The sequence below is a fragment of the Arachis ipaensis genome, chromosome B7 (assembly GCF_059453495.1).
Source record: "Arachis ipaensis isolate K30076 ecotype BB chromosome B7, ASM5945349v1, whole genome shotgun sequence".
Classification (NCBI taxonomy): domain Eukaryota; kingdom Viridiplantae; phylum Streptophyta; class Magnoliopsida; order Fabales; family Fabaceae; genus Arachis; species Arachis ipaensis.
In genome coordinates, this window is record NC_142442.1 from 133,203,392 (window position 1) to 133,330,978 (window position 127,587).

Sequence of the window (127,587 nt, forward strand, 5' to 3'; positions counted from 1 at the left end):
TTGTTATGATTTTTTTATATATATATGATTATTTTTTATTCTACAATCAAGTAATAATCTTTTATTTTTTTTTTATATCCATTCATATTCTCCAATCCCTTTTTATATGCGTAATTAACAATTTTTTTTAAATGGTAATATTTTAAATTTTTTTCACATATTTTTATATATTAGCAAGAAAGTACTATTTTTTCCTTTTTCACGCCTTAATCTTAATTAATCAATCTTGTGTCCACACAATATAATTAAACTTTTAATCATTCTAATCTATTGATAAATTATATTTCTCTTAATAATTGCATTACTAATCTAAAATACAAAAAAAAGGTGATTCATATATCTAAAAAAGAAAACAAACTTAAAAATATAAATAAATAAAAAATTTCATATTAAAAAGTTTAAAAATAACATATCCAAAAAGAATAGTCATAATATATAAATTGAGACAACAATTTAAATTTCTCTAAAACTAATTCAATCAAATAATACCAATATTAGAACTAAATTATTTAAATAATATTTAATCTATTCTAATCCTTAGATACGTATAGATTAGAGTCAATTTCATAACACCCAACCGAAATAACATCATAAGATCGAACATTTAGAATTCGTACAAATTTAGACTATCTTCTTGTTAAAATTGTCAAACTAAATTGACTTTTATTCTCCTCAATGGTATTGCATTAATGCACCAGAAGGCCGATAGTTTCTGAAAAAAATCACAATATGTTATAAAATTATTTTTAATACAAAAAGTTTAAGAGAAAAAAATTTAAATATAGTACCAATCTTTGAATTACATCTTTAAGGTTGACACGAATTTTTCAAAACTGAACCTAAATTGAGAAAATTCAATCTCATTATATGCTCCACTTCGAATATTTTCGGACAAACGTAGAAAACATGGAGGGGGGTGATTTGAACTTGACCTACAAAGCTCCTTAGAAACAATTGCCCAATCAAAGAAGAATAACAATTAGAAAAAAAAAAAAGAATGCTTTGATTCTTAGATTTAGACTCACTAATCAAAAAGAAACACTATATATAGCCTTTAGTAGTACAAAAATAATTATAGAAATTAATTATTGCAATATCAATTTAACGTTAGTATCATATTTATGGAAATTAGAATTATAAATTTATGTTTAATTTTTTATATAATCATAATTAAGATATTTTTTTAAACTAGTATAATTATGCATTATTCATTAAATGCTAATTGTAATATAATTCTAATAAAGATATTTTTTATTATATACAGTAATTACACATCATGTATTAATTTTGTTTAAATTATATAATTTTATCATATCATGATTAGAATCATTATCTTCTATCATAGTAAGAGAAATTCCGGATAATAAATAAAAATATTATACCTGATATACACAGATTAAAATAGAAATATATGTCTTAAAATTTAAAAATATAAAATCTATTATATCTTCCTAAACAAATCTAAACAACTCTACACTAATAGCCCGTGCCATGTCGTGTTTTTCAAGACTTCTATTTTAAAACATATAGAATTTTAATAATAATACACGGGTAATTGAAATAATTTATATACGGGTTTTTTAAATTATTATTATTGTTGTTGTTGCTGTTGTTGTTGTTGGATAATTAATAAGAATTAAAATTAAATATTTTTAAAATTAATATAATTAAAATAACTAAAAATATTTAAAATTGATGTGCGTTATTGATATCATAAAATTTGATCATTTTAAGATTAGATTCAAATATTCTTATCATGATTATCATAACCGGTGCAATTATTATTATTATTATTATTATTATTATTATTATTATTATTATTATTATTATTATTATTATTATTAAAAATATTTTCAATTGATAATTGATAAGTAGTTTAATAATGCATTAAATATTGATTTGATATAATTATAATGAAGATATGTTCTTAAATTAGTATAATTATGTATTGTTTATTAAATATTAATTATAATATAATTATAATAAAGATATTTTTTATAAAATAATTTATAATAGAGAATAGAAAAGTTTATTTTGAAGAAAAAACAGAGTCATGAGAGATTGATACCTTATTTTCATTAGTTAAAAAAAAATCCAATTTTAATATATTAAGTAGACAGATAATAATAATAATAATGATGTATTTATCAAATTTCGTTATTATCACGATTATGTATATAGTGAAAAAAAGTAGTTAAAGTCTAGCATAAAAAACAACCCGAAAATTGTTGTGATGGAACCTAAAATCTTGACAATTGACAAATCATTTCAATTACGATTTAAGGATAACTGCTGTGCATAGTTATAAGTATGAACTCGTTTGCAAATAGGCATTGTTGACAACAGGGACGGAGCTTAGTTAAGATAAGGGGCCATGGTCCCTCAAATTTTTGGTAAAAAAATTAGTAATATTTTTTTAAAAAATAAAAAATTAGTTCAATTGTTTCAAATACTTTGCTATGACTTAAAATACTAAAGTTTAATATTCATCTTTTGTTTTTATTGCACAATAATTTTTAGTTTTAAATATTCAAAACATGTTAGATTTGGACTTAACTAAGTGTATTCGTATTTCGCAGCTCTTTTCTATTCAATAAGCAACACTTTCTCTACCTTTGAGTTTAAATATAAAAAATTAGGTATTTTTTATTTATGTAATTTAGTATTATTTTACATTTTACATTTTACTGTTTATCTAATTTAATTTTTTATATCATAAAAAATATTAGAATATTCAATAAGTATTAATATTAGTGTATTTGTATAGATTGATAAAAAAATTCAATAAATATTATAAATTTTAATATTTGTCATTCTAACTTCTTTTTTACATATTTTACAGGATATATATTCAAATTTTTATATAAAATAATCATAAAAAATCAAAGAATTGATACATTTTTTAAGAGGAAGGCTAATATTTAAGAAGGAGAATATATAACTTTTACAATATCAACACCTGTAGATAGTTTTTCTACTTTAATGAGTCACAAAAAAATGAGATACAACCTCCAAAAGTTCAAAGAGTTGCATCTGATGAATTTGACCTTAATTCTTTGGGACAAGACCTTGGAAAACGGCTTTAAATTTGGCAATATCACCTAAATCAGAGAGATGAGGTTAGGCGAGCTTATCTTAAAGGGAGTCCATATCAAAAGCATTTTGACAATTATCTTCTATCTGACCCCCCAAAATTTTGTTTCAAGCTCCGCCACTGGTTGACAAATGAAAAAAATTTATGGAGTATTGTTTTGGTTTTCTTTTACTATATCTATAGGTGAAAGTTAGGTTGGAGTTTGGATTGATGTAAGACCCAGTTAATTAACGGCTAATTATCCCATAAAATGAGAATTTATTCTAGAAAGCCAAAAATGTTATTTTTATGGCTAAATGTGATAGAGGAGATTGAGACAAGAATTTCGGTACTAATTTTATAGAAAACGGACCAAGATTGGACCGAACAGGCCAAACCGGTCCAACCGGACCCAAAGTGGGCCCTTGGCCCAACTAAACTAAACCAAAACCCTAGTTTTCAGCACTCTCTCTCCTCACAATACACTCAAACACGCTGAAATGGTGGAGAGGAAGGGAAGAACACTCTCTCAACTTCTTTCTCTCACTTGATCTTCAAACCACCATAACTTTTGATCTAGAGCTCCGATTGCCGCACCGTTTGTGGCCACGCGTTCACCGCAGAGAGCTCTACAAAACCCATACAATCAATCTTGAAGTAAGCCACGTTTTGCTCTTCGAATTTCCAGCCTTGATTTCGAGTTTTATGAGCAAAAATGTTGAGATTTTGGGCTCTTTGATGTTATAGGACCCAACTCTCTTGAAGGAAAAGATTAATCTTGTCTCTTTAGACCTTGAGTAAGGTAAGATATCTCAAACCCTAGTGAGAATGTTGAACTTGTGGTTGTGGGTGTTGAGCTCTTGTGTTTTGGTATGATGATTGTGGCTTAGGTTGTGTATATGTGAATATTGGAGCTTGATTGGTGATATTGGAAAGCTTGGGAGAGGGTTTTGTGTGACAAAATCTGTTCTTGGAGGTGTTGAGACCTTGAGAGCTTGAGGAAAAGTGGTTTGGAAGTGCTCCGGTTGAGCTTGGGAAATCGGCTAAGGTATGGTTTCGGTTTTCCGTATCTAATATGTAATGTGGTAGGAAATACTTAGGCTAGAGGCCCTAAGATAAGCATTGAATTAATGATGTTGTTGAATGGTTGAGATATATGATGTGATCATATATGTGATTATGAATATTGATGCCTTAATTATGTGATATATAAGAAAATGCATGTTGTGATATATGCTTGATGAATGAATGAGGTTGAATTGATGGGTGGTACCATGTTAATGGTGAGTATGATGATGATTATGTATAATGATAGTTGATTGGGAATGAAATTATTAGAAATTGGGATGAGGAAGGATGTATGACATGATATTATGTTTGTCCTTTAGCCATTTGATTGAGAAGTGTTAAAATGGTTGGATGTGGTTTTGGGAACCTTGGTAAAGTGTCAATGTGTGAGTTGAGGATGACTTGGTATTGATTTTGGTACATTTTGATTGATTTCAAAGGAAAGGGATGAAATTGGCATGTTTTGATTGATTTTGAAAAGAGTTGAAAGTGGCTTGTTTTTGAAAATGGCACTTTATGGTTTTGTATGAAAACATGGTTTTTGGGCATAGTTTGATGGGACATAACTTGGACTACGAACCTCTGATTTGTGCCAAATCTGTTTAGAAATGAAATTGGATCCGGGATGTCCATGCCGTTTGAAGAACGGGTGAAAAACGATTTAAAATGAGAAAGTTATGTCCGTCGGAAGATTAGGGGTTGAATCTGCGAATTCTGCAGCTTTTAACTTAGAAAAATTTTAGTAGAATGACCCTCCGCGCGTAGGCGCACTTGGCGCGTACGCGTCGTTCTTCGAAAAAGCACCATCCACGCGTGCGCGAGGTGTGTGCGAGCGCGCCGATGCGCTGCACCAAATGCCCAGCCATTTTCCAGAGAGTTGTGCCAGAATTGTGCTAGCTTTGTGCCTGGGTGCAAGAGCACCCACGCGTACGCGTGGCTGACGCTTGCGCGTCGATTGGCTATTTTTCAACCCGCGCGTCCGCCCGTATGACGCTTGCGCGCCGATGAGTTTTATGGCCATCCACGCGTGCACGTACGCGTGGCCCTGTTTTCATCCCAAAGTTGATTTTTGAGTTTTAAAAGCCAAATTTCATACTTCTAAGCCTCCGATCTCACCATTTATGTCTTAAATCATTATGATATGCCTAGCATGAGAAGAGGAGCTAGCAAATATGGTAACTTGCGAGTGAAGCAAGGGAAAAATGAATGATCAATGAGGATCAAAAATGATTATGTGAGATGCGGAGGATGGCGGTGGAAGTGCTTGTTGTGCCATGGGCTGAAAGGCCGTAATTGTTAATGAATTGGCTGGTTATGGATTTAACCGTGAGCCGGATGGCTAGATTATTGCCGTGTTACGGCGGAGCCATGATTATGGCCAAGTATAAATGCATATATGCTGTTGAATGAATTGTGAATGTTTGCACTTCCACTATCGGAGATGAGAGTTTCCCTGGGAGAAAGCAGTGGCTAGCCACCACGTGCTCCAGGTTGAGACTCGAAACTCTTTTGACCCTATGTCGTCAGGGTGGCCGGGCACTGTGAAAGCCCCGGATGAGCTCACCCCCATAAATATTCACCAGTGAGGGTGATGGATGTGGATCATGATTTTGATCAATTTATATTGAGTATAACTCGAGTTGGGGAGACACGACAGATGGACAGTCCACGGTTAGCTGCCAGGACTTGTCGGGTTGGCTCTATAACCGACAGATGATATCATCAGCCACTAGGGATAGGCATTCATCATATGCATACTATGTGAATTGTTTGAGATTGCCTATTTGACTGCATATTACTTGCTATTTGTCTAAATGCCTTAATTGTTCTTATTTGTATATCTCTTATCTGATATAACTGTGTTTGCTATATTATACTCCTGCTGGTGGTTGGGAGGTCTGAAGGAATTGGAAAGGGAAGTATTAGTTAGACTGAAGAATCTTTAGTCAGTTGCCACTTACGGTTTAGCTTGTTTATAAGCTTTGATAATATCTGGAGGAAGTTCTAGGATTGCCTTCGGCTTTCCTCTATTATTATGTATTATATATGTGGAAGCTGTTACCATGCTGGGGACCTCTGGTTCTCACCCATGCGGATTTTGTGGTTTTTCAGATGCAGGACGCGAGGCTTCTCGTTGAGGCATGCTGGAGACTCCTGGATTAGCGAAGATCCTTTGTTCTCGGGACTCTGTTTTGGTTTATACATCTTGTTTAGATACTTTTATCTCCATTAAATAATACAAACTCTGATGACTCCTCTTATAGGAGATTTTTGGAGAATAGGTTTCTGTATTTGTGTCCCTTTAGGTTTCCTTTGGGGTTTCCTTATTTTATTATATGTATATATTGCTATGCTCGGACCGGTTATCTTCGCATCCGGATTTGAGTTTTGATATTCCTATTTTTGACACTCCTTTGTATATATATAATCTCGCGTTGTTTTATTCTTGTTCGTTACGTTATCGATCGGAGTGTTGCGTTTTCGAGTTACGTTTTTTGTTTACCCCTTTTTCCACAAAGGCTCCTAGTTATAATCCTTATTCATACTACTATACGTACTAAATTTTTGTTTTAGAGGTCGTAATACCTTGCCATCTCTGAATTATGACTTAAGCATAAGACTCTGTATGGTAGGGTATTACATTATGGTATCAGAGCAGTTCGTTCCTGTAGAACCTAAGGAATGGACTGACTATGCTTCTGTGCATTCTCTGTGTGTGTGTTATGTGCTATTAGTATATCTGCTTGATATAATTGGCATAAACATTCATGAGCATGCATTTGGGACTTTGAAGCACTAGACTTCCGATATTAAGACTGATCAACTTAATATCGATTGTTTGGTGTGTATAGGGACCAGATGACGTCTCGTGTACGCGGTAGAGGCCGTGAGAGAGGTCGTACTAATACTCGTGCGCCGGAGACTAACACTAATGACCCGGTGAACTTTATGACTGCATTGGAGAACATAGCTGCTGCTATGCAAGCCACTGCTGAGGCTCTTGGTCAACAGATGAACAACCATGGTAATGACGGAGGTGGAGTTCAGGGCCCGATGACACTGGCAAACTTCTTGAAGGTTAATCCACCAAAGTTCAAGGGAACTACTAGCCCGACTGAAGCTGATACATGGTTTCAGGCTATGGAGCGAGCACTACAAGCGCAGGTGGTGCCTGAAGGACAGCGTGTTGAGTTTGCTACCTATTTGCTCACTGGTGAAGCGTCGCATTGGTGGCAAGGTATCCGACGCCTCCTGCAGCAGGGTGATGACTATATCACCTGGGATGTCTTCTGAGAGGAGTTCTATAAGAAGTACTTTCCGACTTCTGCTAGGACGGCCAAGGAGCTTGAATTGTTGCAGCTGAAGCAGGCTACTATGTCTGTATCTGAGTATACTGACAAGTTCGAGGAGCTGTTCAGATTTTCTCGTATGTGTCAAGGGACTCCGGTAGAATATGAGGAATGGAGGTGTGTTAAGTATGAAGGAGGACTCCGGAGCGATATTTTTGGTTCGGTGGGGCCAATGGAGATTAGGACTTTCTCCGAGTTGGTGAACAAGTGTAGGGTTGCTGAAGAGTGTGTGAGGAGGGCAGCCGCTGAGAAAGGAAGTCACAAAGGATCATTCCCACAGAACCGAGGGAAGAGCTTTGCACCTAGAGGTTCGTCTTTCAAGAGGGGAGGTTCTTTTAGGAGGCCTAACAACCACAACTCCCAAGGGAAAAGGTTTGGGAAACAGCCTTAGAATGATCAAGCTTGTACTAGGTGTGGAAGTCACCATCCGGGAGCACCATGCAAGGCCGGATGGGGTTTGTGCTATGGTGGACGAAATTGTGATCACATTAATGTAGTACTCTTTGTTATTGTATGGAATCATTATTATGGCTCTTTACTATGTGTGGACACAACTCCGTTCAACTAACCAGCAAGTGTACTGGGTCGTCCAAGTAATAAACCTTACGTGAGTAAGGGTCGATCCCACAGAGATTGTTGGTATGAAGCAAGCTATGGTCACCTTGCAAATCTCAGTCAGGCGGATTTAAACATGATATTTTATTAGATTAAAATAAACAATAAAAGGGATAGAGATACTTATGTAGATTTATTGGCAGGAATTTCAAATAAGCGAATGGAGATGCTTTTCGTTCCTCTGAACCTCTGCTTTCCTGCTATCTTCATCCAATCAGTCTTACTCCTTTCTATGGCTGGTTTTATGTGATACATCACCACTGTCAATGGCTACTTTCGGTCATCTCTCGGGAAAATGATCTAATGCCCTGTCACGGCACGGCTAATCGTCTGGAGGCATCACCTTTGTCAATGGCTTCATCTTATCCTCTCAGTGAATAATCTGCTCACGCACCCTGTCACGGCACGGCTATTCATCTGTCGGTTCTCGATCATGCTGGAATAGGATTTATTATCCTTTTGCGTCTGTCTCTAACGCCCTGCAATCGCGAGTTCGGAGCTCGTCACAGTCATTCAATCATTGAATCCTACTCGGAATACCACAGACAAGGTTTAGACCTTCCGGATTCTCTTGAATGCCGCCATCATTCTAGCTTACGCCACGAAGATTCTGGTTAGGAGATCTAAGAGATACTCATTCTAGCTTAATTCATGTAGAACAGAAGTGTTTGTCACGCACGCGTTCATAAGGGAGAAGGATGATGAGCGTCACACATAATCATCACCTTCATCACGTTCTTGGGTGCGAATGGATATCTTAGAAGAGAAATAAGAAGAATTGAATAGAAAATAGTAGTACTTTGCATTAATCTTTGAGGAACAGCAGAGCTCCACACCTTAATCTATGGAGTGTAGAAACTCTACCGTATGAAAATACATAAGTGAAGGTCCAGGCATGGCCGAGATGGCCAGCCCCCTAAAACGTGATCAATAGTCTCCTAAGATGAACAATGGAATAAAACTGAGACCAAAGATGTCAAATACAATAGTAAGAGGTCCTATTTATAATAAACTAGTCACTAGGGTTTACATGAGTAAGTAATTGATGTATAAATCCACTTCCGGGGCCCACTTGGTGTGTGTTTGGGCTGAGCCTGAGTGTTGCACGTGCAGAGGCCATTTGTGGAGTTGAACGCCAGTTTCTGTGCCAGTTTGGGCGTTCAACTCTGGTTTTGGATCCTTTTCTGGCGCTGGACGCTAGATTTGGGCAGAAGGCTGGCGTTGAACGCCAGTTTACGTCGTCAATTCTTGGCCAAAGTATGGACTATTATACATTTCTGGAAAGCCCTGGATGTCTACTTTCCAACGCAATTGGAAGCGCGCCATTTCGAGTTCTGTAGCTCCAGAAAATCCACTTTGAGTGCAGGGAGGTCAGAATCCAACAGCATCAGCAGTCCTTTTTCAACCTCTGAATCTGATTTTTGCTCAAGTCCCTCAATTTCAGCCAGAAATTACCTGAAATTACAGAAAAACACACAAACTCATAGTAAAGTCCAGAAATGTGAATTTAACACAAAATCTATTAAAAACATCCCTAAAAGTAACTAGATCCTACTAAAAACATACTAAAAACAATGTCAAAAAGCGTATAAATTATCCGCTCATCATGCTACAATTGTGGAAAGGCGGGGCATAAAGCCGCAAATTGTCCGGAGAAACAGAAACAAGGTGCTGGAAAAGCACAACAGACTGGTCGGGTGTTCACCACCTCAGCTGTGGGTGCAGAGGGATCCGAGACACTCATTCGAGGTAACTGTGAAATGGTTGGTCAAACTTTAAATGCTTTATTTGATTCGGGAGCATCGCATTCATTCATTGCATTTGAGAAAGCCCATGAGTTAGGATTGAAGATCGTAACCTTAGGTTATGACTTAAAAGTGTATACTACTACCCATGAAGCCATGGTAACTAGGCTAGGATGCCCGAAAGTTTCGTTTAGGTTCAAGCAGCGTGATTTTGTCCATAATTTAATCTGCTTACCGATGATCGGTCTTGACCTTATCTTGGGATTGGACTGGTTATCTGAGAACCATGTCCTGCTTGATTGCTCTACAAAGTCGGTGTACTTTATGCCGGAAGATACAGAAGGGCCGGTCGTGGTGAATAATTATTACTTGAATTCGATGATGGTGAACTGTTCTGGAATCGAATGTCAGGGTATCCTGTTGTTAACCGCTGGTGTTTCGGGTGATGATCAAAGGTTGGATCAGATTCCGGTAGTGTGTGAGTTTCCGGAAGTGTTTCCCGATGATATTGAGGAATTTCCACCTAACCGAGAGGTCGAGTTTGCTATTGAGTTGGTGCCTGGGGCGGGACCAATCTCAAGTGCTCCTTATAGAATGTCACCATTAGAGATGGCCGAGCTAAAGTCTCAGTTAGAGGAATTGTTGGGTAAGAACTTTATCCGACCGAGTGTTTTCCCGTGGGGTGCTCCAGTGTTACTGGTAAAGAAGAAATATGGAAGTATGCGGCTCTGTGTGGATTACAGGCAGCTGAACAAGGTCGCCATAAAGAATAAGTACCCATTGCCGAGGATTGATGATCTCATGGATCAGTTACAAGGAGCTGGGGTTTTCTCTAAGATCGATTTGCGATCCGGTTATCACCAGATAAGGGTGAGGGGTGAGGATATCCCTAAGACCGCTTTCAGGACTCGTTATGGTCATTACGAGTATACTGTAATGTCTTTTGGGTTGACAAACGCTCCTGCAGTGTTTATGGATTACATGAATAGAGTGTTCCGTCCGTTTCTGGATAAATTCATTGTTGTCTTCATTGACGACATACTGATTTACTCCAAGACTGAAGAAGAGCATGCAGAACACTTGCGGACCGTGTTGCAGATTCTAAAGGAGAAGAAACTCTATGCGAAATTGTCTAAGTGTGAGTTTTGGAAGGATGAGGTGAAGTTTTTGGGTCACGTGGTGAGTAAGAAGGGAATAGCCGTAGATCCAACTAAGGTAGAAGCTGTGATGGATTGGAAGCAACCAACCACAGTAACTGAGATAAGAAGTTTTCTGGGTTTAGCTGGCTATTATCAAAGGTTCATCAAGGGCTTTTCGCAATTAGCCTTGTCGTTGACAAAGTTAACTCGCAAGGACACTCCGTTTGTTTGGACTCCTGAGTGCGAGGAGAGCTTTCAGGCATTGAAGAAAAAGTTGACCACTGCACCTGTGTTAGTGTTACCTGAGCCGAACGAGCCTTTTGAGGTGTACTGTGATGCCTCATTAAAGGGTCTAGGATGCGTGCTGATGCAGCATCATAATGTGGTGGCGTATGCCTCACGACAGTTGAGACCTCATGAAGTTAGTTACCCTACGCATGATTTGGAACTCGCTGCGGTCGTGTTTGCCTTGAAGGTGTGAAGGCATTATCTCTATGGGGTTAAGTTCCAAGTCTTCTCTGATCACAAGAGCTTGAAATATCTCTTCGATCAGAAAGAGCTTAATATGAGGCAAAGGAGGTGGATGGAATTATTGAAGGACTACGACTTTGAGTTGAATTACCATCCGGGAAAGGCGAATATAGTGGCGGATGCGTTAAGTCGGAAGTCGTTATATGCGTCTTGGATGATGCTTCAAGAGGAGAAGTTGCTCAAAGGATTCGAGAGTCTAAAAATTGGTGTTCGAGAAGTATCTGGAACCTTGTGTTTGAGCCGATTAGAAATCTCGAGTGACTTTAAGTCCGAACTCCTAAAGGCTCATGAAAATGATGAAGCGTTATGGAAGGTGTTACCGGCTATCGAGCAAGGAAAACAGTGGAGAGTGTCGGAAGAAAAAGATGGGTTATGGAGATTCAAGGGTAGGATCATTGTGCCAGATGTTGGTACTTTGAGGCAAGATATCTTAAAGGAGGCACACAAAAGCAGATTCTCCATTCACCCGGGGAGTACTAAGATGTACCATGATTTAAAGGCGATGTTTTGGTGGCCGGGTATGAAGAATGATGTGGCGGAATATGTTTCAAAGTGCTTAACTTGTCAAAAGGTAAAGATTGAACATCAAAGACCTTCCGGGATGTTGTAACCTTTAGAAGTTTCGCAATGGAAGTGGGAAAGTATTGCTATGGACTTTGTGTCGGGATTGCCAAGGACTAGGACTGGTTTTGATGCTATCTGGGTGATTGTGGACCGACTGACTAAGTCAGCTCACTTTTTGCCCATTCGGATGGCTTACACCCTTGAGGAGCTAGCACGGTTGTACATAAAGGAGATTGTGAGACTTCATGGTGTACCTGCTACTATAATCTCTGATAGAGATCCTCGTTTCACTTCGAGATTCTGGGGTGCATTTCAGAAAGCTTTTGGAACCCGATTAAGCTTGAGTACAGCTTACCATCCTCAAACAGATGGTCAATCCGAGAGGACGATCCAAACACTAGAGGATATGTTGAGAGCTTGTGTTTTGGACCAACCGGCGAGTTGGGATCGGTATATGCCGTTAGTGGAGTTTGCATACAATAATAGTTACCATGCGAGCATCGAAATGGCTCCGTATGAGACATTGTATGGGAGGAAATGTCAATCCCCGCTATGTTGGTATGAAGCTGGAGAGAAAGGCTTGTTGGGACCGGAGATGATAGCTGAGACTACTAAACAAGTTAAGAAAATCCGAGATAGGATGCTTACGGCACAGAGTCGCCAGAAGAGTTACGCCGATCAGAGGCGGAAGCCCTTGGAATTTTAAGATGGAGATCATGTTTTCCTGAAGGTTACTCCAACCACAGGAGTAGGTAGGGCAATTAAAGCGAAGGAGTTGAATCCTCGATACATTGGTCCATTTCAGATCCTGGAGAGGATTGGACCAGTGGAGTATCGGATGGCTCTACCACCTCATCTTTCGAACCTGCACGATGTGTTTCACGTGTCACAGCTTCGGAAGTATACTCCTGATGCTAGCCATGTGTTAGAACCTGAATCGGTTCAGTTAAGGGAAGATTTGACGCTTCCAGTGGCTCCAGTCAGAATTGATGACACTAGTATCAAACGGTTGCGTGGAAAAGAGGTTTCATTAGTCAAGGTGGCTTGGAGTCGAGGCGGTGTTGAGGAACACACTTGGGAACTTGAGTCGGAGATGCGAACGGATTATCCGCACTTATTCTCACGTAATTGAATTTGAATTTTGTGGGCAAAATTCCCAATTAGGTGGGTAGAATGTAAGACCCAGTTAATTAACGGCTAATTAACCCATAAAATGAGAATTTATTCTAGAAAGCCAAAAATGTTATTTTTTTATGGCTAAATGTGATAGAGGAGATTGAGACGAGAATTTCAGTACCAATTTTATAGAAAACGGACCAAGATTGGACCGAACGGGCCAAACCGGTCCAACCGGACCCAAAGTGGGCCCTTGGCCCAACTAAACTAAACCAAAACCCTAGTTTTCAGCACTCTCTCTCCTCACAACACACTCAAACACGCTGAAATGGTGGAGAGGAAGGGAAGAACACTCTCTCAACTTCTTTCTCTCACTTGATCTTCAAACCACCATAACTTTTGATCTAGAGCTCCGATTGCCGCACCGTTTGTGGCCACGCGTTCACCGTGGAGAGCTCTACAAAACCCATACAATCAATCTTGAAGTAAGCCACGTTTTGCTCTTCAAATTTCCAACCTTGATTTCGAGTTTCATGAGCAAAAATGTTGAGATTTTGGGCTCTTTGATGTTATAGGACCCAACTCTCTTGAAAGAAAAGATTAATCTTGTCTCTTTGGATCTTGAGTAAGGTAAGATATCTCAAACCCTAGTGAGAATGTTGAACTTGTGGTTGTGGGTGTTGAGCTCTTGTGTTTTGGTATGATGATTGTGGCTTAGGTTGTGTATATGTGAATATTGGAGCTTGATTGGTGATTTTGGAAAGCTTGGGAGAGGGTTTTGTGTGACAAAATCTGTTCTTGGAGGTGTTGAGACCTTGAGAGCTTGAGGAAAAGTGGTTTGGAAGTGCTCCGGTTGAGCTTGGAAAATTGGCTAAGGTATGGTTTCGGTTTCCCGTATCTAATATGTAATGTGGTAGGAAATACTTAGGCTAGAGGCCCTAAGATAGGCATTGAATTGATGATGTTGTTGAATGGTTGAGATATATGATGTGATCATATATGTGATTATGAATATTGATGCCTTGATTATGTGATATATAAGAAAATGCATGTTGTGATATATGCTTGATGAATGAATGAGGTTGAATTGATGGGTGGTACTATGTTGATGGTGAGTATGATGATGATTATGTATAATGATGGTTGATTGGGAATGGAATTATTAGAAATTGGGATGAGGAAGGATGTATGATATGATATTATGTTTGTCCTTTAGCCATTTGATTGAGAAGTGTTAAAATGGTTGGATGTGGTTTTGGGAACCTTGTAAAGTGTCAATGTGTGAGTTGAGGATGACTTGGTATTGATTTTGGTACATTTTGATTGATTTCAAAGGAAAGGGATGAAATTGGCATGTTTTGATTGATTTTGAAAAGAGTTGAAAGTGGCTTGTTTTTGAAAATGGCATTTTATGGTTTTGTATGAAAACATGGTTTTTGGGCATAGTTTGACGGGACATAACTTGGACTACGGACCTCTGATTTGTGCCAAATCTGTTTAGAAATGAAATTGGATCCGGGATGTCCATGCCGTTTGAAGAACGGGTGAAAAACGATTTAAAATGAGAAAGTTATGTCCGTCGGAAGATTGGGGGTTGAATCTGCGAATTCTGCAGCTTTTAACTTAGAAAAATTTTAGTAGAATGACCCTCCGCGCGTAGGCGCACTTGGCGCGTACGCGTCGTTCTTCGAAAAAGCACCATCCACGCGTGCGCGTGGTGTGCGCGAGCGCGCCGATGCGCTGCACCAAATGCCCAGCCATTTTCCAGAGAGTTGTGCCAGAATTGTGCTAGCTTTGTGCCTGGGCGCAAGAACACCCACGCGTACGCGTGGCTGACGCTTGCGCGTCGATTGGCTATTTTTCAACCCGCGCGTCCGCGCGTATGACGCTTGCGTGCCGATGAGTTTTATGGCCATCCACGCGTGCGCGTACGCATGGCCCTGTTTTCATCCCAAAGTTGATTTTTGTGTTTTAAAAGCCAAATTTCATACTTCTAAGCCTCCGATCTCACCATTTATGTCTTAAATCATTATGATATGCCTAGCATGAGAAGAGGAGCTAGCGAATATGGTAACTTGCGAGTGAAGCAAGGGAAAAATGAAAGATCAATGAGGATCAAAATGATTATGTGAGATGCGGAGGATGGCGGTGGAAGTGCTTGTTGTGCCATGGGCTGAAGGGCCGTAATTGTTAATGAATTGGCTGGTTATGGATTTAACCGTGAGCCGGATGGCTAGATTATTGCCGTGTTACGGCGGAGCCATGATTATGGCCAACTATAAATACATATATGCTGTTGAATGAATTGTGAATGTTTGCACTTCCACTATCGGAGATGAGAGTTTCCCTGGGAGAAAGCAGTGGCTAGCCACCACGTGCTCCAGGTTGAGACTCGAAGCTCTTTTGACCCTATGTCGTCAGGGTGGCCGGGCACTGTGAAAGCCCCGGATGAGCTCACCTCCATAAATATTCACCAGTGAGGGTGATGGATGTGGATCATGATTTTGATCAATTTATATTGAGTATAACTCGAGTTGGGGAGATACGACAGAGGGACAGTCCACGGTTAGCTACCAGGACTTGTCGGGTTGGCTCTATAACCGACAGATGATATCATCAGCCACTAGGGATAGGCATTCATCATATGCATACTATGTGAATTGTTTGAGATTGCCTATTTGACTGCATATTACTTGCTATTTGTCTAAATGCCTTAATTGTTCTTATTTGTATATCTCTTATCTGATATAACTGTGTTTGCTATATTATACTCCTGCTGGTGGTTGGGAGGTCTGAAGGAATTGGAAAGGGAAGTATTAGTTAGACTGAAGAATCTTTAGTCAGTTGCCACTTACGGTTTAGCTTGTTTATAAGCTTTGATAATATCTGGAGGAAGTTCTAGGATTGCCTTCGGCTTTCCTCTATTATTATGTATTATATATGTGGAAGCTGTTACCATGCTGGGGACCTCTGGTTCTCACCCATGTGGATTTTGTGGTTTTTCAGATGCAGGACGCGAGGCTTCTCGTTGAGGCATGCTGGAGACTCCTGGATTAGCGAAGATCCTTTGTTCTCGAGACTCTGTTTTGGTTTATATATCTTGTTTAGATACTTTTATCTCCATTAAATAATACAAACTGTGATGACTCCTCTTATAGGAGATTTTTGGAGAATAGGTTTCTGTATTTGTGTCCCTTTGGGTTTCCTTTGGGGTTTCCTTATTTTATTATATGTATATATTGCTATGCTCGGACCGGTTATCTTCGCATCCGGATTTGAGTTTTGATATTCCTGTTTTTGACACTCCTTTGTATATATATAATCTCGTGTTGTTTTATTCTTGTTCGTTACGTTATCGATCGGAGTGTTGCGTTTTCGAGTTACGTTTTTTGTTTACCCCTTTTTCCACAAAGGCTCCTAGTTATAATCCTTATTCATACTACTATACGTACTAAATTTTTGTTTTAGAGGTCGTAATACCTTGCCATCTCTGAATTATGACTTAAGCATAAGACTCTGTATGGTAGGGTGTTACAATTGAGGTTAGGGGATAAGGGTAAAATGGGCAAAAAATAATTTGGCTCATAACTTATAGTTAAAAAATTAACGGCAAGAATAAAATTGATTTTTTTTGTTAATATTAGTGATAAAATTGAATCAAATTAAATAATAGCAATAGTTTTAAAAAAGAGTAAAGTATTGTTTTTGTTCTAACGTTTAAAGTAAATCTTAAACTTGTCTGTAACGTTTAAATAGTCCTATTTAAGTTCCTAACGTTTTAAAATTGACTCAATGTTGTCCTGTAGTTAGAAATCTGTTAACAGAATTGACAACAGGACAAAATTGAGACGATTTTAAAACGTTAGGGACTTAAATAGGACGAATACATTCAGGACAAAAATAATACATATAAATAAATTTTAATTTTATCCTTCAATAATATCAATTTTTTTACGGTACATAGTTATTCAATTATTTTTTAATCACATCTAAGTAAATTACACTTAATCACATCTAAGTAATATGATTAAAAAATAATTAAATAATTATGTACCATAAAAAATTGATATTATTGAAGGATAAAATTAAAATTTAATTCTAGGTATCGTTTTTGTCCCCAATATTTTCGTCCTATTTGCGTTTTAAAATTGTCTCAATTTTGTCCCGCCGTCAATTCTGTTAACAGATCTCTAGCGACAAACGACATTAAATCAATTTTAAAACGTTAGGGACAACTTTAAGACTTATCCCAGACGTTGAAACAAAAACAATACTTTACTCTTTTAAAAAATTTTAAAAGTGGCCTAAAATAGACTAGCCTCCTTCAATAATGAACTCAATGAGACATGTCTAGTTTAAAGAAAATTAGTAAAAAAGTTAAGTGGATTAATCTACTAAACTCATTCTGAGTATGGATATCAGAACTCGTGTTAGTATTAAAATTCTTTGCAATTACCTCTAATAGTCGTCTCAGAGTTGACATGAAGACATATCACGCACCCTCACTTCCATCTTCAATCTTTTTCACAAAACCCAATAATTTTCAACTCGTTCCAAGTACGTCTCGAAATATTGACGTCGTTGCCGAAAACCTAGAACTCAACCTTTTATAATGGCGAACGATTAGTCGCAAGGCCAACGGATCGCGTCCGATTTTTTATTAAAAAGTGAAAACCACTACAACGACGATCGAGTTGATTCGAGTAAGGTCAAGCTCAAGTTAAATAATTTAATACTGGTCATTTTAACCGTTTAAAATAGTAATTTTAAGCATTGTTCTAAATCAATTTTAGCACATTTAAATAAAAAAAAATATTTACAAACATGAAACATGTGCGAAGGATGGACCCTAGAATTAAGATATAGGTACTGAACGGTGTAAATCACACGAGTAGAACTCTTGGTTTTAATGGTCAGTTTATTCAATTTGCAAAGAGTGAGAAAAAGGGAACAAGTACAAAGAGGAAGTGACCAACTGTGAATGATGAATGAAACTACGATAGTGATGTTGATGTGATTCACAAGTTCTTGCTTCTATCTCAATACAAGTTCATTTGTCTATTGTGATAATGATGAAATGCTTAACCAAGTGACCAACATTTGGAACATACACCCCCTTTCGCCATCAGAATAATTTGGAAAGATTCCCAACCTTAATCTCTTACTAGAGGCATGAATTCACACGAAAGCTTATAGGTGTCCAAATTTAATTTTGTGTTATATGCTAAAGTTTTTTGCAATAGGCATATGGCTTATGCAAATTAAATGAAAGTTCAATACTTGGGTAAGGTAAGGCCCGAGTAGACTAGAATATGCGGAAAGCACTTTGTTTTGGCAAAAGGGTAGTGACTAGTGAGCCTCCATTTGAATATTAATTGAAGTTATGGTATGCAATAATAATGCATAAAAATGTATGTATGTGTCACAATAATGAAGCGTGTAGTCTTTGCACTTTCGGTGGGGACATGAAAAAGCAACAAAAAGACATCGAAGATGCTATGATGATTGAGAATTTGAGATGAAGGTTGGCAATCTTTGAAGTTGTTCATTGCCCGAAAAAGATGCTTAATCCTAAATTAGCCTCTTCTTGACGTGTGGCCTTAAAAATTTTGGTGGTGGCTTAAAGGGTCCTTGGCTAAACTTTTAGAACTATTGGTGTTGCCTTGATAGCACGATGACTAGTAATTTGGAACTACGCACATGTCTCACAATTTTGAATTGGTTATAGAGTTAAAGATATTGTATCATCTTTTTTTTTATTGTTCACATTTTGAGGTTTTTTTAAACCTCGTTCTGGTCTTAGTTAAAATTTGAACTTGGTGTAATTTGTTTAAAAAACAAATTACACCAAAAAACAAAAATTTCACTAACTGGTATTTAAAATTTTGAATGAACGATATGATCACTGGATTAACTTTAAAAAACAAAAAATCATTAGTCAACCATAAAGATGGCACACTCTAAAAAATTTGATTGTGAAATAGATGTTATTTTCAGCATATCTTCTATATATATACCACTTTAGATGCGTTGATGTATTGAAGTTACCTTTAAAGATAGAAGACTATAGATATGACAAAATGATCAAAATAAAATTTCATTAGATTGATATGGTCTAGATCAGAGATGAAATAATATTGTTAAGAGTATTTTTATCTTTGCGTTATTGATAATAGATGATGAGAACTTGTCAACTCGTTAAATTGTAAGATTATATCAAAAAAGATATTTATAAACATACTCTATTGTTTAAATTAAATTTATATATCATGATTATGCTATAGGTAATGTTATAAAATAAATATAATTTATTATTTTTTTAGTAATTAATTATTAATATTTAAAAATATTAACTAAAAATACAGTGTTAAATTGCTGGTCAAAATTAAAGAAATCATTATAAATTTTAAGTAGCTCATATATTAGGCCAAACACAAATATGTATTTATATATCTCCTCCAATAGTTATTGTCTGATGCCAATTAACTGTTTGTTATACAATATCAAACATTTTAGAAAGGTGAATATCAACGCTCTAAAAAGGTCAGTATGACCTCAAGAAGATACAACTTGTGTACTTTGTGAGTCAGTAAAAAAACGGTAAATCATATTTTCTTGCATTATTTCCTTTTTAGTGAATTAGAGTGGATGGCCTTAAACGGAGGATGTGTACAATGGATGGAGCCAATAATATTAAAATGAGGAATGCTAGAAGTCAGCAATTTTAGTGTTTTATAATTATTAATTGGTCATCAATAATATTTTTAATGGTATAAGATTACATTTAATAGTGAGAGATCACTCACTTTTATTTTGATGGTTAAGTACTGAACAAAAAACATAAAAATTGCTGGCCCTAGACTTTTTCTATTAAAATTTGGTTTGAGAATTAGATGCAACAAGATGTTAAGGGGTTATATAAAAATAAGTGACATAAATTATTCTTTACTATTATTTGAATTATCTGGCACAGTAGAATGAAAATAAAGTGTCTGATATCAATAACAGTTGGCAGCATGTTAATGCACTTGTAAATCAATGGAGTGTAATAAAAAAGAAAAAATATAATGAATTCAGGTTAGCAAATATGGAGGAAATTAATGGGGTATGGTTTTGGTGGGTATGTAAATATATATTCTTACCCTTAATAATTTTGTTGTTGGTTACCTTAAGGATTTTGATGGTATGATAAAGTATTTTATGGGAGAGAATGTTATTGAAAAATCTAATGGTGAAGCTATTATTATAAGTATAGAATTAGTGTTTTAATTTTTATAGGAATTACATGTCAAAAAGGAGGACATTGTGATATTTACTGACAAAAGAGTATAATAAAATAGCTAAATAGAGAGGAAAGTAATCTTAGAAGGAATAGAACTTAAGAAATAAAACTCATGAAATAAAGTATTTGGTACAAAATATTAGGATAAAGTATAAGAATACTAAAAATTTTAAGGCAAAAAAATATATGAAAAAGTGTAACTGTAATAAACAATTATTAGGTGAAAGGGATTATATAAATATAAGTGCACGACAATAAATGTGAGATGAATGAAGTGAATTAGAATGATACGAGTAGTTAGTATGGTAAAATTATTTTTAAAAATATTAAAACAAAAAAAATATAATATTTATAGTGCTTAACAACGGATATAAAAAATTTATTCGAATTTTATCATATAATATTATTCATTATTTATTTATTTAAAGATCTGTTATATGTTGATTGTTAATTTTTAAACGTTTTTTAGTTTGATCTTATATTAATCCATCCAGAACAAATACATACATATGTCATTAACGTATAGAGTATCTTATATTTTAATTAGTCCAAATATATTTATATATATTAATTGATATTCCTTGAGGCTTTTGTTCGTCAAAATAATAGCCTCACTCAATACAGAGATATGCTACAAATTACTATATTCAAACTAATGTTAAGAAAAATCGGCCATTAAGAGTTATCAATTAGTCTATTAGGATGATAAGCGTATATTAAAATCAATTATTAATATAAAATATATACTAAAATTTTAAAATTAAGTCAAATTTTAGGGACAATTTTAAAATTAAGTTAAATTTTAAGGACTATTTTGTATGAAAAAAATATTGAAGACAAAAAAAATTTCGACCTATACATTAAAGACCAAAATCATATTTAACTCTAATTTAAAATAATAACAAATAATTTAAAATTTATTCTTTTGAATTTTATATTTTCAAAAATTAAATAATTTTTTTATTGTCATTACAATCAAATATCTTTTTTTCATATATGTTACTAAATATTCATTTAAAAATTTATCTCTCATATAATTATAAAGTCAACTTTTTATGATGTTTATAGTAGAGATAGTTCAACTGATGCACTTATTACGAACAAAACTAAAATTAACTTAAAAAAAAACTAATAAATAAATAATATTTTTTTGAGTCTCAACTAATTTTTGAAAAATAAACACTAATTTTTTTTTTAAATTTAAAAATTGATAATCAAAATGCACATTTAATATGAAGTTCTCAAGTTGACTATTAAGTATCAAAAGTTAAATAAAAAAAAATTTAATGGATAAGATAGAACATCAGTTAAAAGTTAGGGACTTAAAGAGTTGGGATAATTAGAATAAATGAATAATTGTAAAGCTATCATTTATTTTTATTTCTAATTTTTTATATTTTTATTAATTTTCTTTTTAAAATTTAATATTAAAATAAGTTTAATAAGATAACTTTTTTTAATTTGGGATTAATTAACACAATAAATTTATATATTAGTAGAATTAAATTTAATAAAATAATTTTTATAATAATTTAATATAATAGAGTCAATATTAATAATATAGTGGGAGAAAAAAAACTTTTTTACTAAGAATTATTTTAAAAAATTTAAAATTTTATTGGGGACATTTGCCCCCACTCCCTTGTGAATAAATCCTTCCCTTGGATTGATTAACTAAAAAGGAGTACTGTTGTTAATCCGGCTGAATTTTAAAAAAATACTAATAAAAAGAAAATTTTAGAAAGCAAAGAACTAAAAATATATAAATTTGCTGGTTGAAATTGGAGATTAAAAGCATAAAAACAAATTCAAAATTCTAATCTAATTGATTAAAAATAGTGATTAAATTTGAGAGAAATTATAATTTTAAAATTGGAGAAGAAGAGGTATATTTAGTGGAGATAATAAAAATGACACTGTTATCAAGTTTCAAGAGAAATATAGTGTCAATTGAAAAGAAAAAATAAGATAACGTCGATCTTGAAGTTCTGATAGAAAAATACTTTATTAATAATCACTGTATATTTACAGAAGTAATTTACTCTTTATTTTCGAAAAGATAGAGTAGAATTCACCAAATAAATAATTACAATTTTGTGTCGATTTAGTTGTGATATCCTATTATTATATGTGTTCTTTATTTTTTTTTAGTTTCTTACGGTATTCTTCAATCTAATAGGTTAAAAATTAATCCATTGCAGCACTAAGTTTTATTTAAGAATTTGTTATTGATCAATGAATTACTGCATACAAAATTTAAAATCTCCACGTTAATAAACTAACTACTAGACTAACCCAATAATTTTTATATGTTCTTTATTGATACTGCTTTTCTTAAGAAATCCAATGCACCAAGTAACTTTTAAATGGAAGTTACGCTAAACTTTATAAATGTAATCCTTCATGTTGGTAAAAGTTCAACACGCTATCCTAATATTGCTTTAATTCAATATTAATGACCGAATCTTCAATGATAAAATTGATCATTATCTATTGTCATTATTCTTTCACTAACATTATTGTTATTATTATTATTGATTAAATCTAGCAACTAGTTTAATTTGTACAACTCTCATGCCAGAGCATCCAAGCACCACTCTTACGCGTCATCCTATGAATTGATTCACTTTATTTCAATTTCATATTCAAAATTTCCATATTGTAATGTAAACAATACTAAAAACATCACTTTTTCATTTTATTAAAAAACATTAAATCAGTCAAATATTTTAAAATTATTTTATTTATTTTAAATTATAAATTTTTTATCTTAAATTGTAAATTTAAATTAAAAAAAAGAAGAGGTTAGAATTTATAAATGAGATATCGAATTGGTCTATAATTTAGGTCATTAAAGACAATATTTCTATATATATTAAAGAAAAAATATAGATAACTAACTAAAGATATAGTTAATTTGAGCCAACTTTTTAAATTTAAAAAAAAAAAGCACTCTCCCAATATTTGTATGTACACGTTTTCACACGTCTTTTGCCTCTTCTTCATCATCATCTTCTTCTTCCTCCTCTTTCTCTTGGTCAAATTTGCACTGTAGCGCCGTGCCGCCCCATCACCGTCCGTCGCGTGCCAGGTCGCCTATCCCCCGTGAATCACTCTGTCGCGCGTCGTGCCCACCACAGCTTCACGCACCAGTCGCGATACCTTCTTCTTTTTCTTCAATTTTGGATGATTATTTTGACTAATTTTGGATATTTATTTCTCTTAGGTTTTTTATGATTTTTATATGTTTTAAACGTTTCTTTTTCTTATATTTGGATGATTATTCTTTTTAGATTTTAGATGATTTTTTAAATAGTTTTAGATGTTTTTTTTTTAGTTTTTGGATGTTCTTTTTTTAGTATTGTTGGATGTGTTATTTTGTTAGGTTTTTATTTTTTTTAAATGATCTTGCGTATCTCTTTTTTGTTAAGTTTTTTTATTTTTTGTTATGCTTTTTTTTATTAGGTTTTGAATATTCGTTTTACAATAATTGTAGACGTCTATTTTCATGTAATATCAGATGTTTTTTTTTTTATTTTAGATATTTTTTTTAGTTAATTTTAAATTTTTCTGATGATAATTTAAATTCACATCCGTCTAAAAAAAAGCTATTTTTTAATGGATTCTTTTAACTAATTAGATGCATCCCTAATTAATTACCTAATAAAGTTGATTGTTAAATTATAATATAACTACTTTCATCGTATATGTCGTATTACATCAGCGGCATATATATGTATGTGACCAAAATTAGGAGATGATAGCCCATAAAGACAGAATTGCACTTAAGAGCCACAATTAGGGAAGACCCTCTTATCAAGTAGGGAAGAATATTATTTAGAGGAATACTAGGGACCAGCAATTTTTGTGATTTGTAGCTATCAAATAGTCATCAATGATGATTTTAATGGTGTGAGATTAGTGTGAAATTTCATCTAATAGTTCATTTTTTTTTTGCTGATTACATACTGGCCAGAATTTAACAAAGTTGCTGACCCCTAGACTTTTTCTTTTATTATATTTTTGATATTACCCTCCAATTCCATGGTTCAATAATTAAGTTAGGTTTTTCCATTTGAACAAAGGCCCCATGCATGATAAAGAAGGCTATTTTGTTTTATTTTTTATCTAATTATGATACTCATTGCACATGAGACGATCATGATAAACTTTGTTTTCCGATGCATCAAAACCCTCCTACTACTAAACAACTTAATGATTTACTTGAACCCAAGTTGAAAAGTGTTCTTCTAAGTTAAATCTTATAAATTTATAAATTTAACACCGCAGCATAATATAAAATTTTAATTGGACTCATTTTGATTAATTAATTTTATATTGGTATATAAATTAAATAGTAAAATAAGTCTAATAAATTAATTAAAAATATTTATTTAATTATATTAAAGTCTTAATTATATTGTTATTGTTAAAAATATTATATTGATATTGTAATTAATAACTCTATGTCAATACTCTGTCAACGGTAATTGAATTAAATACGAATGAAGACTCACAATTTATAAATTTAAGAACAATTGATTTTTTTTCTTTTTTTAATATTGGGTCACTAATTTGTGGAGGTTCCAACTCTCGCAATTTTTTAAAAAATTTTAGCTTGTCAAATTACAAAGGTTTTAAATTGCCACAAGTTGAAAAACTGCCGTTAATTGCAAAAGTAATAAACTAAGCAATATATTCTAGATAACGGCGGTTTTTAAAAAATCATTGCAATTAAATAACAAGACACTTAATCGCGTCATTTTTTTTAAACTGATATAACATTATTTGTGGGGTCCAAAACCGCCGCAAATTTCAAAAAAAAAAAAAAACATTGTAATTTAGTGCCTCTTTTGTAGTGGTAATAATGTAAGAAGCTGTTTTAAAAAATACAGTATTAAAAAATGTAGAAGAGACATTTCCACATCAAGCAGTATAATGCAAATAAATGCATGCGCCTTCCTAATAAAAAAAGGTACTTAATATGGCCCCAGATAAGATATGATTTATTATGATGTTACATGCAATTTTATGAATGAATCTATCTGGATAATATTAGAAGTATCTGGGTTTTCCAGCTAGTTAAAGTATGACTTATACTCGAATATCTTTCACAAAAGATCAAATTCATGTGTGCAACTGTCAATTCAATTGCTGGTACTCACTGTTGAAATAATTACGTGCGTGAATTGAATAATTCTTTTTTTAAAATTAAATATGTTAGAAAAATATCATAGAATCTAGGGATGTGCATGATTCGGTCCGGGCTGAAAATTTGATCCAACTCCGAATATTTTAGAAGCTAATTTGATGTGATTTTACTGGATTTAGAATTGGGTAAAGGTCTCAAAAATAAATTTGATAATTATTTCGGGTCGAATCCGAGCCATAGTCCGGGCCACCCGAACTCGGCCCAGTGGCCAGGTTATCATACACAATTAATATTTTGTGTTATTAGTGATAGGTGATGGCTATTCTTATGTGGAATTTAAGTATTGTAAACCTTAATATTTTGTGTTATTAGTCATTATAAGACTATAAGTTAATATTTTATGTTTAAAATGCATAAGATTTAGTCACAAAAAAAAAATGCATAAGATTTTAGACTAATGCATAATATTGTGCTTTTTGTATTGATTTAAATATTTGGTGTTATTAGACAATATTAGTATTGATTGTGATTATGCTTTATTTTAAAAAATAGTTAGTTCTTGTTATATTTTTCTAAGTGAATTTTATCATGTCAAATAATAATTGGAATCTTAAAAATTTGAATATTTTTACATGCTAACTTACAAGAAGATATCAAAATAATATAATGTTAACGGCTCAGTTTTTATCCAATTTTTACTCGATATAATCGTGATCCGAAAGTACTTAGATTTCATTGAATCTAGGACCAAATTCGAATCTAACAAATAGACCCGGTCTATATTTCGGACCAAATCTAAATCATATCAGACCTGATTTCACTCGTCTCATCAACACTCTTAATAGAATCTTTGTTCCATATTCAATTTTGGTGAATAACGTGATTAGTTACATAATACATGTATAGTATATATATACGGATACATTATAATAAAGGTAGATTGTATATTATTGGTCCAATTGAAGGAAAGTCAGAAGCAACATAATGAAGTGTTGCATCATAAATGGAAATAGAGCTGTTATAGCAGGTCAGAAAGCACTACATCTCTGCCATGGTGAAAACTTTTTACTCGTTACCAGAGGAAATTAAAATAAATGAGATTAATTAATGCAAATCATCCTAATATCGATTGCATTAACCATTTAATTTGTATGAGTATTACTGGGAAATAAAAATCAATAATTGATTATAAAAATACTTAGTAAAATATAATAAGCTCACTTAGAAAGGTATACGTTATGAAATAATGCCATTTTATTATTACTTCCTATTAGTTTAAAAATTAATGAAAACTGAAATTAATATTTTAAGAATCGATAAATAGTATCAAATCATTTAATGATTCTCAAATATTAACTTCACAAAAAGATAATTGTATATAAATCTTCCCCTTAAAAATTACACTACCTCATTTTTTATTGTTACTAGGGAAATTAAAGGATGTGCTTATTGGTGTATCCTACTCTTTCATTATTTAACATTTATTGATGAATTATATATTAAATAAAATTAATTATAATATAAATCTTGAATTTAATTTCTATGCATGAAACATAAATAAAACAATTGTTTATAACGTTTTTTTTTTTTTATCTAATTTGGTACTTACATTTTTATTAACTGACACCCTAAATTCATTTATATGTTGTTAATGTATAGAGAAAAAAGAACCACTAAAAAAATTAGATATGTATTCAGAGTTAAAAGTAACTATTTTTAATTAAATACTTAATAATAATTATTTTGAATATATAATATGTTAAATATTAAATAAATTAATATTAAAGAGAGCAATTACTATCTTAATGTTAATATAGGATTCTAACTTCTATCTTAAATATTTTATACGTGAAATTCACTATTACCTAATTATTTTCTTAATCATATTCTCTATCTAATAGTTATTGGTTTTTAACATTTTATATTAAGGTAAAAATTAAGAAAATGATTCGGGATATGGTAGTAGATTTATATTAAACAAGACAATAGTTTTTGTTAAGGGAAATATTAAGGATCAGTACTTTCAATAAAAAAATCAAAATTATTAATTAGTATTAAATCATCAATAAGACAAATATTAAATATTTAACATTCATATTTCGGTCAAAAGTAAAATTTTAATATTAATACATTTTACGAAATACGGATACTTTTTTATTTGATATTTGTTATTGAATACGTTTTGGATATAATATTTATCGACATTCGTTCGATATACATATTTTCTGTGTTCTCACTGTGTATTAATAAAAATAATTTTTTTAAAATAATATTTAGACACACTTAAATATCATCACATACTAACGTGTTAAACCTTATTATTAATATATATTCTTAAAATAATTTTAAAAATAAAATATATTATTAATTATAAAAAATTATTTTAAATACTTTTTATAACTAAAAAATACATTACAAATAATAAAATTAAAAAAGGAGTGAGTCTCTAAAATCTGAATAGCCTCAGAAATGTGTAATTGGATATTTAACTAGGAGGAAACATTTTTATATTAATAAAATAATTTTATACAAATATCTAATTACATAATGTCATATTAATAAAAATAATTATTTTTATTATTAACTACATAAATAATTCTTAAAACTATAAATATAATTAAATAATTATATAAAATATTTTATATTTTATATTATTAATATATTAAAATTATAATTATAAAATAAATCAAAATAATTATGTTTTAGTTTATAATTTAATCTAGATTATTACCAACGGAATATAGTTCAAATAACATAATCTCTTTTTTCTTAAATAGAAATTTTGAGATAGAATCTCACCCCTAATTTTAATTAAAAAAAATAATCTAGACTAGATTATAAATTGGAACAATGTGATATGTGAGAATGTCCGGATTTATCCACCAAAGGTCGTGAAAATCTATAGACAATGCATTGGGGACAACAAGCCACAACTAGGCACATACTAGCTTACTTCTTGTTGTTGAGTTTAATTTGGTTATTGGACCCCATAACATAAAACATGATATAAAGCAAGTTACAAAGTAGTGAAAGTACAACAGTTCATTCATTATATTCATCATTATAAACTGACCTAATAATTAATAAGAACGGATATATATCTATCTCACCTCCTTTAATTTGATTGACTTGCTGCATGTGGTGTCTGCTTTATAAATATATCAACAAACAAACGACACATGCCCAGCTTGATGCTGAAATCTTCTGATAATTGTATATTCTTCCATCAACACACAAATTTAAGAACGCCTTTTTAGGTACATTTGGAAACCTGCACAACTTGCCAGCAAATTAATTTTATTATGGAAACAACGTTAGTGTAAGACGCGCGGATATGGAGAGGAGGGGAGTTTTATCGGGCTGTGGTGTCAGAGAGACACAGTAATCGAACTCTACGAGTTGCTGATGGAACTTGGACCCTCCGATTTTCTGTAAATTAAAAAAAATTTTCTCATAAGCACAAATCGGACCCAAAGACTAGTATAACAAAATAAAAAAAAAAAACAACAAAGAAAACGGATCATCTGTTTTGGTGAGGACATGTCACACGGTCCGATTTGTTCTAGATGAATTTCGTATACTACACGCAAAATTGACCCTCCAATTTGCTTACAAAATTTTCAAAACAAAGAACTCGAAGGATCCGATTTCTTCCTACCAAAACTGAGCCAAAAACTGTCCCATATTTCGGTGTAACACCCCCTCATTCCATAATCCGGCACAACACCTATCCCTCCTCCATAACCAAAAAAATTAGCCACAACTTGCTGTATAAATTTTTTTTTTCTTTTTTCTTTTTTCATTGATCTCTTTCTTTACATTTCAATTTTATTTGCACGTTATGATTTCTGCAAATTATTTTTTATATTGAAATGAAAATTATATTTTTGATAATCATAAATTGTAATAATGTTAATTTCAAATATGATACTATTTGATTTAAAGCATAAAAATCGAACCCTTCAAATTTTTGAAAGTAAAAATAAAAAAATCACAAGAAGCAAAACAAATCATCCGATTTCAAATTAAAAATGTTTTAAAAATTTTTTTACAAAACAATCGGACCTACCAATTATGTATTTTCATACAGAAAAAAAATACACACAAAGTCAATAGTGTTAGATTGTACGTCCGTAATTAAAAAATTTTAGTCTTACGACTTTTTTTAATATAAACTATTTTTAATTATACTAATATCTAGTTAGACATATATTAGTAGGTAAATGTTAGTCCCTAATTTTTCTTTAAAAGAATAGTTTAAATAATTTTTTTATTTCAATAAAAGATTCATTTTGGGGTTTGATTTTTATAAAATTTTGTTTTGTAAACTTTAAAAGATTTTTATTTTAATTTCTTAGTTATTATAGTTGACATTATAAATTAAATACTAACATAGTAAGATGCGTTACATCAATATTTAATTTACAATGCTAGTATTAGCAGAACAAACTAACAAAGATTAAAATAGAAATATTTTAAATTTTATTAAATCAAAATAAAAAATTGAACATTTGATAGAAATCAAGATTTAATTAGGCCAAAAAAAAAAAGAAGAGACACAAATTTTCAACAAGATAAGAACACCTACATATTTAATTAGTAAAGTATCGTTTTTGTTTCCAATATTTGGGGTAAGTTCTATTTGTGTCCCTAACGTTTAAATCGTCCTATTTGTATCTTTAACGTTTATAAAAGTGATTCAATGCTATCCTACTATCAATTATACTAACAAATCATATTATATTTTTTAATTATTCTCACTTGGATGTATTCATTCTCAATTAGGTCTCACTTGGATGTGTTCGATTTTAATATTATACCCACTATTTGTGTTTAGATTTAATTATGTCCCTAGAAAAGTGAATTATGTAAATGTTGTAGGAATTAGTTTCAACATTTGATGAGCTATTTTTCGGAGTAGATCATCGATTCTATGTATTCTAACTTCAAGAAGAGATTTTTAAAACTTAAACTAAAACCCTCATGATGTGTAATTAACAAGAATAACATTGAATCACTTTTACAAACGTTAAGAATACAAATAAGATGATTTAAATGTTAGGGATACAAATAGAATTTACTCCAACGTTGGGACAAACAATACTTTACTCTTTCATATTTCATGTATTAAACTAAACAGTAAACACCATTAAAGAAATACCTTCCTTTTTTACAGCAAAAGTATGGCATAAAAATCATAACCTAAATTTTTATTTATTTTTTTATTTTCTCTCTTAAATATAGTGGCAGAAGGTATAGTCCCGTGAGCCATGAATATGACATATCCTAGCATGGGCATCTGAATTTCTGAACCTCTCATTTTGGCGCATCTCTCAAACAAACAAACTATATACATACGCATATACGTACCTCATACATGTTCCTCAAAATGGGGCTCACAAGTCACAAGTCACACCCTTAACCCATCAAATACCGTATTTACTAATTGCTACTACTGTCACTAATTTACTAGGAAATACGAATATTTGTTGTTGTGTCTGTATATCAGATACATTTTAAACATGATATTTATTAATAATTATTATCTGTTGTGTTTAATCATATCTAAATATAAAAATAAATTTTTTTAAACACACTTTGACACTCTTAAATATCAGCACGTATCAGCGTATTCAATATTATTCCTAACATATATTTTTAAAATAAGTTTAAAAATAATATATATTATCATTTATTAAAATAAAAAATATTTTAAATACATTATATAATTAAAAATTATTTTATATTTTATATATATGTCGTATTTTTGTATCTTATAAAATTTTAAAATTTGTGTATCTACATGTTTGGTATCGTGTCTGATATCCATGTTTGTATCATCCGTGCATAATAGCTCATTTAATTAATTAATTAATTAATTACCTTACCATGACACCAAAAAAGAAATTAATTATCTTACCTTCTTTTAATTCTTTCTATATAAATAAACCACACTCTCTATCTTCAAATCTTCACTCTTTTCTCCCTATCAAACTAGTATCACATCTTGATTGATTAGCCTGTTTCCATTTCTCAAGAAACTGAATCCATTCATTCTCTGAGCTACCTTACATACATTGCTTCAACAAAGAAACGAAAAAAGATTCAAAGAAAAATGGAGATTGCACATTTCTTGTTTGGCATATTTGGTGGGTTATACTTTTGTTTTTTGTTTTCCATATTGTTTAGTTTCTTCCTCTGTTTTTCTCATTCTGCTTCTTCTTTTGGTGCCAGGGAATGCTTCTGCTTTGTTCCTCTTCTTGTCTCCAGTGTATGGATCATCACATTCTTCTTTTCTCCTTTTTTTTTGTCAGTGATTAATAGTAATAAATCTGGATTTGTTTTTGTAGGATCACATTCAAGAGGATTATTTGCAACAAATCCACTGAAAAATTCTCGGGCGTTCCTTACGTTATGACACTCCTCAATTGTCTTCTTTCTGCTTGGTCACCTTTCTTTCTTTTCTTTTCTTTCTTAGTTTCTTTTGTTTTCTTTCTTTCTTAGATGTGTAGTTTAATTTAATGATTAAGCATAGACTATACAAAAGCATGTCTTTCTTACTATTTATATTTTTGTCAAAATTATACCTTATCATATTGAAGATAAACTATACACTTGTTTTTTCTTGATTTTATTTTTATTTTTTTTTTAAGATGAAAGTAAGTACAAAAGTGTTAACTTTTTTTTCTTTCTGATTTTATTTTTTTAATAAAAAAACAAACAGGTATGGGTTGCCATTTGTGTCACCCAACAATATATTGGTATCAACTGTGAATGGTGCAGGAGCAGTGATTGAAATCATTTACGTCTTGATCTTCATCATTTTGGCACCGAAGAAGGAAAAGGCCAAGATTATTGGTCTCTCCGCCTTTGTTCTTACTGTGTTCGCAGCTGTAGTTTTTATTTCCCTTTTTGCCCTTCATGGCAATTCCAGGAAACTCTTCTGTGGCTTAGCTGCCTCCATATTTTCCATAATCATGTACGGTTCACCACTCTCAATTATGGTAAGCTTACCTTGTTTCCATTTTATTTCATATTTTTATTCAATTAATTAATCTTGCCCTATGATTTATAGAATTCATCAAAATTAAACAAACCATGCTATATTAAAATATTAAAAATACACATTAAAATACAAAATATATATTAAGAATTAGTTTAACTTTTAGTGATTTATTTTTTGTGCGTACATAATATTTTTGTATATTTATTGATTATGGATTTATGTGCAGAGGCTAGTGATCAAAACAAAGAGTACAGAGTTCATGCCCTTCTTCCTCTCACTGTTTGTGTTTCTATGTGGCACTTCATGGTTTATCTTTGGTCTTCTAGGCCGTGACCCTTTTGTTGCTGTAAGCACTTTTCTAAATTATATGCAATTTTAATTCCAAAAATATTAGTAAAAAATAATAAATTTTGCTGACTCTTGAACATTTCTCGTTTGCTATTTAGGAAGAGAATTTCAATTATTAAACCATTGAGGGACTATTTTGTCAACAAACTGATTGATCGTCTTTGAGAATTAAAATAGTAATTTTTTATTTTCAGGTACCAAATGGTGTTGGTTCTGCATTGGGGGCAATGCAACTAATATTATACTTCATATACCATGACAAGAAAGGTGCTACAAAGAACCAAACTCAAACAGAGGAAGAATCCATGGAGATGGGACAACAACAAGGGAAGCAATCCAACAACACAAATGGAACTACACAAGGATAATGATGAATCATGATGACACATGTTTTGGGTCTCAAAAACATTTGTCCAACAACATCAAACTGCTACCAACTTTGTCATTTGTAGTAGCTGCACCATGTTGTATGCAACTCATACTATAGCCAAATGCTCTTCTTTTCTACACTCCCCCCATTAATGCTTGTAATTTGCTTCTTCTTACTTGTGACATTGGCTGTTTGAGCCAATGGTACTGCATGGAAAAACAATATCAATGGATCTTAGTAGCTTCTTCCTCACTCAGGAAGAATTTTCTATTATAATGACTTTTCTTGAGCACTGATATAAAAGAAAGAGTATGAAAATTTGTCATTAGTTGGTTTAAGTAATTTTATATTTATATTTAACTCCAAGGAATGTGATACCAAAATAATACATGTGATGTATGGGGGATTTAATGGGGTTTTGGAAAAAAGCTAGGAAGATTTGTTTTTCATTTTTATTTTTTATCTTTTACTTAAAGATAAGAAATATTATAAATAATATTTAAATACATTGAAGAATAAGCATTTTACTATTACTCTACTAGAATAGAAATCACACTAAAACTTATAATGATAAAATAAAGACTCAATTATAATTTTTTCAAATTTTTAATTAGATCTTTATAGTTTAAAGTTTAGAATCGAGTCTCTGTATTAGATAAATATTTTAATTAGATCATTTCTAATTATTTTCTGTTAAAAATACAAACTCTTTAAATTTTTGTTTTTATTTGTTATGTACAATGAAATATAGAATATTCTAAAAACAAATATTCTAAAATTATTGTATTTTTCTGAAAAATAGTAAATAATAAAAAATCTAATTATAAATTTTTATAAGAAATTTTTAAACAGACAAAAATTAATTAAACCTAAAATAAATAGGTGTTCTACTAACATGGGATGGGCCTGAATACCCAGATGTTAAAAGTCTAAACCTATATTCTGAAAGGCCTATACTATTTTGCAAAACATTCCATATCACACATATGACCAAAAAAAGCCCAGAGTAAAGGATTAGGAATGTTGTATACTTATATTCACTTTTACACTTTTTATTTTTTATTAAAAATAATTAATAAAAAATTAGAGAAACTATTTTTTTTTATACCATAAAAATAAAAACATACACAAAAAATGGCAAACATTACTTCTCTTTAAAATAAATGTTTCATTTTCCAAGCTCTAGACTCTCAAAATGTCTGTGTTTCACTAAGGCTGTACATTAAAAAATCAAAATATAGTTAACCGATTAAAAAACTATAATCATATTTTAGTTAACTAATTTAAGAAAATAATTTTAAAATTTGTGTTCATATATTTTAAAATTGGTTAACCAAAATTAAATTAAAAAAAATTAATTTTTAACTGATTAACCGAAACTAAACCAAAATTAATTTTTAACAAATTTTAATTTTAATTTTTTAGATTAAAAATTTAATTTTTTAAAAAATGGTTTTTTTAAAAAACCAGTTTTTTTTCTAAAAACCGATTTTTTATCCAAAAACTGGTTTTATTTTTTCAAAAAACAACTTTTTTTTTAACAAAAGCTAGTTATTTTTTTTAAATTGATTTTTATTTTTATAATCGATTAAAAATTAATTTTTAAATTTTATAACCGATTAATAACTAATTTTATAATATAAACCAATTTAGTTAATTAATTATAATTAAATTTTTGATTAACTAAAATACAAGTTTAATTTTTGGATCCTATATTTCACTACAAAAGAACTTACATTGATGTGTTCTTCGTATTGTTGTTCTTTTTTGGTGATTCCTTTTCCTTTGTATCCTCATGCGCCACCTCTCTATCCACCTTCACATCGTCATCACCATGCTCTTTTTTTATGACCCTTTCCATTTTAATACCCATCACCTCCTGATGAACCTTTGCCTGTAGAATCAAACAACATAAAACAAAAAGGATAAAATAAAAAATATAATTTAAAATTTATCAAATCACCTACTGGATATTTGTCCTCCTCGGGATTTTGCTTGTCAGTGTAAATACCAGCAGCAGCAGCCTACAGATTATAATATCAACAATGTAAGACAAGAGAAAAGACAAGAATAAATTAATTAAATAAAAAATGTTAAAAGTAAAAGAAATGAAATATATGGTATCAAAATTGCATTATCTCATCAATATTCACACACCCTCACCCTGAGTGACTCTAACTGTTCTTCACTAATTGTTTTGTGTTGCATGGAATCTGGTCTTCTTGTAAATCTTGCTGGTCGCCTGCTTAGAGCCATTGAATTATTTCAAAAATATTATGAAGCCTAGTATTTTGAGTGAAAAGCTTCTTCTCAACAATGGTGCTATATATACATACAAGCTAGGATGGAAAATAAAAGCCATGCATATATTGTGCTAGCTTTTTGGTGCAAAGGAGTATACCCATTTTTAAATGAGGTAGAACTTTTAAAAGAGACTTTCTTTAAGTAGTGTATTAATTAGGAATATGTTTTAATTAAAAATTAATTAAATAATATTAAAGACTGATCAAAAGCTGAATTTTATTGTACAAGTAGCATTTTTTATTAACTAATAAGACGAAAATTTTATCAGCAATTCAATTCACAGCACACAAGCTAAATTCTAATATCATATTAAAAATTTAGAATTGAATGATTAGATGATCGAATTCAATTCCAAAAAATAATTAATTTAAAATTAAAAATTTTTTATGCAATTAAATCACTCCATAAAAAGAAGTGAAATTTCTATATGCAAAGCACACACCATGCACATGAGTACACGAGTTAAAGGTGCCATGGTAATGTTTTACTTGCAACACCTTGTAAAGTGTAATAAATAAATACCGTGCTTGTTTGGACGCTATTTTAAAAAAAATATTTTTTTAATAATTTTTTAAAAGATTTTTTATAAAAAAAATAAAAGTAATATCAATTATATTTGAATAAAATAAGATAAAAATATATTTTTGTTTATTTATTACGTAAAAGGTATTTTTTTTAAAAAAATAATCTTTTAAAAAAATATAAATTGTAGCTTTTTAAAAAAAATATTTTTTTATTTTCTAATACTTTTATTTTTATTATTAGAAATTTGCCAAACACACTAGAAAATAAAAAAAAAGATCTTTTTATTGAAATTTTTTTTATCAATTTAATGATGTCCAAACAAATACAATATCTATATAAAATAAGACAACCTCCTATTTATTAATAACTTATACAACAAATATTCTTTTTCAATTTTTTTAATCATTTTTAATTCAATGTTAAAAGCATATTCTTTTATTTAAGAGATAAAAATAAAAAAATTTAAAAACTCTGCATATGTATATTATATTATGTTATATTATATTATATATAAATAAAATTTTTATAGAAAAAATGAGGTAAATATATTTTATTGACCAACATAAAGTATTTTTTCATAATATTTTATAATTTTTTTTTCTGGCACAAGTATTTTTTTTTCTAAAAAATATAGATAAAAAAATCTTTAATCACCCATAAATATGATAAATAAGAGTTATTTTTAGTTTTAAGATACTTATACAAATACATACAAAAAAAATTGAAGTCATCACAGTTGTTAACGTACATACAAAGTAATTAAATAACATACATACAAATTTGTTAACGGCTGTATAATTAACGTGCTGCTGGATAATGCACACAACATAAAGAAAAACGTACATACGAAGTAACTCTCCCTTGATTTATCTTGCTTTGCTTTATAATTGTATGAGCTTGTTTGAGCATTACAGCAGTCACCAGTGGGCAATGTTTCTCACCTTCTACATGCATGTTTATTTTGTACTCTTGTAAGTCCACCATTTGTCTATGTATATTTATTCCCTATTTTCTGCATAGAATTGAGAAAACAATTATTACATATATCTATTGATGTACAATAAGACATATATATTTTAATGAATCTTTTAAGTATGTATGCATATTCTGTTTTATTCTAATTCTTAGTTACAGTTTTTTTTTTCTAATGATAATTTGTGTGATTTAATAGTATTTTTATAAGACATTTATTTCAAACAGCTAAACCTTATTTCACATGTATTTTTGTATATATTTATTGTTTGTTTGACTTTTAAAAAATTAGTAACAAATTAATCCTAATTTTCAATTGAAAAAATTGAGTACCAAAAAATGTCTCCTTTTTTTTTGTGCGTAAAAATGAAAATATTTGATTGGAAATGATTTTGGGAACCAAAATAAAATTAACAATAGCTTATAATGTTCACAAACATTGGCATTGTCAATTATATATTAAATTTTATGGTATCCTTTTTTTTAGAATGTGGAAAAACAACCTTTTATATATATATAACTGATATAAGATAAGTAACAAATAACAACCGTCAATAAATTATAATTCAAATAACATAGTCTTTTTATACAGTCATATATCCTTTTTATGTTTATATCTATATCTATGTCATACAAAGAATATATATTTATATTGGATTATTAAATTCAAAATTGCTTTAATTAATGAAGTTTTTCACCCCTTGGAAATGATAATAGTTTTGCTTATGAATTAAATGTAAATTCTACAAAGCAAATTGGTTACTCCATCCATCATTTATGTACCTGTCATCAATAGACACTTTAATACTGGTTGAAGAAAACTTTAAAATATTTTATTCCATTGATTTGAATGAGAATAAGCTCATCTAAGTACAGATACTAGTACAAAGTAAGATAGATTATGGTAATATAAAAAGTTTAATTATGCCAACTAATGCAATAAAACAACATCAACATCATATCATATTCTTGTAATAATTCTTTATTGCAATCTAAGACTTTGTTATTCTTCATCATCTAAGTCAGATCCAATATTATCTTCAGTTGCATCCTTTGCAATTTCAACTGGCTGCAGACCCTAATGACGATGAAAAAAAAAAGTTAAGAAATTTTATAATAAATTTGCTCATTTGCACATATAAATCCAACATTCATTCATTATTTAAAGATCATAATGTTAGAAAGAAGAAAAAATAATCAATTTAACCGTATAAATTTAACTTATTTAATATTTATTTATTGTAGAAGATATTAAATAAGATCAAAAGTAATAAAATTAGACTTTTTTTAATATTTTTTTATCAAGTATTTTTAATTTAGGAATATAAAAATAACATGCAATAGATTTTTTTTAAATTTCTAAAATAAAAATCAGCACATGATTAAAGGTGAGAAATTTGATAATACTTTCTAGAGCTTTTGAATTTAAAAGAATAAATTATTTTTATATGTGCCAGATAATTTACAAAAAAATTAAAACAGAAGAGAAATAAATACTCATATATGTTATTTTTTTACAGCCAAAAATATTTTCAGAGCTTGTTCTCTTGGATGACTGTTGAGGACTTCAATTGCTGCCTCCTGCACAAAGATTTTAAAAATAATAATAATAACAAATTATAAAAAAATAAAAGAGAAAAACATTTGTAAACATATATCTATAAATTACTATAGAATAGAACATGAGAAAAAGAAAAGAATATAAACACTATATAATAGAATGATAAGGAAGTGAGAACGAGACCCTTGCTATATTGAGTTCTCCATGAAAGAGGGTTTTTGGTTCAGATTCAATGGAAGACATTCTTTGAAGCTGTAGTGGAGGTGGTGGTGTAACCAGAGATATTGGCGGTGCACCTACATTTGATGATTGATCATCTAATACGCCATCATTATTGGCGTTTTGTTTATTCATTTTTTTTTTCTTTCACTCCTTGCACACTTCTCTTCTACTTGACTCTATGAGCACCAACACTTTCAACTGTCTTAAATAGAACAGCAAGAGTAGTAGCATAGTGCCCCTGTTTTAGTTTCTATTGTTAACTTTAATTATTTAATACAATTAAGCAATAATAATAAAAGTTTTCCAAACGTACTCAGGTGTGTGGTGATACTCTGGTCAATCAACGACTGAACTAATGTTTTGACATTGAGTACTTTTAAAAATATTTCAGACAAAATTAAAACCTGATGTTTGAGATAAAAAGAGCATTTACTCGAATAACTTATTTCACAAAAGTAGAGGGAAAAAATGAAGCATCTTTGACTACTGTAATAATAATAATGAGAATAGAAAGAGGGATGAGACAGGTGGTATGAAGATAGCAATGAACGTGGCATCCATGGCAAAGAAGATCACAGCAATGCAAATACAAATGGCACCGTGACAGATATACAAGACTTATTACTTATGAGAGATGAATTCATAAAAGGAAGAACTTATAATGCATGGAACGTACCAACAGCAGCAACCACCACGCATCCCAAGTACATGACAAAAGACCTTTGCCTTCATCTATCTGGTGGAAGTTGGACTTTATTACTACCATATTTAATTGAATTTGTATACATCTTCTTTATTCACATATGGAAATATCTGCAACAACGTGATTTATAAGTAAGGTTGAATTAGGGTTTGTTTAGGTGAATTTTTAAGAAAAAAAAAATTTTAAGTATTTTTTTTAAAAGATTTTGTAAAGAAGTAAAAGTAATTTTATGTTTGAATAATTTATGTAAAAATATTTTTTTATTTACCAATTATGTTTGGGTATAATTATATAAAAGTATTTTTTTATTTATTTATTACGTAAAAAATAATTTTTTTTTAAAAAAAATCTTTTAAAACAATGTAAATTGAAGCTTCTTAAAAAAGATATTTTTTATTTTTTTAGTACTTTTATTTTTACTATTAAAAATTGGGTTAAGTATGGTTTTGGTCCTAAAAGTATTGCGCCAGAATCGAAACCGTTTCTCTTCTAATTTTCAATTTAGAATCGTCCTTAACTTTTTTTTTCGTATTAAAATTGTCCTTTTAATTTTTTTTGGACAAAAATACCCTCACCACTACCAACACAATTACCTCCTCCTCCACCACCACCACCACCAACACCAACACCATCGCCACAACCAGCACCACCACCACCATCACCACCACCAACACCAACACCAACACCAAGACAACCACCACCACCACCAACACAAACACCACCACTAACACCAACCAACACCAACACTAAAAACACCAAACAACAGCAACTTCTTCCATTAACAGCAATTCAGAAATCAATCAACAGCAATTCAGAAATCAAAACTAGAACAAAACCAACAATGATTCAACAAATCAAATCAGATTCAACAAATCAAGAAGCAGAAGAAGCAAAAGACGAAGCAGAAACAGAGATCGAAGCAAGAAGTAGAGGCGGCGAGGAGTAGCGGCGAGGAGTAGCGGAGCGGAAGCCGACGATGAGGAGGAGGTCACGGTGGCGATGACGAGGGTGAGGAAGAGGAGCGGAAACGGCTCGACGAGGAGGGCGAGGCGCGAGGGCACGACAGCGGCGGCGAGGACCCCTTCTCTCCCCCTCCTCCCTGTTTCTCCCTCCCTTTCTTTCTCTCCCCACCCCCCGCTTCTCTGTATCCCTTTCTCTCCTTTCTTTCGGCAATGGCGACGGTAGCTCCAAGCTTCGCCGGCGCCGTCCCCCTCCCCTCCCCTCCCCCTTCGTATACCCTTTTCTTTCCCCCCCAACACACGTTTTTTTTTATAACTTATTATTAAAATAGGAATAGGGTAGTTTAGGAATTAAATTAAAAATTTTAATAAAAAGGACGATTTTAATACGAAAAAAAACGTTAACGACGATTCTAAATCGAAAATTAGAAGAGGGACGGTTTCGATTCTAGCGCAAAACTTTTGAGACCAAAACCATACTTAACACTTAAAAATTTATCAAACATGTTAAAAAAATTTCTTTTTTTCATTAAAAAATATCTTTTTTTTTATCAATTTAAGGGTTTGATTGGGTGCCATTTTAAAAAAAAAATCTTTTTTTAAATGATATTTTTTAAAAGATATTTTACAAAAGTAAAAGTAATTTTATGTTTGGATATCTCATGTAAAAATATTTTTTATCTATCAATTCTATTTGGATAAAATAAGATAAAAGTATATTTTTGTTCATTTATTATGTGAAAATTTTTTTTAAGGAAAAAATATCTTTTAAAAAAAGATATAAATTGTAGCTTTTCAAAAAAGATATATTTTTTTAATTTTTCTAGTGTTTTTACTTTTACTATTAAAAATTTGTCAAACACACTAAAAAATAAAAAAATATCTTTTTCATTAAAAAAATATTTTTTATTAATTTAATAGTACCTAAACAAATATTAATAGTATCCAAACAAACACTTAATAATTAAATTGATAGAGCTAAAAATTTAAAGATTTAATCAGAATTTAACAGAATATAATAATATAATAAGTATAAAACATAAATATTTGACTAGATAATTATACTAAGAAAATGAAAATTAGGAATTAATTTAAGAAATGACTGCAAAAATTGAAGAGAATAAAACTTAAATATGTTCAAACTCAAACAATTAGTATAAAAGATTAACTATTATTCCAAAACATCTAGTAATTAAATACTATATAGACAAAAGCAATGGGCTATACTTTTATACTTATTATCAACACAATAATTACTTTTATTGCCGTTCATGAACACTTATGATGGATTTTGTAACACCCTAATTATCCTAAGCCTTATTTTATATCGTAAAACAAAGGTTAATTAAAGGTTACGATAATTCTAAGGTTTATATATATTATGTAAAAAGAAATAATATATTATAAAAGTCCGATAAAAAATTAAGCTCAAAAACAGAGTTTAAAAAACACAAAACATTCACACGAAACTACACTAAATAAAGCACAAGGTATACCTACAGTACCGAGACATATGAATAGATATATAAAAAGATAATAATCATAGGGATCTAGCTGCAGCTCGCGGAGTTTATGTAACACCCTCACTACCAGAATGTCACGCTTCCGACTGCGCCACTCTGATAGCAAGAACTATTAAGACTACTTTATATACTTAATATTAAAATAGGAGCCTTTGACTCGACACCGTATCGCTGATTTCTTTGAAAACCGGAAATAAATACTTTATCTTAAAAAAAAGGCATAGATTCGTATACAAGACTTCTTACGTAATAGCTTATAATGTAATATACAAATAAAACATACAACTCCTATCCCTCTTACAAAATTGTAATAACAAAGACGAGGGAAGAAAAATTATCTATTTAGTGCAATATCATATAAACCAAAACGCAGTATAACTCTTCATAATGCTCCTTTATCCAATTCCTAAAAAGGTAAAGTTGTAGGGGTGAGAACTTAACCACACGGTCTTACCACGGAGTTTCAGAATTGTCATAAGAAGATATTTAATAAGAAAATTATTTTCAAACTCAGTGATTATCATTGCCTTATGAATCTTTTAAAAACTAATAGCTAATCATTCAAAACCTTTTCAAAGAAACAATATTTAATCTTTCAGAAATCCAAAACCTTTCTTTTCTTATAAGAAAATCTTAATCAGAAACCAACCACGCAATTAATCAACACAATCATCAATTCAGCACCAAGGCTCATTCTCAAAAGTAGCACACCAGGACAAACGCAGGCAAAATAGACAAGAAAAGCACATGTTTAGGTAGCAGTTATAGCAAATAGTTCAGATAGCAATTAAGAACAGTTTAACAATTAGGCAAACCAAAACAAATTCAAACCCAAGCAAAGCATACAAATGCATATGATGCATGCCTGTCCTATGGCTAATGAGCTCATCTGTCGGTTATACAGCCAACCCGACAAGTCCGGTTTGCTAAACTATTGGACTGTCTCCCGACGCACATCCCCATGAGTCTATGCATAGCTTTTTCTCATATATATATATATATATATATATATATATATATATATATATATATATATATATATATATATATATATATATATATATATATATCAAATCGCTCAATGGGGGTACCATTCCCGGAAATTTATAAATGTCCGGTCACCCTTACATCGTAGGGTCAACAGAGTATCGAGTCTCAACCTGGAGTAAGTGGTGGCAAGCCACTGCGTCTACCCAGAGAAACTCGTGTCTCAGATAATTCAAATTCATAAGCCATATGAATAATTCATTCAACTTTCATCAATATCTAAGTCATTCTCAATATCATCATCATTCGTCAATCCATATCTCATTTCCAAATTCATTCAAAAATCACATTTCAAACACAATTCTCATCATCCTTCTTTCCATTCCATTCATCAACAATCCCAATTCAAAATATAATTCTTTCTTTTCTAAATAAATCAATCTTAAAACATATAATGCTTAAAACCAAATCTTTCCAAATAATTACTTCAAACGAAACTTTCAATTTTATAAAATTTCAGCAGCATCTCCTCTAAAATTCAGACTCTGCCTTCCTTTTCGGGTCCCATCCAAACCTTCCTCAAACTCCTTTCAACCATTTCCAAATCTCAATCATTTTCCAAAACTCAACCAGTTCTAACATCAAGTTATTTTCAAATCCAACTATTTTCAATAATAAATCTTTTTCAAAATTAAACCAACTCAAATATTAAATCATTTATAAAATCAACCTAATTCAAAATTAAACCGCTTTCAAAATTAAATCATTTTCATATCTCAAATCATTTCCAAAGTCGATTCATTTATATTATCAAAAATAACTTCAAAACCAAGAAAATCCACTTTTCATAATAATCAACTAAATAACTTTTAAAACTAATTTTTTAACACCCTAGGTAAAATCCTACCCTTGAAGGCCTTTCAATAGGGTGTCACACTTGATAGAAAACCAATGAACTCAATCGTTATGTAAGGAAGAAGGAAAATACGCGTGAAGTTCTGGGTAGAAATCGAATAGGATTGAAATGACGGAGTCAAATACACTCAAAGAGGTTCGAGCAAATAGAATAACAACAAAATTCCCATGAGTACGGTTCTAAAAGAAGAAAGTGCTTTAAAGGTAATTATGATGAAAGAAAAAAGAAACCAATACATCCTAACTAATTTCATCGAAGAAACTCCCATCCTTGTGTCATGTCCTATCCTTGGTCAGGACTCTTCAGTTTTTCACGAATCGAGGTACTAGAATTCTTCCTCCAATACTTTTTTGCGCAGTGAAGATAACATTCCGTTGTGTAGGGTGAACTAAGATCCAACGAGGTTCCGGAGTGGGGGAATAGGGCACGTACTCCACCTTTGCACTCCCGCAAGAGGTCAACTCCTCCTCTGGATTCTCCTCCATTGTGTCCTCCTCTTGGCTAGGGCTGTCAGGTTCCTCTTCATCTGTCTCGAAATCTGATTCGAGATATACCACCTCGGGTGACTGTTTCTTGAGTGCTGAAGTGTTCGTATCTAGAAAGGTTACGACGGGCAGCTGGGGGTTTCTTTCTACGAAATCTTGACCTAAGTAGATAGTTTGGCGCACGGTAATAGTGGTCATAACTACCCACGCGTGCTTCGAGGGGTCATATTCGGAAGTTACCCTCGGGGGTGCTGCGTCGTCTCTATCCGCTGTACCATATTCTTCTGGAGACAGTATGGGAAAAAAGAAGGGATGAGAACTTAAAGTCTCGGTAGGAGTGCTATGTAACACCTCCATATCTATCCCCAGCTCACGTGCGGGATTTTAAAAAAGTCATACGACATGGCATGTAATATGAACCTTTTTTGTAAAACGTAAAACATAATAGGCAAAAAGGAAAGCACATAGGCAAGTCAAATAGAAAGGATAATAACACATGAAACATCACATAAATAAATATTAAAAATATAATTATAATCAAACTTTCCTTCATACTTCCTCCTTTCTTAACTTGTAGCTTTTTTGGAAGGTATTGAGCTCAAACCGGTATAAAATGGGAGTCCCCTTTTCTTACCGAAGGTTCTTATCCCAAACATTTTGGCGATCACCTTCCCTTACCGAAGGATCATCTCGATCGATCACCCTCCCTTACCGAGGGATCATCTCGATATCTTGTCTTTGGGGGTCACCTTCCCTTACCGAAGGATCATTCCCTCGGTTTAATTTACAATTAGGGTTGTTTAGGCATACACAAGAAGAAAATCATACAAGAAGAAATCATGCAAGAAGGTGGACAAATATGATGATAAAAGGGACATGTGAAATAATGAGACCCTAGTTATAAGACACCGTATATGCCTAAACTCTCTAATTAAAAAGATCTCAGTAACATAATGGCATACATTGAAAGATCATATTAAAGTACAGAAAATAGGACATATTAAATAATTGGTACATTTTTTGAACCTAGAAGAATATTAATAATATAATGGCATTAAAGATCATATAAATGCACACAATAAAATAGGGCATAATTGAATAAGATATTATAAGAAGGTATTTACTCCCGACCCTAAAGGAATATTAATAATATAATGGTATAAAAGATCATATAAATGCACATAATAAAAATAGGGTATATTAAATAATTGAATAAAACATTATAAGAAGGTATGTACTCTCGACCCTAAAGAAATATTAATAATATAATGGTATAAAAGATCATATATATGCACATAATAAAATAGGATATATTAAATAATTAAATAAAACATTATAAGAAGGTATGTACTCTGGACTCAGGAGAACATGAATGACATAATGGACAAACATGATCAATGTGGATAAAGGATGAGTAAAAGATAATTAATTCCATAAGACACGGAAACATGATAACATGCATAGATGGAAGAAAATAAAAATAGATCATACTACATGCCAAACATAAAAGTAAAGAAAAACATAATTCCCTACTCTTTCTAACGCCTATTTATTGCCTATGAGCCTGCCTCTTGTGTTTGCACACGAAATATTTTCGTAGAGGGAAGAGGGGAGGATTAGTGTTTGAGAGGGGTGATCTTCTATCTATTGGCATACCCCTATTTATATACTTTCAGTGGTATGGTGGTTTGGATAATTTTAAATTTAAAAGAATGGCGGTTATTAGATTCCTATCCATAATTCAAAATTCTAAACTCATTTCCTAACTGATTTTCAAAATTCGAATTTAATTTTGTTTCTAGAAGGGGTGAAGGGAGGTTGTTACAATTTTTTTTTCAACAATCACACACCACTCAAGCAATCAAGCAATCTGTCATTCAGTCCAGCAAACAACCACATTTATAAGACAACCATAATTACAGGCATATGTTTCTCATATTAATATCTATTTATAACAACTCTATAAGATAAAATAAATTTTAAGAAAATCCCTACTTCAATTATTTGCAATCCGCATAATTAAACGCGTTGAATCCCTTTTTTCCTCAGCTCATCACAGCGGTAGCCACAACCGCAGTTCCAAACCACTTTTGCAACAACCATAGTTACTCTAATTGCAACAAGAAATAACCGAAACTCAATCAAATAGCAAATAGCATCGCAAAACCTCATCCACATAACAAAATAGTGACTAAAAGTGTTTCGAAGCAAGAACGACTTACTGTACCAGCAAGGAACTAAAGTACAGCACAGCCACAGCTCCAGAGGTTAACTCCGGCAAGCTCCAACAGCAGCGGCTTCAGCCTGCAGCGGAAAAACTCACTACAACAACAGCTCAAAGCAAAGGCGGCAGAGAAACTTGCGGAGACCGTATAACCTGGTACAGACAACCTCAGCGACAACTCTCACGGTAAAGGTAAACTTAACGGATAAAGAAGCTGAAGCAGGGTTAGGGCTTACCAACAGACACAGCTTCAAGGGCGGTTTTCGGCGCCAGCGGCGGCGGCAAGGAGCTCCAGCAACGCAGCAGCCGCGCGGGCAAAACGATGGCGAGCCCAGCAATGCGGCGGCGACGGCAGCTCCGCGACGGTTTCCCTCACGCGCGTTCTCTGTTTGCGACTCCAACGGCGGCGGCGGCAGCGGAGAGGACGAACGGTGGCGGCGCTAGCAGCAGGATGCGGTGGCGATGGCGCAGCTACAGCAACGGTCTCCCTCCTCCTTCCTCTGTGGATCGCAGCTCCCTCTCTTCTCCCCTTCCACTGCTTCCGTCTCCCGTCTACTCTCCCCGTTCTCTCTTCTCCCTTTCTTTCTTTCTCTTTTTCTTTTTTTTTTTTTTTCTGGTTTGAGCCCTCAGATCTCATATAGTTAGCTAGAAATCAACTAAAGCTTATGCCACTAGCTTTATTCACAGACTTCTTGCACCATCTAGAAGAAATAAAATAAATAAATAAATAATTATGAAAGATCGCAGTTCACAGAGTTATCGAGTGAGAGAGAGAGATTAGTACAACTCCAGCTATGAACAAAACCTATTATCTGTGGGTGTTGGTTTGTTTTTGGAGAAAGGGGTATGGCGGCTAGGGTTAGGAAAATTAGGGTTAGGGTTGTGTTTCGGGGATTAGAGTTAATCTGAAATCTAATTAAATCTCTAAAATTACTTTAAAATATTATTTAGTGTATCAAAATACTATTTGATTTGAAATCAAATACTCTAATTGAAATTATAAGGTAATATAATTAATTTTCTTTATTTATAAAAATATTAGTATTAAATTCCGAAATCTCAATTACCTAAACCAAGCAATATAAAATTCTTATTATTTTATATTTGCTAAACTTTATTATTTAAATATAGAAAATAATTCGATAATTATAAAATCAGATAAAATCTTAAATTACTTTAAACTCAATTAATCAAAATTTGCTTTAGTTTATCTTTACTAAAATAATTTCTGAGGTTAAAGTACTTAATGAATAAATAAATCAAAATTAGCTCTTAATAAGATTTTTTGAAATTTCTGGGTCTTACATCCTACCCACTTTATAAAAATTTTCGTCCTCGGAAATTAATTTGGTACAAAGAATTACTAAAATAGTTTCGAATACTTTACTTTTGCATATTTTAGAAAAGTAGGGGTCTTGGCAGATATATGTATATAATTTTTCAAATACCAAAAATCCCGTAAAACTTGGATGTAAGAAAAAAGTGTGGTCTAGAGCAAAAATTACAAGATGATCCAAAATATAGAGATCACATGGGGATACTGTTTTATCAAAACTTTAAGTGCAAGAAGGTGCAAGTGTTCTAGTTGGGTGTTCGCAAAAACAAAGCGGTATTTAGATGGCAAAAGTTTGAAAATAGGTTGACGTAAACAAACAGGATAACGTCTGCGCATAGACCTCGTACCAACTTCAGAACTGCAACTGCCCAACTCCATCAGTCACTTCACAACCCTATAACCAGTCACAACCTAACATCCACAAACTTTTACGAGGAACAACTACCACACTCCTCATAATGTTGTACACTTACCAATCCACCTTTCACATTTACGAACAATATTTTTAAAGTTTTGTTTACTACCCCTAAAAGTCATACGTGATTCTAAGGCAATCCTCGAGTTTATTCAAAAGAATACAAGACCTTGGAAAAAGACAAGTGACAAAATCCACCAGGGCTTGAAAGGTTGTTGAAATAAGAAGTAATCAGGAATGCATAAGGAACGAAGAGTGTCACACAGAAAATTAGTTTGACAATCTCAATAATGATTCCCGAATCAGCAAAACCCGATAGGAATAACAAAAGAAAAAGTAGTGCAGTAGTTTGAAACAAAATTAAGTCGAGTCAAGGAATATGAGGTTTACAGAAAAAGAATGCCTAAGACCAAAGACAAAGCTCATAAGTCTCGAGTAGAATTAAGAATACTTTCGAATGAATTGCTCATAGAGAATGAAAAACATTTCAAAAACTATTTCACGTTTTCAAAGGAAAAGTGCGCATCAAACACTTTGTAAAAGAAATAACAAAAGTATATTTGTGGCATTACGTTAATACAATTCCATGTTGAAATAGATTATGTAGAGTTTTAAAATAAAATGAACACTGATTTGGCTAAGAACAAAAATATTCCCTCAAATATTTGAGAAAAATAGTTAGGTGCACCACTTAACCAAAAGTAGGCATAAAACTCGGAAGAAAATCAAATTGCCTCTTGTCAAAATAATTTACAAGTTAAAGACAAAATAGGTGAGGTTCGAAAAGGGAAAGTCAATTGGGTTAAGGCCAAAACAATTTTCCAAAAATCCTAAAAGACATTTAGATATTCAATCAAATAAAGGTATACAGTAAAATCGTGGCAAGGTTGTAAGAAAATCAAATGTTTGTTTAAAAATTCTCAAGGTTTATATTCAATCAAGCGTGTATTAAAATTTTAGCAAATATGGAAGAAGAAGAAGTTAAACTTTATTTAGAAAAGAACTTCGAAGTAAAAATTTGCTTAAAAGTCGGTTTCAAAACTTTATTTAAAACAGTGCATGCCAACTTCAAAATAACTTTGTCAATTTAAAGGATAGCTATGGATGAAATTTAAGCGAGAAAAATTGATTTAACTTTCTTAAGAAGAGAATCCAAAAATTTGTTTTAAAAGTTCATATCAAAACAAAATTGCCATCACATAAGAACATTCAAAAATATTAAGATGTACTTAAAAAGAAATCAGGCCATATGAAAAAGGATCTTAAATCAAGGGAGTTCAAACAAGATCAATTAGGCATAAGACGTCGAACAAGCTTTTAATCGAGCTACTGAAAACTTATACCTCCTCTTCTACCAGTCGTTCCTTAAAGAGCTAACACATCGGTTTTTACCTCTAAGGACCACGTGTGACACTGAGATAAGTACAAGTACGTTCAAAGAGATACAATTCGCAGAAAGAGAAGAATAAGCGACAAAATTATGTTTCTCATGAATTCGGAAGGAGGTGTAGGATTGCAACTAAGCAACGACGTACAGGCACGAGAAAACGTTTCGGAAAGAGTCATTTCGCAACATAACAAGAAATATTTAATTTAGGAACTCTAAAAGGTACAAGAAAATGGTAGTAGTAAATTAGATAAAAATAAACTAAAACCAAATCAGAGGAGCACAAGGTTCACAAGAATATGAAGGAATGGTTTAAATCACCAACAAATAGGAATGGTCAAAAGTCATAAGGTATGCCAAAAGGAAGAATCAAAATACAAATAGGAAAGAATTTTGATTTCAAAGAACTCCAATAGAAATTATAGAGGAGAACAGGGCAATTGCTTTACAAAATTCAAGAGAATCATCAAAAACGTAAATATTGTGTCATGTTAAAACAAATTCAAGTCGAACTAAATTATACAAGATTTGTGAAATGAAATTAGCTAGGCTAAGGATGAAATGTTTTCTCGACAATCTTGAAAGGTACCTTACATAATCAATTAAGAATTTGTATAAAAACAAAGCGAGGTTGGTAGGAAATCAAGTTGTTTTTCGCCAAAACTATTTCTAAGGTAAAGACAAAATATGTGAAATTTGAAAGATGGAATTTAATTGGACTAAGAACTAAAAGTAATTCCTCAGAAATCTCAAAAGATACTCAAGCATTTAGTCAATTAGGAGTATATAGTGAAATCACGGTAAAATTGAAAGGAATTTCAATTTTTTTTTAAAAGGAAAATTTGAGGTATGGTTTCAAAAACACATATGAATAAAGACATACTAAATTCAAAACACCTTTATCAAAATTTAAAGAATGATTATAGGTACAATCAAATAAGAGAGGATTGAGTTGAAATTTCTTCTAAGAGAACCAAAAATCTCTTTTAAAAAGTTTAAAACTAAAATTCCAAGTGTAACTTTTTTTAAATCACAATCTCATAAAGATATTAAAGAAGATTGAGAGATGTAAGGAAGGAAACCCACTCACATTTTGAGAAAGTAACTTAAATCAAGAAACACGAACAGAATTCACAAGACATGACAAATCGAATAAGTTCTCAGCTAATCCGAAGAAATACAAAATTCTTAAAGAAAAACAACCTAATCAATAGCAATTTCTTAAAGATTTCAAAGACCTTTTTGATGCATTAAACAATTTCAAAATCACATAAAAGAGTACATGAATAAAAAAGAGTTTGAACAGATAAAAACAAATCCTCCAAGAAATTTAATTAAACATAGGCAGTTAGGATTAAACGAGAATGCATTTCAACAAGAGATAAGGTTGAGAAATAATCAAACTACTTTTTAAAAAGAAATCTCAAATAAGGATTTTCAAGGCAAACTATGAAAGAACATGTTACAGGTCATCAATAGAATTTTCAAGACACATAAAAGAATATCCTCGAGAATTAACTCCTAACGTTCCCAAGCCATGCGATAAGCGTTACCTATTTCTTATCAATTCCAATTCGCCTATAATAACCTATTGACTTCCCGTTCACATAAGCCATCAACATTAAGTTGGCCAGACTTAACATCAACAGATATGCAACGGTAAGCTAACAATGTTAATTAATAGGCAGTCATGTGCATAAAATTCTAATTCTTGTTACTTGGACAAGACCTACAACATGACAGACACTCAGAGAATGTAATGAAGCATGGTCAGTCCATCTCCAAGGCTCTAATCAGGATGAACGGCTCTGATACCATAATGTAACACCCTCACTACCAGAATGTCACGCTTGCGGCTGCGCCACTCTGATAGCAAGAAGTATTACGACTACTATATATACTTAATATTAAAATAGGAGCCTTTGACTCGACACCGTATTGCTGATTTCTTTGAAAACCGAAAATAAATACTTTATCTTAAAAAAACAAACAGACATAGATTTATATACAAGACTTCTTACATAATAGCTTATAATGTAATATACAAATAAAACAAACAACTCCTATCCCTCTTACAAAATTGTAATAACAAAGACGAGGAAAGAAAAATTATCTATTTAGTGCAATATCATATAAACCAAAATGCAGTATAATTCTTCATAATGCTCCTTCATCCGATTCCTGAAAAGGTAAAGCTGTAGGGGGTGAGAACCTAACCACATGGTCTCACCATGAAGTTTTAGAATTTTCATAAGAAGATATTTAATAAGAAAACTGTTTTCAAGCTCAATGATTATCATTGCCTTATGAATCTTTTAAAAACCAATAGCTAATCATTCAAAACCTTTTCAAAGAAACATTATTTAATCTTTCAGAAAGCCAAAACCTTTCTTTTCTTATAAGAAAATCTTAATCAGAAACCAACCACACAATCAATCAACACAATCATCAATTCAACACCAAGGCTCATTCTCAAAAGTAGCACACAAGGACAAATGCAGGCAAAACAGACAAGGAAAGCACAGGTTTAGGTAGCAGTTACAACAAATAGTTCAGGTAGTAGTTAAGAACAGTTTAACAATTAGGCAAACCAAAACAAATTTAAACCCAAGAAAAGCATACAAATGCATATGATGCATGCCTGTCCTATGGCTAATGAGCTCATCTGTCGGTTATACAGCCAACCCGACAAGTCCGGTTTGTTATACCATTGGACTGTCCCCCAATGCGCATCCCCATGAGTCTATGCATAGTTTTTCTCATATATATCAAATTGCTCAATGGGGGTACCATTCTCAGGAATTTATAAGTGCCCGGTCACCCTTACATCGTAGGGTCAATAAAGTATCGAGTCTCAACCTGGAACAAGTGTTGGTAAGCCACTGCGTCCACCCAGGGAAATTCGTGTCTCAGATAATTCAAATTCATAAGCCATATGAATAATTCATTCAATATTCATCAATATCTAAGTCATTCTCAATATCATCATCATTCGTCAATCCATATCTCATTTCTAAATTCATTCAAAAATCATATTTCAAAGTCAATTCTCATCATCCTTCTTTCCATTCCGTTCATCAACAATCCCAATTTAAAATATAATTCTTTCTTTTCTAAATAAATCAATCTTAAAAAATATAATGTTTAAAACCAAACCTTTCCAAATAATTACTTAAAACAAAACTTCCAATTTTATAAAATTTCGGCAGCATCTCCTCTAAAATTCGGACTCTGCCACCCTTTTTGGGTCTGTCCAAACCTTCCTCAAACCCCTTTCAACAATTTTCAAATCTCAATCATTTTTCAAAACTCAACCAGTTCTAATATCAAGTTATTTTCAAATCCAACCATTTCCAATAATAAATCTTTTTCAAAATTAAACCAGCTCAAATATTAAATCATTTATAAAATCAAACTAATTCAAAATTAAACCGCTTTCAAAATTAATTCATTTTCATATCTCAAATCATTTCCAAAGCCGATTCATTTACATTATCAAAAATAACTTCAAAACCAAGAAAACCCACTTTTCATAATAATCAACTAAATAACTTTTAAAACTAATTTCTTTTCAACAATCACACACCACTCAAGCAATCAAGCAATCTGTCATTCAGTCCAGCAAACAACCACATTTATAAGACAATCATAATCACAGAAATATGTTTCTCACATTAATATCTATTTATAACAACTCTATAAGATAAAATAAATTTTAAGAAAACTGCTACCTCAATTATTCGCAATCCGCATAATTAAACGCGTTGAATCCCTTTTTTCCTCGGCTCATCACAGCGGCAGCCACAATCGCAGTTCCAAACCACTTTTGCAGCAACCATAGCTACTCTAATCGCAACAAGAAATAATCGAAACTCAATCAAATAGCAAATAGCATCACAAAACCTCAGCCACATAACAAAACAGTGACTAAAAGAGTTTTAAAGCAAGAATAACTTACTGTACCAGCAAGGAACTAAAGTACAGCACAGCCGCAGCTCTAGAGGTTAACTCCGACAAGCTCCAACGGCAGCGGCTTCAGCCTGCAGCGGAAAAACTCACAACAACAACATCTCAGAGCAAAGGTGGTAGAGAAACTCACGGTGACCGTATAACCTGGTACAGACAACCTCAGCGACAACTCTCACGGTAAAGGGAAACTTAACGAATAAAGAAGCTGAAGCAGGGTTAGGGCTTACCAACAGACACAGGCTTCAAGGGTGGTTTCTGGAGCCAACGGTGGTGGCGAGGAGCTCCGGCAACGCAGCCGCCGCGCGGGCAGAATGATGGCGAGCCCAGCAACGCAGCGGCGACGGCAGCTTCGCGATGGTTTCCCTTGCGCGCGTTCTCTGTTCGCAACTCCAACGGTGGCGTCTAGCAGCGGAGAGGACGAACGGCGGCGGCGCTAGTAGCAGGACGCGGTGGCGATGGCGCAGCTGCAGCAGTGGTCTCCCTCCTCCTTCCTCTATGGATCGTAGCTCCATCTCTTCTCCCCTTCCCCTACTTCCGTCTCCCCTCTGCTCTCCCCGTTCTCTCTTCTCCCTTTCTTTCTTTCTCTTTTTCTTTTTTTCTGGTTAGTGCCCTCAGTTCTCATATAGTTAGCTAGAAATCAGCTAAAGCTTATGCCACTAGCTTTATTCACAGACTTCTTGCACCATCCGAAAGAAATAAAATAAATAAATAAATAATTATGAAAGATCGCAGTTTACAGAGTTATCGAGTGAGAGAGAGATTGGTGCAACTCCAACTATGAACAAAACCTATTATCTGTAGGTATTGGTTTGTTTTTGGGGAAAGGAGTATGACGGATAGGGTTAGGGAATTAAGGTTAGGGTTGTGTTTTGGGGATTTAGTGTTAATCTGAAATTTAATTAAATCTCTAAAATTACTCTAAAATATTATTTAGTGTATCAAAATATTATTTAGTGTATCAAAATATTAACACCCTACCACCCAAAACTTTACGCTTAAGTCGTAAAATAGAGGTGGCGAGGTATTACGACTTCTAAAAATTAAAATACATACTTGTAATAGTAGAAAGAATATAATACACTAGGAGCCTTGAAAAATGGGTAAAACAAAATCGCAAATTGAAAAGCGCCACGCTCCGGAAACGGAACAACTTGCGTGTGAGGCAAACTATAACTATAAAACGTAAGACAATAAAAGTAGGAATCGAAAGCCATAGGTACAAAATAACAAGCTCCTAACTCAGTCTGCGAAGTCAAGGCTGGCCGGAGAATATTTACATATATATATATATATATATATATATACATACATACATATCCAAAACCCAAGATGTACATAAACAAAGTCCTGCCTCTCCATAAACCTCTAAGAAGATAAAAAAGGATAAGTTGTGTGGAGAGAAAGCTAAGTACGTGTATATACATCACTGCACAACAAAATAACACAGTAACCACTTCGGTTCAGGTGTCCAGACACCTAATGAGATACCTTTCGACCTGTATCTGAAAAACAACAACATAGTATGGAATGAGAACCGGAGGTTCTCAGTATAGTAAAGGTGCCCACATAGTTAATATAAAAGGTCTCAGGAAAGCCAGAGGCATTCCTATACTCCGACACTCAGATTTCAGCTTAAGAATTCAACTAAACCAGAAATTAGGTAAGTTGTCTAAGGTATTCTAGTTCTGAATCTAACTTTAACTTAATACTTCACTTTCTGTCGCCTCCAATCCTCCGAATCACTGGTGGAACAACCCTCTCCCCTCACACCTTTGTCAAGAGGGATTTCTCAAAAAACATACACGTACAGTTCAAGCAAGGAAACCACAGATAGAGAAGCATTTACAGCAGGTAGAACAAGTAGCGGATAAGCAGAATTAAACAGTTAAGCAAACCAAAACAATGCACACTTAAGCAAACAAACAATTGCATATGATGTATGCCTGTCCTATGGCTGATGAGTCTCATCTGTTGGTTATACAGCCAACCCGACATGTCCTGGTAGTTAACCATTGGATAGTCCCTCTGTGTGCGCATTCCCAAGCTCAATAATATTCCATGGAGTCAAACTCCAAGCTCAAATATAATATTACATGGAGTCACACTCCAAGCTCAATAATATAGTATTCCATGGAGTTAAACTCCAAGCTCAATAATATAGTATTCCATGGAGTCGAACTCCAAGCTCAAATATAATATTCAATATTCATATATATGCATGCCCATGGGGAATCCGGAGAGTTAAAGTGCCCGGTCACATCTTGCGACAGAGGGTCAACAAATAGTCTCAAATACACAAGCCACATAATAATCTCTTTCTTTTTAAAGTACCACCTCAATTCAAAACTCCAATTCTTATAGAAGTTTTGGCAGTATTTCCTCTAAAGCTCAAATTTCTGCCATCCTTCAAGGGTCCCAACTATCAAATCAAACACCTCTCAGTCCTTCAAATCATTTCCGGTAACAAATTATTTCAAAGTCAAACAAATACCAATATTAAATCTTTTCCAAACCGACCAACTTCAACAGCAAATTATTAACAATAGCTAAACCACACATTTTATCCAATATGCACAATCCATCAATTATACATTCAATTCATTCCTATCTTAAGGTCTTCTAGCCTAAATTTTCATGTGACATTAAACATTAACTACGAGAAACCAAAACCATACCTTCGTACGGAATCAAAATATTCGAAGCTCCGGAGAAACTTTTTGGCTGAGCTATCGAAGAAGAAAATGTCCAGAATCGTCTATGCCTCCTAAAACTCCAGTTGGTCAAACTCAAGGGGTAGAGGAGCTACGTCACCATCAACTTCTACCGGTCAAAAGTGGTGCCAACGTATAGAAGAGAAGGATACGAATACTTTTACCGGATTAGATTTTTTGATTGGAGTTACGGATTGCAAGAAATCGAAGTCGGAAGTTTGATGGGTTTACGGTCTTTCGCGGTTACGTTCTTCTCACTCCCGTTTTCTTTTTCCTTTTCTCTCGCATATGCTAATCATACATATGTAACTTAATGTAAAATCAAAACCGCCTTTGATTTTTGTTCCGAGGGTTACCTGAAACTGTAGGTCGATCTCGGATGAGATCTTCTGTACTGGTCAGAGATGACGTGTCCGGTTGGCTGGTGGCGGCCGGAGCTATTGTGTCTGACTTGTTGGACTAGCTGCACTTCTGATCCTTGGTCACCGGAGGGTGGGGGGTACCTGCAAGAGACTCCGATGCTTAAGTTAGCATGGGTATTAAGCATGTTTATTGTAGAATCAGAGTATGAGTTATACCTGGGTGCTCCAGTGTATTTATAGTGGTTGTAGAGTGACCTTTCTAGATAAGATAAGTTAGTTATCTTATCTTATCTTTATCTTTGAGTTGAGGTCAGCTTATCTTCAAGGGAACCGCCGTGTTCCTTTATTTGGGCCCCTTATTGGGCTTTCCTGTCGATTTGGCCGACCTATTTGAGAAGAGGTCGGATAGCCTGACCTGAAGAGGTCGGTCGCTTTGTCACTGAACATCTCGGGTCGGATAGCTCGGCCCAGGGTGTGAACAGTGCCCCTGCTCGAGCTTGGTCTTTCTTTTTGAGGTCGAGTCTTAGACTTCGATCCTTCTCTGGTGAAGCCGAACTCGAGCATTTGTCGACTTCTTTCTTTTTGTAGAATTTTTGAATGTGGAACATTTTCCTCTGAAAGCGTGCGCTTTTATAGTAGCGTTCTGTTCTTGGGAACGTGCAAGGGTTTAATACCTTCATTAATTGGTTTTAATTACCCCGTTCCCTTGGCTTTTATTTTGAAATTTGCTCACAGAAAATGGTTTCTCTTCTTCATTTCTCTTTGTAACTTCTCTTTTACTCTCTCGCTTTTCTATTTTCGCCTTTTGTATTTCTTGAGTTGTGGCATCATTTGGCAGTTTTTCTGGGTGATTCCGTCTCTCCGTCTTCAATCTCCTTCGAGGCTTCTTCGCTCAGGTTGGTTTTTCTTCCTTTCTCTTTTCCGTGTCACTTTTTCATGTCTGATTTTGAGAAAGTTTTGATTTTGTTTGGAGAAAGTTTAGATCTTTCTGCTTTTGCTGTGCCTGATTGCTGTTGTAATGTGTGTTCTGGGAGTTTTTTCGCCTTTCGCGTTAACCTTTTCACTTTTCCTCTTGTTTGATGCTTGCATGTTGTTCCGTTTCTGTTTGTGCTTTTGATTTTGAAGCTTTGGAATGATGATTTTGTTTGAATCACAAAAAGATTGCATCTTTGACGATTTCCGCTTGGCATGTTTGATGTTGGCGATGCTCTTTTGCTGATAGACTGTGGGAAGATAGTGGCTTTTGATGACTTCGTGTTTTCCTTTTTCGAAACGTTTTGTTATTTGAGATCTTCTTTTCTTGTTTTGAGAAATGTCGGGACGTGAGCTGTAGATTTTTCCTGAAATCTTGCTTTGTTACTGCCTCCAAAGGATGCCCCAGGGCTTTGGTTTGAGTCTTGGGGTTTTCCTTTTCTGTTTGTTCTTCTGTATCATATTAGTCGAGTTGTTTTGCCCCTCGTCCGAGATATTTTTTAGTAATCCAATCTTCTTTTCTTATTGTAGGATTAGTTGGCCTCATGTCTTCTCGCAATAACATTGTAGAGATGTCTTTTAAAGTTCTCGAGGGGATGTCCGATTGGCTGGACTCCCTTGTCTTAATGTGTGTCTCTGTTGTGGATGCTGATTTTTGTGTGGAGCTGAGGAAACGTCATAGGGTTTGTGGTGGTGGTGCCCGAGAGAGAGATTATGAGCTTGTGGCACCCGATTCTGACGAGAGGGTTTGTTTTCCTACTTCTGTCGAGGGGGAGCGTCCCTTTTTCTACGCCTATGAATATTTCTTTAGTCAGTTGGACATTACTTTTCCTTTTACTGCTTTCGAGACCGACTTGTTGTGGTCGTGTAACATTGCCCCATCCCAGCTTCATCCGAATTCCTGGGGTTTTATCAAGATTTTTTAGCTGCTTTGCCAAGAGTTAGGCATAACAACTTCTCAGACTCTTTTCCTCTATCTTTTTGTTTCTGCCAAGCCTGGAGGGTCTTCCAAAAAGAAAGCTTCATGGGTTTCTTTCAGGTCGGCCAAGAGGCATAAAGTTTTTGCCATGTATGATGAGTCTTTTAAAGATTTTAAGAATTATTTCTTTCGAGTCCGTGCTGTTGAGGGGGCCCGGCCCTTTTTTCTTGATGAAAATGATGAGCCTGCCTTTCCTCTAGAATGGAAAAAGAATGTGAGAGTGTCTCGCTATACATGGGAGATGCTTGACGAGGTTGAGCGGGCTTTTGTAATTGTTCTTGAAGATTTATGGGGGGAACCACCCCATCTTGATACGAAAAGATTTTTGAGTGATCCATCCTTGATTCGAACTGCTTTGGGTACTGTCTGACTTATTTCTATACTTGCTTTTTAGTTTTGCTTCTTCTTTTTGTGATTGTAACCCATTACTGTGGTCGATTCTGTATTTTCAGAGATGTGGAAAAACAACGATTCCATGAAGGCCTACAAGAAAGCAAAGAAGGCTGCAGCTGCTCAAAATATCTCGGCCAAGGTGGCGGGAGAGGGATCTTCTCAAGTTCCGGTGAAGCCGCCCGTGCCGAGTTCTCCTGGCCCGAGGAGGGTAATTCTCACTCCTCGGGTTCGCTTGGCCGAGCCTCCACAGTCTTCTGCTGCTACTTCTGGTGTTCCTCCCAACAAGAAACAAAAAACAATTGAGCCTTTCAACCTTGATGCCCCTGATTTTGACGCAGTCGAGTTCGTAGATCAGCAGATCGGTCCATACGGTGTCCTCCCTATGGATGATGTATCACTCCTTCGTCATTTGGACTTTATAACTCAGAGTAGTGTAAAAATGGCACATATGGGAGCTGCCTTGTATCGAACGACTCAAAATCTTCCTCTCCATGCCACCAAAGCCTTCATGGAGGAGGCAAAACAGGAATTCGATCGGATGAAGGGCTTGAAAGAGGAGCTTGAGGTGAAGGTGGCCAAACTGGAGAAGGATCTAGAGAATGAGAAGGCGAGTTCCCTTGCTCTGGCGGCTTCTGTGTGGTTGGCTGAGGACACGGCGTTGAGGCATAAAGACATCTACATTATGTCCTATCGGGAGGGAATGCGTTTGAAGGGGGAGTTGGAGAACGCCCGAGCTGATTATTCTGAGCTTCAGGGTCATCTTGTTGGCAGTGTGAATGCTGCTTACGAGAACCTGAAGGAGCAGGTTCGAATTATTGCTCCCGAGGCCGATCTTAGTCTTTTTAGCCTGGATAATATTGTGAGGGATGGTAAGATTGTCCCTGATGACCAAGATGATGACGATATCGAGCCTCCCCCTGTGCCTTCTGTCAAAGTGTCAACTTCTATTGTTCCTCCAGGTGAGGTCGGTCATTCCGTTTCTGATCCGGACTGTCAGATCTTGAACTGGGATGATGGTACCGTGGATGCTGTGCCTATTCAGACTCGCCCTTCTTCTCCCCGTACTGATGCTGCCGAGAAGGCTCTCGATCTTAGCTGATTTTTCTTGGGTGTTTGTGTAGATGGCCCGACTTGTGGGCTTTTAAACTCTTTATTTTGTAATTTGAATATTTTGCTGACTGTTGATACTCCTTCTAGTTGCTTGTTTAGCAACTTTTCATTTTGAAAAAACAACAAGTAGCTTTCAAGCTTTGGGCCTGATCCTGAAGCTTGTTTATAATATTGTATTTCATATCATGCTTGTTTGCACTTGTCTTGGCACCTTTTTGGGTTTTGAGAATGCTGAAGCCTTGCTGCTCGGCCTCTTTGGATTGCTTTGTACCTATTGCTTGTAGCTTGGATCCTTTGAGGTTGTGGATGTGTGGATCCAACTTGTATTTCATTTTTCTGGCTCTTACTTGTATTTATTTCTGGCCATCCATAACTGATTTCTTTACGTTGGTCCTCTTTCCAATTATTTTTGTAGTCCTCTTTCTTGGACCTTTGTCAGGTCTCTTTCAGGGATTACTTTTATAACTTGTCCGTTGTAGGAGACCGACTTCTTTATGTCGATCTCTTCTAAGTTATTTTGTAATCCTCTTTCTTGGACCTTTGTCAGGTCTCTTTCAGGGATTACTTTTATAACTTGTTCGTTTGTAGGAGATCGACTTCTTTATGTCGATCTCTTCTAAGTTATTTTTGTAATCCTCTTTCTTGGACCTTTGTCAGGTCTCTTTCAGGGATTACTTTTATAACTTGTCTGTTGTAGGAGACCGACTTCTTTATGTCGATCTCTTCTAAGTTATTTTGTAATCCTCTTTCTTGGACCTTTGTCAGGTCTCTTTCAGGGATTACTTTTATAACTTATTTTTCGTAGGAGACCGACTTCGTCATGTCGATCTCTTCTAAGTTATAGCAATTCCTCTTTTATAGGGTTGGCCAGACCTCTTTCCAGGGATTTGCTGATAACTTGGGTTGACTTGGTCCGACTTTTTAACGTCGGCCAGTCTTTAAGTTATTATTTAGCAATCCATAAGACCTCATCAGGTTCTTTTTCCGGATCACTTTCGATAACTTCTTACATTATTCTGTGTTCATCTTTACCGATTTGTAGAAGGTGGTTTCTATCTTTGTTTGGTTGACCTTTAGATGAATCGCGTTTTCATCTCTATTGGTCTTTATCGTGATCATGCAATGAATCTGTTTTTCACTTTTTTGCCGATCCGTTGCTTTATAATCGGACGATGAATGCTTCAGATTAATGCGTCTTGAGAATTTGTAGAATATCTAAAATATGCTTTATTTAAAAGAAAATGTAAATATATACATGTGGGAGTTTTTCATCCCTTTAAGTCGAATAATTTCTGAATCTCAACTTGGTGCCTCATTAAAAAACCTTTTCAGGAAAAAGAGTGCATCCTATGATGAGATCTTTTACTTTTTCTAGCTATAGTACCTTCTTAGGTTGCAGGCGTGCTATGATCTGGGAAGCTTTTGTCCCTCGTGTTCGGACAGTCTGTAGTAGCCCTTCCCAAGTACTTCTATGACTCGGTAGGGTCCTTTCCAGTTTGCTGCCAGCTTTCCTTCTCCGGGTCGAGTTGTTCCAATATCATTTTGGATTAGGATGAGATCATTCTCAGCGAAACCTCTCGGCAGTACCTTTTGATTATATCTGGAAGCCATTCAACGTTTTAGTGCTTCTTCCCTGATCCAAATTTTTTCTTGGATTTCAGGAAGTAGGTCGAGCTCTTCCCTTTGAAGTTGGGAGTTGGCTTCCTCATTTTAATGAACCACTCTAGGCGACCTTTCCTCGACCTCTACTGGGATCATTGCCTCCACTCCGTATGCTAGTCGAAATGGTGATTCGTTTATGGTGGAATATGGCGTTGTTCGATATGCCCATAGGACTTGTGGAAGTTCTTCGGCCCAGGCTCCCTTTGCATCTTGCAGTCTCCGTTTTAGCCCAGCCAATATGACTTTGTTGGCCGCTTTGGCTTGTCCATTGGCTTGGGGATGTTCAACGAAGGTGAACTGGTATTTTATGTTTAAGTTGGCTACTAACTTTCTGCAGCCCGCGTCTGTGAATTGGGTGCCATTGTCTGTAGTGATGGAGTATGGAACCCCAAACCTTGTGACAATATTCTTATATAGGAATTTCCGGCTCCTTTGAGCAGTGGCATTGGCTAGGGGCTCTGCCTCGATCCACTTTGTGAAATAGTCTACCCCGACTATGAGGAATTTAACTTGTCCCGATCCCTGGGGAAAGGGTCCGAGAAGATCGAGTCCCCATTTTACAAATGGCCAAGGCGATGTTACGCTGATGAGCTCTTCTGGCAGGGCGATGTGAAAGTTGGCATGTTTCTGGCATGGTGGGCATGTCCTTACAAATTCTGTAGCTTCCTTTTGTAGAGTTGGCCAATAAAATCCCGCCCGGAGTACTTTTTTGGTGAGAGCTTGTGCTCTGAGATGATTACCACAAATGCCACTGTGTACTTCCTCTAAAACTTCCCTTGTGTTGGAGGTCGGCACACATTTTAGTAGTGGTATTGAAATCCCTCTTTTATATAGGGTGTTGTTTATGATAGTGTTGTACTGAGCCTCCTGTTTTAACCTCTTTGCCTCCTTCTCATTTGTGAGGAGTGTTTCTATTTTGAGGTAATTAATTATGGGGGTCATCCATCCTTGATCCTGACTTGTTATGGCTAGGACTTTTCCTCTTCCGAGATTGACGGGTTCTGCAGCATTTTCTGGATGAGGCTTCTATTGTTGCCCCCTGGTTTGGTGCTGGCTAGTTTTGAGAGTGCATCAGCACAGGCATTTTGTTCGCGGGATATGTGACAGATCTTATATTCCCCGAGTTGTCCGAGCTGTTCCTTGGTTTTATCCAAATACTTTTTCATGGTGGGGTCTTTGGCTTGGTAGCTCCCTGTTATTTGTGAGGTGACTACTTGTGAATAACTGAAGATGTTGAGTTTTTGAGCTCCAACCTCCTTAGCCAGCTTTAAACCAGCAAGTAATGCTTCATATTCCGCCTGGTTGTTCGAGGCCGGGAACCCAAATTTGAGGGAAAGCTCAACTTGGGTTCCTTGGTTGCTTTCTATTATCACACCTGCGCCGCTTCCAATCTTATTCGAGGACCCGTCCACGTAGAGATTCCATTCTGTAGGGGTGGTGCACGAAATTGTAATCATCAACAACAGCGCCAAAAACTTGGTGCATGAAATTACAATCACACTTTTGCAACTCCGCACAACTAACCAGCAAGTGCACTGGGTCGTCCAAGTAATACCTTACGTGAGTAAGGGTCGATCCCACGGAGATTGTCGGCTTGAAGCAAGCTATGGTTATCTTGTAACTCTTAGTCAGGATATCAATAATTCTCAGATTTAATTGTAAAAAGTAAAAGAACATGAATAAATACTTGTTATGCAGTAATGAAGAACATGTTGAGGTTTTGGAAATGCTCTGTCCCCTGAATCTCTGCTTTCCTACTATCTTCTTCTTCACACACGCAAGGCTCCTTCCATGGCAAGCTTTATGTTGGGCATCACCGTTGTCAATGGCTACTTCCTGTCCTCTCAGTGAAAATATTCCAAATGCGCTGTCACCGCACGGCTAATCATCTGTCGATTCTCGATCATGCTGGAATAGGATCCATTGATCCTTTTGCGTCTGTCACACGCCCAACACTCGCGAGTTTGAAGCTCGTCACAGTCATCCCTGCCCAGATCCTACTCGGAATACCACAGACAAGATTTAGACTTTTCGGACCTCAGGAATGGCTGCCAATAATTCTAGCCTATACCCCGAAGGTTCTAATCTTAGATTAGGAGCCCAAGAGATACACATTCAAGCTTGATTGCATGTAGAACGGAAGTGGTTGTTAGGCACGCATTCATAGGTGAGAATGATGATGATTGTCACGGATCATCACATTCATCAGGTTGAAGTGCGAATGAATATCTTAGAATAGAAGCAAGCGTGATAGAATGGAAAACAGTAGTAATTGCATTAATTTATCGAAATACAGTAGAGCTCCTCACCCCCAACAATGGGGTTTAGAGACTCATGCCGTAGAAGATACAATCTGAAATGTGTAGAATGTCATGAGGTACAAGATGAATTACTAAAAGTAGTTTTTATAGTAAACTAGTGACCTAGGGTTACAGAAAATGAGTAAGCTAGGGTGTTTTAGTGTAAAAATCCACTTTCGGGGCCCACTTGGTGTGTGATTGGGCTGAGCATTGAAGCTTTCATGTGTAGAGACTTTTCTTGGAGTTAAACGCCAGTTTTTGTGCCAGTTTGGGCATTTAACTCCAGCTTTTATGCCAGTTCTGGCGTTAAACGCCAAAATTCTTAAGCTGACTTGGAACGCCAGTTTGGGCCATCAAATCTTGGGCAAAGTATGGACTATTATATATTGCTGGAAAGACCAGAATGTCTACTTTCCAACGCAATTGAGAATGCACCAATTGGGCTTTCGTAGCTCCAGAAAATTCACTTCGACTGCAGGGAGGTCAGAATCCAATAGCATCTGTAGTCCTTTTTCAATCTCTGAATCAGATTTTTGCTCAGGTCCCTCAATTTCAGCCAGAAAATACCTGAAATCACAGAAAAACACACAAACTCATAGTAAAGTCCAGAAAAGTGAATTTTAAATAAAAACTAATAAAAATATAATAAAAACTAACTAAAGTCTACTGAAAATATACTAAAAATAAAGCCAAAAAGCGTATAAATTATCCGCTCATCAGGGGGTCTCCAGGGTATCTGTGAATTCTGCAATGAAGTCGGCCAAGTATTGTGATTTGATGGATGTTCAAACTTCATATTGGAGGTCAAACTCAGATAACTCGACTGCCCATTGTAAAATTCTGCCTGCTAGATCTGTTTTCTGCTATATCCCTTTTATGGGCTGGTCGGTCCGAACCTTAATGGTGTGAGCCTGGAAGTACGGGCGAAGTTGTCGAGATGTCAGTATGAGAGTATAGGCGAACTTTTCTATTTTTTGGTAGTTCAGCTCGGATCCCTGCAGCGCTTTACTAATGAAGTATACAGGTTGTTGCCCTTTGTCGTCCTCTCGAACCAGTGCTGAGGCTACTGCCTGACTTCCTACCGCAAGGTTCAATACGAGTGGCTCTTCCTCTCGTGGTCGAGTTAGGATAGGTGGTCATCCCAGGAAATTTTTGAAATCCTGGAAGGCTTGCTCGTATTCCATTGTCCATTCGAACTTCTTTCCTTTCCTTAAAGTGGCATAGAAGGGGAGAGATCTTATCGCTGATCCCACTAAGAATCTGGATAAGGCTGCCAATCTCCCGTTGAGTTGTTGTACCTCTCTGACACAAGTTAGGCTCTTCATGTTGAGTATGGCCTGGCATTTGTCCAGATTTACTTCAATTCCTCTTTGTGTGAGCATGAAACCTAAGAATTTGCCCGCTTCTACTGCAAAGGTGCATTTTGCAGGATTGAGTCGCATGCCATGCTTCCTTATAGTGTCGAACACTTGAGCCAGGTCGGACAATAATGTCTCTTCGCTTTGTGTCTTTATTAACATTTCGTCCACGTAGACTTCCATGATTTTTCCGATATGATCTGAAAAGACTTTATTCATTAGCCTTTGATAAATAGCTCCCGCATTCTTGAGACTGAAAGGCATCACAATGTAGCAGTAATTTACTTTTGGTGTCAAAAATGAGGTCTTTTCTTGATCTGGTGGATATATGGGGATTTGGTTGTATCCAGAATATGCATCCATAAACGAGAGGTATCTATATCCGGATGAAGCATCTACCAGAGCGTCGATACTTGGGAGTGGGTAAGGATCTTTTGGGCAGGGTTTGTTGAGATCGGTGTAGTCGGTGCACATTCGCCATTTCCCATTTGATTTTTTCACCAAGACGACGTTCGCTAGCCATAGTGGATACTTGACTTCTCTTATGAATCTTGCCTCCAGTACTGCTTGTACCTGTTCTTCCACAGCTTGGGATCGTTCTGGCCCAAGTTTTCTTCGTCTCTGCTGTACCGGCCGAGATCCTGAGTAGACCGCCAACTTGTGGCACATTAGCTTGGGATCTATACCTGGCATGTCTGCAGCTTTCCATGCGAAGAGATCGACATTATCTCGTAAGAACTGTACTAGTAATTCTTTTGCATCTCCCTTCAGGATCGTGCCAATATTAGTTGTTTTATCTGAGGTATCACTACAAAAAAAGAGTTTAAAATGGCATTAATATTACGGCGGTTTTAAAGAACCGCCGTAATACCCGGTTATTATGGCATTGTTAGTTGCTGCCATAATTAACTTTGTGTTTGGTGGCGGTTCAGGTGATTATGGCGGTTTTGAACCGCCATTTTCATACGTATATAAAACAAAATAACTGGAACCCTAGCTCATTAAACGAAACACATCCAGACAGCGCTCTCGATCTCCCTTCTCTCTCCTTCGTCTCCTCCGTGTAACGAAGCCCTCCGACAACGCCGTTCTTCCCTCTGGCTTCTCCTCTCTCCGCCGGTTACCATTTCTCTAGGTACCTCTCCTTCTCAAATTAAACTGAAATAGTTATTGATTTGTTTCTCTGCAGCTCCCTCTCAAGTTCTTTACACGGAGAGCTTCTTCGTTTTGGTTTCTTCGTTTTTGCTGATTTTTGGTTTGCTTAAATGAAAATCTCATGAATTTCGATCAAGGTGTGAGCCACTCATAGATCTCTACACTGCACACCCAGTTTCCTTTCTCCATTTCTCTCATCCTTCACCTCCATGCAACCTAACTCAATCCAGATCCACTAGTGCAACTTTTCTTCTTCTTCTTCTTTTCGTTTGAATTTTCACTGTGTTGCGCAGTTTTTGCAATCGCCGTCGTTTTCACCGGTATCTTGTGTTGGTTAATCATTGTCATTTTTTAAAATCCCTAATTATTTAAAATTGTAATTTTAAATCGTTGATCAATAAATCTGTACATGAAGTTTTGTCAAATCCTTATTTCCCAATTTCCATGCTCGTTATTTATTCACAACAATTAATAATGATTAATTAATTAATTATATTCACCGTTTGACCTCTCTTCTTTGTTTGTTTGTAGAAAATTGAAAACATGGTACCAGAGAGGCCGTGAAAGCTAGATAGTCAGATCTCATTTACAGAAAGAGAGAAAGAGAAAGCCACGACGGTAAATCCTTCTTTGGAGATTAATTTAAAATTGTTTTTGTTGTTGATAATGGTATTAATAATAATTATTTCTCTTCCTTGTTCTCGTTCATATATATATAGTGATTGATTGAGCTGTTCAGAACATATATACTCTAGGCTCTGTTGTTTACTAGGATTTTGTTTTTACAATTCATTTGCTATGTGATAATTGAATTGCTGGTTTTCTGTGCTATTAACGCTTTCTTATTGTTTCTCATGTGAAGGTTTCTTCTTATTTGTTTTTCTGAGCTGTTACCAGCTGGTTTCATATATCCTTTGCTAAGTTTTGTTTTTTACAGAACATTTGAACTTGTGTTTGGTAGGTGATGTTACTTTGCAATTGGTTTGTTGGGTTTTGGTCATTCAGATTGCAGTTTTTGAGCTTGGGGACCATTCTTGATGCAATTGTTGTTTACTAATTAGTCTTATTCTCCATATTCTTATGTTCTTAGTTGGTGAATTTGCTAGACTTAGTTCTGGAAGTTTTAGTGTTTTCTTTGTGTGTCTTGCTCATTAATCATTAAGTTTAATGATTGAATTTCCATTATTTGAAACAATGGAATCAGAAATGGTATCTCAATATGGAGTGAAATTCTAACTTCTAAAGGTTCATATTTTCTAACTTTTACAAACCAGCTAGTAGTTTCAGATTTTGTTCTGCCTTTATTTTTGGTATCTTATTTGTACATGTCTTGAGAGTCAACAACTCCATACACAAACTTTACTTCTACATTTCTATGTAACAAAATGAATCTATCTATGAACTCTACAAAGGATGATTTGGTGTATCTGGCATATTTGAGTAATCAGAAACCTCCAGTACCAGTGGGTGTATGTCTGATTTTGGATTATATTGCTGAAACACTACAACAGAAGCAGAAGTGGAGAAATCTGAAGAAGCCAAGTAGCTTCCAACAGGACCAAGCTCTGAATAATCACTTGTGTTTACCAAAGGTGCTGCTTGTGGAATCCTACCTACCAAAACTAGATTGCTCCTACTCTTTTCCATCAATACATTTTTAACATCATCTTTGTTTTCCACCAACCTTTCCTCATACACTATAGATTCTTCACTACTACTGCATACACTTAAGAACTCAGACCAAAACTGCATACACTTAAGAACTCATACCATAGGCTAGTGCTTCGCGGTCATCACGTCTTCCAAAGAATGCAGCCACTACATTGTAAAAAATAAGTTTTAGTGTTTTCTTTTAATGATTTACGTTACTTCTTTTTGGTTCAGTTGTTTCTTTTCCGTATTTAATAGCTTAGTTCTAAGGTTCTAAGATTCCCTCTATCACTTGAAGACCAAGACTTCCCTTTCTGAGTGAAGAGCAGCAGTGCCTGAATTGAATGCATGCTCTTTTTGTTATTTTTCCTTATATATATATATTTTGTTTTTGTTATTATTATGTGTTCAATCAATTATATATATATATAATGTCCTTTCTATGGTTTTTCTGTTTTATTATAACTATTTATTATTATTATTATTATTATTATTATTATTATTATTATTATTATTATTATTATTATTATTTGTAGCTGTTTGTCATTATTGAAGATAAGTATCAAGGTGCATAATTGGTCTTGGAGTTATATAAAAGTGTGTCCTTTAATTTCTTATTCATATTAGGGATGGAATATAGCTCTATTTGTAATGTATACGTATGTGATGTTATCTAAATCATGTGAATATATATAGGTGGGGCCTATATCTATTTGTATGTCACTGGGATTGTAATCAAGTATGAATATATTACAGTTTGGAGTTTGGACTCCACCAGTTACACTAAACCTTATAATACTAAGTTACTAACAGTTTGTACTCTGCACCCATTAGCTTGACAACCACATATTGTTGTAATATAATCTGTTTAATTAAATAATAAATAAAACAGTATAATATATGAATATAAAACTAATTAGTTAGTTAGTTAATATAATACGAATTTTATACGAATTGTTTTTATAAATTATAATTTGAGAATAATATATTTGCTTTATTTTTTGTCTCTTTTTATCTTGTAGAAAAAAATTAATTTGCATATATACAACTACTTGAGAAGGAAAAGTTCATAAAGCCACTGTAATAGCCACAAAATTATCATTTGAAAGAGGTAATTATAATTTTTTTTATAATTTCTTTTAGAATACTATTTAAGTATTTGTTTGATATCTAATTTCCACACACAAGAATTTCTTTTTATAATAGCGCCTGCTGATGTATACTAGTTAGTTGCCTAGTAAATATGAGAGAGAGAGAGAGAGAAAGAGAGAGAGAGAGAGAGAGATTTATTTTTAATGAATAGATTTTTTAATATTCCTCTTTGTAGTCCCTCTTCGTCATGTCAATCGATAAGTCATGGATTGGAAAACCACGAAACACGCACGAGTATAAAGATGGTCTAAACAAGTTTTTGGATTTCGCTTTTGAGCATCGATCTCCCGGGACAAGTCGGCAGCTGCAAGTTCCTCCCGAGACAAGTCGGCAGCAGCTGCAAGTTCATCCCGAGACAAGTCGGTAGCTTCAAATTCTTCTGAGCATCCATCCGAACCTAAACGTAAACGTGGACGTGAATCTAAACATCATTGGACTGTTGATGCCATAGGTATGTATAGATATTTTATTATGTTATTATTATCAATAGCATTAGAAATCTGAAAAGATACTACTTTTCTTTATGCCCATGAATAAGTCTCAAGTTTGTAGACTTGTAGTACAAGAATTAAAAATCATTTAGATCTACTTTTGAACCTAGGGAGTAGCACCATACATCAAGGCTTTTTTTTGGGTATTAAAACGGGACTTAAAAGCCCGAAAAGAATAACGAAATTAGATGCAAACTACTCAGTCTAAGAGGCTCCTCTATCACCTTCTTGAAAGATTTTGATTAGCTCTGAAGGAATAGCAAGGCTTTAATGAATTATTAGTGGTCTGGTGCAGAATGCTAGAACAGATCGGAGTGTACAGAGAAAAACTATCATATCCATGTTAGAATAGATCGGAGTGCCAGCTTTAATGAATATTAGTGGTCTGGTGCAGAATGCTACATAATCTGAAGTGATTTAATGCTGTATAGTTAGTTTTTCATTGTTTAAAACTATTGGTTTAATATAGAATAGTGCTTTGTAATGATAAATCTATGTAAAAGGCTAGGCCTATTATTAATGAAATTTTTCTGTCCAAAAAAAAAGAAGCAACAGATCAGAGTAATGTTCTAATGGGAAGGGAACAAAATTCTGGCAGCAATACCCAAAAAATTAAAGTAGATTAACATTAACTAAACTGTATTTTAGGGCTTTAATTAAATAAGACTTTACCATTTTATTAGTAAAGCGAATTTTATTTATTTTATTCTTTAGTCGCTCATTTACTCATTTATTTATACTCATTTGTCTATTTTAGATGAATACGAAAATAGTACACGCCTTCATTTATTAGCGAAGGATGTGCATAATTTGCCAGAAGGTTTGTGCATAGTCGTCAATTTTGATAAGCATCATGCAGCAATAGGAGAAGCAGCTGGACTGACAAACCCCATTTGTAGGATTTATCTTGTATTGATTTTTGGGGATTTTATCACCTTTTACCCATATTTATTCAAGAAATAGCATGGTTTTGTATATTCTCCTTTAATTGTGCTTGAATGTGAAAACATGCTTTTTAGGACTCAAAATAGCTAAATTTAATTCACCTTGATTCTATTAGATGCCTTGATATGTTTGTTAAGTGATTTAAGGTTTAGGAGGCAAAGATTGGATCAAGGGAATGAAGAAAGAAAGCATGAAAAGTTGGAGAACTCATGAAGAAATGAAAGAACCGGAAAGCTGTCAAGCCGACCTCTTTGCACTTAAACGACCATAACTTGAGCTACAGAGGTCCAATTGATGCGGTTCCAGTTGGATTGGAAAGCTAACATCCGGGGCTTCGAAACGATATAAGATTTGCCATAGTTGCATCGCGCATAGGGGCGCGCACGCGCACGGTATGCGGACGCGCCGATGGTGGCACATGACCCACTTAATGCAAACGTGGCCAGCGATTTTAGAAGCCTTGTGGGCCCAATCCAACTCATTTCTGATGCTATTTAAGCCAAGGATTGAAAGGGAATCAACATACTTTTACATACTTTTCATACTTTAGAAGTTAGTTACCATTAGTTTAGTTTTAGCTTAGTTTAGTAGTGAGAGTTAGTTTCTAGAGAGAGAAGCTCTCTCTTCTCTCTAGAATTAGGATTAGGATTAGGTTTAGTTCTTAGATCTAGGTTTTAATCTTTGCTTTCTTCTACTTCTACCTTTCAATTCCTTGTTGTTACATTCATTCTTCTTCTATTCTTTTGTTGTAATTTCCTTTATGTTGTTCTTATGTTTTGTTGTAGATCTACTTTTGCTCCTTCTATTTTCTTTCAATTCAATTAGAGGTAATTCATAATAATTGTGTTCCTTTTGATTGTTGTTGTTAATTCATTGCCATAATTGTTGTTAAATTCTATTTTTGTTGTCAATTTACTTTGCTTTTCTTTTATGCCTTCCAAGTGTTTGATGAAATGCTTGGTTGGATTTTAGTATAGATTTTGTTCCTCTTGGCTATGGTAGAGTAATTAGTGACGCTTGAGTTATCTAATGTCTTTGTTGATTGATAATTAGAAGTTGCTAATTGATTTAGATACCACTAAAGCTAGTCTTTTCCTTGGGAGTTGGCTAGGACTTGTGGAATCAAGTTGATTCGTCCACTTGACTTTCCTCCATTATTAGAGGTTAACTAAGTGGTAGCAATGGACAATTGTGGTCACAATCGAGGAGGATAACTAGGATAGGACTTCTAATTCTCACAACCTTGCCAAGTGCTTTTTAGTTGTTAGTTTATTTTCATTGTCATTTACATTTCATGTCCCTTATCCCAAAACCCCAAAATACAATCCATAACCAATAACAAGACACTTCATTGTAATTCCTAGGGAGAACGACCCGAGGTTCCAATACTTCGGTTTATAGAATTTAGGGGTTTGTTACTTGTGACAAACAATCTTTTGTATGAAAGGATTATTGCTTGGTTTAGAAACTATACTTGCAACGAGAATTCATTTGTGAATTCTAAACCGTCAAAAATCCGTTCGTCAAAATGGCGCCGTTGCCGGGGAGTTGCAATGGTGTTATGTTATTGGTTATTGTATATATGTGAATATTGTGAATAGCTTGATTTTTGGATTGCTTGTTAGTTTTGCTTGTTCTAGGACTTTGTTTCATTATTTCTTGTTAGCTTTTGTTTCTTATTTTTACTTTTACTATGAATTCTCACTTTGGCTATGAGTGTGATTACAACTATGTTGTAGGAAATGGGAACTTCAATGAAGATGTGCATCAAGGATGGGATGACCAAAGGTGGGTGGAGCCATATACATATGATCAATCTTCATGGCAACAACCTCCACCAATGCACTATGAAGAAGAGCCATTCTATGATGCATACCAACCCAATGGCTATGGTGAATCTCCTTGTGACTTTCAAGAACCACCACCATATGCCTATGAGTCATATCCTCAACATGAACCTCAACCACACTCACAAGCCTATTTTCACCAAATACCTCCATATGACCCTAATTCTTATCCACCATACCAACCACCTTATGAGCCATATGAACCATACATGGAACCACCACCATTCCAACATCAATATTTTCAAGAGCCACCTCCTCCACATTATTACCAAGATGAACCACCTCCAATATATGAAAATTTTCAACCACAAGATGAATACTACTTTCCACCACAACCTCCCATGGAAGAATACTCATATCCATTGATCCAAGAGCCACATGATCCTAATCATATTATCCAAGAGGAACAAGAGTCAAGGGATCGTCTCAAGGAAGCATTGGATCAATTTCAAGCAACCATGGAGTGTGTTGTGCAACAAGTGGAAAGAGTGGAAAACATAGAACCACCACAACTCTACCAAGAAGAACCACCTTCCTACTATGAACCCTCCCCCCAATTTAATGAAACCTTCCACCCACCCCAATCTCTAAGGGATGAAACCCTTGGTGTTCTTGTTCAAGGGCAAGAAGAGATGAAAAGGGATGTGCAAAATTTCATGGCCGCCTTGGATGCGGTAACAAATCAATTAGCCTCCCAATGCTTGAACACTCAAGGAACTCTCATGGCTACATGTGGAGAATCAAATGAAGAACATAGCATGAAGGAGAGATTGGAAACTCCGGCGGAAAATGAGGGAAGTTGCTTTGTATTGGAACAATTGGAGGAAGCTTTAATTGTTGAAGACAAGGAAGAAGTGGTAGAAGACTTAGGAGATGCGGAGCTTCCATGGGAACATAGAGTTGAAGAAAACCCCTCCAAGATGATTGAAATTGATGCTAGGGAGGAAAGTGCACACCTTCCAAGGCATATTCCATATGAAGACTTGGATGGGATAGAGCAAGAACTGAGTTCCCATGGCAATAAAGAGCAAGCATCAAGTCCTAGTAGTGGAGAATCCTTTGAACTTGAAGAACCTTCTCCCGGTGCATTTGAAAAGGTTGTGGAGGTAAACTCCTTTCACCCTCCCAATTATAGTTTGATTAAGGGAAAAGGCTTAGATAGTTTGATTATTAATGAACAAAGGATTGAATTAGAGAAATCTTGTGAAGAGGTGGAAGTCCCTAGAAATAAAAGAACGGGGGTTGGTTATGCTTTGTCAAGATCTTTGGAAGCATCTTTGCCTAGGTGGCCATCTACTCCTTCACTTGAGTGGGTAAAATTCATTTCTATTAGCTTTATTGTCCCACTTGAGTATGGCTTGCTTGAAACGGATGGTCAACTTAGGATCCTTTGTGGGATGAAGCGTAAGCGAAAGATGTTTCGTGGTTGGCGTTGTAAATCAAGGCTCATTATGGTTGATGCATCAAACATGAGATATAAAGGTTGGAGTAGTGCTCAATTAGATGGATCTAGGAGGATTGTTGGCCACTATATAGAGAATTCACCTCACTCACCACCCGGTTGGACTAATAATGATGATCAACCTCAAGACGGGTGTGAAAACAAAGTGTGGGATCCCGGATTACAAGAAGAGGATCAACTTTGGGAGCCCCAAGCTTGTGAAGAACTCCATCAAGACTTGGCTCAATCCATGAAGAATCTTGGGGCACAATGGAGAACCAAGCATTGGTGGGAGTTCCAAGATGAATACAAGCACAAGCCACCTTGATGAGGAGCTCCCCATAAGTCCAACTTAAGGACAATAAACAAAAGTGCTAGGTGGGAGACAACCCACCATGGTAAAATCCTTTCATTTTCTCTTTTGTACATATTGATAGAATTAGTTTAATTTCATGTTTTGTTTAGATAGTTGAGTTTAATTGGTAGTTTAGTATGTTAAATAAGGTTTTAGGGTGTTTTGGTAGATGCTTGGAGGTTTAGAATGCTGAGATTGGTGCAAAAAAAAAAAAAAAAAAAAAACGGCCATCGGCGCGTTAGCACGCTGTGCGCGCGCGCGCACATTGCACTTCCGCAACTTCTGGATCAAAAACCAGAGAGTTGTGCGCGCGTTGTGTCAGCATTGTGCTGGGAGCACAAGCTCATCGACGCGTAAGCGCGCTGTGCGCGCGCGCGCGGGTTGTCCCTTCTGCATCCACGCGTAAGCGCGCTGTGCGCGCGCGCGGGGATTTGCTCCCTGCTTTTCTCCTTCCTCCTTTCTCCTTCCTCTTTCCTCCTCTCTTCTTCTTTCTTTCTAATTTTTTTTTCTTCATGGCTAGTGGACTTAGGATTTGAATCTTTGATTAACTTAAGCTTTCCCACCTAACCTATATAATGACCTATACAATTAAGTACTAATCTAACTACCCCTTCCTCACTTTTTCACATACTCATGCATCGCTTTTCATTTCACAATACTTATGCATTGATCTTTATTGGATTTTACTTTGGGACATTTTGTCCTCTTTTATTTCTTTCTTTTTCTTCTTTTTCTTTTCTTTTCTTTTTCTCTTTGTTTTTTTCACATTTTTTTTTCTTTTTTTTTTCTCATTTTTTTTTCAAGAATATCAATGCATATGGTCTTACATTTAATTAACGCATGAGTATGTACCCAATTCCCAATATTTACAATAATAATACAAAACTACCCTTTTATTCACCCAATGTCCCAAGGTTCCCACACTTGAATGATACTCACACACACTAGCCTAAGCTAATCAAAGATCCAAATAAGGACTTTTATTGTTTTCCGCTTTAAGGCTTGTAATGTGCTAAATTAAGAACAAAGTGGGTTAATCGTAGGCTCAAATTTGGCTAACAAAGGGTTGACAAACCCCATTTGTAGGATTTATCTTGTATTGATTTTTGGGGATTTTATCACCTTTTACCCATATTTATTCAAGAAATAGCATGGTTTTGTATATTCTCCTTTAATTGTGCTTGAATGTGAAAACATGCTTTTTAGGACTCAAAATAGCTAAATTTAATTCACCTTGATTCTATTAGATGCCTTGATATGTTTGTTAAGTGATTTAAGGTTTAGGAGGCAAAGATTGGATCAAGGGAATGAAGAAAGAAAGCATGAAAAGTTGGAGAACTCATGAAGAAATGAAAGAACCGGAAAGCTGTCAAGCCGACCTCTTTGCACTTAAACGACCATAACTTGAGCTACAGAGGTCCAATTGATGCGGTTCCAGTTGGGTTGGAAAGCTAACATCCGGGGCTTCGAAACGATATAAGATTTGCCATAGTTGCATCGCGCATAGGGGCGCGCACGCGCACGGTACGCGGACGCGCCGATGGTGGCACATGACCCACTTAATGCAAACGTGGCCAGCGATTTTAGAAGCCTTGTGGGCCCAATCCAACTCATTTCTGATGCTATTTAAGCCAAGGATTGAAAGGGAATCAACATACTTTTACATACTTTTCATACTTTAGAAGTTAGTTACCATTAGTTTAGTTTTAGCTTAGTTTAGTAGTGAGAGTTAGTTTCTAGAGAGAGAAGCTCTCTCTTCTCTCTAGAATTAGGATTAGGATTAGGTTTAGTTCTTAGATCTAGGTTTTAATCTTTGCTTTCTTCTACTTCTACCTTTCAATTCCTTGTTGTTACATTCATTCTTCTTCTATTCTTTTGTTGTAATTTCCTTTATGTTGTTCTTATGTTTTGTTGTAGATCTACTTTTGCTCCTTCTATTTTCTTTCAATTCAATTAGAGGTAATTCATAATAATTGTGTTCCTTTTGATTGTTGTTGTTAATTCATTGCCATAATTGTTGTTAAATTCTATTTTTGTTGTCAATTTACTTTGCTTTTCTTTTATGCCTTCCAAGTGTTTGATGAAATGCTTGGTTGGATTTTAGTATAGATTTTGTTCCTCTTGGCTATGGTAGAGTAATTAGTGACGCTTGAGTTATCTAATGTCTTTGTTGATTGATAATTAGAAGTTGCTAATTGATTTAGATACCACTAAAGCTAGTCTTTTCCTTGGGAGTTGGCTAGGACTTGTGGAATCAAGTTGATTCGTCCACTTGACTTTCCTCCATTATTAGAGGTTAACTAAGTGGTAGCAATGGACAATTGTGGTCACAATCGAGGAGGATAACTAGGATAGGACTTCTAATTCTCACAACCTTGCCAAGTGCTTTTTAGTTGTTAGTTTATTTTCATTGTCATTTACATTTCATGTCCCTTATCCCAAAACCCCAAAATACAATCCATAACCAATAACAAGACACTTCATTGTAATTCCTAGGGAGAACGACCCGAGGTTCCAATACTTCGGTTTATAGAATTTAGGGGTTTGTTACTTGTGACAAACAATCTTTTGTATGAAAGGATTATTGCTTGGTTTAGAAACTATACTTGCAACGAGAATTCATTTGTGAATTCTAAACCGTCAAAAATCCGTTCGTCAAAATGGCGCCGTTGCCGGGGAGTTGCAATGGTGTTATGTTATTGGTTATTGTATATATGTGAATATTGTGAATAGCTTGATTTTTGGATTGCTTGTTAGTTTTGCTTGTTCTAGGACTTTGTTTCATTATTTCTTGTTAGCTTTTGTTTCTTATTTTTACTTTTACTATGAATTCTCACTTTGGCTATGAGTGTGATTACAACTATGTTGTAGGAAATGGGAACTTCAATGAAGATGTGCATCAAGGATGGGATGACCAAAGGTGGGTGGAGCCATATACATATGATCAATCTTCATGGCAACAACCTCCACCAATGCACTATGAAGAAGAGCCATTCTATGATGCATACCAACCCAATGGCTATGGTGAATCTCCTTGTGACTTTCAAGAACCACCACCATATGCCTATGAGTCATATCCTCAACATGAACCTCAACCACACTCACAAGCCTATTTTCACCAAATACCTCCATATGACCCTAATTCTTATCCACCATACCAACCACCTTATGAGCCATATGAACCATACATGGAACCACCACCATTCCAACATCAATATTTTCAAGAGCCACCTCCTCCACATTATTACCAAGATGAACCACCTCCAATATATGAAAATTTTCAACCACAAGATGAATACTACTTTCCACCACAACCTCCCATGGAAGAATACTCATATCCATTGATCCAAGAGCCACATGATCCTAATCATATTATCCAAGAGGAACAAGAGTCAAGGGATCGTCTCAAGGAAGCATTGGATCAATTTCAAGCAACCATGGAGTGTGTTGTGCAACAAGTGGAAAGAGTGGAAAACATAGAACCACCACAACTCTACCAAGAAGAACCACCTTCCTACTATGAACCCTCCCCCCAATTTAATGAAACCTTCCACCCACCCCAATCTCTAAGGGATGAAACCCTTGGTGTTCTTGTTCAAGGGCAAGAAGAGATGAAAAGGGATGTGCAAAATTTCATGGCCGCCTTGGATGCGGTAACAAATCAATTAGCCTCCCAATGCTTGAACACTCAAGGAACTCTCATGGCTACATGTGGAGAATCAAATGAAGAACATAGCATGAAGGAGAGATTGGAAACTCCGGCGGAAAATGAGGGAAGTTGCTTTGTATTGGAACAATTGGAGGAAGCTTTAATTGTTGAAGACAAGGAAGAAGTGGTAGAAGACTTAGGAGATGCGGAGCTTCCATGGGAACATAGAGTTGAAGAAAACCCCTCCAAGATGATTGAAATTGATGCTAGGGAGGAAAGTGCACACCTTCCAAGGCATATTCCATATGAAGACTTGGATGGGATAGAGCAAGAACTGAGTTCCCATGGCAATAAAGAGCAAGCATCAAGTCCTAGTAGTGGAGAATCCTTTGAACTTGAAGAACCTTCTCCCGGTGCATTTGAAAAGTTTGTGGAGGTAAACTCCTTTCACCCTCCCAATTATAGTTTGATTAAGGGAAAAGGCTTAGATAGTTTGATTATTAATGAACAAAGGATTGAATTAGAGAAATCTTGTGAAGAGGTGGAAGTCCCTAGAAATAAAAGAACGGGGGTTGGTTATGCTTTGTCAAGATCTTTGGAAGCATCTTTGCCTAGGTGGCCATCTACTCCTTCACTTGAGTGGGTAAAATTCATTTCTATTAGCTTTATTGTCCCACTTGAGTATGGCTTGCTTGAAACGGATGGTCAACTTAGGATCCTTTGTGGGATGAAGCGTAAGCGAAAGATGTTTCGTGGTTGGCGTTGTAAATCAAGGCTCATTATGGTTGATGCATCAAACATGAGATATAAAGGTTGGAGTAGTGCTCAATTAGATGGATCTAGGAGGATTGTTGGCCACTATATAGAGAATTCACCTCACTCACCACCCGGTTGGACTAATAATGATGATCAACCTCAAGACGGGTGTGAAAACAAAGTGTGGGATCCCGGATTACAAGAAGAGGATCAACTTTGGGAGCCCCAAGCTTGTGAAGAACTCCATCAAGACTTGGCTCAATTCATGAAGAATCTTGGGGCACAATGGAGAACCAAGCATTGGTGGGAGTTCCAAGATGAATACAAGCACAAGCCACCTTGATGAGGAGCTCCCCATAAGTCCAACTTAAGGACAATAAACAAAAGTGCTAGGTGGGAGACAACCCACCATGGTAAAATCCTTTCATTTTCTCTTTTGTACATATTGATAGAATTAGTTTAATTTCATGTTTTGTTTAGATAGTTGAGTTTAATTGGTAGTTTAGTATGTTAAATAAGGTTTTAGGGTGTTTTGGTAGATGCTTGGAGGTTTAGAATGCTGAGATTGGTGCAAAAAAAAAAAAAAACGGCCATCGGCGCGTTAGCACGCTGTGCGCGCGTTGTGCCAGCATTGTGCTGGGAGCACAAGCTCATCCACGCGTAAGCGCGCTGTGCGCGCGCGCGGGGATTTGCTCCCTGCTTTTCTCCTTCCTCCTTTCTCCTTCCTCTTTCCTCCTCTCTTCTTCTTTCTTTCTAATTTTTTTTTCTTCATGGCTTGTGGACTTAAGATTTGAATCTTTGATTAACTTAAGCTTTCCCACCTAACCTATATAATGACCTATACAATTAAGTACTAATCTAACTACCCCTTCCTCACTTTTTCACATACTCATGCATCGCTTTTCATTTCACAATACTTATGCATTGATCTTTATTGGACTTTACTTTGGGACATTTTGTCCTCTTTTTATTTCTTTCTTTTTCTTCTTTTTCTTTTCTTTTCTTTTTCTCTTTTTTTTTTTCACATTTTTTTTTCTTTTTTTTTTCTCATTTTTTTTTCAAGAATATCAATGCATAAGGTCTTACATTTAATTAACGCATGAGTATGTACCCAATTCCCAATATTTACAATAATAATACAAAACTACCCTTTTATTCACCCAATGTCCCAAGGTTCCCACACTTGAATGATACTCACACACACTAGCCTAAGCTAATCAAAGATCCAAATAAGGACTTTTATTGTTTTCCGCTTTAAGGCTTGTAATGTGCTAAATTAAGAACAAAGTGGGTTAATCGTAGGCTCAAATTTGGCTAACAAAGGGTTGACAAACCCCATTTGTAGGATTTATCTTGTATTGATTTTTGGGGATTTTATCACCTTTTACCCATATTTATTCAAGAAATAGCATGGTTTTGTATATTCTCCTTTAATTGTGCTTGAATGTGAAAACATGCTTTTTAGGACTCAAAATAGCTAAATTTAATTCACCTTGATTCTATTAGATGCCTTGATATGTTTGTTAAGTGATTTAAGGTTTAGGAGGCAAAGATTGGATCAAGGGAATGAAGAAAGAAAGCATGAAAAGTTGGAGAACTCATGAAGAAATGAAAGAACCGGAAAGCTGTCAAGCCGACCTCTTTGCACTTAAACGACCATAACTTGAGCTACAGAGGTCCAATTGATGCGGTTCCAGTTGGGTTGGAAAGCTAACATCCGGGGCTTCGAAACGATATAAGATTTGCCATAGTTGCATCGCGCATAGGGGCGCGCACGCGCACGGTACGCGGACGCGCCGATGGTGGCACATGACCCACTTAATGCAAACGTGGCCAGCGATTTTAGAAGCCTTGTGGGCCCAATCCAACTCATTTCTGATGCTATTTAAGCCAAGGATTGAAAGGGAATCAACATACTTTTACATACTTTTCATACTTTAGAAGTTAGTTACCATTAGTTTAGTTTTAGCTTAGTTTAGTAGTGAGAGTTAGTTTCTAGAGAGAGAAGCTCTCTCTTCTCTCTAGAATTAGGATTAGGATTAGGTTTAGTTCTTAGATCTAGGTTTTAATCTTTGCTTTCTTCTACTTCTACCTTTCAATTCCTTGTTGTTACATTCATTCTTCTTCTATTCTTTTGTTGTAATTTCCTTTATGTTGTTCTTATGTTTTGTTGTAGATCTACTTTTGCTCCTTCTATTTTCTTTCAATTCAATTAGAGGTAATTCATAATAATTGTGTTCCTTTTGATTGTTGTTGTTAATTCATTGCCATAATTGTTGTTAAATTCTATTTTTGTTGTCAATTTACTTTGCTTTTCTTTTATGCCTTCCAAGTGTTTGATGAAATGCTTGGTTGGATTTTAGTATAGATTTTGTTCCTCTTGGCTATGGTAGAGTAATTAGTGACGCTTGAGTTATCTAATGTCTTTGTTGATTGATAATTAGAAGTTGCTAATTGATTTAGATACCACTAAAGCTAGTCTTTTCCTTGGGAGTTGGCTAGGACTTGTGGAATCAAGTTGATTCGTCCACTTGACTTTCCTCCATTATTAGAGGTTAACTAAGTGGTAGCAATGGACAATTGTGGTCACAATCGAGGAGGATAACTAGGATAGGACTTCTAATTCTCACAACCTTGCCAAGTGCTTTTTAGTTGTTAGTTTATTTTCATTGTCATTTACATTTCATGTCCCTTATCCCAAAACCCCAAAATACAATCCATAACCAATAACAAGACACTTCATTGTAATTCCTAGGGAGAACGACCCGAGGTTCCAATACTTCGGTTTATAGAATTTAGGGGTTTGTTACTTGTGACAAACAATCTTTTGTATGAAAGGATTATTGCTTGGTTTAGAAACTATACTTGCAACGAGAATTCATTTGTGAATTCTAAACCGTCAAAAATCCGTTCGTCAAAATGGCGCCGTTGCCGGGGAGTTGCAATGGTGTTATGTTATTGGTTATTGTATATATGTGAATATTGTGAATAGCTTGATTTTTGGATTGCTTGTTAGTTTTGCTTGTTCTAGGACTTTGTTTCATTATTTCTTGTTAGCTTTTGTTTCTTATTTTTACTTTTACTATGAATTCTCACTTTGGCTATGAGTGTGATTACAACTATGTTGTAGGAAATGGGAACTTCAATGAAGATGTGCATCAAGGATGGGATGACCAAAGGTGGGTGGAGCCATATACATATGATCAATCTTCATGGCAACAACCTCCACCAATGCACTATGAAGAAGAGCCATTCTATGATGCATACCAACCCAATGGCTATGGTGAATCTCCTTGTGACTTTCAAGAACCACCACCATATGCCTATGAGTCATATCCTCAACATGAACCTCAACCACACTCACAAGCCTATTTTCACCAAATACCTCCATATGACCCTAATTCTTATCCACCATACCAACCACCTTATGAGCCATATGAACCATACATGGAACCACCACCATTCCAACATCAATATTTTCAAGAGCCACCTCCTCCACATTATTACCAAGATGAACCACCTCCAATATATGAAAATTTTCAACCACAAGATGAATACTACTTTCCACCACAACCTCCCATGGAAGAATACTCATATCCATTGATCCAAGAGCCACATGATCCTAATCATATTATCCAAGAGGAACAAGAGTCAAGGGATCGTCTCAAGGAAGCATTGGATCAATTTCAAGCAACCATGGAGTGTGTTGTGCAACAAGTGGAAAGAGTGGAAAACATAGAACCACCACAACTCTACCAAGAAGAACCACCTTCCTACTATGAACCCTCCCCCCAATTTAATGAAACCTTCCACCCACCCCAATCTCTAAGGGATGAAACCCTTGGTGTTCTTGTTCAAGGGCAAGAAGAGATGAAAAGGGATGTGCAAAATTTCATGGCCGCCTTGGATGCGGTAACAAATCAATTAGCCTCCCAATGCTTGAACACTCAAGGAACTCTCATGGCTACATGTGGAGAATCAAATGAAGAACATAGCATGAAGGAGAGATTGGAAACTCCGGCGGAAAATGAGGGAAGTTGCTTTGTATTGGAACAATTGGAGGAAGCTTTAATTGTTGAAGACAAGGAAGAAGTGGTAGAAGACTTAGGAGATGCGGAGCTTCCATGGGAACATAGAGTTGAAGAAAACCCCTCCAAGATGATTGAAATTGATGCTAGGGAGGAAAGTGCACACCTTCCAAGGCATATTCCATATGAAGACTTGGATGGGATAGAGCAAGAACTGAGTTCCCATGGCAATAAAGAGCAAGCATCAAGTCCTAGTAGTGGAGAATCCTTTGAACTTGAAGAACCTTCTCCCGGTGCATTTGAAAAGGTTGTGGAGGTAAACTCCTTTCACCCTCCCAATTATAGTTTGATTAAGGGAAAAGGCTTAGATAGTTTGATTATTAATGAACAAAGGATTGAATTAGAGAAATCTTGTGAAGAGGTGGAAGTCCCTAGAAATAAAAGAACGGGGGTTGGTTATGCTTTGTCAAGATCTTTGGAAGCATCTTTGCCTAGGTGGCCATCTACTCCTTCACTTGAGTGGGTAAAATTCATTTCTATTAGCTTTATTGTCCCACTTGAGTATGGCTTGCTTGAAACGGATGGTCAACTTAGGATCCTTTGTGGGATGAAGCGTAAGCGAAAGATGTTTCGTGGTTGGCGTTGTAAATCAAGGCTCATTATGGTTGATGCATCAAACATGAGATATAAAGGTTGGAGTAGTGCTCAATTAGATGGATCTAGGAGGATTGTTGGCCACTATATAGAGAATTCACCTCACTCACCACCCGGTTGGACTAATAATGATGATCAACCTCAAGACGGGTGTGAAAACAAAGTGTGGGATCCCGGATTACAAGAAGAGGATCAACTTTGGGAGCCCCAAGCTTGTGAAGAACTCCATCAAGACTTGGCTCAATCCATGAAGAATCTTGGGGCACAATGGAGAACCAAGCATTGGTGGGAGTTCCAAGATGAATACAAGCACAAGCCACCTTGATGAGGAGCTCCCCATAAGTCCAACTTAAGGACAATAAACAAAAGTGCTAGGTGGGAGACAACCCACCATGGTAAAATCCTTTCATTTTCTCTTTTGTACATATTGATAGAATTAGTTTAATTTCATGTTTTGTTTAGATAGTTGAGTTTAATTGGTAGTTTAGTATGTTAAATAAGGTTTTAGGGTGTTTTGGTAGATGCTTGGAGGTTTAGAATGCTGAGATTGGTGCAAAAAAAAAAAAAAAAAAAAACGGCCATCGGCGCGTTAGCACGCTGTGCGCGCGCGCGCACATTGCACTTCCGCAACTTCTGGATCAAAAACCAGAGAGTTGTGCGCGCGTTGTGTCAGCATTGTGCTGGGAGCACAAGCTCATCGACGCGTAAGCGCGCTGTGCGCGCGCGCGCGGGTTGTCCCTTCTGCATCCACGCGTAAGCGCGCTGTGCGCGCGCGCGGGGATTTGCTCCCTGCTTTTCTCCTTCCTCCTTTCTCCTTCCTCTTTCCTCCTCTCTTCTTCTTTCTTTCTAATTTTTTTTTCTTCATGGCTAGTGGACTTAGGATTTGAATCTTTGATTAACTTAAGCTTTCCCACCTAACCTATATAATGACCTATACAATTAAGTACTAATCTAACTACCCCTTCCTCACTTTTTCACATACTCATGCATCGCTTTTCATTTCACAATACTTATGCATTGATCTTTATTGGATTTTACTTTGGGACATTTTGTCCTCTTTTTATTTCTTTCTTTTTCTTCTTTTTCTTTTCTTTTCTTTTTCTCTTTGTTTTTTTCACATTTTTTTTTCTTTTTTTTTTCTCATTTTTTTTTCAAGAATATCAATGCATATGGTCTTACATTTAATTAACGCATGAGTATGTACCCAATTCCCAATATTTACAATAATAATACAAAACTACCCTTTTATTCACCCAATGTCCCAAGGTTCCCACACTTGAATGATACTCACACACACTAGCCTAAGCTAATCAAAGATCCAAATAAGGACTTTTATTGTTTTCCGCTTTAAGGCTTGTAATGTGCTAAATTAAGAACAAAGTGGGTTAATCGTAGGCTCAAATTTGGCTAACAAAGGGTTGACAAACCCCATTTGTAGGATTTATCTTGTATTGATTTTTGGGGATTTTATCACCTTTTACCCATATTTATTCAAGAAATAGCATGGTTTTGTATATTCTCCTTTAATTGTGCTTGAATGTGAAAACATGCTTTTTAGGACTCAAAATAGCTAAATTTAATTCACCTTGATTCTATTAGATGCCTTGATATGTTTGTTAAGTGATTTAAGGTTTAGGAGGCAAAGATTGGATCAAGGGAATGAAGAAAGAAAGCATGAAAAGTTGGAGAACTCATGAAGAAATGAAAGAACCGGAAAGCTGTCAAGCCGACCTCTTTGCACTTAAACGACCATAACTTGAGCTACAGAGGTCCAATTGATGCGGTTCCAGTTGGGTTGGAAAGCTAACATCCGGGGCTTCGAAACGATATAAGATTTGCCATAGTTGCATCGCGCATAGGGGCGCGCACGCGCACGGTACGCAGACGCGCCGATGGTGGCACATGACCCACTTAATGCAAACGTGGCCAGCGATTTTAGAAGCCTTGTGGGCCCAATCCAACTCATTTCTGATGCTATTTAAGCCAAGGATTGAAAGGGAATCAACATACTTTTACATACTTTTCATACTTTAGAAGTTAGTTACCATTAGTTTAGTTTTAGCTTAGTTTAGTAGTGAGAGTTAGTTTCTAGAGAGAGAAGCTCTCTCTTCTCTCTAGAATTAGGATTAGGATTAGGTTTAGTTCTTAGATCTAGGTTTTAATCTTTGCTTTCTTCTACTTCTACCTTTCAATTCCTTGTTGTTACATTCATTCTTCTTCTATTCTTTTGTTGTAATTTCCTTTATGTTGTTCTTATGTTTTGTTGTAGATCTACTTTTGCTCCTTCTATTTTCTTTCAATTCAATTAGAGGTAATTCATAATAATTGTGTTCCTTTTGATTGTTGTTGTTAATTCATTGCCATAATTGTTGTTAAATTCTATTTTTGTTGTCAATTTACTTTGCTTTTCTTTTATGCCTTCCAAGTGTTTGATGAAATGCTTGGTTGGATTTTAGTATAGATTTTGTTCCTCTTGGCTATGGTAGAGTAATTAGTGACGCTTGAGTTATCTAATGTCTTTGTTGATTGATAATTAGAAGTTGCTAATTGATTTAGATACCACTAAAGCTAGTCTTTTCCTTGGGAGTTGGCTAGGACTTGTGGAATCAAGTTGATTCGTCCACTTGACTTTCCTCCATTATTAGAGGTTAACTAAGTGGTAGCAATGGACAATTGTGGTCACAATCGAGGAGGATAACTAGGATAGGACTTCTAATTCTCACAACCTTGCCAAGTGCTTTTTAGTTGTTAGTTTATTTTCATTGTCATTTACATTTCATGTCCCTTATCCCAAAACCCCAAAATACAATCCATAACCAATAACAAGACACTTCATTGTAATTCCTAGGGAGAACGACCCGAGGTTCCAATACTTCGGTTTATAGAATTTAGGGGTTTGTTACTTGTGACAAACAATCTTTTGTATGAAAGGATTATTGCTTGGTTTAGAAACTATACTTGCAACGAGAATTCATTTGTGAATTCTAAACCGTCAAAAATCCGTTCGTCAAAATGGCGCCGTTGCCGGGGAGTTGCAATGGTGTTATGTTATTGGTTATTGTATATATGTGAATATTGTGAATAGCTTGATTTTTGGATTGCTTGTTAGTTTTGCTTGTTCTAGGACTTTGTTTCATTATTTCTTGTTAGCTTTTGTTTCTTATTTTTACTTTTACTATGAATTCTCACTTTGGCTATGAGTGTGATTACAACTATGTTGTAGGAAATGGGAACTTCAATGAAGATGTGCATCAAGGATGGGATGACCAAAGGTGGGTGGAGCCATATACATATGATCAATCTTCATGGCAACAACCTCCACCAATGCACTATGAAGAAGAGCCATTCTATGATGCATACCAACCCAATGGCTATGGTGAATCTCCTTGTGACTTTCAAGAACCACCACCATATGCCTATGAGTCATATCCTCAACATGAACCTCAACCACACTCACAAGCCTATTTTCACCAAATACCTCCATATGACCCTAATTCTTATCCACCATACCAACCACCTTATGAGCCATATGAACCATACATGGAACCACCACCATTCCAACATCAATATTTTCAAGAGCCACCTCCTCCACATTATTACCAAGATGAACCACCTCCAATATATGAAAATTTTCAACCACAAGATGAATACTACTTTCCACCACAACCTCCCATGGAAGAATACTCATATCCATTGATCCAAGAGCCACATGATCCTAATCATATTATCCAAGAGGAACAAGAGTCAAGGGATCGTCTCAAGGAAGCATTGGATCAATTTCAAGCAACCATGGAGTGTGTTGTGCAACAAGTGGAAAGAGTGGAAAACATAGAACCACCACAACTCTACTAAGAAGAACCACCTTCCTACTATGAACCCTCCCCCCAATTTAATGAAACCTTCCACCCACCCCAATCTCTAAGGGATGAAACCCTTGGTGTTCTTGTTCAAGGGCAAGAAGAGATGAAAAGGGATGTGCAAAATTTCATGGCCGCCTTGGATGCGGTAACAAATCAATTAGCCTCCCAATGCTTGAACACTCAAGGAACTCTCATGGCTACATGTGGAGAATCAAATGAAGAACATAGCATGAAGGAGAGATTGGAAACTCCGGCGGAAAATGAGGGAAGTTGCTTTGTATTGGAACAATTGGAGGAAGCTTTAATTGTTGAAGACAAGGAAGAAGTGGTAGAAGACTTAGGAGATGCGGAGCTTCCATGGGAACATAGAGTTGAAGAAAACCCCTCCAAGATGATTGAAATTGATGCTAGGGAGGAAAGTGCACACCTTCCAAGGCATATTCCATATGAAGACTTGGATGGGATAGAGCAAGAACTGAGTTCCCATGGCAATAAAGAGCAAGCATCAAGTCCTAGTAGTGGAGAATCCTTTGAACTTGAAGAACCTTCTCCCGGTGCATTTGAAAAGGTTGTGGAGGTAAACTCCTTTCACCCTCCCAATTATAGTTTGATTAAGGGAAAAGGCTTAGATAGTTTGATTATTAATGAACAAAGGATTGAATTAGAGAAATCTTGTGAAGAGGTGGAAGTCCCTAGAAATAAAAGAACGGGGGTTGGTTATGCTTTGTCAAGATCTTTGGAAGCATCTTTGCCTAGGTGGCCATCTACTCCTTCACTTGAGTGGGTAAAATTCATTTCTATTAGCTTTATTGTCCCACTTGAGTATGGCTTGCTTGAAACGGATGGTCAACTTAGGATCCTTTGTGGGATGAAGCGTAAGCGAAAGATGTTTCGTGGTTGGCGTTGTAAATCAAGGCTCATTATGGTTGATGCATCAAACATGAGATATAAAGGTTGGAGTAGTGCTCAATTAGATGGATCTAGGAGGATTGTTGGCCACTATATAGAGAATTCACCTCACTCACCACCCGGTTGGACTAATAATGATGATCAACCTCAAGACGGGTGTGAAAACAAAGTGTGGGATCCCGGATTACAAGAAGAGGATCAACTTTGGGAGCCCCAAGCTTGTGAAGAACTCCATCAAGACTTGGCTCAATCCATGAAGAATCTTGGGGCACAATGGAGAACCAAGCATTGGTGGGAGTTCCAAGATGAATACAAGCACAAGCCACCTTGATGAGGAGCTCCCCATAAGTCCAACTTAAGGACAATAAACAAAAGTGCTAGGTGGGAGACAACCCACCATGGTAAAATCCTTTCATTTTCTCTTTTGTACATATTGATAGAATTAGTTTAATTTCATGTTTTGTTTAGATAGTTGAGTTTAATTGGTAGTTTAGTATGTTAAATAAGGTTTCAGGGTGTTTTGGTAGATGCTTGGAGGTTTAGAATGCTGAGATTGGTGCAAAAAAAAAAAAAAAAAAACGGCCATCGGCGCGTTAGCACGCTGTGCGCGCACATTGCACTTCCGCAACTTCTGGTACAAAAACCAGAGAGTTGTGCGCGCGTTGTGCCAGCATTGTGCTGGGAGCACAAGCTCATCCACGCGTAAGCGCGCTGTGCGCGCGCGCGCGGATTGTCCCTTCTGCATCCACGCGTAAGCGCGCTGTGCGCGCGCGCGTAGATTTGCTCCCTGCTTTTCTCCTTCCTCCTTTCTCCTTCCTCTTTCCTCCTCTCTTCTTCTTTCTTTCTAATTTTTTTTTTCTTCTCCTTCCTCTCTTTGAAATTTTTTTTTCCTTTTAATATAAATGAAATTTTTTTAATAAAAAAATAATAATAATAATATAATAAATAAATAAATAAATAAATAAAATACTAAAAAAAAAAGCAAAAAAAAAATTTTTTTCTCTCTTTTCCTCCATTTTCTTTTATTCCATTTGCTTATTTTCATTCATTGCATTTTAGTTTTGTTTTTTTTTTTTACCTTGTTCTCATTTTATTTTCTAAGTTTTCCATTTTAATAATGGTGTTGAACTTTTCTACTCAATTGTTGAGACTTTCTTACATTATTTTGGTGCTTCTTGACTTGTTTGATATTGTTGGGTGATGAAACTTTTTAATCAATGCTTCATCGTGTATGACTTTTGTGTCTTTGTGCATTGATATGACCTCATATTGTCTTTCATGACCCACTTCTTCTCATTTGAACTTGATGCTCAACACACTCTTCATACTTTAACTTTACTCTTGCATCGAGCTTAATGATATGCCTTAGCTTACATTGTTTTCTCACTCACATGCTTAGCTAACATGTAGTAGGAAATCATACTCTTATTTGGCATTAGCCCCGCCTATGTTCTAATTGCCTTGATATCTTTGTTATAGGCTTAATTTTCTTTCCTTTTAGGTTGGCCACCAAGAAGGGAGAAAGGAAAAGCTTTTAAATGGGGCACCAAACAAGTCCTCCGCGCAGCCTTGTGAAGAAGCTCATCAATTGTAGCAACCCGTCCACCTTTCTCTTCTTTGCATGCACCGAGGACGGTGCAATTTTCAAGTGTGGGGAGGTCGTCTGACCGATCTCCATGGGTAAAAAAAAAAAATTTCCTTTTCAACACCAAATTTTTTTTTATTTTCTTTAATTAGATTAGCTATTGCATTGCATGATAGGTTGCATGTTAGTTAGAATTTGTACATATTTTTACCACTTCTTTGTTATTAGGACTACTTGGTTAGGGTGATGATTTTCTTTCCAAGAAACCGTTTTAGGGTAACCTACCAATTTGAAAATTTTTGTTGAACTTGCTTGAAAGAATTTATTTTGGAACATGGTCTTTGAGCTAAGAACATAAGCAAGTGAGATTTGTGCCTAATTGCGTGGTTACATCTTATAACCACTTATTTTTCCTTCTTGTGTGCATTATTCTCTTCCTATGATTGTGATCTTTGATTTGTTTGATTCTTTATGTCCATTATTTGGTGCATTCATGCATTTATATGATTGAGGCCATCATTTCATTAGCTCACTCACCCAAATGGCCTTACCTTCTATCTTCCTTTGTTAGCCAAATTTGAGCCTACGATTAACCCACTTTGTTCTTAATTTAGCACATTACAAGCCTTAAAGCGGAAAACAATAAAAGTCCTTATTTGGATCTTTGATTAGCTTAGGCTAGTGTGTGTGAGTATCATTCAAGTGTGGGAACCTTGGGACATTGGGTGAATAAAAGGGTAGTTTTGTATTATTATTGTAAATATTGGGAATTGGGTACATACTCATGCGTTAATTAAATGTAAGACCTTATGCATTGATATTCTTGAAAAAAAAATGAGAAAAAAAAAAGAAAAAAAAAAGAAAAAAATAAATGTGAAAAAAAAAAGAGAAAAAGAAAAGAAAAAGAAAAGAAGAAAAAGAAAGAAATAAAAAGGGGACAAAATGTCCCAAAGTAAAGTCCAATAAAGATCAATGCATAAGTATTGTGAAATGAAAAGGGATGCATGAGTATGTGAAAAAGTGAGGAAGGGGTAGTTAGATTAGTACTTAATTGTATAGGTCATTATATAGGTTAGGTGGGAAAACTTAAGTTAATCAAAGATTCAAATCCTAAGTCCACTAGCCATATATGATCCTACCTTGACCCTAGCCCCATTACAACCTAAAGAAAAGACCTCATGATACATGTATGCATGCATTGAATAATTGTTGATTGTTAGATGAAAAACAAATCTTGGAAGGCATGATTAGGGGAGAATTGAGAGAATTGACCCTACACACTTGAGCGACTAGAGTGCAAACACTTCCAGTGAGGGTTCGATGCTCGACTCCTTTATTTCCGGCTTTCACGAGCGTTCTTCTTGCAAGTCTACTTGAACTTCATTTTGATATTCGAATTGGTAGGATTCATGAATCGTTATATGATCTTGACCCTACTTGTGCATGTATGACTTGGAGGATTGATTTTTAACCAAGTAGGTAAAACCATTTTGCATTTAGTTGCATCCATTTAGATAATTGCATATAGTTTAGGTTGCATATAGTTTATTTATATTGAATAAATGTTGATACCCTTTGTTTCTCTCTTGGCTTAAGCATGAGGACATGCTTGGTTTAAGTGTGGGGAGGTTGACAAACCCCATTTGTAGGATTTATCTTGTATTGATTTTTGGGGATTTTATCACCTTTTACCCATATTTATTCAAGAAATAGCATGGTTTTGTATATTCTCCTTTAATTGTGCTTGAATGTGAAAACATGCTTTTTAGGACTTAAAATAGCTAAATTTAATTCACCTTGATTCTATTAGATGCCTTGATATGTTTGTTAAGTGATTTAAGGTTTAGGAGGCAAAGATTGGATCAAGGGAATGAAGAAAGAAAGCATGAAAAGTTGGAGAACTCACGAAGAAATGAAAGAACCGGAAAGCTGTCAAGCCGACCTCTTTGCACTTAAACGACCATAACTTGAGCTACAGAGGTCCAATTGATGCGGTTCCAGTTGGGTTGGAAAGCTAACATCCGGGGCTTCGAAACGATATAAGATTTGCCATAGTTGCATCGCGCATAGGGGCGCGCACGCGCACGGTATGCGGACGCGCCGATGGTGGCACATGACCCACTTAATGCAAACGTGGCCAGCGATTTTAGAAGCCTTGTGGGCCCAATCCAACTCATTTCTGATGCTATTTAAGCCAAGGATTGAAAGGGAATCAACAGACTTTTACATACTTTTCATACTTTAGAAGTTAGTTACCATTAGTTTAGTTTTAGCTTAGTTTAGTAGTGAGAGTTAGTTTCTAGAGAGAGAAGCTCTCTCTTCTCTCTAGAATTAGGATTAGGATTAGGTTTAGTTCTTAGATCTAGGTTTTAATCTTTGCTTTCTTCTACTTCTACCTTTCAATTCCTTGTTGTTACATTCATTCTTCTTCTATTCTTTTGTTGTAATTTCCTTTATGTTGTTCTTATGTTTTGTTGTAGATCTACTTTTGCTCCTTCTATTTTCTTTCAATTCAATTAGAGGTAATTCATAATAATTGTGTTCCTTTTGATTGTTGTTGTTAATTTATTGCCATAATTGTTGTTAGATTCTATTTTTGTTGTCAATTTACTTTGCTTTTATTTTATGCCTTCCAAGTGTTTGATGAAATGCTTGGTTGGATTTTAGTATAGATTTTGTTCCTCTTGGCTATGGTAGAGTAATTAGTGACGCTTGAGTTATCTAATGTCTTTGTTGATTGATAATTAGAAGTTGCTAATTGATTTAGATACCACTAAAGCTAGTCTTTTCCTTGGGAGTTGGCTAGGACTTGTGGAATCAAGTTGATTCGTCCACTTGACTTTCCTCCATTATTAGAGGTTAACTAAGTGGTAGCAATGGACAATTGTGGTCACAATCAAGGAGGATAACTAGGATAGGACTTCTAATTCTCACAACCTTGCCAAGTGCTTTTTAGTTGTTAGTTTATTTTCATTGTCATTTACATTTCATGTCCCTTATCCCAAAACCCCAAAATACAATCCATAACCAATAACAAGACACTTCATTGTAATTCCTAGGGAGAACGACCCGAGGTTCCAATACTTCGGTTTATAGAATTTAGGGGTTTGTTACTTGTGACAAATAATCTTTTGTATGAAAGGATTATTGCTTGGTTTAGAAACTATACTTGCAACGAGAATTCATTTGTGAATTCTAAACCGTCAAAAATACGTTCGTCATGGACTCCTTGCAGGAGTTTGTGGGCAATTGGCCACTGATTGTGTAGCATTTCCAATCAGTTTTGAAAAGTGGTCAGACATTCCAGCAAGCTTTTTTGAAAATCAATGGAATATTTTTTTCCTAGTAAGAAGATTACTCAAACTCTAAAGCTTATTTCTTTGCCATTATTTAGTTATATTTGCTGGTTAATATATATTCTTTGTTATAATATTGAAGGCTCGATTTTACTTCAAAGTGAGTGATAACTTGGCCAAACGATTTTTGCTGCAATCACTTGGCAAAAAATGGAGGGAACATAGGATAAAGTTTTGGAATGATTTTTATGATCCGAGGTTGAGTAAAACGGAGATCATAAATAATGCACCAGAAGATATTGCTCCAGATCAGTGGGCTCTATTTGTAGAATATCGTTTGAAGCCTGAAACTCAGGTAAGTACTTTCTCTCCTACTAAAAAGCCTTATATGAAGCAGATATTGTTGCTGCCTGCTCTTGTATTTTATTTTATATAGAGTTGAATGCATGTTTGTCTCTATTTAATTGTGTCCAAATTTAACTTGCAGAAACTTTGTAAGAGGAATCAAGAAATTTGGCAAAAACAAATAATTCCTCATACTTCAGGTGCTAAATCAATTGCAAGAAGAAGGGCTGAATTGGTAATCAATTAATGCATGCATATCTAATCTATCTCAAATATAATGCATGCATCATCTCTTAATTTTCTGCATATCTAATCTAAGTTAGTAGGCTGCTATTTTTTGATCGAGTCTTTCTACTTTTCTTAAATTTTAGACGGACGAGACGGGAAAAGAAGTTAGTAGGGTTCAAATGTGGGACATCACTCACAAGAAAATAGATGGAAGTTATGTTAATGAAAAGGCTAAAGAAATAGCGGTAAGACTAAAGTGCAATAAGTAACTTGTTTGTATTTCTTTTTCTTTCTTTTTTATAAGATAATACTATTTTTGATTCTTTCTCTTTCTTTTTATATATGTAGGAGAAGATTGAAGCACATAGTAGCCAACAACCGATGGAATCAACTGTTAATTCTCCTCTTGATGCTCTTGGAGTAGTTTTTGGAAAAGAGCACCCTGGTCGTGTTCGAGGTTTAGGTATGGGAGCTGTTCCAACAATTGCTTTCAAGAACAACACTACAAGGATTAGTCAAATGAATTTAGGTTCTTCAAATGATGTTGGCACATCATCTACTTGTGGTCCAAATGTACAAGAAGAGTTAGATGCCGTTAAAGCGCAATTGCAAGCGCTAGTCTCCTATATTGCTTCTAAGGAAGGAGGTAAAATTCCAATACAATTGGCTGGAATATTCCCTACTCAACAAGTTTCACAGGTACATTCATATTTTGCTTATGATTCATATTATTAATATAATTAGTAGTAGTGCTAGCTTATGCTAGAATGATAGTAAACCTTGTCTTGTGTGTACAGTATTTTGCATTAATATTTTGAGGAAAGACTATACTATTATGTTTTAATCGAACTTTGATTGGTTGCTTGCTTGCTATCTTCTATGTAAAAGGAGATGGGACCTTGGTAGTTGGTAGTAATGGGATATTGGCTTCATTTCATCCAGCTCTGCATTAGATGGGTAAAATATCCTTTTAATACTGAATTGCAAATTATATATTTTAAATAAAGCTATATCAAATAAATAAATAAACAGGGTTAGTCATAATTTTAATTTTGCCATCAACCTTAAGTTTGCTCACTCTTCACGCCAAGCAAACCTTCGGGTTAGGACGCGCTCAATGATATTTAATTTTCCCAAATGAAAATATCTAATGATACAGGGAACCTATATAACTGAGTATAGTATACAGTGTGCTGATCAAAGTATAGTTTTCCAATTGTAAAGAGTGTGGCTGAGGGAGGAGCTAGTTAGGAGGGGCCATGAATCAATTCCAATCATGTATTCTTCTTTTATCAAAACCCTGGGCATATGTGAATGAAAACTATGGGTGAGATACAGAATTGATAGTATATGTTCTTTTATCAACTGTTAATTCTTGACTTGCTCAGTTGCTATGTATCAATGCTATGTAATTAGACATGATAAATGTATATCAATATATACCTTTTTCTTGCATTTCTTGTGCTCATAATAGTTATATTTTTGTTGTAGGGATTGGATCAGGAAAGTGAGATTCCATCACCAAAAGAGTTAGGAAGTAGGTCTTCTGGAGCAAGCAACAAGGAAGCATGACCTTGCTTGATATGTTAAGACGTATATTAAGAATTATATGTTAAGACGTATTATTGAAAAATGTTACTTTGATACTTTGTTTTTGGATTATGACATTTCAATCATGACTTGGATTATGACTTTTGGATCATGTATGAATTAAAATCATCATATGATGTTTGATTTATGACTATGCCTTTTGGATCATGTATGAATTAAATATCACTTTAAATTGGTAGTTTCAATCTTATTTTAAAAAGCATTAAATTGTCATCATAATTAGGTACAAACGGCAGTTAGAAATCCCAATTTTAAATAAAAATGATGCCATTATATGCTGGTAGAAACTGCCATTTTAAACACAAAAGATGCCATTATAACCTGGTAAAAACGGCAGTTAGAAACTGCCATTTTAAACACAAAAGATGCCATTATAACCTGGTAAAAACGGCGCCTAGAAACTGCCATTTTAAACACAAAAGATGCCATTATAACCTGGTAAAAATGGCGGTTATAATGGTAAAAACGGCGGTTTTCAACCGCCATTTTAAACAGAAATGAAGCCACAATATTCTGGTAAAAACGGCGGGTGTTCAAAAACTGCCATTTTATGCGGAAATAACGGCGGTTACAAACCGCCATTTTAACCCTCAAAAAACCGCCGTAATAACCAGAATGGCGCCCAGAATAACGGCGTTTCTTGGAGGCGCCAGTTTTGGTCATAATGGCGGTTCTAACCGCCGTAATTCCCCAAAATAACCGCCGTTTTAACCCCTTTTTTTTGTATCTCTGATCTGAACTTTCTCTATTTCTCCTTCGGGCTGTGGACGGAGTTCTTCTCGTCTCTGAACTCCACCAAGCTCAATTGTATGGAACTCTTCTCCTCTGCCTCTGAGGTTTAGACTTTCGTTATAACAGCGGCGTGCCATCTTTTGATATGCTTTTATCGTAGCTATCCCTTTTGCAGTTGGGAATTTCATACATAGATGTGGAGTTGAGACTATTGCGCCGAGTTGATTTAGTGTTGTCCAACCTATTAGGGCATTGTAGGCTGAACTCACGTCGACCACGATGTAGTCTATCTTGAGTGTTCTGGATTGGTTCCCTTTTCCGAAGGTTGTATGTAGTGACACGTATCCCAATGATTGTACTGGGGTATCTCCCAGTCCGAACAGGCTGTTCGGGTATGCTCTAAGCTCCTTTTCTTCTAAGCCGAGCTTGTCGAAGGCAGTTTTGAATAAGATGTCGGTGGAGCTCCCTTGGTCTATTAAAGTGCGGTGGAGGTTGGCGTTTGCCAGTATGATGGTGATGACCATGGGGTCGTCATGTCTTGAGATGATACCGGATGCGTCTTCTTTGGTGAATGTGATTGCAGGGATGTCGGGTGCTTTCCCCTTTCCTTCGACATGATATACTTCTTTGAGATATCTTTTGCGGGATGATTTGGAGATTCCTCCTCCTGCAAATCCTCCGTGTATCATATGGACATGTCTTTCTGGCGTAAGAGGTGATCGCTCGATTCGTCCGACATCTTCATCCCTTCTTCTCTTTCTTTGATCATCATCTCGGGTGGCCAGAAACCGATCTAGTTTTCCTTCTCTCACTAATTTTTCAATGATGTTTTTTCCTCCTCTTTTGCCTTTGAGTGATCGAGCTGGGGGTATCTTTTCCGTATGGCAGACTTCTTTGTAGACATCTACCAGGGATACCCTAAGAGGGGTGTAATTGTGATATTTTCTCCCCTTGTCGATCTTCCTTCTTTTTAGATTCTTTATCTTTGTCTCGGTAGGAGAATCCGAATTTTGAGGCTTCTCCCAACCAAGAGTTTTCTTCCATGTTCATATATTTTTCCGCTCGCTCCTGCACCTCATCCAGAGATGTGGGATATTTCTTCAATATAGATTGGCTAAAAGGTCCCTCTCGTAGGCCATTGATGAGGTCCATGATGGCGGCCTCTGTTGGCAAGCTTTGTATGTCTAGGCATGTTTTGTTGAATCTCCATGTAGTTGTGAAGACTTTCCCGATCTCCTTGCCTGATTCCTAGTAGACTGGGGGCGTGCTTGGCCTTGTCTTTTTGGATGGAGAATCTGGCCAGGAATTTTTTGGCTAGGTCGTCAAAGCTTGAGATGGACTTAGGAGGTAAGTTGTCGAACCATCTAATTGCTATTTTCGTAAGGGTCGTTGGAAAAGCTTTGCAGCGAACAGTGTCCAAGGCGTCGGTGAGGTACATTCTGCTTCTGAAGTTGCTGAGGTGATGGTTGGGATCTATAGTGCCATCATACAGAGTCATATCCGGGAGTTTGAAGTCCTTAGAAATTTTAGTTTTCATGATGTCCCTAGTGAATGGATCTTGATCTTTGCGTGAATTGTCCTCAGGGGTGGTCCGGGTAGCCTTTGCTTTGAGATCGGCTTCGAGTTGTAGGATTTTATCTTCTAGCTCTCGACGTTGCCTTACCTCTCTTTGTAGATCATTGACAACTTCTCGTTGATGCTGGCTTTCTTTTTCAAGTTGCTTTAAACGATTTTGAAGTGCTTCTATTACTCCTGGATTTGATGAGTTTTTGTCTCCGTTAGATTCTGGAGTATCTTTTGGTGTAGCGTCCGCGTTTTTGTGCGGCGTTCTGTCCTCTAGATCTGAATCGTGGTCATGATCGTCCGCCATGGGATGTGATGACTTCCAGGTTCTCCGGCAACTGCGCCAATGTTCCGAGGGTTACCTGAAACTATAGGCCGATCTCGGATGAGATCTTCTGTACTGGTCAGAGATGACGTGTCTGGCTGGCTGGTGGCGGCCGGAGCTGTTGTGTCCGACTTGTTGGACTGGCTGCACTTCTTATCCTTGGTCATCGGAGGGTGGGGGGTACCTGCAAGAGACTCTGATGCTTAAGTTAGCACGGGTATTAAGCAGTTTATTGTAGAATCAGAGTATGAGTTATACCTGGGTGCTCCAGTGTATTTATAGTGGTTGTAGAGTGACCTTTCTAGATAAGATAAGTTAGTTATCTTATCTTATCTTTATCTTTGAGTTGAGGTCAGCTTATCTTCAAGGGAACCGCCCTTATCTCTATAGGCTTTGACGGCTTGTGGATTTGGATCGTATTCCTCTATTTGGGCCCTTTATTGGGCTTTCCTGTCGATTTGGCCGACCTCTTTGAGAAGAGGTCGGATAGCCTGACCTGAAGAGGTCGGTCGCTTTGTCACTGAACATCTCGGGTCGGATAGCTCGGCCCAGGGTGTGAATAATTTTCATGCTTCATAATTAATAATAGTAATAATAATACTAGAGATAGTAATTGATGATCATGTAATAATAATAATAAACGTAATAATAGTAATAATATTAGTAATGCAATGAATATAATATATATAAACTTATAATGCAATTTAATACTTACGGCAATTATATACACTGTTTATAATAATAATAATAATAATAATAATAATAATAATAATATGGATTTGATTAAATTTAAATTATTATAAAATTAGTTCAATTACTGATAATAAAAATAATTTTCTAAAAATAAGGAACTCTAATTTTATAAAATAAATTATAACTTATTTATATTTATATTTTTAAAACTGAGGGTCGCAACATTCTACCCACCTTATAAAATTTTCGCCTTCGAAAATTAATATAAAATGGAAAAGATTCATACTAACGTAACTTCTCTTCTTAAACATATCAAAGAAAAACAGAAAGATTTGACACGCTTAGTTTGCAAATCCAGGATATGGCTTAAAAGTCTATGCAAAGCGAAAGATACAAGATAGACTCGATGCAGAAAGGTTATAAGGCAGGCTGGTATTAGAACGACGGATTTATTGTCCCTAATACTCGCTTCATCTAGCTCCTAAGTTCTGCCGATTCTAATGGTGTCACCTTTCGTAATACAATCGAAACTGGTTCAGCCTCTGACCCTAAATCTATCACAACTTAGTTTTTCTCTCGACACCTAGCTGGTTATCAAAGAGATATTTCTATCGGCCTAAATTCCTAGTCCATATCCAAGTCCAAAACTACGTCCAGTCTTTCCAGTCCTAAACTTTCATATCCGGTTACGTAACCTAAATAAAAGTGGGGTCCTAGCTCTACACATAACAAATCTGTCCTACGCATTCTGTATCATACTTACCTCGATCCTGTCGTGGCCAACTCGCATCTGCGGCTCTCCCACATGAACAATCTCTAGACATGTGTCCCAGTGCTCCACATCAAAAGCACATTCCCAGTCCGTACCTGCGCGGCTTCTCTGGAGTAGTCTCACCAAAGCCTTCCTGTAGCAGTGTCCACTTCATGGAGAAATCCTCTGCGAGCTGGCTCTTCTTAACCAACTCAGTGAAATTTTTTAGTTTTTGTGGATACACGTAATTAAAGATATCCCTCCTTAGTCCTTTCTCATATTGAGCACACTTCCATTCCTCATAATCGGCTGGATTTTCTTGACAAGTTTTTGAGAAACGGCACAGATTATCAAATTCACGGGTATAATCAGCAACAGACATATCCTTTTGCTTCAGCTGCATTAACTCCAATTCCTTTGCAGTGCGAAACGCATGCAAGAAATATTTACCGTAAAACTCTGTCTTGAATCTATTCCAAGGGACATCCGTTAACTCCACCTGCAAGGTATGACACAACTCTTGCCACCAATTCTGAGCATCTCCCTCCAACATATGAGTTACTATCTCCACTGACTGTACTTCAGGAATGTGCTGAGTGTACAAAAACCTCTCCACTTCTCGGAACCACTGATCAGCCTCCAGGGCATTGGCGTTCCCGTTAAACCGAGGTGGACCACTCTTGAGGAAGTCAGTAAGGGTCATAGACCTATAGTATCGACTTACGTTACTTGTACTAGCACTAGGGTTTCCACCTCGACATCCTTGCATTGGTTCAACCACGGGATTTTCTCTCTGAATACCTCGTTCGGATCCACGAGATGACATTTGGTCCCTGTTCACACCAAACAAGTGATATTAAGTTGATCAGTCTCAATATCGCAAGTTTAATGCTTCAAGTTCCAGATGCATGCTCATGAACATTTATGTCACATATATAAATCAGATATCCTAATAGGACATACACACACCCAGAGTATGCCCAGAAGCATAATCAGTCCATCTCTCAGACTCTACAGGAATGAACTGCTCTGATACCATAATGTAACACCCTACCACCCAAAACTTTACGCTTAAGTGGTAAAATAGAGGTGGCGAGGTATTACGACTTCTAAAAATTAAAATATATACTTGTAATAGTAGAAAGAATATAATAGACTAGGAGCCTTGAAAAATGGGTAAAACAAAATCGCAAATTGAAAAGCGCCACGCTCCGGAAATGGAACAACTTATGTGTGAGGCAAACTACAACTATAAAACGTAAGACAATAAAAGTAGGAATCGAAAGCCATAGGTACAAAATAACAAACTCCTAACTCAGTTTGCGAAGTCAAGGCTGGCCGGAGAATATTTACATATATATATACATATCCAAAACCCAAGATGTACATAAATAAAATCCTGCCTCTCCATAAACCTTTAAGAAGATCAAAAAGGATAAGTTATGTGGAGAGAAAGCTAAGTACGTGTATATACATCACTGCACAACAAAATAACACAGTAACTACTTCGCTTCAGGTGTCCAGACGCCTAATGAGATACCTTTCGACCTACATCTAAAAAATAACAACATAGTATGGAATGAGAACCGGAGGTTCTCAGTATAGTAAAGGTGCCCACATAGTTAATATAAAAGGTATCGGAAAAACCAGAGGTATTCCTATACTCCGACACTCAGATTTCAGCTTAAGAATTCAACTAAACCAGAAATTAGGTAAGTTGTCTAAGGTATTCTAGTTCTGAATCTAACTTTAACTTAATACTTCACTTTCTGTCACCTCCAATCTTCCGAATCACTGGTAGAACAACCCTCTCCCCTCACACCTTTGTCAAGAGGGATTTCTCATAAAACATACACGTACAGTTCAAGCAAGGAAAACACAGATAGAGAAGCATTTACAGCAGGTAGAACAAGTAGCGGATAAGCAAAATTAAACAGTTAAGCAAACCAAAACAATGCACACTCAAGCAAACAAACAAATGTATATGATGTATGCTTGTCCTATGGCTGATGAGTCTCATCTGTCGGTTATACAGCCAACCCGACATATCCTGGTAGTTAACCATTGGACAGTCCCTCTGTGTGCGCATCCCCAAACTCAATAATATTCCATGGAGTCAAACTCCAAGCTCAAATATAATATTCCATGGAGTCACACTCCAAGCTCAATAATATAGTATTCCATGGAGTTAAACTCCAAGCTCAATAATATAGTATTCCATAGAGTCGAACTCCAAGCTCAAATATAATATTCAATATTCATATATATATGCATGCCCATGGGAGAATCCGGGGAGTTAAAGTGCCCGGTCACATCTTACGACAGAGGGTCAACAAATAGTCTCAAATACACAAGCCACATAATAATCTCTTTCTTTTTAAAGTACCACCTCAAATCAAAACTCTAATTCTTATAGATGTTTTGGCAGTATCTCCTTTAAAGCTCGAATTTCTACCACCCTTCAAGGGTCCCAACTATCAAATCAAACACATCTCAGTCCTTCAAATCATTTTCGGTAACAAATTATTTCAAAGTCAAACAAATACCAATATTAAATCTTTTCCAAACCGATCAACTTCAACAGCAAATTATTAACAACAGCTAAACCACACATTTTATCCAATATGCACAATCCATCAATTATACATTCAATTCATTCCTATCTTAAGGTCTTCTAGCCTAAATTTTCACGTGACATTAAACATTAACTACGAAAAACCAAAAACATACCTTCGTATGGAATCAAAATATTCGAAGCTCCGGAGAAACTTTTTGACTAAGCTATCGAAGAAGAAAATGTCCAGAATCGTCTATGCCTCCTAAAACTCCAGTTGGTCAAACTCAAGGGGTAGAGGAGCTACATCACCGTCAACTTTTACCGGTCAAAAGTGGTGCCAACGTATAGAAGAGGAGGATATGAATACTTTTACCGGATTAGATTTTTTATTGGAGTTACGAATTGCAAGAAATCGAAGTCGAAAGTTTGATGGATTTACAGTCTTTCGCGGTTACGTTCTTCTCCCTCCCATTTTCTTTTTCCTTTTCTCTCGCATATGCTAATTATATATATATATATATATATATATATATATATATATATATGTGTGTGTGTGATTAATTAGTAAGTCGCCTTTGGCTTCCTTTATTAGATAAATACACTTTATATATATATGGCTTACGATAATATATATATATATATATATATAACTTAATGTAAAATCAAAACCGCCTTTAATTTCCATGCTTCATAATTAATAATAGTAATAATAATACTAGAGATAGTAATTGATGATCATGTAATAATAATAATAATAATAATAATAATAATAATAATAATAAATGTAATAATAGTAATAATATTAGTAATGCAATGAATATAATATATATAAACTTATAATGTAATTTAATACTTACGGCAATTATATATAATAATAATAATAATAATAATAATAATAATAATAATAATAAGGATTTGATTAAATTTAAATTATTATAAAATTAGTTTAATTACTGATAATAAAAATAATTTTTTAAAAATAAGGAACTCTAATTTTATAAAATAAATTATAACTTATTTATATTTATATTTTTAAAATTGAGGGTCGCTACAAGATGCATATGATGAATGCTTGTCCTATTGGCTCGTGATATCACTTGTCGGTCTATAAATGCCAATCCGACATATCCTTTTAGATGTAGCTTTTCTGCTACGCCCACGAATATAGTGCCGAGCACACTCTACTAACCCACGGATATAGTGCCGGGCACACTCTATTCACCCACGAATATAGTGCCGGGCACACTTGCATGCGTAACCCAAGGGTATAGTGCTTGGCACACTTTTGCAGCAGAAAATGTTATTAATCATAATTCAATCCCAGGGACATAATACCTGCACACTATCGTACTTAACCCAAGGACATAGTGCCTGGCACACTCTCAACATTCAACAAGATCATCATTCCTTTCTGAGTCCTCAATTCATCATAACCATCATCATTTCCATTAACATCCTTAAACATTCATATTTCTCAAGTTCATCATAAGCAATTCCATTTCTCAAAAATCTCTTCAACCGTATACTTTACAACTCCACATTCACCAGTTCAACTAGAAATTATACAAACCTTCCAAACTTAGGTCACCGGCTCTAAACTCATAAATAAAAATATCCTTTTTATCACTTTATTATTTTTCCCTTTGATCCAAGATCCTAAAACTAACAAAAAGGTTTTAAACAAGTGTTACAGAAGTTTACAAGCTCGCTGGAAAGGTAAAACAGTTAAAAACAAGGTTTTATTTGAAAAACATGGCAGTGTACGTACGCATAGGGCTGTGCGTACGCACGCCCAGGAAGATTTTTAAGAAGTGTGTGTATGCATAGAGGTGTGCGTACGCATAGGTGTAAAAATTTCCAACTCTGCTCATTCGCACAATGCGTGCGAACACCCTCAACAGAGTGCACCTTCCAACGTGTGCGTGCACACAAGGCTGTGCGTGTGCAAAGCTTGCAAAACTTCATTGGTTGTGTGTGCGCACAAAGCGTGCTAGCGCTCCCAACAACAGCCATATCCTCGTGTGTACGTACGCACAAGAGTGTGCGTGCGCACAGTTTCAAAAATACACAGGGTGTGCGTGCGCACACAAACCAGAAATCACAAATTCTGCAGCATTCACAAAATTCAGATTTCAGATACCAACTTTCAATGATCATATCTTTGTCTACAAAATTCAGATTTCTACAAAATTGATACCGTTTTAAAGCTCTTTGAATTATCTTTATTTTGATGCAAAAATTATTCAATTTCAAAAACCGTAGTTCAAGATATAATCCGTCAAAGTTATCCCAAAACTCATTTTTACCAAAAACCTTAAAAACTCAAATTCACTAAATCTCTTAATTCAAAACCAAACTACTCACATTCCAAACAATACCAAAACAACACAAAGATTCCTACCACTCATTTCTCAAAAATCAATCATTCAATCATCTAAACCATTTAATGCTCAACTCATCCAACTTTAAAATCCAACCTAAGTTCACATCAAATTTTCTCAACCACCATCTAATATCCACACCAACCACAAGATCCAAAATCCAAAATCATCATCAACATATATCATCACACATCATAATTATCAATATCCTTCAATCCAAACCATCACAAACATTTGACATTAACTTATTACCATGAATTCTCATAATCCTCATTATACATCAATATAACAAATCGCCATCAATACTTATCAACACCAAGCATCAATTTATCATAATCCAAAATTCATAATCCACATCATTTATCAACAATCTCAACACTCACCTTCAATTACCAACAACATCAATATTCATCATTAATCATCAACTATATCAACAAACCCTCATCAACAATAATAAATCACAACATTCATCATCAACCTTCATAGTCATTAAATACCAACAATCAACATCAAAATTCATATATTCCACATCCCAAAACTCTATATTATCATCACCACTATACAACTTATCTTCAAACATCAAAATCACATACAATTAAACATACACCCAAACATCCAATCCTATCTTAAGGTCAACTAGTCTAAGGTTCACGAAACATTACATATTACATAAAGAAAACCGAAACTATACCTTAGCCGATTCCTAATATGCTCAAACACCAAACTTGATTCCAATCAAGCTTCCACCAAGCTCCAAACCATCAAAGCCAAACCAAAAGCCACCACCAACTCCAAAAACAAGCTTCATACATACAACATAACTATGTATTATCAACTAAAGCTCACACTACATCAAACTGTAAGGATATAAAGGTTCTTTACCTTATCCAAGGGTGTTTGGTGCAAAGCCCGATAATTACCCGCTACTAGAGATCACCTAAACAAGCAAAACCACAAAATCTACTGAAAACTATAACCCAAAAATGCAGAAATTCTAGGGCTGGAAACTGGAGCTTGAGGCGCAATTTCTTACTAGATTTTCTTAGATAGAAACGAAGAGCTCGACAAGAGCTTCGCGTGGTCGCAAACGACTCGTCAATCGGAGCTCCGTAGCTCAAGTTATGGCTTGATGAAGATGGAGTTAAATAGTGAAACCCCTCTCCTCTCTCCTCTCAACTCAGCACCGCCCCCATTTCTTATTTTGGGGTGGAAATGAGCTGAAATGCTCATTTAATGAGCATATATATGTTGGGCCTTGGGCCCGATCCAGTCTGTTAGCGTTTTTGGTTCGTTTGACCCACTTTTGGCCAAAACTTTTAAGATTAGTGTCCAATTTTCAATTCTAAATTATTTTTTGCCTTTTCAAAACGATAAATTAAATTTTTCAAAAATCTTATTTTTCTAAGAACACGCACAGTACCGGATAGTCTAGAGCTGGTACTGGCAGCTTAAGCACCGGTACACATTTTTACAAAAATCTTTCACAAAAAATACATTTTTTAACTTAGAAAAATTCACTGAATCCAAATTTCACCTTTAAATTTTTAAATTATAACTTCTAAATTTTGAATCTACTTTGCACACTTAAAATTATTATTTTATTAAAACGGTTGTGCTGGTTCTTACGGATTTAAACATAGAAAATTTATACTAACCCTATATAAAAATTTATGATCATTATTAATTTATTATTTCACAAGAAAAACAAAAAATACTATTTTTAAATTTATAAATATTTTTATTAGAATTCAGAATCTTAAGAACAACTATTAAATGCTATTATTATCAAATGTATAATAACGAGGAGTACTTATTTATAGACTAAAAATTAAGATACAATCTAATCATAATAACAAAATTAATATAATATCAAATTAAATAATAACGAAATCAATGGGATATATACTTAGGTACTATATTAATTTATAATATCTAAATATATTCTAATATCTCTCAAATTACACCTTATTTAAAAAATGAAAAAAAAAAAGAAAACAACAAAGTAAGAAAATTAAAATAGTATATAAATAAAATTCTCACAAATCGGATATATACCTAGCCTCCTAGGTACTTTAAGTGCATACAAAACTACAAAAATTTCAAGTGCAGGAGGTGAAGACGAAACTACAAAGGGCAAAGTGAAACTACTTCAACTCGCCATTAAAATGGTTGAAACTCGGAATGCGGATGGAATGGCTGAAAAAGTGGTGAAAAAAGCGACAGAGTTGAGCTTAGAACAATAACAAAACGGGTTATGTTATGTGTACACCAAAATTAGTCATTAAAATTAATTATTAGTATAAAATATATGTTAAAATATAAATACACATTAAATATAAATTAAACTATACATATATTTATACATAAATATATTGATAGTTAATTTTTGTGACTGACTTTGATGTACAAATAACATTTCTCAACAAAAACATATGTGTCTAAACTTTCGGAGAATATTGATGGCAAGTCCAACATCAGATTATAACATCATCTGTTGCTGCTAGGTACAGATTCAGAAATCTAACAATAGAAGCGAAAAATTAAAATCTTGTATAATCAAATATAATGTCATATATTTGATAATAGATATAATTATAATTATTTTTTAATTAAAAATTAATTAATATTTGTCAAATAAAAAAATTATCTCAGTCTTTTTAATTTTTTTATAATTTTTTATGATTTTATATTTAAAAAATATAAAATTATCTATTTTTAAATATTTTGTTAATTAATTTATTTTAGTAAGTATTTATGTGCAACGAATTAAATTTTTATGTTTTATATCATTATAAAATATGACATAAAATAATATAAATTAATTTTTCTAATAATTTTGTTATGTAAATTTAAAATATACTAAAGTATTTTTATATAATAATAGGAGTAGAAAGTAATAGAAAAATAATAAAAAGAAACAACTAAATTATCAATTAAAAAAAGAACAATATTATTATATGATTATAGATGTTAAAATTAATTTTAAAAAAATAAATATAAAAAAATTAAATCAAATAAAAAATACAAATAATATAAATATATATAGAAAAATTTAAATTTTAATACATACAAAATACTAACTCTTTTGTTTATTACTATATTATTAAATTTTACTCCCTGCAGTCTCTTCTCCTCTTCTTGATATAGGACAATCCTCTCTTGAAGGTCCTCTATGAATTTTTGTAAAGAACTCAAGGGAGTTTTGTCGAGTATATCAAGAAGGGTAGTACAGACCCCAGTCGTCCAATTCCCCCTCCCCCCCGCAAGAATCTGAAGATGGTTTCGTAAGGAAGCATCATCCATGAAAATTTGACTAAAAGGAAGGATGTGCTTCCTTGCGAACTTTGGACCATCGAAGTTGGCCTCCCCAACAGCGGAAGAACCAGTCTCCGAGGTTTTTCGCTTCTTCTTTTCAAGCTTGGCGGAGGGTTGAACGGGTGGAACAGGGGCAGGAGGAGGAAGAGAAGAAGTAGTAGTAGGATTTACCAAAATCGGCCTGGAAGAAGAGGTCCCCAAACCATATCCAGGGCTGGAGAGAGTCTTGGAAGCTCCGACTTTCTGGGCATCAGCTCGTGCATGGGCCTTCCTCTTGGCCTCCTGGACCTTTTGATAAGCAGCGCTTGACCCACTTTTCACCATTTCTAAAAGAAAGAATAAAAGTTGATCAGCTTACAAATCAGAAAGGAACATATAGCAAGTCGGAATTCATCAAAAGCAGCCACAAAGAAACAAAAGCTACATAGCTCGGTTTGGATGAAACTCGGAGGGCCTATGAGGAATTTCTTAGTATCCAGATTTGGAGCTCTCCCCCAGGCCTCTCGAAAAAACTCAACAATGGCCTCTTCTACCTCATCCAAGTCAACTAGGCCATATTTATCTACGGGGGAGGCCTCTGACCAGTACAGAGGAAATAGGGACTCGTTATTCTCGTTTAGGAAAAAGGGACGATGGCCCTCTACAACTTGAACCTTGAAGAAAAAGTTTTTGAAGTCATGAAAGGACTCGTCAAAAATGGAAAACACCTTCCGACCCTGAATAGCTCGAAAAGATACCCATTGCTGTGTGTTTTGCTTACTAAAAGGTCGGGTAAGGTGGAAAAGATAGAAAAAGATTTTTAAGGAAGTCGGAAAGTCAAGCTCTTGGCTGACAAGTTGGTAAATCTTCAAGAAACCCCAGGAATTGGCATGGAGTTGGGTAGCAGCGACTCGACAGTGAGACAAAACTTCCATTTCAAAATCTGAAAAAGGAAGAAAAACTCCCAAACGGGTGAAAAGACAGTCGTACATAAAAAAAAAGTGGGACTCAAAATCTATTAATCCTCCCACAACAAACCCGATCCTCAGAATCGGGGGCCACTAGTTCATACTTTGGTTCGTCAGCCTCAAGATTACAAATTCTATGATGGGTACGAAACTCGGTCATGAAGTCAGTATCCACTAGAGGTTTCTCAATAAGTACGGAATCATCTACCCATCTCAAGAGGGTCTCAGGAATATGAGAAGACATTTTTTCGGCAATGAGGGAGTGTATATAAAAGTAATAAAACCTACAAGAAAAAATAAAATCATAAAAAAACAGGACCCTAAAGACAAGACAGTTTCTTCCAAAACAAATAAGGAAAACAATCACCAGGCAACAAAAGAAGCGATTTTTGTAAATTAAACATGCAAAAATTCTAAAGCTTCACACTACAAATAAAGAAACGATAAAGGCATAAAACTCCCCTCAAACACACAAGTACACTAAGCAGAAATAAAGAAAGCACTACACGAGTAACAGAGGAAGATAAAGAAGAATCAACATTCTTTGTAGAATTAAAGAGAAACAGTCACGGCGAAAGAAAACGGTGAAGCACCCACGAACGAAAGATCAAAGGGAGTCATGAGTAAAAAAGCGAAAGAGCAGGGAAAGAAACTTCGAAGAGAAGATGAAAGAAAACAAAGAAAGAAGAGGGAAAAGTATTTATAACGTACTAGAGGCATAACAGTAAAACGACGTTATCATTAAGAAACATGCCGTTACCAATGTAACTGCCTCCACGTGTAAATGCAAACCCCTAACAGACGCAACGTTTGATTAGACACGACGGTTGGGAAATTCAAAATTACGTCGGTTTTAAAATCACGTCGGTTTTCCGACTTGAACATACCTGCATACAATTAATACTCAGATCCCACTCATAGCTAAGAGATCGGACCCGAGTAGGGGCACTGTTCATGCCCTGGCCCAATACTATGGTCCAGGTCTAAGTAAGCCAAAAAAGGCCCAATCCAAAGGTTGGCCTTTACCGCTTACCCGACCTCCTCAAAGAAGTCGGGTTCGACCTAAGCTGGCAATAACACTTATTCAAATAAGTAACTGCCCCCTAAAATTTCTCGCCCACTTCTAGAAGAGGTATCTCAACAACCCTAAGATAAAAGGACGGTTATCTACTTTCAGAAGTGGGACTACTCCAATGGTGGTTATTGGCACATCACCTATAAATACACTGACACTCCTCAGGTATCTCTAAGTTCCAATACTCTCTAAACCTGCTTACCCCCTTGCTAACTTAGGCATCGGAGTGTCTTTGCAGGTATCACCCCTCATTCTCTTACATGCACAATTCAAACGGCGGCTCCCAGATGTAAAGCAAGTCGGAGACCACCTTCTTCTAACGTTTGGGCCTATCCTTCGAGCCTAATCCATTTATCTCAGGTTACCCACGTAACACTACCAATATTATAACTGTTGTTGCTGTTGTTGTTAATTCATGAAATTTTTTTGGGCTGGAATGATGGATTGTATTATTTTTTTTGGGCTACAATAATTGTGGTCCAAACTTTTGGCTTTTGTTTTTGGTCAGGAAACTATTGGCTTAAGTGGATTGACTCAAAGATAAAGGGCCTATTGTGTTAACCTTAGCCCAAAATATAACAAATAGTACAAAAAGAATCTATCGCTAACATGACTAATCTAAAAAGATAAAGCTTCTATCACTTTTCTGGGCTCAGCCCAAGACCCAAAAATTTCTTCTATCACGAGTTTGTATAAAAAATTAAAAATAAAGAAGGATCCATCCTGTCACTAAAAAAAAAAAGATCAATCTATGGTCAATAATATTCAATAAAGAATTACACCCAAAAAAAAAATATATTCAATAAAGAATGTACCCCATTTTTTAAAAAAATAACATACACTATATTCGGGTGCTAATTTTTCATGATATATTTTATGAGTTTAATTAATATATATTGATAGTATAAAATTATTCTTCGGCATCAACCAATCATAGGAAGTTGAGTTCTGTTTTAAGTAGTAAAAGAGAGAATTTTATAATTATTATTTATTAAACTAATGTGCCAATACATTGTTAGATAATAGTATTAAAAACCCCCTAACAGTTATTGAATTTGTTATGCAAAAAAATATGATACTGTATGATTTTCAAATTTATTATATTTCAACTAACTAAATTTGAATCGATCAATTCATTAGAGTTTGCTTTTATTACATTTTCTAGTACTTGAATTTGTATTTGATGAGGATAATTAACAACAAATGTTAAATTACTTAAATTAGTTAAGCATCAGCCATAAGCCCATAATAAAAATCCAATAAAGTTTATATATTTGTTGACTTTTAGTTAAATGATTTGATAGCCTTATCTTATGATCTTATCTGTTCATAACTTCATACTTTCTCAATATTTGAGTTATTATTTGGGCATTTGCTAATATAGTTTTATAAGTCTGATTATTAAACACTCAAGTTTGTAAGTTTAGCTCTCTAAATTAAATAATTAACTTGGATCGATCAAGTGATAAAATAGAGTTTAAATTCATGATAAATTAGTTGTTTCTCTATCAAATTAGAAAACATTATGAGAAAATAAAAGAGAAAAAATCCCTAAACTAAATTTATAATCTCATGAGTAAAATTATGTTAAAAAGGTTATGAGTTTAGCTTTGCAATAAAAGTTACCTAAATTCTACAAACTTATCAACTTTCAGATAAGAGTAACATCTCATTAAACAGCTAAACTTAATTGATTATTCATGTCACTTTAAATTTGTAAAAAAAGGAAATAAAAATAAAATAATTTTTAAAATAAGTTTTTTTTAACTAGTTCATTTTCTTCTTATAGTTCAGATCATTTTTTTAAACAAACAAAAACACACACAAACTATATATATATATATATTAAGTTTAATTACTCTGTTGGTCTTATAGTTTCACAAAATTTTTAATTAAGTTCTTGTATTTTTTTATTTTTAAATTGAGTCTTTGCACCAAAATTTTTTTTAATTGGATCTCTACACTTTTTTTTCTTTTTATTTGGGTTCCTGCACCAATTTTTTTTTTTTTAGTTGAGTCCCCATAAAATTAAGCCAATACTGCTAAGAGAGACCTAATTAAAAAAAATTAGTGCAGGGACCTAATTAAAAGGAAAAAAAGTACTAATTGAAAATTTTGCAAAATTATAAGGACCAATAGAGTAATTAAACCTATATATTATCATCAAACATAAATAAAAGACAGAAATAAAACGAACAAAAATAAGAGAATGACAACAAATTATTATTATTATTATTATTATTATTATTATTATTATTATTATTATTATTATTATTATTATTATTATTATTATTATTATTATTATTATTATTATTATAAAGTGAAAAAAAAAAGACTGAACTCTAAATGTAAAACTTATATAAGGTGGGAAATACTGATAACATAGAATTTTCTTAAAATAATCGATATCAAATTTATTTATGAGTTAACCTATTATGATTGTCACCTTAAAATCATGGATTTTTTATTTAAATTAATGTCTCACATAGACTCAAATAATCAAATCACAAACAAAAAATTTTAGATAGTCAGTCATTGGAATATAATACAACGCAAATATTACATATCTTAAATACACTTAGAATATGAAATAAATGTTTAAAATGAGTGAAGTGAATATTTTAAATAATTATTTAGTTGATATATTAAAATATTTTGATTTAATTAGTTAAAAGATACGTTAGAATAATGACATATTAGATTAATTTATTTTAATTAATTAATTAACATATTAAGATAATTCGATTTAAGTAGTTAAAGTAGTGTTAGAATATTCACATATTAAATTATTTTGATTTGATTAATTAGTTAACATGTTAAGGTAATTGAATTCAATTAGTCAGAAGAGTATTAATTAGAAAGTAGTAGTTAGAAGAGAATGTTAGAAGATGATTAATTAATTTTTTAAATTTAGATATTTTTTATTAAAAATTTAATTATATTAAAATATTATTAATTAATATCATTTTATGATTATCTCCATAAAAATTGAGTATTTTTTAATTAAAGTATTTAGTTACTTAATTATAATATTTAATTACTTATTTATAATATCAAGTTCTATCCAAAATGTCTTGTTAAGAAACTCACTATTTAAGAGTGTTGATAGAAATTTATATGAAACTTTTTAAACTTTCTTAAAATTTTCTTTAAATTTATATGCAACTTTTTAGTGTATCTAGCAAACTAAGATATCAAGTGTGCAACATTATAAGTAAATTATATTCAAATATTACTCTCTTTTCATAATTTTCTTATAATTTCATTAGGATAAAATACCACCAAAAAAATTAATTACTAGCTATATATGTGAAGAAAAAGGAGAAGGAGAAAGAGAATAAAGAGTAATGAATTGGATTTGTGTGATTAGCTTTTAAGCCTTCAAACTTCTTATATAAAGGTTTTTTTTTATTGTTATATAATTATTTAGGATGAGAGAATCTTAAATAACTAGACATGTATTTCAAGTACATTGGCCAAAATTTATATGCAACTTTATCTCCGATATTCACCGTTTTAAATACGTATAATTACGCAATTGTATTATATTCCAAATGTAACGGAAATTTTTTTTTTTACTGTGTTATTAATAATTTTTAAGATTGTGAATTTGAAATGTATGTATAATGTGTATGTGAAATTATAACTGATCTATATATTATATAAATATTATATTTTATTAATTTAAATAAAAAATTCTAAAATAATGAGTAACATAATATCCAGAGTTAAGCACTTATTAGGCTTATAAAAATTGTTAAACCTTAAAGTAGTCTTTAAGTTATACTCAACCTTTAAAATGATCCTTAAAATTAATAATTATTCAAATTCGTTCTTGAAAATACACTTTGAAATTCATAATAGCCCCTAAGATAATTTTTGTCCATCGCTTACCACCGGAAAACTAAGCTGGAGTGAAACTACGGCTTGGTTTGATAAAACTTTTCGAAGAGTTACTTGTGCTTTTTACTCCTCATTTTGTGTTTGGTAAATCAAAAAGACCATGTGTTTGTGCTTGCAGCTTTTAAAAGATCGGAGTACTTTTGAAAGCAATTAAGGTGGAGCTTTTCAACGTTGGCTTGTACTTTTCAAAATTTAAAAGTCTAATATAACTTCATATATTAATTCATTTTTAAATTCAACATTTAAATTTATGTCTTTTATAGTATATTTAAATTTTAAAAGCTATTTTATCAAACGTAATTGTTACTACTTATGTTTATTAAAAGTCATTTTTAATTTGATTTACCTCACATAAATGCTACACTTTAAAAAAAAAAAGCTATCTTTTAAAAGTTAGCTTTTATAAGCTAGTTTTAAAAAGTAAAAACTTTACCAAACTAAGCCTACGTCATTTTGTACTTAAAAAAAACCTTCGAATCCCCCCACCCCTACTCTTTCACACTCAGCACTCAATACTGCTTTCTCAATCACAATAGCAAAGGCAAGCTTTCCTCAACCTTCTACGTCGTCGGCCTCTGTCTCGGTGCCGCGCCGCTCGCCCCCTCCTCCTCAACCTAGTCTTTCATACTCTCCAATCTCCTTCCCCTCACCACCACGTGATCGAGGTGCTCTCCGACCACGCCGTCTAGATTTTGTACTTTTCTTCACTGTTTTCAAGTGCTCCGTCAACCGCCCCCACTCCTCTGTCACCACCGTCATCGCTCTCGAGTGCCCGCACTCGCCGGCGACTCCAAGGTCCACCAATAGCTCCACAACAATGACAACTTTCCTTTCCTTGAGAATGTCTCTCACGGTCAGCTCCAAGCGCTCTCCATCGTCCCCACTGACAACCCCTCCCTCCCTACTCATCGCCGTCTACGCTCTTCTCGTCTCCTCTCTGTCTTCCTCTGCATCCTTCTTCTCTTCTCTACCGCCAAGGTGAATTTTTTTATTTTTTTTAGTTATTTAATCATTATTATTTAATATTTTGGGTGATTGTTGCTGCTGATGATTCTGTTTTAATGTAGCTGCAATAGTTGATTTTTTGTTATTCTTTATTTTGTAATTATTGTTGGTTTTTTTGTGATTATTGATATTTAGATTGATTGATGCCTACTATTTAGGTTAATTGATATTTTTTTATTATTGTTGGTTCTTTTTTTTTGTGATCTTTTGTGATTGTAAATTTTTTTAACTTTGTGATTTTTGCTGGTTTTGATGATGTTGTTGTTGCTACTATGAAATTGAAGAAAAAAAAGAATAAGAATAGTGTAAAGAAGAGAATTGGTGAAGATAATTAGGGATTAAATTTTTTATTTAAATACAAAACGACGTCGTATTAGAGATTAGGGTTTTTCTTTTTTCTATAAATACAAAACAACGTTGTTTCAGTCCAGCTCAGCTCTAATGGCAAGAATGGACGAAAATTGTCTTAGGAACTTTTTAGGGACTACTATAAGTCTCAGAGTGCAATTTCGGAAACGAATTTGAGTAATTATTAACTTTAGGGATCACTTTGAGACTCGAGTGCAACTTTAGGAACTATTTTGAGACTTAACTAATTAATAATTTATTGGGTTAATAGCCAAATTAGTTCCTAAAAGATAAGACATTCTTCAAATTCATCCCTAAAAATTTTTTTCAATCAAATTAATTCTTCAAAAATTGTGAATTAATCATATTTGTCCTCCATTCACTCCATTAATAATTTTCTTTAAAGATTGATATTGTAAAACGTTAATTAATAACATATATAATACGTGATATGTTTAATTAGATATTGACCAAATATGTTTATGAAAATTTATTAATTTAGTCATTTTCTTAATTACAAAAATCCTATTCCTAATATGACCTAGTGACTAAATTGATAGATTTTCATAAACATATTTAGTTAACGTCTAATTAAACATGTTATATGTCATGTATGCTATTAGTTAATATTTCACATTATCAATCATTGATGAAAATTGTGAGTGGAGTAACTGAAGAACAGATATAATGTTACATACCCTGGAGAGAGAGAGAGAGAATGCTGACTCAGCAGCAAAGGCAGTCAAAACAGAGAAGAAAATAATTCTTTTACCTTATCATTATTCTAGAAGAAGCAATAAAGAAAAGGGAGGAATAATAGGCAGGAGAAATGTGTAATCATAAGTGACATGGATTAGTCAGATGAGAGAAATCAGGGAAGCATAATCGTAGGAGTTGAATGCTAATTATGATAATTAATTTGAGGGAAGGCAATAAAAGGTGGGGCTGATTAAGTGAGAGGTAGAAAAAGATTTGGAAAGGCCTAGGCTAGGAGAGAAGAGGACTCTCGAAATTCCTCTGTTATCTTTTATGGTTCTATTGTATTTCTGTATTTCTATTAAAATAAATACCAGTGTCACAACTGGTATCAGAGCACCGATCTTAGGTGTTATGTGCATGGTTTCCACGCGAGCTGCCATGGAGTCAAGGTTGGAAGTCTTGGAGAAGCAAATGGAGGAGATGAGGGAGGCCTAGAATCGTTCGCTGGAAGCTCAAAACCGATCGTTTGAACTCTTATCCACCAACCTGCTGAGACAGGTGAGGGAAATGCTTTCACAACAACACGATGACCAGGGACAAAACGGGGCTGGAGGGAGAAATGGGGGAGATGGAGAAGGTTCAGAAGGCAGAGGCGGCAACAATAATAAAGGTGAAACAGAACAGAGGAGATTTGAGCCTACCAGGAAGCTTGACATTCCCATCTTCTCCGGAGATGATGCAAATGGCTGGCTGGTGAAGATGGAAAGATATTTTCGTGTCACCTAGGTGGCTCCAATAGAAAGGATGGACTTTGTCACTCTTGCTTTGGAGGGAGAGGATCTTGTATGGATGGAGTGGTAGGAAGAATACACACCATTTCATACATGGAGATGATTCAAGGAGGACTTATTGAAACGTTTTCAACCTGGAGCTGCTCTCAACCTCATGGCTCCGTTACTAGAGGTGAAACAGGTGGAGGACGTCGCTCAATATCGGCGAGAGTTTGAGGCTACAGCACAAACGCAGAAAAACTTGGGAACAGAGGCTCTCATGTGCATTTTTGCAAATGGACTCAAAAAGGAAATTCAGGTGGAGTTGGAGGTGGCTCGGTTTGATTACTTACCTGCTTTAATGGATAGAGCCACGGCTATTGAATGGAGAAATCAAGCATGGAAGGAGACCAGGGTTGACCCTAACGGCAGGAGGGTGGAGGGGTTGACGAAAGGGAGTGGGTCAGGCGGATCTGGTTCTGTGGGAGCTAGATTTGGATTTTTCAAAAATTCTAGTCCGGCGAAGTACAACAGCCACGACAGCAGAGGCGAAGAGTGGGCAGAGAGACAGAGGAAAGGGTTGTGCTAGAGAAGTGGGGACCTGATCATATGTGCTCCATGAAGCACTATCAAATCATACTCCTAGGAGAAGATGCAGAAGAGAAGGCAGAAGGAGACGTAGGGATGAACCAAAAGGCCCATGAAGTGGAACCTGAACGGAAAGAGCTGCAACTGTCATCATACAGCTATTGGGGACTTACTACTCCCAAGACCTTTAAGGTCTAAGGGAAGATTCAGGGCAGAACAGTGGTGGTGCTCATCGACCCTAGGGCTTCGGCAAATTTCATTGCCACCGAGTTGGTTAGGCGGCTGGCGTTACCGGTGAGAAAGATAAAAGAGTTTCAAGTGGAGGTGGGGAACGGTGCTGTAGAAAAGGAGAATGAAGGCTGTGAAGGAGTTCACTTGAATATTCAAGGGGTCCAAATAGTCCAAAACTTCTTTGTAATGAAGCTGGGCTGTTCGGAGGTGGTGTTAGGAGCAGGATGGTTGGCGAGTCTAGGGAGGTTTGTAGGAGATTATGGAGAATTAACATTGAACTGGAAGCAAAATGGCAGAGAGATGCAATTAAAAGGTGATCCTTCCTTGAGCAGAAGTAGGGCTTCATGGAAGAAGACCTTGCACGTTCTGAAAAGTGATAGGGAGGGTTATGTTATCACCACCAGGATTGCTGCCACCGAAGAGCAAGAGCAAGAGGTGATTTCTGCTGAAGCTCAACAATTTCTGCAACAATATGGGGACTTGTTTCAGACCCCTGTAGGCCTCCCACCCAAACGCGAGAAGGACCATGCAATCATCTTGAAGGAAGGGTCAGAGATTCCTCGCATCAGACCCTATAGATACCCACAATATCAGAAAATCGAGATTGAGAAAATTGTAGAAGAGATACTGAATTCTGGCATCATACGTCCGAGCACTAGCCTGTTCTCAAGTCCGGTGATCCTAGTTAAAAAGAAAGATGGAGGCTGGCAATTCTGCGTAGATTACGGAACATTGAATCGAGAGACCATAGTTGATAAATTCCCAATTCTGGTAATTGATGAGCTGCTGGACGAATTGGAAAATGCAAAAGCATTCTCTAAGCTAGATCTCAAGTCCGGCTATCACCAAATAAGGATGAGAGAAGATGACATCCACAAAACTGCTTTTCGAACTCATGAAGGACACTATGAGTTTTTCGTGATGCCCTTCGGGCTCACAAATGCTCCTTCCACTTTCCAAGCACTCATAAATCAGGTGTTGCGTCCATTTTTGAGGAAGTTTGTTTTGGTTTTTTTTTTATAATATACTCGTCTATAGCTTGAGTTTGGAAGAACATTTGGGTCATCTGCAGCAGATTTTTGAAGTCCTCCGACGCAACGAGCTCTACCTCAATAAGAAGAAATGCAAATTCGCCCAAGAGTGTATTGAATACCTAGGTCACATTATATTTAAAGAAGGAGTGGCATCAGACCCCAAAAAGGTTCAAGACATGGTAGATTGGCCAGTTCCAAGGGACCTCAAAGGGTTGAGGGGATTCCTTGGATTAACCGGTTATTATCGCCGTTTCGTGAAGAATTATGGAGGCATAGCTTGGCCCCTTACACAACTACTGAAAAAGGATCAATTCAAGTGGGGTAATGAGGCACAAGCAGCTTTTGAAGCTCTCAAGACTACCATGGTGACAGTCCTGGTGCTGGCTGTCCCTTCATTTTCAAAGCCCTTCATAGTGAAAACTAATGCTTCTGGGAAGGGAATAGGGGCAGTACTACTATAGGAAGGCAGGCTGGTGGCTTACATGAGTCAGAAACTTTCTGAACAAGCTCAAGCTAAATTTGTTTATGAGAGGGAGTTGATGGCTATGGTCCTGGCAATTCAAAAATGGAGGCATTACCTCCTGGGTCAACGGTTTACTATTTATACGGACTAGAAGAGTCTTAAATTCTTTCTTGATCAGAGAATCGGAGGCGAGGAACAATAGAAGTGGATGACCAAGTTGTTTCGATTTGATTTCGAAATAAAATACAAGGCAGGGAAAGACAACCAAGTAGCTGATGCCCTCTCTAGAAAATTCCAATTTGCTGCTGTTTCTATGGTTTCAACTGCTGAATGGGCAAACTTAGAAGAGGAGGTGCAACATGACCCAAAACTCAAGAGCATCATGCAGGATCTGATTTTCGAAAAGGAGGTTACTGTTGGATATGCAATAAAAAATGGGAGGTTGCTGCACCAAGGGCATTTGGTTATTCCAAGGCATTCGAAGTTGATTCCCAAGATATTGGAAGAATTCCATAATACAAAGTTGGGAGGACATTTTGATTTTTTCCAAACTTATAAGAGGATAGCTGGAGTACTGTATTGGGAGGGAATGAAGAAGGCCATCATGGATTATGTGAGACAATGTGAAGTATGCCAAAGGAACAAACATTCCAGCTTGACTCCAGCTGGGCTGCTACAGCCACTCCCTATTTCAACAAATATTTGGTCGGATATAGCTATGGACTTCATTGGAGGACTACCAAAGGCACAAGGGAAGGACACCATCTTCGTTGTGGTTGATAGGATGACAAAGTACACTCATTTCTTTCCCTTATCTCACCCTTATTCAGCAAAGAAAGTTGCAGACCTGTTTGTGAAGGAAGTGGTGAGATTTCATGGGTTCCCTACATCGATTGTTTCCGACCGTGACCGGCTGTTCATGAGTGGTTTCTGGCCCGAAATCTTCAAGGCAGCAGGCACATCATTAAAGATGAGCTCATCCCATCATCTCCAAACGGATGGGCAAAGCGAGGCGGTCAACAAGTGCATGGAAACTTACCTCAGGTGTTTCACGGGGTCTATGCCAAAGCAATGGCCCCGATGGCTGAGTTGGACAGAATATTGGTATAACACCAATTATCATGGGTCGATCAAAATGACCCCTTTCAATGCCCTTTATGGAAGGAAACCCCCGGTTCTGTTGTGGGGTCAGGGCGAAGCTGCGGTTGAAGAAGTAAAAAATCTTATGGAGGAAAGAAATCAGATGTTGGATGAATTGAGGTTTCAACTAGAAAGGGCCCAAAACCGAATGAGGACATATGCTGATAAGAAGAGGAGGGACGTCACTTTTGAGCCAGGAGAGTTTGTGTACCTCAAACTGCAGCCTTATCGAATGAAAACCTTGGCAAAAAAGGGTCAATCAGAAGCTGAGTGCAAGATTCTATGGCCCTTATGAAATTCTTGCGAAGATTGGGCAGGTTGTCTACAAGCTTAAATTACCAAAAGGAGCTCGGGTGCATCCGGTCTTCTATGTTTCTTTATTGAAGAAGTATGTCAAGCCCACTGCTTAGATTCAGCCACTTCCTATGACTCTAACAGAAGAGTATGAACTACAAGCTAAACCCCAAGAAATTCTAGCTGTTAGAAAAAATGTGGCTGGTAAATTGGAGGTGTTGATCAAGTGGAAGGACCTTCCAGAATTCAAGAACTCGTGGGAAGCAGCAGCTGCAATTCAAGAAGCCTTTTCTTCCTTTCACCTTGAGGACAAGGTGATGTTTCAAGGGGAAGGTATTGTTACATATCCTGGAGAGAGAGAGAGAGAGAGAGAGAGAGAGAGAGAGAGAGAGAGAGAGAGAGAGAGAGAGAGAGAGAGAGAGAGAGAGAGAGAGAGAGAGAGAGAGAGAATGCTGACTTAACAGCAAAGGCAGCCAAAAAAGGGAAGAAAATAATCCCTTTACCTTATCATTATTTTAGAAGAAGTAATAAAGAAAAGGGAGGAATAATAGGTAGGAGAAATGTGTAATCATAAGTGACAATAATTGATGATTGGATTAGTCAGATGAGAGAATTAGGAAAACATAATCGTAAGAGTTGAATGCTAATTATGATAATTAATTTGAGAAAAGGCAATAAAAGGAGGAGTTGATTAGGTGAGAGGTAGGAAAAGATTTGGAAAGGTCTAAGTAAGGAGAGAAGAGAATTTTTGAAATTCCTCTGTTATCTTTTACGGTTCTAAATACCAGTATAACATATAATTAATTCGTAATCTTTGAAGAACTAGTTTAATTAAAAAAAATTTTAAAAAAAAATTTAAAAAGAATTTTAAAAATATTTTATTTTCTAAAAACTAATTTGACTAGTAATCTATAATTTATTAATTGAGAAAGAACATATTAAAAAGAGCCGGGAGACTGGAGATGGCTGCGGGATTTTGTAAACAATATAATGGATATCTATTCGTTGGCCTATTCTCATTGGAAAAAATCTCCCTTTTTTTTCTATAATTGTATTTAGGTGCTTGCTCTAATATAGATTTGGAATATATATATATACACACACAGAAAAAGAAAGGGAGAGTAAATGAGGTATATTTTATGGGTTCTTCTTTTTTTTTTTTTAGTTATTTAAAATGTGTATCTCTGTATGTTATGTATGTGTTGAATATATATATGAGTATAATATTTTATTTATTGGTTTTTATAGAACAGGCGGATCTCTGAATATTAATTAAAAAATCTCAAATAAAAAAATTATAATTCATTCAATTAAAACTAATAATAACTGAAATTTTAATTTTTTATATAGATAAAATCAATAATTATATTATAATTTTATATAATGAGAATTTAATAGATCTCAAAATGAGGACTTTTTTCTTTTAAAGCTTGACAAATTTTTATTTTAGTCAACATGATGAATAATCGTTATATCCATTTGAATGATTTTTTTCATTCTTAGAGAAATCTTCTTTTGTAGCACCTGCTAAGGTGAGATTCGTCACATCTAAAATAAAAACATATAGAATTAATTTTAGTTGCAAAATCTTTTTTTTTTTTTTTGACAAAATAAGTTTTGAAAGAAATAAACGATATCTTGATTTTCTAAAAATGATGATAGTTTAATAAAATGTATTTTTTTTAGTCACCAAAAAAAATGTATTTTTATAGATGACAAACTTCTTAGATATTTTATTTAATTTTTCTAGAAACTTATAATTACTTTCAACATGTTAAAAAATTGAGACAAAAACGGCGGATATCTAAACCTTTTCATTTGTTTCTTGAATTTTTTACCATTTGCATAAAAGTAATTGTAAGAAGAAAAAAAAAGTTGCAAATAACTACGTTTAAATCTGATCGCTAAAATCATTTTAGAATATGGCTTTTTATTTTTAATACATTTTGATTTTGACAAGCAAAAATAAAATTTTAAGATCAAAATATCATTTTGTTTTTCTAAGTACACTTTATAGAAATTAAATCTTTTAAATAATAAAATAGTAGTCAACTTAAAAATAACATACAGATAGAGTATGTGAATCGAATTTTAAATAAATCTTACTTGGTCGAGGGTTTGAAATTAGAAAATTCTCTTATAAAATACCATATTATTTATTATCTAAAAGTTTATATTTTTTGGATTTTTTATCATGTACTCTAATAAGGATATAAATTAAATATATTATAAAAAATATTTTAATGATATTTATTGTAAAAATTATTTTTTTACATTTTCAATACATAGAAATAATAAATAATGAAAGTTCCACAAGATTTAGAGAAGGGAGTGAATCTATGACATTCTTTAACTTTGATTAGATTTTAAATCAGAAATCGAATTTAACTTTTGTTTGGTCTGCGCAGCGAATTATGCAGGAGACAATTTCGTTTTGTTTCATAAAAACCAGAAAAACATAACTAAAATAGAGAGGAAGAAGGTAACACAGTCATATATATTGCTTTAGTTGCCTTGTGCAATGCAACATACATCCAATCTCCACCATAACGTTGGTAGAATTTTCATTATTAATCCAAGTATTACATAAACCAATTCCTTAGGATTCAACGTAATCCTATCTGAACACACAAATTTTAACATAAACTTGACTTGGCTATGCTAATACCAGACTCACCACATTAAGTGCTTACCCAACTTAGTAAGGGATACCTCTCAAGTACATGACTCAAGACAGAAAATACAACAAAAAAAAATCTGAAATCACTCTTGACTTTTCTCTCAAGTATTTTTCTCAGTCTTTTTTTTCACTCTATGGTTTTTTCTCAATGTCTCTCTTTCTTGTCTTTTACCTCTAAAAAAACTAAGATATACATTGAAACTGAAATGCAAACCAGTAAATAATAAAGAAGATGATGATTCACAATCTTGACTCTATGTACTGAACCCAACATCTGAACTCATAACTTCGTTCTTCATCTTGGCGGAGTGCTCCCTTTAGTGTAAGTGTAATACTTCCAAAACTTCAAACTCAGTAGTAAGTATTTACTCTTTGCTCTCTCTATCAGGTTCTCTCTCCTTGAGCTCTGATGAGATTCAATTTTCCTTTTTGTACCTTAGTCAGAGCCACAATTAGGGTTTCTTTCAAATCAACTTCTTGGATCTTGGGCTTTCAGAAATCATCATTCTCTTTCTTCAATCAACCTCTAAATTAGGGATTTTAAATTTGATTCATTTGTTTGACCGAGGATAACAGAGCAGTAGAAATGAGCTTGCTCAGTGATAATCTCAAATCCAAATCCTTGAAATTGTGCTTTGACTCCAAGTAACAATGTGAGCCATTAATTTATAGTAGAGATAATCAGAAACCACTTTTTTCATTTATCCCAAATTGGTATTGAAGAGAGTTGGAGAAGAAGTGAAGAAATTAACTTGCATGCAAATAGAAATAAATAACATTTATCCTCTAACCTAGCTTAACATGTTTTTTATTAGGGCGATTGGACTTTTGCTTTCTTGAGTAACTTTTCTCTTTCTTTTTTTTCTCTAGTGTATGTGAGTTCGAAGATGAAGCGCTCTCCCTTTTTCTTGTGCCATTGACCAAAGTGTACTTGTGAACTTTAACTTAAGTTTGATTCACTTATGGTTGGATGACTTTAGGCTTGGTTTGTGGATTAAAATTCTTTCGACAACCTTAATTTCTTTGTTCCAATTATTTGGGCTGTAGTAATATTCATTTTGGACCTACATTACTAAATAAAGCAATTGAATCTAATTGACTATTTAACTTAATAAATTAATGTTTATCATTATTATTAAATTAATTATATTTTTAATTCAATAAATAATATTAAAATATTTTTTTATAATATGCTTAACTTATGTCTTTAAAATATTAAATAGTAAAATTTATATTTTTAATTTACTTTTTATTAGTAAAAGACTAAAGGTGGTGTAAGCAAGTGAGCAAGTAATATTAATATGCTATTGGAAATTTTGGTAGGGAAGCCAGATAAGTGAAGCTTTTATGATAGTTCTAAACTTCTAATTATTTCATTAATTTTTATAATATCATTTAATTTTCACTAAATTTTACCATTTAAAATTTTGTAACTAAGTATTTTTAGTAGATAAATTTTTTTTATTAAATTTTACTAACTGTTATTTTTCAAGAAAGAATACAATAATTTTAGAATATTTATTTCTAGAAATTTCTACAATTATCCTACATCAAATACAAAAAATATTATTATTTTTAAATTAATGAAATCATTTTGAATCTTTTTAAACATTTTATAATTCTGTAGTTACACTTAAATTTATATTATTCTGAACCGTTTTTAACTGTAACTTTTTATGTTTTAATATTTATATATCGAAAGATAAAATACATATAAAATATTGTAGAAAACAACATAGTAAATATACAAAAATATAATTTTTGTGGGATATGTAAAATATATCTGAATTCTTAAACAGTTTATGTGGTAATGTATATTTTGGTTTCTAAAAGTAGTTTGATATGTCAATTAGACTTTTAACCTTTTAAAACGACAATAAATTTGTCACTAGGAGATTCTATTTAACTAATCACATCATCATTAATACTAATTATTGTGAGACTAGAACTGGAAGTGAGTCAAACCAGTTCATGAGCCAATTTGAGTTCGATTCGTTAATAGTTCGATAAGCTAAACTCGTGAGCTGGTGTGCGAAGTTTGAGCGTGAAATTGAGCTCATAAATTAAATGATCCGAATTTAAATTTGGATAAGCTCAGCTCATTAGTTCATGAGCTGGTTCGATTATATATATATAATTATTAATATATACACTAATACACATATTCTATATCCATTTAATCTATACTTTTAATATTATACATATAGTATGAAGTAGTAATATATATATATATATATATATATATATATATATATATATATATATATATATAATCTTAATTATTTAAACTTTTATATTTATTTTTTATATATAATTTTGATGTAGGATATAAATAAAAAATTATAATTTATTAATAGATAAATAATATATAAAATATATCTTTTTAATTTTTAAAAAATATATAAATTATAATTTATTGATATAAAATTATAGATTATGTTCTTATTATTTGAGGCAGCTCGTGAGATTGAGCTAACTCATGAACTTTTGATGAGTCGAGTTTGAATTTAAAAAATAGACTCAATTATTAATAAGTTGAATCATGAACCAAGCTCAATTTTTGTGAGTCGAATTTGAACTTGGTTTAACTCGACTCAAATCGGCTCACTTCACACCCTAATTGTGACTAAGATAAAAGTTTGCCCCGAGCTATGCTTTTGAAAGTTGGAAACAAAATTAATTATTAAAAAATTCAAAACCACATTAACTTATCAAACGAATATTAAAAAAGAAATTGCAGAGACTAAAAAACGGCAAACCAGCATTATCTCATTAATTCATTAATGTGCCAAAAAATTCTACTGGCTGATATGGAATCATGGGAGAACTAGGTAGAATCATTCAGCTATAAACGGCCGTTATACCTCTCTCTGTCACATAACGGTGCTTTTTCTTTCCGTCAAAGCACGTGACCCAAATCCCAACGCATTCCATAGCATGTGACCATCCATCACACATCATGGTCATTGATGACATGGCATGTAGCATGTATCATGCATCATGTAGTATCATTTATGCGCATATCATCGTATATCGTTATCTTATGACTTGAAAGTGCCGCAGAATGTCTCTGCCTTGTGTTTCATACTTTTATCATGTTGGTGTACCCTCCCCCGATTAGGGTTTCTCCTCCCTCTATTATTCTTTCCTCTTTTGAACGTCGTCGTTTAGTCAACCAATCAAATTATTTTTAGTTTCCGTCTTTGCCCTTAAGACAAAATTTTCCTTTTCCAGTTTGAAGAAAAAATGTTTAATTTTAAAGACTAATTGCTAACATAAAATTTTTTTAAAGATTTTATTTCTATGTGATGAAAACCAACAAAAATTTAGCTTAATTAATTTCTTCTTTTGTTTTTTTTTTCTTCTGAATTTCTATTACTAACCATGTAAAATTACCTTAAAATATAAATAAAGTTATTCCCAAATCTTGTTTGTAAGCCTAATAATCTTTCTAATTCAAGATTCCAAGATATAATGTTTTGTAACTTACATAATATTTCGAGTATTATTTAAATAGATCACATTGTTGTCAAACTCTCGAGTTAACTCGTAAACTCGTAAACTCGTACGAGTTTAAATATGGAATTGAGTTGACTCGAATATAGACTCTATCCTGAGTAAATTCGGCTAGACTCGGTCAAACTCGGACAAACTCGTGAGTTTAGGACCGAGTTAGCGAGTTTGTGTTTTTTTTTTTTTTGTTTAAAAAAGCGTCATTTTGAAACAAAAAAAAAACACTTTTTTTATTAAGGTTACGATAACACTCTCAGAGAATGAAAGAAAACTCACTCACAACTCACTCATCTGCGTCGTTTCTCTCAAGTCTCACTTTCTCCATGTTCTGCCGCAGTCGCTGTTCCCCGTCGAGCTGCCGCTGTTCGCCTGCGTCTACTACCACTGCTCTGATTTGCGCCATTGTCTTTGTGAATTTTACCTATGTTGCCCTCTGCTTTGTATTTCTTCACATCTCCACTATCCGCGACTCCATCGTGCTATCACCGTTTACGAGTTCGACTACTTTTCTACAGTCTTATCTCTGCTCTGATTTGCGCCGTTGTTAATCCATGACTCTTTGTCGCCGTCGTGAAATCCATGACTTTTTGTCGCCGTCGTTTCGTGCTGCTGCTGCACCCTCACCACCGCTGCCTGTTGCACCCTTGTCTTCGATCTGATGTTGCTGGGACTTTGCCCCTTCTTTTCTTCTATATCCTCTATTTTTTGTATGCCTTTTGCCCCTTTTTTTGAGCCTTTGCTTCTTGATTTAGTTTTTTTTTTTTTTTGCTTTTTAATTTTTATTGCTTCTAATTTTAGCCTATTGCTTATTGTTTATGTTAGATGGCCAGATGGTTCATCCATTCATGGCTGATTGGTAATCAATTATTTTGATTAGAGTTCATTTGATTATTTGATATTGTTCAATGATCAATTAAAGATTTAGTATT

The 127,587-nt window shown here is 34.6% G+C and overlaps 8 protein-coding genes and 3 pseudogenes across 8 annotated transcripts; 8 read left to right on the forward strand and 3 right to left on the reverse strand.

Moving 5' to 3' along the window:
- The first annotated feature begins 31,602 nt into the window (after positions 1 to 31,602).
- LOC107605973 (bidirectional sugar transporter SWEET1) lies at positions 31,603 to 33,635 on the forward strand. The gene is made up of 6 exons (XM_016307934.3): positions 31,603 to 31,784; positions 31,870 to 31,906; positions 31,986 to 32,081; positions 32,360 to 32,639; positions 32,868 to 32,987; positions 33,184 to 33,635. Exons 1-6 carry the CDS (start codon positions 31,751 to 31,753, stop codon positions 33,355 to 33,357), a joined length of 741 nt encoding a protein of 246 aa, XP_016163420.1. The 5' UTR covers positions 31,603 to 31,750; the 3' UTR covers positions 33,358 to 33,635.
- A 1,456-nt stretch (positions 33,636 to 35,091) lies between these two features.
- LOC107605975 (uncharacterized) lies at positions 35,092 to 35,645 on the reverse strand. Its single transcript, XM_088495035.1, has 3 exons — positions 35,523 to 35,645; positions 35,327 to 35,383; positions 35,092 to 35,253 (listed from the first exon to the last, which is right to left on the reverse strand). The coding sequence occupies exons 1-3, from the start codon at positions 35,613 to 35,615 to the stop codon at positions 35,092 to 35,094; spliced, it is 312 nt and encodes a 103-aa protein (XP_088351161.1). The 5' UTR covers positions 35,616 to 35,645.
- A 2,353-nt stretch (positions 35,646 to 37,998) lies between these two features.
- LOC107605974 (uncharacterized) lies at positions 37,999 to 39,489 on the reverse strand. The gene is made up of 3 exons (XM_016307935.3): positions 38,905 to 39,489; positions 38,679 to 38,741; positions 37,999 to 38,238 (listed from the first exon to the last, which is right to left on the reverse strand). Exons 1-3 carry the CDS (start codon positions 39,073 to 39,075, stop codon positions 38,164 to 38,166), a joined length of 309 nt encoding a protein of 102 aa, XP_016163421.1. The 5' UTR covers positions 39,076 to 39,489; the 3' UTR covers positions 37,999 to 38,163.
- A 19,623-nt stretch (positions 39,490 to 59,112) lies between these two features.
- Positions 59,113 to 60,363, forward strand: LOC148554199 (uncharacterized). Its single transcript, XM_088493118.1, has 2 exons — positions 59,113 to 59,230; positions 59,324 to 60,363. The coding sequence occupies exons 1-2, from the start codon at positions 59,113 to 59,115 to the stop codon at positions 60,361 to 60,363; spliced, it is 1,158 nt and encodes a 385-aa protein (XP_088349244.1).
- Positions 60,364 to 69,838: 9,475 nt separating this feature from the next.
- LOC107607756 (uncharacterized) lies at positions 69,839 to 95,612 on the forward strand. The gene is made up of 8 exons (XM_088495036.1): positions 69,839 to 70,010; positions 70,900 to 71,017; positions 93,393 to 93,516; positions 93,610 to 93,822; positions 93,955 to 94,047; positions 94,184 to 94,285; positions 94,389 to 94,739; positions 95,532 to 95,612. Exons 1-8 carry the CDS (start codon positions 69,839 to 69,841, stop codon positions 95,610 to 95,612), a joined length of 1,254 nt encoding a protein of 417 aa, XP_088351162.1.
- On the forward strand, positions 71,848 to 74,703 carry LOC148554200 (uncharacterized). Its single transcript, XM_088494352.1, has 2 exons — positions 71,848 to 71,914; positions 72,827 to 74,703. Exons 1-2 carry the CDS (start codon positions 71,848 to 71,850, stop codon positions 74,701 to 74,703), a joined length of 1,944 nt encoding a protein of 647 aa, XP_088350478.1.
- Positions 76,623 to 79,478, forward strand: LOC148554201 (uncharacterized). The gene is made up of 2 exons (XM_088494855.1): positions 76,623 to 76,689; positions 77,602 to 79,478. Exons 1-2 carry the CDS (start codon positions 76,623 to 76,625, stop codon positions 79,476 to 79,478), a joined length of 1,944 nt encoding a protein of 647 aa, XP_088350981.1.
- On the forward strand, positions 81,287 to 84,142 carry LOC148554202 (uncharacterized). Its single transcript, XM_088494346.1, has 2 exons — positions 81,287 to 81,353; positions 82,266 to 84,142. Exons 1-2 carry the CDS (start codon positions 81,287 to 81,289, stop codon positions 84,140 to 84,142), a joined length of 1,944 nt encoding a protein of 647 aa, XP_088350472.1.
- Positions 86,995 to 88,917, forward strand: LOC148554203 (uncharacterized; annotated as a pseudogene).
- A 309-nt stretch (positions 95,613 to 95,921) lies between the features above and the next one.
- On the reverse strand, positions 95,922 to 100,541 carry LOC148554204 (uncharacterized; annotated as a pseudogene).
- Positions 100,542 to 116,362: 15,821 nt separating this feature from the next.
- LOC148554205 (uncharacterized) lies at positions 116,363 to 117,304 on the forward strand (annotated as a pseudogene).
- Positions 117,305 to 127,587: the final 10,283 nt, after the last annotated feature.

Excerpts from the sequence above, each read along its gene's own strand:
- LOC107605974 (XM_016307935.3), bottom strand. The coding sequence starts at position 39,075 with ATGAATAAACAAAACGCCAATAATGATGGCGTATTAGATGATCAATCA. Across the intron at positions 38,742-38,904 it reads GAGAACTCAATATAGCAAGG|GAGGCAGCAATTGAAGTCCT; the intron begins GTCTCGTTCTCA and ends ATCTTTGTGCAG. Across the intron at positions 38,239-38,678 it reads CTCTGAAAATATTTTTGGCT|GGTCTGCAGCCAGTTGAAAT; the intron begins GTAAAAAAATAA and ends CATCGTCATTAG.
- LOC148554200 (XM_088494352.1), top strand. The coding sequence starts at position 71,848 with ATGTTGTTCTTATGTTTTGTTGTAGATCTACTTTTGCTCCTTCTATTT. Across the intron at positions 71,915-72,826 it reads TTCTTTCAATTCAATTAGAG|GAAATGGGAACTTCAATGAA; the intron begins GTAATTCATAAT and ends ACTATGTTGTAG.
- LOC107605973 (XM_016307934.3), top strand. The coding sequence starts at position 31,751 with ATGGAGATTGCACATTTCTTGTTTGGCATATTTG. Across the intron at positions 31,907-31,985 it reads TTCCTCTTCTTGTCTCCAGT|GATCACATTCAAGAGGATTA; the intron begins GTATGGATCATC and ends TTGTTTTTGTAG. Across the intron at positions 32,640-32,867 it reads GTTCACCACTCTCAATTATG|AGGCTAGTGATCAAAACAAA; the intron begins GTAAGCTTACCT and ends ATTTATGTGCAG.
- LOC148554199 (XM_088493118.1), top strand. The coding sequence starts at position 59,113 with ATGCTTGACGAGGTTGAGCGGGCTTTTGTAATTGTTCTTGAAGATTTA. Across the intron at positions 59,231-59,323 it reads CTTGATTCGAACTGCTTTGG|AGATGTGGAAAAACAACGAT; the intron begins GTACTGTCTGAC and ends CTGTATTTTCAG.
- LOC148554201 (XM_088494855.1), top strand. The coding sequence starts at position 76,623 with ATGTTGTTCTTATGTTTTGTTGTAGATCTACTTTTGCTCCTTCTATTT. Across the intron at positions 76,690-77,601 it reads TTCTTTCAATTCAATTAGAG|GAAATGGGAACTTCAATGAA; the intron begins GTAATTCATAAT and ends ACTATGTTGTAG.
- LOC107605975 (XM_088495035.1), bottom strand. The coding sequence starts at position 35,615 with ATGGCTCTAAGCAGGCGACCAGCAAGATTTACAAGAAGACCAGATTCC. Across the intron at positions 35,384-35,522 it reads AACAGTTAGAGTCACTCAGG|GCTGCTGCTGCTGGTATTTA; the intron begins GTGAGGGTGTGT and ends TATAATCTGTAG. Across the intron at positions 35,254-35,326 it reads CCGAGGAGGACAAATATCCA|GCAAAGGTTCATCAGGAGGT; the intron begins GTAGGTGATTTG and ends TTGATTCTACAG.
- LOC148554202 (XM_088494346.1), top strand. The coding sequence starts at position 81,287 with ATGTTGTTCTTATGTTTTGTTGTAGATCTACTTTTGCTCCTTCTATTT. Across the intron at positions 81,354-82,265 it reads TTCTTTCAATTCAATTAGAG|GAAATGGGAACTTCAATGAA; the intron begins GTAATTCATAAT and ends ACTATGTTGTAG.
- LOC107607756 (XM_088495036.1), top strand. The coding sequence starts at position 69,839 with ATGTCAATCGATAAGTCATGGATTGGAAAACCACGAAACACGCACGAG. Across the intron at positions 70,011-70,899 it reads GCAAGTTCATCCCGAGACAA|ATGAATACGAAAATAGTACA; the intron begins GTCGGTAGCTTC and ends TGTCTATTTTAG. Across the intron at positions 71,018-93,392 it reads GCAGCAATAGGAGAAGCAGC|TGGACTCCTTGCAGGAGTTT; the intron begins TGGACTGACAAA and ends ATACGTTCGTCA.